Source organism: Phyllobates terribilis, unplaced genomic scaffold (assembly GCF_046119375.1).
Source record: "Phyllobates terribilis strain yellow unplaced genomic scaffold, ASM4611937v1 Scaffold_4__5_contigs__length_816908805, whole genome shotgun sequence".
Classification (NCBI taxonomy): Eukaryota; Metazoa; Chordata; class Amphibia; order Anura; family Dendrobatidae; genus Phyllobates; species Phyllobates terribilis.
In genome coordinates, this window is record NW_027362764.1 from 651,623,512 (window position 1) to 651,767,690 (window position 144,179).

The following is a 144,179-nucleotide window of genomic DNA, read 5'->3' on the forward strand; positions in this document are numbered from 1 at the left end:
TCATGCTTTTTTCACATTCTTAAAGGGGTTGTCCAGGACTTAAACACTCCCACCATACAGCACAAAAGATGATCTCAGAAATCAGTGAACAATCTGCTCACTCTTGATATTTTTTGCAATTTCACCATACTTGGATTTTTTACCGTTTTTGTGACTGATGGGAGCGGGTCCCTCAGTGAGAGCCACTAACTTCTCTTAATGGCTCTCACTGGGCGTAAAATTCTAGGGTTTGTTGGATGTAACTCTGTCCACTGTCCAATTTAATTGGTTAATTGTGAGTGGGCAGGCTTTTGGACGTGGGTGGGCAGCATCATCGTCATGTTAAATATGTGTCCATCTATGAACACATATTTAATAGGGATCCATTTAGGATCCAAAAGCGTTGGCTGCCAGATCACCAAAAAGAGCCGGACTGCCCATCACTAATGGAGTGAGGCAGCGCCCACTATACGGCCTCTGGCCGGGAGTGTGTATAACACCTACGCATCCTCTAGTCCCGGCTAAGAAACCAGTGAATCCCTGCTGCACACAGTGCGCGCTATGGGGGGATTCATAAGTCTGCAGTCACATAGAGTGACGGCAGACGTATCGATGTGGACCAGACAACCCCCTTAAGTAATTGCATCAGAAATTTCTGGATCTCTTGGCAGGAAGGATGCAGTGTGAAGGAGGGGTTTTATTTACAAGCATTTTTGTTGCTGATTTTTCCTCACATTAGGTGAAATCTGCAACAAAAATGCTGAAATAATCTGCATCTAGAAATAAGGAGCGTGAGACGGCAGGATTGTCATTCACTTTGCCGCTACTGGGAAATCCGTCAGGTGTTCTGACTAAACCGAGCAGAAAAAAGCAGGACAAAACTGCAACATGTGCACAGACCCTAATCCTACTGCCCTGAACAATCTATGTAAAAAAATAACGTTACGAGTTTTATAAGAGGAAAAAATGACAGTGCAAAAGTATAAACTTCTTGGGTCCTTATTGGGTTAAACGAACGGTCAGTTCTTCTCTTCAGAAGCGGCCATGTATTGAAAATGTCCCATATCATCTCCTGAGGCGGAACAGGAGGTACAGATGAAGCTATGCTACAAGCTCTTGTGATCGCCAGCCTGCAGCCATGTGACCGCACAGTGAGCAGCGCTGCCCCGGTGTGTGTGCCCCCCGGTGTGGGGGTGTGTGTGCCTGTGGCGCGCTCACTTCACTCAGCACAGTCGCACCGAACATTTGAATCTGAACGGCGGGAAACTACGCTGACTCTACGCATGCGCACTGCACTCCATCGGAGCGCGGCGGTCTGTTTGTCCGACTCCGCAACAGAGGCAGCAACTATGGAAGAAACTACGGAGGACTGCGCTCAGGATTCCTTCGACCAGGTGGCGAATGTGGCGACATCCTGGGTGTTTGATTACATGTTCGTGAGTTTGTGCCGTTACTTTTCTCTTGAAGACCGAGCGGAGGATTTCCAGCGCATGTGCCGAGCAATGGAAGGTAATGGGGGCGTCACTGTCAGTGTGGAAACAAATGACGGAACTACTTGCGCTGAGCTGTGTCAGTGCGCCTTGTCAGCTGTGCAGGTGCTGCGGCGGAGGTATATCATTGCCTGGCAGTGCGGTTACACCCGGGAGCTCTGAGTGCCGCCTGTCACACACGGTTACTGTAATAGCAGTGGGGTATTCCCTGCTCACCGTGTACATGTTTGGCATAAATAGCGCCCCCCACTGGATATATAAGGCTTGTTATGTCACATTTTCTTATAAGAGCCATAACCTTTTTTTTTTTTTTTTTTCCATAAACCCGCCATGTGCTGATTTTACAGGACAAGTTAAATGTTATATATTTTACCATACAGTGCACTTTGTATTGGAGAAGAAAATACAAACTGGTTGAAATGGTGCAAATAAATATAACTCCAGTGTTGTTATTGTTGTTGTTTTCCCAGCGTTCCTTGTGCGGTAATAATGACTGCGATACTGAACTTGTGCAGATTTTTTTATTATTATTTTAGTCGCTTGTAAAAAGAAAGCTAAATGTTTTTATGTCGCCATTTTACAAGACCCATGACTTTTTTTTACATTTTCCATAGATGGAGCGGTGTGACGACTTGTTTTTCTTGGGGTACATACGATTTTCTGCTGGATTGGCTTTTTTAAGATTTGCGCAGCGACCATGAAACAGCAACGTTGATATTTTATTTTTGCTCTTTACAGTACTAACCGTAATTTATGGGCTAAATTATTTTTCATTTTGATTGGGCTTCTATGGATGTGGCTATAATGAATATGCATTTGATTTTTGTTATTTTGAAAGGGAACCTGTCATGTCCCCTAATCCCTAACTGAAAGCACAGCTACTGGGAGAAAATTCACTTTATTCTTCCTGGGAGCCTCTGGCTTGCGAGTGAAGCACTGTGATCAGCGGCTATAAGGACGCCCGGAGCATCTTCACTCACCACCCGCAGCACTCTGATCAGCGGCTATAAGCACGCCCGGAGCATCTTCACTCACCACCCGCAGCACTCTGATCAGCGGCTATAAGCACGCCCGGAGCATCTTCACTCACCACCCGCAGCACTCTGATCAGCGGCTATAAGCGCGCCCGGAGCATCTTCACTCACCACCCGCAGCACTGTGATCAGCGGCTATAAGCACGCCCGGAGCATCTTCACTCACCACCCGCAGCACTGTGAGCAGCGGCTATAAGCACGCCCGGAGCATCTTCACTCACCACCCGCAGCACTGTGATCAGCGGCTATAAGCACGCCCGGAGCATCTTCACTCACCACCCGCAGCACTGTGAGCAGCGGCTATAAGCACGCCCGGAGCATCTTCACTCACCACCCGCAGCACTGTGATCAGCGGCTATAAGCACGCCCGGAGCATTTTTCACTCACCACCCGCAGCACTGTGATCAGCGGCTATAAGCGCGCCCGGAGCATCTTCACTCACCACCCGCAGCACTGTGATCAGCGGCTATAAGCACGCCCGGAGCATCTTCACTCACCACCCGCAGCACTGTGAGCAGCGGCTATAAGCACGCCCGGAGCATCTTCACTCACCACCCGCAGCACTGTGATCAGCGGCTATAAGCACGCCCGGAGCATTTTTCACTCACCACCCGCAGCACTGTGATCAGCGGCTATAAGCACGCCCGGAGCATTTTTCACTCACCACCCGCAGCACTGTGATCAGCGGCTATAAGCACGCCCGGAGCATCTTCACTCACCACCCGCAGCACTGTGATCAGCGGCTGTAAGCACGCCCGGAGCATTTTTCACTCACCACCCGCAGCACTGTGATCAGCGGCTATAAGCGCGCCCGGAGCATCTTCACTCACCACCCGCAGCACTGTGATCAGCGGCTATAAGCGCGCCCGGAGCATCTTCACTCACCACCCGCAGCACTGTGAGCAGTAGCTATAAGCACGCCCGGAGCATCTTCACTCACCACCCGCAGCACTGTGAGCAGCGGCTATAAGCACGCCCGGAGCATCTTCACTCACCACCCGCAGCACTGTGAGCAGCGGCTATAAGCACGCCCGGAGCATCTTCACTCACCACCCGCAGCACTGTGAGCAGCGGCTATAAGCGCGCCCGGAGCATCTTCACTCACCACCTGCAGCACTGTGAGCAGTAGCTATAAGCACGCCCGGAGCATATTCACTCACCACTCGCAGCTCTGTGAGCAGTAGCTATAAGCACGCCCGGAGCGACTTCACGCAGCACTGTGAGCGGTAGCTATAAGCACGCCCGGAGTGACTTCACTCACCACTCGCAGCACTGTGAGCAGTAGCTATAAGCACGCCCAGAGCGACTTCACTCACCACTTGCAGCACTGTGAGCAGTAGCTATAAGCACGCCCGGAGCATCTTCACTCACCACTCGCAGCACTGTGATCGGCGGCTATAAGCACGTCCGGAGCATCTTCACTCACCACCCGCAGCACTGTGAGCAGTAGCTATAAGCACGCCCGGAGCGACTTCACTCACCACCCGCAGCACTGTGAGCAGTAGCTATAAGCACGCCCAGAGCGACTTCACTCACCACTTGCAGCACTGTGAGCAGTAGCTATAAGCACGCCCGGAGCATCTTCACTCACCACCCGCAGCACTGTGAGCAGTAGCTATAAGCACGTCCGGAGCATCTTCACTCACCACCCGCAGCACTGTGATTGGCGGCTATAAGCACGCCCGGAGCATCTTCACTCACCACCCGCAGCACTGTGAGCAGCGGCTATAAGCACGCCCAGAGCGACTTCACTCACCACTCGCAGCACTGTGAGCAGCGGCTATAAGCACGCACGGAGCATCTTCACTCACCACCCGCAGCACTGTGAGCAGTAGCTATAAGCACGCCCGGAGCGACTTCACTCACCACTCGCAGCACTGTGAGCAGCGGCTATAAGCACGCCCGGAGCGACTTCACTCACCACTCGCAGCACTGTGAGCAGCGGCTATAAGCACGCCCGGAGCATCTTCACTCACCACTCGCAGCACTGTGAGCAGCGGCTATAAGCACGCCCGGAGCATCTTCACTCACCACTTGCAGCACTGTGAGCAGCGGCTATAAGCACGCCCAGAGCGACTTCACTCACCACTTGTAGCACTGTGAGCAGCGGCTATAAGCACGCCCGGAGCGACTTCACTCGCCTCTCGCAGTACTGTGATCAGCGGCCATAAGCACACCCGGAGCGACTTCACTCACCACCCGCAGCACTGTGAGCAGCGGCTATAAGCACGCCCGGAGCATCTTCACTCACCACTCGCAGCACTGTGAGCAGCGGCTATAAGCACGCCCGGAGCATCTTCACTCACCACTTGCAGCACTGTGAGCAGCGGCTATAAGGACGCCTGGAGCGACTTCACTCACCACTTGTAGCACTGTGAGCAGCGGCTATAAGCACGCCCGGAGCGACTTCACTCGCCTCTCGCAGTACTGTGATCAGCGGCCATAAGCACACCCGGAACGACTTCACTCACCACCCGCAGCACTGTGAGCAGTAGCTATAAGCACGCCCGGAGCGACTTCACTCACCACCCGCAGCACTGTGAGCAGTAGCTATAAGCACGCCCAGAGCGACTTCACTCACCACTTGCAGCACTGTGAGCAGTAGCTATAAGCACGCCCGGAGCATCTTCACTCACCACTCGCAGCACTGTGAGCAGCGGCTATAAGCACGCCCGGAGCGACTTCACTCACCACTCGCAGCACTGTGGGCAGCGGCTATAAGCACGCACGGAGCATCTTCACTCACCACCCGCAGCACTGTGAGCAGTAGCTATAAGCACGCCCGGAGCGACTTCACTCACCACTTGCAGCACTGTGAGCAGCGGCTATAAGCACGCCCGGAGCGACTTCACTCACCACTCGCAGCACTGTGAGCAGCGGCTATAAGCACGCCCGGAGCATCTTCACTCACCACTCGCAGCACTGTGAGCAGCGGCTATAAGCACGCCCGGAGCGACTTCACTCACCACTCGCAGCACTGTGAACAGCGGCTATAAGCACGCCCGGAGCGACTTCACTCAGCACTGTGAGCAGCGGCTATAAGGACGCCTGGAGCGACTTCACTCACCACTTGTAGCACTGTGAGCAGCGGCTATAAGCACGCCCAGAGCGACTTCACTCGCCTCTCGCAGTACTGTGATCAGCGGCCATAAGCACACCCGGAGTGACTTCACTCACCACCCGCAGCACTGTGAGCAGTAGCTATAAGCACGCCCGGAGCGACTTCACTCACCACTTGCAGCACTGTGAGCAGTAGCTATAAGCACGCCCGGAGCATCTTCACTCACCACTCGCAGCACTGTGATCGGCGGCTATAAGCACGCCAGGAGCATCTTCACTCACCACCCGCAGCACTGTGAGCAGTAGCTATAAGCACGTCCGGAGCATCTTCACTCACCACCCGCAGCACTGTGAGCAGTAGCTATAAGCACGTCCGGAGCATCTTCACTCACCACCCGCAGCACTGTGAGCAGTAGCTATAAGCACGCCCGGAGCGACTTCACTCACCACTCGCAGCACTGTGATTGGCGGCTATAAGCACGCCCGGAGCATCTTCACTCACCACCCGCAGCACTGTGAGCAGCGGCTATAAGCACGCCCAGAGCGACTTCACTCACCACTCGCAGCACTGTGAGCAGCGGCTATAAGCACGCACGGAGCATTTTCACTCACCACCCGCAGCACTGTGAGCAGTAGCTATAAGCACGCCCGGAGCGACTTCACTCACCACTCGCAGCACTGTGAGCAGCGGCTATAAGCACGCCCGGAGCGACTTCACTCACCACTCGCAGCACTGTGAGCAGCGGCTATAAGCACGCCCGGAGCCTCTTCACTCACCACTCGCAGCAGCTATAAGCACGCCCGGAGCGACTTCACTCACCACTCGCAGCACTGTGAACAGCAGCTATAAGCACGCCCGGAGTGACTTCACTCAGCACTGTGAGCAGCGGCTATAAGGACGCCTGGAGCGACTTCACTCGCCTCTCGCAGTACTGTGATCAGCGGCCATAAGCACACCCGGAGCGACTTCACTCACAACCCGCAGCACTGTGAGTAGCAGCTATAAGCACGCCCGGAGCATCTTCACTCACCACCCGCAGCACTGTGAGCAGTAGCTATAAGCACGCCCGGAGCTACTTCACTCACCACCCTCAGCACTGTGAGTAGCAGCTATAAGCACGCCCGGAGCGACTTCACTCACCACCCGCAGCACTGTGAGCAGTAGCTATAAGCACGCCCGGAGCGACTTCACTCACTACTCGCAGCACTGTGATCAGCGGCCATAAGCACGCCCTGAGCAACTTCACTCACCTCTCGCAGTACTGTGATCAGCGGCCATAAGCACGCCCGGAACGACTTCACTCACCACTCGCAGCACTGTGAGCAGCGGCTATAAGCACGCCCGGAGCGACTTCACTCACCACCCGCAGCACTGTGAGCAGTAGCTATAAGCACGCCCGGAGCGACTTCACTCACCACCCGCAGCACTGTGAGCAGTAGCTATAAGCACGCCCGGAGCGACTTCACTCACCACCTGCAGTACTGTGAGCAGTAGCTATAAGCACGCCCGAAGCGACTTCACTCACCACTCGCAGTACTGTGATCAGCGGCCATAAGCACGCCCGGAGCATCTTCACTCGCCTCTCTCAGTACTGTGATCAGCGGCCATAAGCACGCCCGGAGCGACTTCACTCACCACTCGCAGCACTGTGAGCTGTGGATATAAGCTTGCCCGGCACCACACTGTCTTTTTGTGAGAAGTAAAATAAACACCCATATGGAAGCCCCACTGGGGTTGCACAAACTAAAGGGGTTTTCCAATGAAAATAAATTATTGCCTATCCCACAGGACCGATGCTTGCTGATCGATGGGTATCTCATTCCGGAGACTCACAATGATCGGCAGATCTAGGTATTTTTATCTACAGCAGGTAACTTTTATCTTTGTTACAAAGTGGGGCTGCAGGTAGGATGCCAGACCGGCACTCCATGGGCTGTGGGAATAAGCCGAGCACAGCACTCAGCAGCCCCATAGGGAATAAATGGAGAGGCGCTCGAGCTTGTGTGCTCTTCTGCTCCTATCTAATGGGGTTAAACATTCTCTGCTCTACCAATCATTGGGGGTCCCGTCGGTCCACTATAAGAGATTGATATCAGCATTTAAAGGGACATTTCATGTCCTTTTTGTGTTTTAAACTGCCCCCAGTGTGTTGTTAGTGATGCGTGCATCACTAATATTGTTTTCTAAAAGAAAATCTACCAGTATGTATGTGAAAAAAACACTTTATATCATTAGCAATCTACTAATGATTGCATCACATACCTTTTTAGTTTCAGTCATAGGGGTTGCACTTTTTACCGGGTCAGTCATGTACACCCAGAATCAGTGCACAGGCCCAGAGAGCTGGTGGGCAGTGCGTAAGCGCAGGTTTTCCAAGGCTGTTGCTGTGACGTCACCGCAATCAATCATAATGCGGTGGGCATGAATAATTTTGAACAGGACCATGACTGACTGTGACTGAAGCGGTAAAAAGTTCCACCCCTATTACTGAAACAGAAGGGATGTGATGCAATCTACCAATGATATAAAGTGTTTTTATACATATTTACTGGGAGCTGTTCTTTGAGAAAACAATGTATCACTAACAACACACTGAGGGCAGTTTAAAACATAAAAAGGACATGACGGGTTCCCTTTAAATGGAACTTGTCATTAGATTCATGCTGCATGAGCCACAGGCGATATGAATCAGAGCCTGGCTCCACAAATGCCACCACGTATGTCCCCGGACAGCTTTTCAAACTGTTTTCTCTGAAGCATAAAATACATCTGGCTGCAATCATGAATTGGGCATCATGTATCTTATCACAGGTTCAGTTTAACCCCTTCACGACATATGACCTCATATGTTACATCCCTGTCTTTGATGCAGACTTTAATTCGAAGCCTGCATCTTTTCTGGCAGATGATAGCTGATTTAATTAGCCATCATGTGCCTTTAACAGCCACGGGTGGAGCTCTTCAGTTTTACGATTAAAAACGTCAATGCTAGTCTATGGATCCGTGAAAAAAATCAGACCACAGTCAGATAACATCTGAGTGCTGTTCGATTTTCACAGACTATTAGAAAGAAGAAGGTGGATAAACTTTTTTTTTTTTTTTTTTCTCCACATATGAGAAAAAATTATGACTCTTAGGCCACACATAGATCAAATTCTGATCAAAATAATAAGTCTGTTTTTCTCGTATACTGACGAATGAATGAGCCCTAAGGGTATGTAAACACAGTTTATTTTTTATTTTTTCTGTGGATTTTGGAGTGGAGGATTCTGCTCCAAAATCCATGTGAAAAAACACTTCAAATACTCTTTGAATCAGCTGTATACTGAATTAGATGGGAAAACACCCCAATAGTGCGGATGGTGTTTGTTTTGTTTTTTTCCACTTACTTTTTAGTGTGATAAAGGAAGAAACATGTCAATTCTTGAGGTGTTTCTCCCTAAAACAAAAGCTCCAAATTTGTCTTGTGAATAAATAGGGGCTGATCTCAATGTTTAGCTGTAACAGTGTTAAAGTGACGTCACCGCAGCTAGACAACAGAGACCGAGGCCGTGGCGCTGGAACCAGGGAGGGTAATTCAAGCATAGTTTCATTTTTCACTACAATTTATGCATATAAAGAAACATTTTCAGAAAGTGGACAATCACTTTAAAGAAACAATCTCATTAACCTTTTTTTCCCCCTAAACTTTTCTAAATGTTAGTGTAGTGTCAGTGTGTTAATATTCTCACTGATCACCGTCTTATCGAATGATCCGTGATCGCCTTTCCGCTCTTCTGAATCATGTGATGGCAATTCAGACTCTAAAGATAATACTGCGCTCTGTGTGACTTGGAATTGACAGTGTAAAAGAGACTTCCCGCTCACATATAGAACATAGAGTGAGCTGGATTTCCGTCACGTTACTCAAAAGAGCAGAACAGCACTGGATACCGGAGAAGATGGCGATCAGTGAACATTGTTGCTTAACCGTTTAAATGCCGCAGTTATTCTCAGCCACATTAAGGCTATGTGCACACGAAGCGCTTTTACTGCGTTTCCGTGGCGGTTTTTCCGCCGCAAAAACACTGCGAAAATGCTTGTTAATGGGTCTGCCAGCTTTAGCAATGGTAATCCCGATGTGCTGTGCACATGATGCCGAAATTTCCGCTCAGGGACCGTTGCCAGGGCCTGCGGTCACGTGAGCAATCAACTGATCGCTCACGTGACCTCACCGAGGGAACATTCTGAGGAATGTTCCCATGGTGGTGAGCTCACCGGGGCTGATCAGCTGATGAACCCCAGTGACCTCCTGCAGCAGCAATCTATACTGACAGGAGTGATTTTACACCACTGTCAGTGTATATTGCTGTCTTCTACAGCAGTGACATCAGTGATTGCTGATGTCACTGCTGTAGAAGTGACCCAGATCACCGAGGGACAATTGTTGGCGTAGTCGTGGACTACGTCGTTGACGGCGGACAGGTGAGGGATATGGTTGTTTGTTTTTTTACTTTTTTTTTTTTTTTTCAGAAGATCGAAGGCTTCGTGGACAGAGTGCATTAAAAAAAATATTAAAACGTGTTTTTTTATTTCATTAAAATACTTCATTCTGGCCGTGTCTCTTATTGAAAAAGCGGCGACCACTTTACTATGTGGTTAGTAATGGGGTCGTCTTATAGACGCCCTCCATTACTAACCTGGGCTTCACGTCAGCTGCCAATACAAGGCTGAAATGAACCCCAACCCCATTACCCCACTCGCCACCGCTACAGGGCAGTGGGAAGAGCGGAGGCTAAGCCCCAGATTTGGCGCATCTTATGGATGCGCCATTTCTGGGACTGCTGAGGGGTGATATTAATAGCTGGGGAGGGGGCTAGTGTTCATGGCCCCTTCCCTGGCTATTAATAAATCATAAATATTTTTTTGCTGCATCCAAAACGTTGCATTCTATTGAACGCAGGTAAATTCACATGTGTTCACTGAACCATGCGTATTTACCGCATTTAATACATTCTAGTGGTCAAATTTCTGTTGCGGAGACTAGCGATTTCGCAAGAGAATTTGACATGCTGCGGTCCTGAAAGACGCCCTGCATGTCAGTGTCTGCGGGTGATCCGCAGCCTCTGATGCACGCATAGTGGACATGGGATTTCTAGAAATCCCATCCACAATGCTGTAACATCTGAATGCTGCAGGTTTAACGCTGTATAAACATGCAGCGGCTCCTGATCGTGATCATGTCCCCAAACTCACCCGCCGCATGTCAATTTCTGTAGCGGACACACTAGTCTCCGCTGCAGATTTTGACCGAGTGAAGAGTCATTATATGCGGTGGATTCACATGTACCGACAACAAAAGTGCGGCATTAGAACACTGCGTTTTGGACGCTGCAAAAATACACTGCGTCCAAAGTGCTGCTGAGTGCTGATCGGTGGGAAGTAGCAGCTAATCAAACAGCTGTGTTCTAATGCCGCATCTTTGTTGTTGGTACATGTGAATCCATCCCTCATCAGTCCCAGAAATGGCGCATCCATAAGATGCGCCAAATCTGGCGCTTACCCTCTGCTCTTCCCACTTGTTCCCCTCTTCCCTCTGGCGAGTGGGGTAATGGGGTTGGGGTTCACGTCAGCCTTGTATTGGCGGCTGACGTGAAGCACAGGTTAGTAAGACGCCCCCATTACTAACTGCGTAGTAAAGTTATCGCCGCCTTTTCAATACTCGGCCAGAATAAAGTATTTAATGAAATAAAAAACACATGGTTTTCAAAAAAATGTATTGCGCTGTCAGTCCCCGAAACCTTCGATCTTCTGAAAAAAAAAGTAAAAAAACAAACAACCATATCCCTCACCTGTCTGCCGTCACGACGCAGTCCACGATTCCGTCACGATTGTCCCTCTGCTATCCGGGTCACTTCTACAGCAGTTACGAAAATATAAAACTATTTAATCTGTATGGTAAACACCATAAAGCCAAAAAAAATATTGATCCTCTAGAATTGCGAGTTTTGGTCATTGCCCTTTACATGCCACAGCAGTATGATTGACATTCCAGTGTGTGTCGGGAAAGCAGGGAGGATGTGAAGAAGATATATGGTGTTTCCCGCCATTTGACTAAGAGTATAACACACGCTGGTGAACTACCTGAGAGATTTGTGCCGTTTCCCAAACATTGAAACCTCAGAACAGTCATACTTTCTTCAAGTCCTTATCTAACATGGACATAGTCTGACCTGGAGGCCTTTCTCTGATTGCTCCTAGAATGGGGAGAAGCCAGTCCCCTGCCCTTGGCAGATATTTTGCATGCTTGCACTCCTTAGTCTTCATATTTGTTAAACACTCCTATCTAGTCCGGGCACATGAAAGATTATGCTGATTTATTTACTTTCATTCACAGTGATTCTGGAGGGTCTATCAACATTGGATTCAGAGAAATCAAAAGCTGTCTTAATATCCCAGTTCCTGACTCGTGTAGCACAAGGAAGGCATCTTGGTAAAGCATAATTTACATGTTGTTTTTCTGTGTCTCTAGTCCACTCCTTCTGGACTAACGTATTAAACCAAACATGCGAGTTACAAACCATTCTTTCTAGATGTACAGTTTGAATCAGATGTGACACTTACACCTCTAGAAGCGGCTGCAGTGGTGTGGGATCAGATTATTGAGGAAGAAGATGACAACGACCTGAGAATTCTCCAAGAAGAAATAAAAACATTGGTTAAGGTTCAGGTAAGAGATCAAAGTTGAAGCACATTTTTTGTTTTGCTGTGATAATTAGACTAAGTGCCCACGAAGCAGAAATGCTGCATATTTTTTCCGCTTCTCCCTGGCAGGAAAAACGCATGAGAATTTTACATGTGTTTTTCCCGCCAGGTAGAAGCGTTTGTCAAGCGTCTTTGCATGCATTTTCGCATGTGGTTTATCAAGCGTTTTTCCAAGCGATTTTAGCATCACTTGGAAAGTGCTTGACAACTTGGTCACACTATATAAATCCATGCAACCGGCATGGAAGCGAAGCTGAATTTTGGGATCCTGAAAAAATACAGAAAAAAAAGCCAGCAAAACCTATCTTTTGTCTGAAGCTTTTTTACTGCCAAGAGATCAGGTTTTGGTTTCAGAAAAAAAAGAAGCAAAAAAGCAACGTGTGAACATAGCCTTAGAATTTCTAGAAGTATTTGTCATAAACATGGAAATTAATTCTGCGAGTTCGCTACCTACCTATTATACATATATATATATTTTTTTTTACAGGCTGTGACCGTTTGCATGGAAAAGGGACGATTTAAGTTGTCGTCAGAAGTTCTTGACCGACAGTTTGAAGAATCTGAGACAAATAAGGTCTCTCAAATCTTCATGTGAACGAGCTGCTAAATATATTATGCAAATGTATAGGTAAAAGTTCCCAAATCTTGAAGGAACTGGAGATATGAGTATATAATTTATTGAATAAGTGTCAGGAAGCCATCTAGTGGTATTTTTGCTAAATGCAAGTCATAAAGGTTATGGTGGCACTGATATTTTATGTATTGTATGTTAGTCTTTTTTATTCACCTGTTTTATAATTGTGTAAGAAATCTGGAACATTAAGTGTGAAATATCAGTTTTACTTTAGTTTTTGGCTTGCATTGTATGATTTATACAGATTAGGCTTTTTTCAGCTTGTGTGCCATAACAAGATAAGTTTGAGCTAGACTAGTTTTTAACCACTTTTTTTGTGAGTTTATTTGCTACATTAAATGTAATTAGAAATAAATACCTATAATTAGCAAATCACACTTATTCTGTCTAGGGAGGTAATCTCTCTTTAGTGATTTAAAATGGGCCCTCTCTTGTTCTACTGAGAGAAACTTGTCCTAGAATGATACTAGGTTAGATGTCTGTCCACATTGGCAGTTGGAAACCCCTCACCCCTCCATTCCTATGTAAGAATATGTCATTTTTGTTAGCCAGTTGTATTCGGGACGTTTTTTTAGATGAAGTGGGGCCCCAAATGCTCACATATTGCACCATCCCATACAGACATTTAGGTTGCATTTACATGCACTGAGTTCAAGCAGTTAAACAAGCACGATCAACGATATTCAAGTCGTTCATTACTTGTTTATTGGCCGCTTTACACAGGCTGACAAAGAATGATAAGCACAGGATGATCACTAGTAGATCAATCTGTCCCCATACTTATGTTATCCACAACACATCTGCAGTTTACATCGGGTGATGTGCTGCTTAAAACCAGTGATGTTTGTTCTGGCATAAACAATACAATCACCTGATGAATGACCTGCAATTTGCTTGTTTGTTGGACCATGGACTCTGCCAGTATTTATGCATTTGGATGCAACATGCAAACACATATCTGACACGTATATACACATAATGCGTGTTACACACACATACAGTTGAAACCAGAAGTTTACATACACTATATACAAATTGTCTCTTCAGAGAGGAAGAGGACTAGAACTCTAGTGCCAGTTATTGGAAGTAGCAATCCAAAAAGTCAATATCGACCCTTTAACGAGCCTTGTCACATGACTTAAGATAAAAGCCAAGACCAGAAACTCAATTTGCAGACTTAGGAGGGACTGTACCCCAATAACACAGTGCCTGCAAATTGAGTTTTTGGTCTTGGCTTTTATCCTAAGTCATGTGACAAGGCTCGTTAAAAGGTCAATATTTGTTTTTAGGATTGCTACTTCCAGTAGGTGGCACTGGAGTTCTAGTTCTCTTCCTCTCTGAAGAGACAATTTGCATATTTCCCAGAGGAGCATTGCGGCTCGAAAAGTCTCCTCACCTTGACGTGCTTAGCATGTCGCTCTCTACAAGGAGAAACGTTACTTCTTACATACACTATATAAAAAGATACATGCATGTTTTTCTCAATATCTGATATGAAATCAGAATAAACCTTTCCCGTTTTAGATGAATTAGGATTACCATAATTTTTAATATTTGCCAAATGCCAGAATAATGAGAGAGAGAAATGTTTTATGGCATTTTTATTACTTACTGCAAAGTCAAAAGTTTACATACATTTCATTAGTATTTTGTGCCATTGCCCTTAAACTGAATGACTTGGGTCAAACGTTTGGGATATCCTTCCACAAGCTCCTCACAATAGTCTGTTGGAATTTGGGCCCATTCCTCCTGACAAAACTGGTGTTAACTGATCCAGGTTTGTAGGTCGCCTTGCTTGCACCTGCCTTTTCAGCTTTGCCCATAAATTTTCAATAGGTTTGAGATCAGGGCTTTGTGATGGCCACTCCAAAACATTGACTTTGTTATCCTTAAGCCACTTTGTTACTATTTTGGCAGTATGCTTCTGGTCATTGTCCATTTGGAAGACCCATTTCCTCCCAAAGCTTTAACTTTGGCTGATATCTTGAGATGTTGCTTCAGTATTACCACATAATCTTCTAATTTCATGATGCCATCTATTTTGTGAAGTGCACCAGACCCTCCTGCAACAAAACAACCCCACAACATGATGCTGCCTCCCCCGTGTTTCACAGTTGGCATGGTGTTCTTAGGCTTCCAAGCTTCTCCCTTTTTCCTCCAAACGTAATGATGGTCATTATGCCCAAAAAGTTCAATTTTAGTTTCATCAGACCACAGGATATGTCTCCAAAAATTAAGGTCTTTGTTCCTGTGTGCATTTGCAAACATTAATCTGGCTTTTTTGTTTCTTTTGGAGTAATGGCTTTTTCCTGGCAGAGTGGCCTTTCAGACCATGTTGATACTGTACTCGTTTCACTGTTGATATGGACACAATCTTACCAGCTTCCGCCATCATCTTCACAAGGTCTTTTGCTTTTGTCCTTGGGTTGATATCCACGTGTCGGAACAAAGCATGTTCATCTCTGGGACACAGCACTCATCTCCTTCCTGAGCGGTATGATGACTGGACATTCCCATCTTGTTTGCACTTGCATATAATTGTTTATCCTGATGAACGAGGCACCTTCAGGTATCATGAACTTGTACCCAAGGATGAGCCAAATTTGTGCAAGTCCACAATTCTCTTCCTGATATCTTGGCTGATTTCTTTAGAATTTCCCATGGTGCTACACAAAGAAGCAGTGTATTTCAGGTGTGCATTAAAATACATCCACAGGTGTGTTTCTAATTAACTCAGATGTTGCCAAAAAAATTATCAAAAGCTTCCACACACATGACATCATCATATGGGCAGTCCAGAATTGTTTAAAGGCATAGTAATCTTAGTGTAGGTAAACTTTTGACTTTGCAGTAAGTAATAAAAATGACTTAAACCATTCTCTCTCTCTCATTATTCTGGCATTTGGCAAATATTAAAAATTATGGTAATCCTAACTGACCTAAAATGGGAAAGGTTTATTCTGATTTCATGTCAGATATTGAGAAAAACATGCTTATGTGTCTTTTTATATAGTGTATGTAAACTTCTGGTTTCAACTGTATGTATATATACACACATGAATATACAGTACACATACATACATAGAGACATGCTGCATCTACAGAGCACATACTGTACATATATACAGAGAACTACATACACAGAGCACATGCATACAGATACATATACACATACAAACACTAGAATACTTACCAGTCTGTCTCCTCTTCTTCAGTACCTCTGGACTGTTGCACCGTACAAGACCTGTGGTGACATCAAAGTCACATGACCGTGATGTCACCACAGGTCCCCAAGCAGTCTCTACAAATGTAGTTTTTGCAGCAAACACCAGGGGCCCTGGGCAATTGCTCGGTACTCTCTTAACCCCAGCCCTAGTTGTATGTGCCTAATTTCATTAATGCTTTGACATACATGGTGCCATTGTCTGCAGTTATACAGTAATACTAAGGGAGCCTAAGACTAGAGTATATGAGAGCCCATGACTAGAGAATATTGCTGTAGATTAGAGATGATCGATTCTTGTTGAATTTCCTGAATTTGGTGGTTTGACGCAAATTCGAACATTTTGAGATTCAATTCGCGGTTCGCAAAAAAACTTGCACGACACCATTTCCCACACTGTTGAAGCATAAGAGAGTGGGTTAATATCTTTTTGCATGGCTGCTTGATCTCCCCCATAATGCCCTGCAGCTATAACTTCTAGCGGATGATCATACCTTATGTAGGGGTCAGTACCATCACAGATCAGCGGTTCCCAGTGGAGCACAGCTTGTACCGTTTAGTCATTTTCCATGTTCAGAGTCCCTGGGTAAGTCTCTCTTCTGTAGAGTGTAAGCTGTTCTGGTCAGTGAGATTTTCTCTTTCCTCTCCCACACGTGTATTTTCTGAGCAATTACAAGCTTCCCAGTAATGAAATTCGTGCAAGTGTATTCACTTCAAATGAAATTTTTTGGGAAAATTCGGCGAAGTTGGTGACTTCAAAATTAAAAAGATTCGCTCATCCCCACTGTAGATGCTTAAAACGTTGTGGTTTTGTAGTGGGTTATGTCCTCAAGTAAAGCAGATACTGATGAAACATAAAATGCTTATTCTTTTTTTTTTTCCTCTTAGTATCTGAGGATGAAAATGTTTATGGTTGTTGGTAAAAAAGACCCATACCATGAATTCCTTGAGAATTTTTCTTATGCCAAAATGTTGAAGAAAATCAAATCTTACATCAGTCTTATGTTGACCAGAAGGCCTCCTGTATTTCTACTACAGGTGAGTTCACTTTGATGTAGGGATATGCAAGCTGGTTGTAAGTGGTCCTGTTCACACTGGCATCATGGCTACCTACTATACAAAGCGATGACGGCCGTGCTGAATCCATTTTTGTTTTGAAATTGCGAGTTATGACTAAGCCTATAGACTATCGTGATTGTAATGTAGTTGACATAATACATGAAGGTACATTTTTTTTCACAAAGTAGAAAATGACAATATTTATAGGATGTGTTTTGTTTTGTAGGCCTCACACTTGTTTCTTTTCTGTTATTTTACTAAACTGCTAGATCAATAATCATCATCGTTCTTTGTGTGCATTCCCGCATTGCTAGCACAAGGCGTACTGGGATGTGCTGAACATCTACTTAACCTCTTGAAAATAAGTGAAATGTTTTCATTTTGTAAATTTTAGGCAGCAACAAAAATGGTGGAAGCCAAAGGGAATTTGAATGTCGAATCAAGAGAGAATGAAGCACCGAGTAATATAAGGTATTACCAATACTATACAGCATGTTAGTGGGCTTGCTCTGTTATAGTTTTAAATTAATACCCAAAATATGCATAAGATTATTTTATGCAATGTTATGGATTTTACCGACATTAATAGTTTATCTTCTTCAGGACGGACAAAAGTCAGCAAGCACAAACCTCCAATGGCAATGAGTGAGTTTTTTTTCTAATAGGTTCCCTTTAAGGAAAAGCTATCACCAGTCTTATAGTGTATGAACCAATGCCACCATCTATCTGAGCTCCTGTATGGCATTATGCTAATGTGTCCATCATCCCCTAACTCCCCCTGTATACCACAAAAATACCTTTTTATATTCCCTGCGCTGTATTTAAATGCTTTTGGTCCAGTCCGATGGGCGTCTGTGCCGCCTCCTTGCCCCCAAAAGCCATCCTCTGGGATTGATTGATGTGGATGACACGTCCAGTGTCATCCACATAGCCGAAAGATCTCGGGTCTGCACATTAGCATTGTCGGCTCTCGCAGACGCACTTTGATTTGCCCTACTGCGGGCAGAGCACAAAACATGACCGCGCATGTGACTGGGGAACGTTATTCCGGTGAATATGTTTCAGTAAAAAGGAGTCTGATTGACGTTTCCTGGACACGTGCGTAGTTATGTTTTGTGCTCTGCGCTCACTAGGGCAGAGCAAAGCGCGCCTGCGTGAACCAACGATGCCAATGCGCAGACCCAAGATCTTTCAGCTATTAATCAAAGCCAGAGGACGGTTTATGGGGGCAAGAGGCAGCACAGACGTTGGGGAAATGACATCCACCAGACCAAAATCATATACATACAGCTCGGGGGAAAAAATGTAAATATTTGGTTGTATAATGGGGGTCTTGGGTGATGACGGACACATTTGTGTAATGCAGAACAGGCGCTCAGAAAGGTGGGGACATTGGTTCACACAATAACTGGTGACAGGTTCCTTTGTAAGGTGATGGAACAAAGACATTCACTAAACTGCTAGGCCGCTGATCGCAGGGGACTGTCTTCTGTAGCCCCCCAGGGATCAACTGTTATACCCAGGGAAGTATTACCTGCGCACTATTCTAGTGACAGGCAGCCATGTAATGATGCATGGGCTGCTTCTGCCAGGCTGAGCAGTTCTCACACAGCGGATCTCTTTTATGGCCCATTTTACAGCCTACAGTAGATATAACTTTGCAAACTTTCTAAGTACATTACTTATCTTGCACAAATCCACAGGTTTCAGAACTAAATTTTACATAAACTTTAAAACCTCTACCACTGCCACTTATATACCACTAGTGGGAGCTCAGCGTCCTCTGAACTCCATGCTAGCTGTATACATCTGTATGTAACCAGCTGGGACTGCTGTCACAGGTCTCATTTATCTCTACTATAGGGTAAGTGGAGGAAGCAGCTAATGCTGTCAGGAGAGAGGGGCAGCATGGCAAGTGAAGTACTAGAGAGTAAGCTTATGGGGCGGCATAAAGGAATGGATGTACGCTGTGTGCAGTTTATTATTATTAATTATTAGGCAGTTTATATTTTTGATGATTCATTTTTATTTAGGTTAATAAACCCGAAGCCTGAATATTTAGGAAAGTAAAAGTGAGGTTTTACTTTTCTGAGGAGAACCTCTGTGTACAGAATTATTATGCAACTAAATAAAAAGCGTAACTTTTCCCATCTCAATTGTTTATTTTCATGTGTTAAAGTTAGAATAATAACCAAGTAGCTCAGAATGTACAAAAATAAATTTCTGGTATTTCTAAAATAAAATATCAGTGAGAAATTTAGCCGCCCTTCTTTAAAATAACAGCCATACGTCTTCCATCCATGGAGTCTGTCGGTTTCTTAATCATTTTACGAGCACAGCCTCCCAGACACTGATCAGAGAGGTGACTGTTTTCCTTCACCAAAAATCTCCGGTTTAAGAAGGTTCCACAAGTTCTCAATGGGGTCTAGGTCAGATGAGGAAGGGGCCGTGTCATTATTCTTTCATCATTAAGGCCGTTACTGGCAGCCGAGCAATTGAGACTTCAATGCTGCGATGGATTGAGGGAAAACAAGCTGTCTAATAATTCTGCACACCTCGATAAATGACAGAGATACACATCACCTGATCCGCTTCATCCAACAAGCATTCAAGGTTATACAGCTTAGAGTTGGAAAATCTGCACAAAAATGATAATATGGTCAGAATACTGAATTGCCTAATAATTGTGCACAGAGTGTAATAAAGCCTAAAACTAACAGATGCTGCTGCTGAACAGTTCTCCTTGCACTGTGCTCTGCGGGGTCAGATGGGGTCTTGGTTTCTGTGATGGGGCACCAACATCCCAGAGGCCTCTATCAGCCTTAATCCAGCACTGCCAGATTTATAGACCATATTACAGTGTACTGTTCCGCACTCCATCTGGGATTTCTGTATAAATACTGAAGGATGCTCCTCAGATATTCTCCAGACAAAAACATTAACTTCATTGAGGATTTAAAATCTAACATATAGACTTTAGCTTTCCTTTGACCTCCTTTCATGTAGTGACTGGGTTTTTAGCTGAACGCAATGACTGAGTAGTGACCAAGCAGGAGAACCTGGTGTAAACCCGACTCAAGAGGCAGAAACATCTCCTTCTGTGTTAATAATAATAATAATAATATATCAGCCGTGCAACGTTCTTTCATATTCTGAATTATTGTTTGTAGCTTTCAAAAGGAAGACATCTCTACAAGCGAGCTTGCGGACACATCTGAGAAGAGCAGGACGGATCTAAGTCAGTAAGTTTATATTTCTTTCTTGTCCTCCATCTGTAACTTTGTGAATGGATGAGAGAAATTTAATGAATAATGTAAGTAACAGATAAGAGTGAAGTCCACACCAAGCTCTGTAATGACAAATATTACTAGATATTGTACATTTTTGCTTGATGAAAGGGCTATAGTACAATTTATTATACTTTTAGCTTATTGAATAACCTTTAGCAGGAATATCTTAAAGTAATTTTATTTACTACAACTCCACTTGAAATGCATATCGTGAGATACTGCTGATTGAACATTGAGCGATCATTGGACCAGATTCAGCAAAGATTTTACACCAGTGTTTTGGCGCAAAAAGCTTCGAAGAGTTGCATAACGTTTGGACAACTTGAGGCGTTCTCGCACCATTTTCTCCCAGCTCCAACAAAGTGGACGGAGCTGGAACTGGGGCATGGCAGCCGCTCCTCATGAAATTCATGCCGCACCTCAGCATTTGCTGCTATGTATATCTTACTCCAGCAAGCAATGGGTGCGGTGTATGCCATTCATCCAACACTCCTGATTCATGAAGAGGCGTATACTTCTTCATGAATCAGAAGTGTCTGACTCCAGCACCTTTCCTCATTAAGACCGGCGTGAACGACCAACAACAATCAGGCGCTTAGTCTGTGTTTATTCACTCCGTTATCCATTTCTTTATAGCCTTTGATGTTCTCTGTAAGTGTCAAATTTTCTGCCCAAATGTAAATGATGAAATTCTGCCACTACTAATGGGAGAGAATGAGCTTGTTTCATAAGACATCGTAATATTGAGCTCAATGTATTAGTACGCCGGGAGCTAAACTCATTAATTCCTGTTTTTATTTTACAAGTAACGAATCAGCAGATGAGGTTGCACACAATACAGATAAAGTAACAGAAAGGTAATAGATGTTTGCTTTAGTTTTCTAATAATTTATTCCTTTTTAATTTTCAAGACCCCCCTCCTGCTTGTGTTGTGTGAATGAGAATGGTCATTGTTTATTCCCTGCTTATATCCAGGGGGCACAGGCGCTCAGCTTGTAAGTGTATCAGATCTCTCCTCTAAAAAGCCATATACCTTTAAATGTTTATTAGGTAAGAGGTGTGCGATAAGAAATTGTGATAATCTCCGTTACATCTCCGTTCTTGTTTGTGGGAAGGAATATTACAAGCAGCCTTGCAACTTTATAAAATATTCCAAAAAAGCGTGACTTGCTCCCCCTTATGGAAGAATTCATTACTTTCAAGTTGCTTATATAGCACCAACATATTCCACATCACCGTAAAAAGATTGATACTATTCACATCAGTCCTTGATCTCTGAGAAACTCATAATGTAATTTTGCATAATAGGGTCACTTTGCATTGGAAGCTAGTAATGGTACGTTAAGGGCTTTAGATGGTTAGTGAACTGATCTGCTTAGTGACCACTAATAGGACCTAAAACTGACCTGAGATATAAGAGAATAGCGTCCCCCGATGGGTGAAAATGTAGCCGCAGTCAGCTGTACAATATAGCTGATACCCTGCTGCATCAGTCACAATCGGTGTTGGCACCGACCATGGATATTTTACCCTTTTAGATGCTGCTGTCAATAGTGACTTCAGCATCTAGATAGTTAACAGAGTGTGGGGGCTCCTTCTTTAACCCCAACGGCACTTTGAGATCATGATTGTGTGGTCCTGATTGATTGATCGCCATGACAATTCACAACCAAACAATGTACGACCAAAAAATGATTTCTTTACTGTCATGCCACTTTGCGTTAATCCCTGAAAAGCACCTGAAGGATTAATAAACTACCGACAGCAGTTTTGAATATCTTGAGGGGGGCTGTTTTTAAAATAGTACTACTATTGGGGAGTTTCCAGTATATAGGTCCCCCAAAGTCTCATAAGGTAATTGTTATTTATTAACTATTTTGTATGGTATAACTATCTGGATTAAATGGGTAATCATTCAAATTTTGAAAATTGATAATTTTTTGACATTTTTGTCAAATTTCTGATACTTTTTTTTATAAATAAAGGCAAGAAATATTGACCTAAATTTACCATTATCATAAATTATAATGTGTCATGGAAAACATTCTCAAAATTACTGGGATATGTTGAAACATTCCAGATCATAACATTCACATAAAGTGACACACATGTCAGATTTGAAAAATTTAGCCTGGTCAGTAAGGGGTTAATTTGGCCCCACAGGCACTATCATTGTGTCCACACATTGTTCACCAGTGGGAAAATGGTTGTAAGATAATAATAATAATAATCTTTATTTTTATATAGCGCTAACATATTCCGCAGCGCTTTACATACATTATCGTCGCTGTCCCCAACGGGGCTCACAATCTACATTCCCTATCAGTATGTCTTTGGTGTGTGGGAGGAAACCGGAGAACCCGGAGGAAACCCACACAAACACGGGGAGAACATACAAACTCCTTGCAGATGTTGTCCTTGGTGGGATTTGAACCCAGGACCCCAGTGCTGCAAGGCTGCAGTGCTAACCACTGAGCCACCGTGCTGCCTTAGAGCTGCAGCCACCGGGATCAGAGAAGGCTTTGATCATGGCCGTTGGCCCTCTGTAAAATGCAGTCAAGCTGCTTAGGCGATCATGGAGCCAGCTTGCAACTAGCCAAAGGTCCCCCGGGGTTGTCTCTTGTAAGAGACTGCTATGGCAAAATAGGGTGTACCCTAACAGGTGCCTTTCCATATTTTTATTCATAAAAAGTAAATGCTAATTTATATGTGCTCCAAAATCATACAAATTGCAACTTTTCCAGAATAATGAACCTCCATATTAAAAGGTGATGCAAAAAAAAAAAGGTATTTCCAGATTTTAGAATGAAATATCCAAAAATTGTGTGGTCTAAAAGGCCAAAAATGACCTTTGCCCCAAAAGGGTTAACCCATCAGTATATTGACAGAATCAGATTACTTGGAGGAAAACTCTCTTTAAAGGGAATATGTCAGCAGGTTTTTGCTATCTCATCAGAGAACACCATTATGTAGGCAAAGAGACCCTGAATCCAACGATGTTTCACTTATTTTACTGGGTGCAGCCGTTCTCACACAGAGCTTTTTAAATTTACAGCAGAGCTGAGAAAGTTGCCCCCGCCCACACCAGGCTCTGGCTATAGACAGTGAGGTGCTTTTCACAGAAGGGGCAGAGACTCACAAGACCAGCTAGTCACAGCAATGATAATCACAAGGTGATTACAGCATCAGTCTAAGTAAACATCACCGCACAGCCGGATATGTGACACATGGTTGAGTTCAGTGTTTTAACCCCTACCTTTACACATTTGTATTTCTCATCCATGTGCTGTCCCTTTTTATTTCCATTTTTTTAAACTAACGGCACACTGCCCAGTAGAGTTTTATGGAACCATTCACACACCCGTTTTTGAACTCTGTAACGACATATGAGGCACTTTTTTCATCATGGGTCACTAAGGAAAGTATGAAGCTGATCCTGTTTCATGCCAGGCAGATGCCGGCTGTGTTACATAGTCGGCATCTGCCAGTAACTGCAGTGGTGAGAGCAGCCTAAAACTGCCATGTTAGTCCTCGTGTGAAGCTCCGCCACAGGCTGTGCTTCATTGGAGATTTCACAATATACTGCGATGCTGTGGTATTGCAGTATATTGTATACGTGATAGCTGGTTCAAGTCCTTTAGGGAAAGTACAAAATAAAGTAAAAAAGAAGAAAAGTGTAAAACATATATCAAAACGTAGTGTATAAAAGTTTAAATCACGCCCCTTCTCCCTCTCAAAAATAAAGACATTTTGAAATATATAAATATCAACATATTTGGTATCATCATGTCCATAAAAGTCTGATCTACCAAAATATTAAATTATTTAAACGCACTTCATAACAAAAGAATGCAAGAAAAAGTGGTTAAAATGTCGTATTCAAACCAAAATGTCAACTCTGTGTGCAAAAAACGAAGCTCCATCAACGGAAAATGTAAAAAGTGACGGGTCTCAGAAAATGGCGATAAAAAAATATTTTTTTGTTCTAAAATATCAGATTTTTTTTCTGAAATAATAAAAAATAGACAAATTTGGTATCTCCGTAATCGCACTGATCTGCAGCACCATGTTGAATGAATGATATGGTGTATAAAAAGAAAACCCCCAAAAATGGCAGGATTGCATGTTTCTTTGTTTTCTTTCGCACTTTCACCACATTTGCAGTTTTCTGACATTGTAGGTTAAAAGTAATGTTGCCATTAAAAACTACACCTTGTCCATCAAAAAAACTGTTTCTCTTATGGCTATGTCAATGGAGGGATCAAAAAGTTATGGCTCTTTGAAAATGGGGATGAAAAAATGAAAGCGCAAAAATAAAAAATGTCCAGCTCCTTTAAGGGGTTAGAAGAGTTAATTTAAGGCATTCATTTTTTCATCCTTTTTTTTTATATATTTTTTACTGATCTGTTGCTAAATGTCAATAGAAAAAAAAAGTTCAGGCAAATCAACTTCATTAGTTTTTAAAAATGCATAAAAAAATACGCAAAAATGATGAAGCATGAGAGGAAAAACAATGGGTGTAAAAGCGGAAACTGATGTGTGAATGTAGCCTAAGACAGAACATGTAAATTTCAGTGCAGTTGCTGCTTTGGGTGGGATTCTGACTTGGGAGCAGTGCACTACGAGCCACAATGCTAACAAATGTGTCACTTTTCTGAATTAACAAACTAAGGCTACGTTCTCACGATGAGTGTTTGGTGCATTTTTGATGTTGCAGATTTTCTGCCAAATCTCTGCACCTATTACATAAATTAGGCTTCTTGTGGTTTATTTCATTGCATTATGATTTGAGTTTCTTGTTTTTGTGTGTGTGTGTGTGTGTGTGTGTGTGTGTGTGTGTGTGTGTGTGTGTGTGTGTGTGTGTATGAAAATATATTTATTACAGTACAGACCAAAAGTTTGGACACACCTTCTCATTTAAAGATTTTTCTGTATTTTCATGACTTTGAAAATTGTACATTCACACTGAAGGCATCAAAACTATGAATTAACACATGTGGAATTATATTCTTAAAAAAGTGTGAAACAACTGAAAATATGTCTTATATTCTAGGTTCTTCAAAGTAGCCACCTTTTGCTTTGATGACTGCTTTGCACACTCTTGGCATTCTCTTGATGAGCTTCAAGAGGTAGTCACCGGAAATGGTTTTCACTTCACAGGTGTGCCCTGTCAGGTTTAATAAGTGGGATTTCTTGCCTTATAAATGGGGTTGGGACCATCAGTTGTGTTGTGCAGAACTCGGGTGGATACACAGCTAATAGTCCTACTGAATAGACTGTTAGCTGCTTTTTTCTTGCCATAATACAAATTCTAAGTAAAGAAAAACGAGTGGCCATCATTACTTTAAGAAATGAAGGTCAGTCAGTGCAAAAAATTGGGCAAACTTTGAAAGTGTCCCCAAGTGCAGTTGCCAAAAACATCAAGCGCTACAAAGAAACTGGCTCACATGAGGACCGCCCCAGGAAAGGAAGACCAAGAGTCACCTCTGCTTCTGAGGATAAGTTTATCCGAGTCACCAGCCGCAGAAATCGCAGGTTAACAGCAGCTCAGATTAGAGACCAGGTCAATGCCACACAGAGTTCTAGTAGCAGACACATCTCTTCAACAACTGTTAAGAGGAGACTTTGTGCAGCAGGCCTTCATGGTAAAATAGCTGCTAGGAAACCACTGCTAAGGACAGGCAACAAGCAGAAGAGACTTGTTTGGCCTAAAGAACACAAGAATGGACATTAGACCAGTGGAAATCTGTGCTTTGGTCTGATGAGTCCAAATTTGAGATCTTTGGTTCCAACCACCGTGTCTTTATGCGACGCAGAAAAGGTGAACGGATGGACTCTACATGCCTGGTTCCCACCGTGAAGCATGGAGGAGGAGGTGTGATGGTGTGGGGATGCTTTGCTGGTGACACTGTTGAGGATTTATTCAAAATTGAAGGCATACTGAACCAGCATGGCTACCACAGCATCTTGCAGCGGCATGCTATTCCATCCGGTTTGCGTTTAGTTGGACCATCATTTATTTTTCAACAGGACAATGACCCAAAACACACCTCCAGGCTGTGTAAGGGCTATTTGACCAAGAAGGAGAATGATGGGGTGCTACGCCAGATGACCTGGCCTCCACAGTCACCAGACCTGAACCCAATCGAGATGGTTTGGGGTGAGCTGGACCGCAGAGTGAAGGCAAAAGGGCCAACAAATGCTAAGCATCTCTGGGAACTCCTTCAAGATTGTTGGAAGACCATTTCCGATGACTACCTCTTGAAGCTCATCAAGAGTGTGCAAAGCAGTCATCAAAGCAAAAGGTGGCTACTTTGAAGAACCTAGAATATAAGACATATTTTCAGTTGTTTCACACTTTTTTGTTAAGTATATAATTCCACATGTGTTAATTCATAGCTTTGATGCCTTCAGTGTGAATGTACAATTTTAATAGTCATGAAAAATCTTTAAATGAGAAGGTGTGTCCAAACTTTTGGTCTGTACTATCTATATCTATATCTATATATATATCTATATCTATATCTATATCTATATATATATATATATATATATATATATATATATATATATATATATATATATATATATATGTATAATATCGATGCAACTGTTTTTGATATGGCATGCGTTACTTACAGCTTCTTTGTTTTTTATACTTTCTTGGTATTTTACTGATAGTCATGTGCAGATTACTTGCATTTTTACCTTCAGATTTTCCACATATAATGCAATTCGGTGGGGAAAATCCGCACATAGAACTCTGCGTACCTGCAAGAGAATTTTCACATGTTGATAATTTCAAACGTACCTCAGGTCAGTTTATGTTGCGTAAAAAAAAAAAAAAGTATAGTGGGCACGAGATTTCTATAAATCGCATCCACTTTACAGTAATTGCAAGACGCTGCATATTTTTTGCTCATCAAAAATACACAGCGTTAAAAACTCATCCAAGCAACTTGACCTAAGGGTTCCTTTACACGAGCAGAAAATCGCTTAAACAATGAATGATACAATCTTAACACAGGACTACCAAACAGTCAGACAAGTCCTGCTGCTGAGCTGATGCTACTGTGACACATTAACGGTCTTAGTGCTGTTATTTGCATAAAATGATAAAGCCTTTGAACAAGCATATTGCACAAGTGAGCAATGATTAGGAGAACTAATCTGAAAACTACTGGGGGCTGCTGATTCTGCAAGACTGATAACAGCAGCTTGGTTGGGAGCTGAGAGGGAGGGAATGTGAGTATATAACTTCTGCATAGAAATCAGTGGACTGAAGAGAGCTGACTGGGGTCTCATGAACTAACTCCTTAGTCTGGAATGTAACTATTAAAGTACATATTTCAGCAGCAGATGGAAGGAAGGGAGACACAGTCATTACTAGTGGGTAGGTGGAGCCCACATAGGATAGAACACCTCAGATTAAAAAAGAGTGTTGTCCGGCCCCTCCAGCTTGGGCTCCTCCTACTCCAGCTCTCCAGTCTAAAATTTGAGGTCACAGAGGATGGTCGCTGCTGGAAGCAGCTCCTCAGAAAATTTTTTTATTTTTATCAGACAGAGACTTAGACCCCCGTGGTCTTGAGGTCTCAGGGGTCTCAGCGCTGCTGGACCCCCACCCCTCCCTTGGCGGATCTGCATTACCCTTTGAGAGAGGTCCCTGCAGAACCCTGCCGGCCCCGGGGGATGAGGGATGCTTCCCTGGCGGGGACGCAAACCGCGCATCTGGGGTCACTGCGTTCTCCGCCCTGGGGGGAAGCTTGGGCACAGCGCCACAAATCCCTGGGGGTCCCTGTGGCGCTCAGCTGGGTGAGTACTCAGCATGTTAATGTGTTTTGAGTGCTTCAGCGGCTGCTGCGGCAGCCGCTGCTACATGTATTCAGGTGGTGACTTGTGTTTTTTTGTCCGCAGGTGGATGCCTGCAGGACATGGAAGCGGGGCAGGAGCGGAGGAGTCGCGCGCGCTTTTTTTGAAGCCGGCGGGGGGCGTGGCTTCGCGCCTTCCCGGTCTTTCGCGGGCAGGAAGCGCTCTGAGCGCGCGTTTTCTCCTGCCCCTCCTCTTCCGGCTTCTCTCTCCTCACAGCGCGGCGGCCATTACTGAACGGCTTCCATCGGGCTCCTCACTCTCCTCCCGACAGACTGAAGGAACACTGCACCGCGGCCAGCTGGGTGAGTCGCTTCTGCCTGTCAGGGCAGAAGCTTAACCCCTCACCCCCTCAGCGCAGGGCACCTTTCTGAGGCACAATAAGGTGGCAGACTGTGCTGTCCTGCAGCTATTACCTCATATAGAGGTTCCTTTTTTTGTCTGGGGCTCGCACATCCTTTTCATTTCACAGAGGTTGTGGGGAGTCTGCGACATTAACCCCTTATTAGGCGGTTATCCCTTAATTGGGGGTCAGCTGGGGTAGCTCTCTATTTAAGAACTTTAACCCTTCAGCTTTCTTTTAAGAAACCACACTGTCCTACTTACTGACAGGTTTAACTTGCCATATACTGTGTGAGGGCATGTCAGATCCCAGGTCCGCTACAGGATCAGTCTCGCGTGTCTGACACGCAGGAGTCCTCGACGGCGTCAAGCGCAGCGGTCGGGGGTTTCGGTGATGGGGCAGTGGTCAAAATGGAGGCCCTCACTCGTTCTATTGATGGCCTGTCTGACCTTCTAGGTTATTGGGTGTCAGCTAGATCCTCTCATGGCAGGAAGCGCCACAGGCCGGTACTGCCCTCCCCGCGCAGCGACTCGGAGATCTCTGTTATGGAGGGTTCCCCTTCAAGCTCAGATGGGGAGATGTCCGATTCGGATAAGGAGGATCGGCAGGGGCACTCTGCCTCTTTTTTGGGCCGTGCAGAGGCTTTTATTGGAGCCATGAGGGAGGCGTTACAACTTCCGGAGGAGGTAACTAGACGTCCTGGTAAGTCGGCCCGGATGTTTCAGGAGTCGCATAGGTCGCGCTTGGCATTACCATCTCTGGATGAGCTTAATGGGGCAGTGGAGAAGGAACGCCTGTGTCCAGATAAACGTTTTCAGGGAACACGGTTTTTTGAGGCACTGTATCCGTGTTCCACGGAGTTGATTGATAATTGGATTCCTTCTCCTGAAGTGGATGTCCCTTTATCCCAGCTTAGCAAATCCTCATTACTGCCTGTTAAAGGGAAGGCGAGTCTGCAGGATCCGCTGGACAGAAAAACGGAGATGGCGGCGAAATCCATCTACGAGGCCGCGGGTCATGGATTCAGAGCGGTGCTAGGATCCATGTGTGCTTGTAAAGCTTCCCTAAGCTGGTTGGACCGTCTGCGGACGGCGTGGCAGGATGGATCCCCGCTATCCGAGGTAGATGGGCTTTTCAAGTTGTTGGAGGATGCGGCCCGATATGGCAGTGATGCAGGTTTGGATACCGCGTCACTGCTGTCCAGGGCGCAATCCTCGGCGGTCACAGTCAGAAGAGCACTGTGGCTCAGACAGTGGACCGGGGACGCGGTTTCCAAGCAAGGTTTGCTATCTTTAGCTTACAAGGGTGGTCAGTTATTTGGATCTGACCTCACGGAGCTGATTGTCAAGGCAAAGGCAAAAGAAGCGGCCTTACCACAGCGAAGAACTGTGGCTTCTGCGTCGGGCAGGCCTAGTGCCGGTAGTAGTCGGCGGCCCTTTCGGTCCAGGGGACGGTCCGGTCAGCCCTCTTGGGGATCGGGTCGCCCCTCTTTTTCAGGAAAAAAGGCTTCTCAGAAATCCCGCACTCCCTGGAAACAGAGCTTCCGTCAAGACAAGCGGGAAGCTGACAAAAAGCCCGCTAAGGCGGATTGACGCCAGGTTTTCACTCGAGGGCTCTCGAGTGGGGGGTCGCCTGCTCCAATTCGAATCGACTTGGGCGTCCCGCGTTTCGGACGCCTGGGTGACGCGGGTTGTGTCAGCAGGCTACTTCATAGAGTTTCTTTCTCGACCCCCGGACAGGTTTTGCCGATCTCGCATTCCGTCAGAGCCCGAGCTAGTTGCCGCTCTACGGCAGGAGGTCGATTCCCTTCTGCTGAAGGGTGTGGTGGTACCGGTTCCGCCGGAGGATCGGGGAAGAGGGTTTTATTCAAACCTCTTTGTGGTCCCCAAAAAGGAGGACAAATTTCGCCCCATTCTGGATCTCAAAAGATTGAATCGGCATGTCCGCACCCGGAAATTCCGCATGGAGTCGCTTCGCTCGGTTGTGGCGGCCCTGTCGCAGAACGACTTTTTGGTGTCAATCGACATTCGCGACGCTTATTTGCATGTTCCCGTCGGAAGGGCCCACCAACGCTTCCTTCGTTTTGCCATAGGTCAGGACCATTTCCAGTTTGTGGCCCTACCATTCGGGTTGGCCTCGGCGCCCAGAGTTTTTACAAAAATTCTGGCACCTCTCATGGCGATCCTTCGAAGACAGGGGGTTACGGTTGTTCCCTACCTAGACGACCTTTTGATTGTGGCGTCCTCAAAGGAGGAGGCGGTGACGGCTCGCAATCTATCCCTTCAGCTCCTGGAGGACTTCGGGTGGCTGGTCAATTGGAAGAAGTCGCCTCTGGAACCGTCGCAGTCAATCCTTTTTTTGGGGATGCATTTCGACACGGTACGAGCAGTGGTGTCCCTGCCTCCAGACAAGCAAGCAAGTCTTCTTCGACATGTACAGGTTATGAAGTCTTCGACAGCAATGTCCCTTCGAAGGTGTATGCGCCTTTTGGGTTTGATGGTGGCGTCAATGGAGGCACTTCCGTTTGCCCAATTTCATTCCAGGACTCTCCAAATGCTCATTCTGAACCGTTGGGATCGATCACAGGCTTCGCTGGATCGCAGTGTCATCATCTTCCACAGGGTGCGAGAGTCTCTAGAATGGTGGTTACGTCCGGAAGCGTTATCCCTGGGGAAGTCCTTCCTCCTTCCGAGGTGGTCGGTCATAACCACCGATGCCAGCCTGTCAGGCTGGGGGGGTGTCTGGAACGATCTCTGGATTCAGGGAGTTTGGTCGTCGGAAGAGTCTGTCCTGCCGATCAACATCCTGGAATTGAGGGCGATTTTCCTTTGCCTCCAACACTGGACGGTCCCTTTAAACGGTCTGCCAGTCCGAGTGCAGACAGACAACGCGACGGCAGTCGCGTATATCAACCATCAAGGTGGAACGAGGAGCTCCAGGCTCATGATGGAAGTGTCTCGGATCCTGGTATGGGCCGAGGCCAAGGTGCCAGCCATCTCTGCGATTCACATTCCGGGAGTTCAGAATATCACGGCGGACTTCCTCAGTCGCGAGAAGGTGGATCCCGGAGAATGGAGTCTTCACCCAGAAATTTTTGCACAGCTGTGCTCCCGTTGGGGAACTCCTCAAGTGGATTTGATGGCATCAAGGTTCAACACCAAGTTACCGACGTTCATGTCCAGGTACAAGGACCCGAAGGCTGTGGCGGTGGATGCTCTGGTGGCTCCGTGGGACCAATTCGAGCTAATCTATGTGTTCCCGCCGATATCCTTACTTCCTCTGGTGTTGCGTCGGATCAGACTGGAAAGAGTCCCGGCTATGTTAGTAGCCCCAGACTGGCCAAGGAGGACGTGGTTCTCGACGCTGGTGTCGCTTCTGGCTGCGCCTCCACTTCCTCTCCCTCTTCGCCCGGACCTGTTAACCCAAGGGCCCATTCGTCATCCGGACCTGAAGTCTCTGCGTTTGACGGCGTGGCTCTTGAGACCGAAATCTTGACTCGTCAAGGTTTTTCAGCCGAAGTCATTGCCACTCTGCGAGCTGCCAGGGGTCCTGCCACTACTAGGATCTATCACAAGACTTGGGAGGCCTTCTTTTCATGGTGTTCGGGTTCTTCAAGGAACCCGAGGATTTTTTCCATTCCCAATTTGTTGGCCTTTTTGCAGTATGGCCTGGACAAGGGTTTGGCAGTTAGCACTCTGAGGGGTCAGGTTTCTGCTTTGTCCTTGCTGTTTCAGAAGGCTATCGCCTCGCGTAGGGACGTTCATTCCTTTTTTCGCGGGGTAACCCGTCAGTTTCCGCCGCGGAAGGCGCTTGTGTCCCCTTGGCGGCTCAATCTGGTCTTGGAGGCTCTTCAACATGGGCCTTTTGAGCCTATGGACTCCGTTAGCCTTTCTTTGCTTTCTTGGAAGGTTGCCTTTTTAGTGGCAGTCACCTCTTTGAGAAGGGTTTCTGAACTGGCGGCTCTTTCTTGCTCGCCTCCTTTTCTGGAGTTTCTCCCGGATCGTGTGGTGCTTCGCACACGGGGCGACTTTCTACCTAAGGTGGTGTCACAATTTCATGTTAACCAGGATATTGTGTTGCCCTCGCTCTGTCCGGAACCGAGGAATGCGAAGGAACGGGCCTTGCACTCATTGGATTTAGTGCGGGCTTTGAAGTTCTATTTGTCTATTACTCAAGGTTTTCGGAAATCGGACTCTCTGTTTGTGATTCCAGCAGGTCGTCGGCGTGGTCAACGAGCTTCCAAGGACACTATAGCTCGATGGATTCGGTCGGCCATTTTAGAGGCTTACCGACTCAAGGGCGAATCTTGTCCAATTAAGATTCGAGCTCACTCCACGAGAGCTGTGGGTTCATCGTGGGCTTTTCATCAAGGGGCCTCGGCAGCTCAACTCTGCCGGGCGGCTACCTGGCGCTCCGTCCACACTTTTACAAAGTTTTATAAGGTGGACGTCAGTGCTTCCGCTGATGCGGCCTTAGGACGTAGGGTCCTGCAGGCGGCTGTAGTTTAAGTTATCGTTAACTTGTATTTAGCGCTAGTTGCGCATTTTTCTAGGTTGTTGGGATTCTGCCTCTGTTGGTTTTTTTCCCACCCTTAATTTTTGGACTGCTTTGGGACGTCCCACTAGTAATGACTGTGTCTCCCTTCCTTCCATCTGCTGCTGAAAGACGGATTTTGGTAAGACCTTACCTGTAAAATCCTTTTCAGCGAAGGAAGGAAGGGAGACACAGCTCCCTCCCATGGCAGAAGTGTGTTGTTGTGTTTTCAGATGCAGCGTGACCCTTCTCTGATAGCGATTATCTGGGCTGGGGTCGGCGCGCTAAGGCTCTGTTCCAGCATTGCCAGCTCATCGCAGTGGTCAGGTCCAGTGAGTAGTACCTGGGACTGTGTGGTTTTTCTGTTATATGCATAACCTGTCTCTTGTTTTTTCTCTGAAGTTCTTCAGAAGGGGTTATGTTGCTCCGCTGGTGATATTTGCTCTTCCTTAGCTTGTGTACGGACTGGAGAGCTGGAGTAGGAGGAGCCCAAGCTGGAGGGGCCGGACAACACTCTTTTTTAATCTGAGGTGTTCTATCCTATGTGGGCTCTGCCTACCCACTAGTAATGACTGTGTCTCCCTTCCTTCCTTCGCTGAAAAGGATTTTACAGGTAAAGTCTTACCAAAATCCATCTTTGGCCAGGCTCTTTTGGTCTCATTGGCAACAAGCTGTACACTATAAAACACAACCTAAGATAGAAACAAAATGAGCATATAAATAACATAGGGTACTTAGTAAACACTGTGTTTTTTTATCAAAAAAGTGTAAAAGCCATCCCACCACAAGAAGGGTTAAGCTGTACACTATGTAAGATAAAGGCCCTCACTGCACAAGAATAACTGTAGATAGTCAGTTGCACACTTGCTTATTTTCATTCATACTATCTTAACTAACTGGACAAATATTATAACGTTAGAATACCCTTCTAAACTTTATTTAAATCAAACCAGTGAACCCAAAGTAGTAAAGCATAATTCAGTGCCATCTTTTTTTTTTTGCAGACCCCAGAGGCGACTCTTTTCTTTGGAACAAGGCACACCGTGGCATCCTGACAAAACATGCAAGAGGGCAATAAGCAAATCCATTATAGGTGAGTCAGGATAATGTCACATTTTCTACAAATCTTCCAGTAAGTAGTAATAGTTTGATTACATTTTCATTCTCCAAGGCACAGCATTGTTTTATTCACCCCATTTTCTTGCAAATGCCTACCCTTTTCAGTGTTTGGGTAGCATTATTTTAGATATATGATTAATTAATAAACCCGATAATTCTGTATAGTAATGTGCAGTATGACTACATTGTTAAACCTCTTGCTGTGTTCATGTTGTAAGTTTTTCGAGATTCACTACACTGTGTAAACCTGGCGATAGTGCAGTCCAGTAGTTGATAAGCTATGACTGTACAGCTGCCGTGTAAATGTGTCCTAAAGGTTATTTTCTGATATTAATTTCATAGTGGGTGTGTAAGCTGGAAACTTCAGTAGGTCCCAAACCAACTATGTAGTCGGCAGAGCTCCCAAAACATTTGCCATAGTAATAATCAAAATGCAGCACCATCAATGGGTACATTTTTTTGTCTTGGATTTGTTGGGGAACTTTAAAGTGGTTCGGAAGGCAAAATTATGTTTAATTCATTTGTTTAAAGTGGTTTTCCTTTACTTTTTAAAAGTTATTCTCAATGGGCGGGGTAATTAAAAAAAAAAAAAAAGAAAGATCTTATTGTTGCCTATCAGACTGACACCACTCCTTTTTCCCTTGACCTGTCCAGCCAGTCAGCGGCCAATGGTCTGATGCAGCCTTCACATTTTGTCTGAAAAGGATACCTGTATGGGGGTCATTGTATGAAGGAGTGGCACCGGTCTGGTATGTGAATATTGGATTTCTTTTTATTACCCCACAGTGGGCCCCATTGAGTATAACTTTTAAAGTAGGGAGAATTTACTCTTGAATCATTTTATCAAAAAACTCACTTGGCAGTAAAATATCTCATACTTTCCTTACTTTCATACAATAGGAAAACGAAATTGTGATAATTTAGAAAATACATCCCTTGAACATCTTGAAACATCTGGTAACTCAGCAGCAGTCAAAAAAAAACAGGTAAGGTTTAGCTAATAAATGTAACTTAAAGGGAATGTGTCGTCAGAAAATGACCTACTTTTTAGGTTAGGCTTTATGGTAAGTGTATATTTTACCATCTTTGGTGAAAAAAATAAATTTCTTTTCCATATCACGATCTACATTTAAAAAAAAAAATTACATATTCTAGCTCATATGTCCTTACTTCCTGTTCTATTTAGAAATCCAGATAGACACTAGTACCAATAAACTAACTCTGACTATATTGAAGCATGTAGTGAGGCTGTGAAAAAGTTATTGCGACGATATGGGGAGCAGAGTCAGCTGTGACATTGCCTAATGTGATTGGTGGATGTTGTGTATAGAGATGCTACCGGTCATTGTAATCCTGTCTGTGATGATAATGAGCAAGCTGAAAACTACCGTACAATGAATCAACAATAGACCCATAAGCCAGTGTGAAAACTGCAACATTTCTAATTATTTCTATTTAATATAGATTGTGATATGATCAAAGCAATTAAATAAAATATATAACAAAAAATGCAGCAATAGCAATAATGACACGGCCCCTTCTTCACCTGACCTAAACCCTAATGAGAACTTGTGGGCTCTTAAGCGGGTGATTTACGGTGAAGGAAAACAGTCGCCTCTCTGATCAGTGTCTGGGAGGCTGGGGTTGGTGCTGCCCAAAAAGTTGATTGGCAACAAAATACTCCATGGATGGAAGACGTATGACTGTTGCTGAAAAGAAAGACGGCTATATTGCTCACTGATGTATATACTTTTAAATCTTAAATGTATTTTTGTGCACTTTGAGTTGTTTGGTTATTATTCTCACTTTATCAGATGAAAGTAAACAATTGAGATGGAAAATTTATGTTTTTGATTTAGTTGCATAAGAATTCTTTACACTAATAGTTTCCCAATAATTCAGGTTTATTAACCTTTTGAATTGACAGACAGTTGTTCAATAATGAAACAATCAAAAACACAAACTGCCTAATAATTGTGCACAGTGTGTAGCGTTTATTTAATTTATTTCTTTAGGGGTTTAGTTTACGTTAACCAGCGGTCTTTTGAGGAAGAATTCATTCTATTTACCACTACACTGTATTTTTTGGATTATAGGATGCTCCTTACAATAAGGCTTACCCCCTGGTTTAGACTGCAAAAAAAAAGAAGGAAAATCTTATTTCCTAATAATTAAAACTTTCCTGTGGGTGCAAAGAAATGGAGAGATCAATATCTCTAATTTTAATGCACATACAACTTTACAGCACATTCTTTATATACACTCCCTACAGCGCACACGTATTCACAACACATCTGTATGCACAATACACGTACACACAGCTCTGCTGCATACATACACACTCACACCTACCTCCCTAACTATCCAATATATACACAAATCCCTGCTACATAGAAATATACTGTGCATTGTGAAAGTATTTGGCCCCCTTGAACTTTTCTACCTTTTGCCACATTTCTGGCTTCAAACATAAAGATATAAAATTCTAATTTTTTGCGGGAAGAATCAACAACAAGTGGGACACAATCGTGAAGTGAAACGAAATTTATTGGATATTTTAAACTTTTTAAAAAAATTAAAAACTGAAAAGGGGGCGTGCAATATTATTCGGCCCCTTTACTTTCAGTGCAGCAAACTCACTCCAGAAGTTCAGTGCGAATCTCTGAATGATCCAATGTTGTCCTAAATTAAATAGAATCCACCTGTGTGTAATCAAGTCTCCGTATAAATGCACCTGCTTTGTGATAGTCTCAGGGTTCTGTTTCAAGTGCAGAGAGCATCATGAAGACCAAGGAACACACCAGGCAGGTCCGAGATACTGTTGTGGCGAAGTTTAAAGCCGGATTTGGATACAAAAAGATTTCCCAAGTTTTAAACATCTCAAGGAGCACTGTGCAAGCGATCATATTGAAATGGAAGGAGTATCAGACCATTGCAAATCTACCAAGACCTGGCCGTCCCTCTAAACTTTTATCTCGAACAAGGAGAAGACTGATCAGAGATGCAACCAAAAGGTTCAAGATCACTCTGGATGAACTGCAGAGATCTACAGCTGAGGTGGGAGAGTCTGTCCATAGGACAACAATCAGTCGTACGCTGCACAAATCTGGTCTTTATGGAAGAGTGGCAAGAAGAAAGCCATTTCTCAAAGATATCCATAAAAAGTCTTGTTTGAAGTTTGCCACAAGCCACCTGGGAGACACACCAAACATGTGGAATAAGGTGCTCTGGTCAGATGAAACTAAAATCAAACTTTTTGGCCACAATGAAAACGATATGTTTGGCGTAAAAGCAACACAGCCCATCACCCTGAAAACACCATCCCCACTGTCAAACGTGGTGGTAGCATTATGGTTTGGGCCTGCTTTTCTTCAGCAGGGACAGGGAAGATGGTTAAAATTGATGAGAAGATGGACGGAGCCAAATACAGGACCATTCTGGAAGAAAACCTGTTGGAGTCTGCAAAAAACCTGAGACTGGGATGGAGATTTATTTTCCAACAGGACAATGATCCCAAACATAAAGCAAAATCTACAATGGAATGGTTAAAAAATAAACGTATCCAGGTGTTAGAATGGCCAAGTCAAAGTCCAGAACTGAATCCAATCGAGAATCTGTGGATAGAGGTGAAAACTGCTGTTCACAAACGCCTTCCATCCAACCTCAATGAGCTCGAGCTGTTTTGCAAGGAAGAATGGGCAACAATTTCAGCCTTTCGATGTGCAAAACTGATAGAGACATACCCCAAGCGACTTGCTGCTGTAATCACAGCAAAAGGTGACGCTACAAAGTATTAACTCAAGGGGGCCGAATAATATTGCACGCCCCACTTTTCAGTTTTTAATTTGTTAAAAAAGTTTAAAATATCCAATAAATTTCGTTCCACTTCACGATTGTGTCCCACTTGTTGTTGATTCTTCCCCCAAAAAAATAGAATTTTATATCTTTGTTTGAAGCCAGAAATGTGGCAAAAGGTAGAAAAGTTCAAGGGGGCCAAATACTTGCACAATGCACTGTATATAAGTGTGTGTGTATATGTGTTTATACACACACAAGGACATGCAGGGTCTGGTTACTTTCTCTCCTGCCTTGATCCAGTCAGATAGATCAGTGTCAAGCAGGAGGAGAGAGATGTTTTCTCACTGACCAGGAGGGGCGCTGTGTCAGCAGTTCTCTTGGATTATGGAAACCTGCATCCAGACTATAACACACACATTTTATCAAGGTTTTTTTCTTGTTAAAAGTGAATCTCATACAGTGGTGGCCAAAAGTATTGGCACCCCTGCAATTCTGTCAGATAATACTCAGTTTCTTCCTGAAAATGATTGCAATCACAAATTCTTTGGTATTATTATCTGCATTTAATTTGTCTTCAATGAAAAAACACAAAAAGAATTGTCCTAAAGCCAAATTGGATATAATTCCACACCAAACCTAAAAAAGGGGGTGGACAAAAGTATTGGCACTGTTTGAAAAATCATGTGATACTTCTCTAATTCGTGTTATTAACAGCACCTGTAACTTACCTGTGGCACCTAACAGGTGTTGGCAATAACTAAATCACACTTGCAGCCAGTTAACATGGATTAAAGTTGACTCAACCTCTGTCCTGTGTCCTTGTGTGTACCACATTGAGCATGGAGAAAAGAAAGAAGACCAAAGAACTGTCTGAGGACTTGAGAAACCAAATTGTGAGGAAGCATGAGCAATCTCAAGGCTACAAGTCCATCTCCAAAGACCTGAATGTTCCTGTGTCTTCCGTGCGCAGTGTCATCAAGAAGTCTAAAGCCCATGGCACTGTGGCTAACCTCCCTAGATGTGGACGGAAAAGAAAAATTGACGAGAGATTTCAACGCAAGATTGTGCGGATGGTGGATAAAGAACCTCGACTAACATCCAAACAAGTTCAAGCTGCCCTGCAGTCCGAGGGTGCAACAGTGTCAACCCGTACTATCCGTCGGCATCTGAATGATAAGGGACTGTATGGTAGGATACCCAGGAAGACCCCACTTCTTACCCCGAGACATAAAAAAGCCAGGCTGGAGTTTGCCAAAACTTACCTGAGAAAGCCTAAAACGTTTTGGAAGAATGTTCTCTGGTCAGATGAGACAAAAGTAGAGCTTTTTGGCAAAAAGCATCAACATAGAGTGTACAGGGAAAAAAAAGAGGCATTCAAAGAAAAGAACACGGTCCCTACAGTCAAACATGGCGGAGGTTCCCTGATGTTTTGGGGTTGCTTTGCTGCCTCTGGCACTGGACTGTTTGACCGTGTGCATGGCATTATGAAGTCTGAAGACTACCAACAAATTTTGCAGCATAATGTAGGGCCCAGTGTGAGAAAGCTGGGTCTCCCTCAGAGGTCATGGGTCTTCCAGCAGGACAATGACCCAAAACACACTTCCAAAAGCACTATAAAATGGTTTGAGAGAAAGCACTGGAGACTTCTAAGGTGGCCAGCAATGGGTCCAGACCTGAATCCCATAGAACACCTGTGGAGAGATCTCAAAATGGCAGTTTGGAGAAGTCACCCTTCAAATATCAGGGACCTGGAGCAGTTTGCCAAAGAAGAATGGTCTACAATTCCAGCAGAGCATTGTAAGAAACTCATTGATGGTTACCGGAAGCGGTTGTTCGCAGTTATCTTGGCTAAAGGTTGTGCAACCAAGTATTAGGCTGAGGGTGCCAATACTTTTGTCTGGCCCATTTTTGGAGTTTTGTGTGAAATGAACAATGATTTGATTTTTGCTTCATTCTCTTTTGTGTTTTTTCCTTGCAAGCAAATTAAATGAAGAGAATAAGACCAAAGAATTTGTGATTGCAATCATTTTCAGGAAGAAACTGAGTATTATCTGACAGAATTGCAGGGGTGCCAATACTTTTGGCCACCACTGTAGTCCAAAAAATATGGTATATTTCTCATACCTCTCATATTTTAGCTTAATAAATTACAATGTTTCCTGTATTCGTTTTTTTCATGGCTGATATCTCATTTGAGTTCTGCTGAAGGCCCCTGTGCCTATCATGACGGTACTCCTATGAAAGTCAGCCAAGCTACATTGCTGTATATAGTACATGTAATCAGGCAGTCACAGGTTCAAATCCCCTAAGGGGACTACAAAATACATTGAAAATATAATATGAAATATGCAAATATCTTCTTCACAAAGAAGAGCACTTGATCTCTGGTGTCATCAATTGGATGTAACAATACTAAAATTCAATATCGACCCTTTTACAAGCATTGCCAAATGACTTGGGATAAGAAGTAAAACCAGAAACTCCATTTGCAGACACGTGGTTCCCCTCCTCAGTGCAAAGGAGGAGATCTGATTTGGCTAGGCGAGAGGCCTCTGTCTGAACATGTAAGGAGGAACATTTCTCCTTGTGCAGAGTGCCAAGCTGGCGTTAAGAGACTTGTAGGCCATGCAATGCTCCTCTGAGAATTTAAATGTGTAAATAACTTGTTGAATAGAAAGATGACTTGATCTCTGGCACCATTTATTTAATGTAGCAAACCTAGTCTCCTTACGCCGTTTTGGTACTTACCGCAAGGAGAAACATTCCCTCTTAGGCTATGTGCCCACTTAGCGTTTTTGCTTCTTTTTTACAGCTGCGAAAACTGTCTGCCATGCAAAGCAATGTGAATTCGGATGTGCTGTGCACATGATGCGTTAATTTGCGTGCCGAATTCGCATTGCGTTGTAAAAAGCAGCATGACCATTTCTACCGCGATTACGCTGCAAATTCGCGGCCATTGAGGAACATTGAAACGCAGAAAACCCGCAGGTATATGTGGATTTGCTGCGTTTCAATTAAATTCAATGGCCGTGAATTTGCAGCGTAATCGCGGTGCGTGTGGTACCCGGGTTGAAGAGGAGACTACAACTCCTCTTCATCCCGGCTACCACGTGGTGAAAAAAAGAAATAAAAAAGTTAAAAAGAAACAAAACCTGTATACTCACCTCTCCGGTCTGCTACCGGCCGCGTCCTCTCTCTTTGGCGTCCCGCAGTGTACTGTCAGGACCTGCGGTGACGTCATTTAGTCACCTGATGGTCACGTGACCGCTGACGTCGGCGGTCAGGTGATGGTCGCGTGACCATCAGCTGACTAAATGACGTCACCGCAGGTCCTGACAGTACACTGCGGGACGCCAAAGAGAGAGGACGCCGCCAGGAGGAGACGGGAGAGGTGAGTATACAGGTTTTTTTTTGTTTTTTTTTTAACGTTTTAATTCTTTTTTTTTTTTTTTTTACTATAGATGCTACATTTAAAGCATCTAAGTTGGTCACACATTATAAATTCATGCTGGTTTCATGGATTTATATTGTGTGACCAACTTGTCAAGCACTTTTCCAAGTGATGCTCAAAATCGCTGGGAAAACTGCTTGAAAAAATGCATGTAAAAAACTCTTCTCCCTGGCAGAAAAAACGCATGTAAATCTGCATGTAAATCTGCATGCGTTTTTTTCTGCCAGAGAGAGGCAAAAACGCTCTGCATCAAATCTGCTACGTGGGCACATAGCCTTACACTTCCATCCAAATATGATCTCCTGCTTAGTAGTGAGGAGGGGCAACACACCAAAACATGTGTCTGCAGATGGAGTTTCTGATTTGGCTTCTTATACCAAGAAGGCTCGTTAAAGGGTCTATATTGACTTTCTTCTGAAGAGGTTATTTGCAGATTTAAATTCCCAGAGGAACATTGCATGGCTTATAAGTCTTCTTATGCCGGCTTGGCACTCTTCGCAAGGAGAAACTTTCCCCCTTCTACCTCTAAAAATATGACAAGGGAAAAATACAAAAGTAATAAAAAAAATAGACGTGGTATCTGCACATCGGTAAAAGCCTGATCTATTAAAACATAAAATGAAATAACCCGATCTGTTAACGCTGTAATGAGAAAAGGAGTCAAAATGACGAGTTATGCTTTTTCAGCTGCCGCAACAACATAAGGTTCTCCAATAAGAAGAAATCAAAATATATCTGCCCCAAAAAGGTGTCAATAAAAATTTTGACTCCGAGAAAAAAAAAAACAAGCCACCATGTCAAATAATAAAATTAGTGGTGTTATTCAAAAGTACAACTTGTCCCACAAAAAAATCCAGCCCTCACAAAGCTGCGTTAACATACAAGTAAAAAAGTTATCACTATTTGAATAAAAGGAGGAAAAACAAAAGTGCAAATACTGAAAATTGCCCAGTCGGGAAAGGGTTAAAGGGAATCTGTCACCATGTTTTTGCTACCTCATCTGAAAGCCGCATTGTGTAGGGGGCAGAGAACCTGATTCCAGTGATGTATCACTGGGCTGCATGTTTTTTTTTTTTATAAAATCACTGTTTTCTCTGCTGCAGATATCTGTTCTCTGAATGCTGAGCTGTGTATTACACGCCCACACCACTGATTGGCAGCTTTCTGTGTATGCTGTGCATAGGTAGAAAACTGCCAATCAGGTGTGGGGGAAGGGTGATACAGAACTCCTGAATATGAAGGACTACTTAGCTACAGGTTTACTAGTCCTCTAGTGATAATTTCCTGCTGATAAAATGGTGATTTGATCAAAACTACAGCAAACAGCCCAGTACGAGATAAACCACTGGAATCAGGGTTTCTGCCCCTACATTATGCTGCTTTCAGATTAGGTGACAAAAACCTGGTCACAGATTCTCTTTAATACCAGAAAGTATTAGAAAATGAATAAAGGTTATAAATGTGTTTTCGGATCATTTGTTAAAATGTATTTACTTTGCTGAATATGAATGATTTTCCAAAATTTACTCAGATCATTGAGAAACCCTTTAGTGCTGTACATTATTGAAGATATAGAGCTCTATACCACCCTGTTGTAATGCAGAAGCACAGTGTTTTGGCATACATCCACTGTTATAGGCTGTGGATATATTTGGGTTATGTGCTGAAAGCATAGTCTGACATATAGAATAGATGTACACTCCTAACACTGTGTGAACATGTGGACACCTACTAAAGTGTCTTGTTTGGATAAATGTCTGGTAATATTATTATTTAATGGCCTTCAGCTCAATCTCGAGCCATAGCAACTTGATGGATGAATGATCTGTAGGAAGATCAATCTTGTGTAAGCCAAGATGGGTCCACCAGGGTTTTTTTCCACCATTATCTTGATTGTATCACGCCATTTGTTGATGGTCTTACTCTTCGCATTATTCCTTCTATTGTTCCAACCATGTTGTCCTTCTCCAGTGATTGCTCTTTTCATATGAATGATGTATCCAAAGTAGGCAAGTCGTAGCTTAGTGATCCTTGCTTCCAGTGACATGTCTGGCTTGATTTGTTCCAAAATTGATTTGTTTCTTCTTCCCATCAATTGTATTGATAATCTCCTTCTCCAGCACCACATTTCAATGGCGTGGATTCTTCTTCTGTCTTATCGTCCAGGATTCACATCAATATGTTACTACAGAAAAAAACAGCCATGTCTTCGTCACCAGTGAAATTGTCCTCGAAGTGAAGACCTTGTCCAGTGACTTCATTGTGGATTTGCCTATAGCTATTCTCCTATTGACTTCCAGTGTCATCACTTCATCTTGAGTGATCATTGATCCGAGTAGGTTGAATTTCTTTACAACTTCCAGTTCGTCGCCGTCCATCTCAAATGTGTCCCTGTCTTTCCTGGCAGTAGTTAATGTATTTCTTGTATTGAGTAGGAGTCACATGTTCAAGCTTTCCATCTTTCATTCCATCTACGCTTGTTGCTATCATTGTTGTATCATCTGCATATTTAAGAGAGTTGATGATTCATCCTGCAATTTTGATTCCTTCTTCAATTCAAGACTTTGCTATAGTCAATGAAGCAAAAATATATCTCCTTGTCGTATTCTTTGGCCTTTTCCATTATACATCTAATGTTAGCAATTCCATCTCTTTTCCTCTGCCTTTTCTGAATCCTGCCCGTTCTTCTGGCAGCTCTTTGTCAAAGTAAGGCTGTAACAGTCTTTGTAAGATCATCAGTAGTATTTTGCTGGCATGAGGTTTGAGCGCAATAGTCCGATAGCACCAAATGTGGAAATTATCTCCCTTCTTCACAATAGGAATAAACGCCAATCTTGTCCAGTCCTTGGGTCATTCACCAGTTGTCCATTTCTGTTGACACAGGGGTGTGATGACGTTAATTGCTGCTTCAGAAGACTGTATTAGCTCCATCCGAATATTGTCACATCCAAGCCCTTTGATGTTTGACAGAAGATTTATCACAGCAACGACTTCGTCTTTCTGGATGTTTGGCTATCTATTATATCCAGTCTTAATTTCTTCCAGTATCATTGAGTCATTCTTGTAGAGGTACTCCATGTACTCTTTCCATCCTTCCTTGATCTGTTCTGGCTTAGTTTGTTCCTGTTGGCGTCTTTCAACGTGCCCAGTCTTGGTTGAAACCTTCGTCATATCTCTTTGATCTTTTGGTATGCCTTCCTGGTCTTCCCCCTCAGATGTTTGTTTTCTATCTCTGTACTTACAGCGGGTGAACTATTGAATATGTCACCAATTTTCTAAGTAAATATATCTGGTGAGAATTTCATGTCAATAGCACTTAATTATTGGTCACGTCACCAATTTTTTATTTCACCAGCTGTATCTTTTGGTAGTAAAGTTATTTGTTTGCTTGAATGTCTCTCGTTAGTCTTTTACTGATGTTGTTTGCTTTTGCCATTCATATTTTTTCAATGATCTGTAGGGTCTCTTCTGTTAACCATGGCTGCAGGGGTCTCTTCTGTTAACCATGGCTGCAGGGGGGTCTCTTCTGCCTCTTGATTATTATTGGCTTCTTCATTAACAATAGTCTTTATATAGGGGAGGAGTCCTGAGGAGATAATTTGCATATTCCCACTGCATTTTGGGGTAAGTGAAGAGTCTCCGCGAGCTCAAAGAACACTGGATTTTGGCTGTTGGAGCTGAAAAGAGGACATCGGTAAACCAGGGGAGGAGTCCTGAGGAGATAATTTGCATATTCCCACTGCATTTTGGGGTAAGTGAAGAGTCTCCGCGAGCTCAAAGAACACTGGATTTTGGCTGTTGGAGCTGAAAAGAGGACATCGGTAAACCAGGGGAAGAGTCCTGAGGAGATAATTTGCATATTCCCACTGCATTTTGGGGTAAGTGAAGAGTCTCCGCGAGCTCAAAGAACACTGGATTTTGGCTGTTGGAGCTGAAAAGAGGACATTGCTGGCGCGCGCATTTTGAAGCTTTTTTTTTTAAGCTTTTTTCACTGTTTTCAGAACATTAACAGTAAGAACATGGAAGAGTCCAGGAGCCATTTGGTGAGCTGCATATCCTGCTACATGTTCACAGACTTGCCAGTGGAAAAGCCAAACTTCACATGCCAGAAATGCAAGCTTGTGTCCCTGTTGGAGGAAAAGTTGTGAAATCTAGAAGAGAGGTTAACTACCTTGAAAATCATTAAGGAAGGTGAAGAGTTCTTAGACAGAGCAGAATTATCTCTTCATGATTCAGAAAGAGAAGAAATTCGAACTGCACCTGACGAAACAGAGGAATGGAAGCATGTGACCCAGAGAAGCAGGAGGATCGAGAGGCAGTCAGCACCCATACTGCTCAGGAACCAGTACCAGGCTCTCACGCAGGAGAACCATGAAGAAATACAGCAAAATAAGACTTTGCCAGCAATGAATAACCTTGTAAGCCCTCAGAATCCTCCTGGATGGAGAAAGAAGAATGTTGTGAAGAAAAAACGGAGAGTGGTGGTCATGGGGGATTCCCTGTTAAGAGGAACAGAGGCCGCTATCTGCAGACCAGACATAACCTCAAGAGAAATGTGCTGTCTTCCTGGAGCAAAAATTAAAGATGTGTCTGACAGGATATCAAGACTCTTCAGACCTACAGATCACTACCCATTCCTGCTAATACATGTGGGGACAAATGACACCGCAAGAAAGGACCTAGAAACCATCTGCAGTGACTTTGAAGACTTAGGCAAGAAAGTGAAAGAATTGGGAGCGCAGGTGGTCTTCTCATCCATCATCCCAGTGGATGGCCATGGAACAATGAGGTGGAATAAGATTCTACAGGTGAACAACTGGCTACGTCGATGGTGCCGTCAACAAGGATTTGGATTTCTGGATCACGGAATGAATTACCTATACGATGGACTACTTGCTAGAGATGGGGTGCACCTTACGAAGACTGGAAAACATGTATTTGGAAGTCGCCTTGCTACACTCATCAGGAGAGCTTTAAACTAGAACAATGTGGGAAGGGAAGCAAAAGGCCAGAAAAAGCCATACAGCTGACAAATACTATTGAGATCTCTGCTACTGGAAGTGGAAAGGAAGAACAAAGACAAAACAATTTAAATAATAAAAATATGGGAGGAAGAGAAACCAATCACAAACTAAAATGTTTTTATACAAATGCACAAAGCATGGGCAACAAACAAGGAGAATTGGAACTACTAACGCAGGAAAAGGAATATGATGTCATTGGAATCACTGAAACTTGGTGGGACGATACACATGATTGGAATAAAAGGCTAAAAGGATACAACTTATTTGCAAGAAACAGACTTGATAAACGAGGAGGAGGTGTTGCATTGTATGTTAGAAAAGCGTATATCTGCACAGAGATTGAAGCTTCAGAGACTGAGAGTTCTGTGGAAGCTGTTTGGGTAAGAATACAAGGAGAGAACAACGGAAAGGACACCATTGTAGGCATTTACTACAGGCCACCTGGGCAAGCTGAAGATATGGATGAACTCTTTATGTATCAAATGACCAAGTTCTCCAAAAAATATGACGTAGTGGTCATGGGAGATTTCAACTATCCAGACATTTGTTGGGAATCTCTCTCAAGTAAAACTAACAGGTCAAGCAAATTCTTATCCTCTCTTGCTGACAACTTTATCTTCCAAAAGGTAGGGGAGAAAACAAGGGGATCTGCTACTTTGGATCTAATCCTTATAAACAGGGAGGAAATGGTTGAGGAGGTAAAGGTGGCTGGGACGCTAGGAGGCAGCGATCATGCTATTATAGAATTTTGGATAACTAGAGGAGGAAGACATGTGAAGACTCAAACTTCAAGGTTAGATTTTAGAAAGGCAGATTTTAAGAGACTCAGAAAGAGAATAGGAGGGATCCAATGGCTGGATGTCCTTAAGGACAAAAATGTCCAGGAAGGATGGGAAATTTTTAAAAATGAGATTCTCAAAGCACAATCGTTAACAATCCCGAAAAGTAGGAAGAATGGGAAGCATTTAAGGAAACCAGGATGGATGAACACAGAACTTAAACACATGCTAAAAAGAAAGAAAGAAATGTTTATTAAATGGAAAGAGGGAGGCATATCTAAAGAAGATTATAATGCAGTCTGCAGATCCTGCAGGGCACGTATCAGGTTAGCTAAAGCTGACAATGAATTAAGGCTTGCAAGAGATGTCAAAAGCAATAAAAAAGGATTTTGGGGGTATGTCAAAAGTAAAAGAAAAGTCAAAGATGCTATAGGATTTTTACAGGATGAAAATGGAGAAATGGTAAGAGAGGATGTTGAGAAGGCCGAACTTTTTAATTCCTATTTTGCATCTGTTTTCTCTCAGAAAGAAAATGTAACATCAACTGATCTTCATTGTCCTTTTAAAGGAATAGAGGAATCCAAGTTATCTGTAAACAGAAAGATTGTGAGGGAATATTTAGCTAACATAAATGAGTTCAAGTCTCCAGGTCCAGATGAATTACACCCCAGAGTACTGAAGGAGATCATAGAAGAAATTTTAGAACCACTCTCCATAATCTTTGAAAATTCTTGGAGAACAGGAGAAGTCCCAGAAGACTGGAGAAGAGCAAATGTTGTTCCTATCTTCAAAAAGGGGAAGAAGGTGGACCCAGGGAACTATAGGCCGGTGAGTCTGACTTCTATACCAGGAAAGATCTTTGAACAAATTATTAAACAACATGTATGTAAGTACATGGATAAGAATGAAGTGATTAACCAGAGTCAGCATGGGTTTGTAACTAACAAGTCATGTCAGACTAACTTAATTTCCTTCTATGACAGAATCACTGACTGGGTGGATCAGGGAAATGCTGTAGATATAGTATATCTTGACTTCAGCAAAGCATTTGACAAAGTATCTCACACCATCCTTATTGAAAAAATGACCAAGTATGCAATGGACCAGGCAACTGTTAGGTGGATTCATAACTGGCTTAGTGATCGGACTCAAAGGGTGGTTGTAAATGGCTTCACATCCAGCTGGATGAATGTCTCAAGTGGGGTACCACAGGGCTCCGTCCTGGGACCTGTATTGTTCAACATCTTTATCAATGATTTAGATGAAGGAATTGAGGGTAAACTGATTAAATTTGCTGATGACACAAAGCTAGGAGGGATAGCTAATACTAGAGAAGAGAGAGAGAGGATTCAAAAAGACCTAAATAAACTTGAGCAGTGGGCAGCAACCAACAGAATGGTTTTTAACAGGGAAAAATGCAAAGTACTACATCTGGGCAATAAAAATGAAAAAAGCATATACAGAATGGGAGGAATAGAGCTAAGCAACAGTACATGTGAAAAAGACTTAGGTATACTAATAGATCATAGACTGAACATGAGTCAACAGTGTGATGCAGCAGCAAAAAAGGCAAATACAATTCTGGGATGTATTAACAGAAGCATACAGTCTAGATCACGTGAAGTCATTATCGGTCTTTACTCCTCTTTGGTCAGACCTCATCTGGAATACTGTGTACAGTTTTGGGCACCACATTTTAAAAAAGACATAGACAAACTGGAGCAAGTTCAGAGAAGAGCGACCAGAATGGTGACTGGTCTGCAAACCATGTCCTATGAGGAACGGTTGCAGGATTTGGGAATGTTTAGCTTGCAAAAAAGAAGACTGAGAGGAGACTTAATAGCTGTCTACAAATATGTCAAGGGCTGTCACATTGTAGAAGGATCATCTTTATTCTCATTTGCACAAGGAAAGACTAGAAGCAATGGGATGAAACTAAATGGGAGGAGACACAGATTAGATATTAGAAAAAACTTTTTGACAGTTAGGGTGATTAATGAGTGGAACAGGCTGCCACGAGAGGTGGTGAGTTCCCCTTCAAAGGACGTCTTCAAACAGAGGCTGGACAGACATCTGTCTGAGATGATTTAGTGAATCCTGCTTTGAGCAGGGGGTTGGACCAGATGACCCAGGAGGTCCCTTCCAACTCTACCATTCTATGATTCTATGTTCATAGTTCCTCAGGCTTTCTTTCAGCCGTGTTCAGTGATGTAAATTGGATGTGCAGATCGTTCCAAAAAACTTCAGTTATGTTGGGCAAATCAAACTTGTTAACCGCCTGTTGTCTATTCCATTTGTGCAGCTTCACTCTCATCTTTCAAAAGTTCACAATCCTTTCCATAGTCAGTTCCATAGTCAGCTCCTGGCCTTGTTTTCACAGTAATGATTGACAACCTCCATCTTTGGTGGACACATATGTAGTCATTCTGAAGTATTTAATTCAGAAAATTCTTGCAATTTCATATGTTTTGTTATACACATGTTTATTTTCTTTGTGTGTATTGTAGCAACACAAAAAAACAGAGGAATAAAAGGCAAATTGGATGTAATTTCACACAAACCCCCAAAAATAAGCCGGACAGAATTGTTGCCTCAACATATTTGGTTGAACACCCTTTGGAATAAATAATTGCAATTAATTGATTCCTACAACCATCAACAAGCTTCTTACACCTCTCAACTGGAATTTTGGACCACTCTTCTTTTGCAAACTGCTCCTGGTCTCTCATATTTGAAGGCGCCTTCTCCCAACAACAAATTTAAGATCTCTCCACAGGTGTTCAATGGGATTTAGATCCGGACTCATTGCTGGCCACTTCAGAACCCTCCAGCGCTTTGTTTCCATCCATTTCTGGGTGTTTCTTGAAGTACGCTTGGGGTCATTGTCCTACTGGAAGGCCCATCACCTAGGACCTAAACCCAACTTTCTGACAATGGGCACCATATTGCAACCCAAAATCCTTTGGTAACCTTCAGATTTCATGATACCGTCCATAGTCAAGGCACCCAGTGCCAGAGGCAAACATCTTCGATCTTCCAACATATTTGACTGTTGGTGCTGTGTTCTCCTGTAGGACAGAACAATTGTGGTGATGCCAAATGTATATATTTTTTTAAATATTTTAATTTTTTTAAAAAATCAAAACTTAAAAAAATAATAATAATTAAAAAATAGTTTTTTTTTTTGCCATTGCTTAGACCAGTAACATTTTTAATTTTTATTTTCACATTGAGAGTGAACGTTTTCTATTTTGGGGTTCATGCAATGATTTGATCGTCTTTGCTTGCATTTTATTGAGGAGGTGAAGTGACCATGAAACTGCAATTATGTCATTTCGATTTGTCTTTATCATATGGGCTATAATTAATTTAACATTTTTATAGGTAAGAATTTTACATCTGTGGCAATACCAAGTAGGTTCATTGTTTTTGAATTGGGAAAATGAGGTGATTCACACTTTTTTCCTTGATTTATTTTTTTTTTTTTATGAACTTTCATTTTAATTGTTTGTTAATTACCCTATACATCATTCATAGGGAACAATCTATGAAGCCCAGCCACTGGGAGTACAAGCATATTGGTGATCTGGACCTTCAGTAGTTCCCTGTATGCCGTGACAACCCCTCAGTACTCCATAGTCCTATTTAGGGACAGGGCAATGGGTGCCGAAACCTGATAGAACTATTTAAATTTCACTCTCTGTGATTGATGGCAGCATCTATATGGTTAAATATCAATAAAATAAGCTAGCTCTGGTTGCTGCTTTTTAAAGGCAGGTGCTGGCTGTGTTAGAGTCTGCACCCGTCCTTCATGGGGAAGACTCATACATGTGCCCTACCTAGGACATACTGTTATGTCCTACTTCAATCTGGTTCCACTATCATTGAACAGTTTCATAGATCACATCCCAGAATGCTGTATATAAGTCTCCAAGCCGCCATGCAAAAAAAAAATAAAGACCTTTTATTATAATCGCCTACGGGACTGTCCAGTCCAATGGGCGTCACTGGTCTTGCTTCGTCACCTCCTCTCTGCTTGCGATCGCCGTCCTCCTTCACTGCTTCGTGTGGATGACTCGTCCTACATCATCCACACAGTGTTCCCCATCACACAGGCGTACTTCTCTCTGCCCTCAGTAGGTCAAAGAAAGGAGTGTGATGGAGGACACTGTGTGGATGACATAGGACACGTCATCCACATGAAGCAGTGAAGGAGGATGGCGATCGCAAGGAGAGGAGGCGCCAAAGCAAGACCAGCAACCCCGATCAGACTCAACCGCCCTATATGTGAGCATAATAAAAGGTCTTTATTGTCTTGCAGGGTGGCTTGGAGACTTGTATACAGCATTCCTGAATGCTGTAACACAGGGCTGAAAGGTGATGGCCGTAGATTATATGGGAAAAAAATTAAAAATACCTTTAATCTGAAAAGTAAGGCCGGGTCTCCCCTGTGAGGCCATCACATGCAGCTAACTCCACACTTGCATGTGCTCCCAAGTGGTTGCATAATTCTACAGTTAAGTGGAGGCATTAAATTGTGCTGCCAGTATATACAGATTCATATAGGATTTTATGCATTAAGCTTGTGATTGGTAATTTAGTTTTTATTTTAATTAACAGGTATATTTAGTAAAGAGTCCACTGTACCTTTATGTGTATCATATAAGGGAGAGCGTACGCAACAGAGAGATGAATGAAGATGTCCTAGAATTCTACATATTGTTATATACAAGTAATATTGTAACCTAATTCTTATAATCATTTTCTTTAGCCTTGGACTTGGCAAGAAGATGAACTGTTAAAGAAAGGAGTGAAAAAATATGGAGTAGGGAGCTGGAGTAAAATGTTAATTAACTATGAATTCAACAACCGCACTGGAGTGATGCTAAAGGATCGCTGGAGGACCATGAAGAAGCTGAACATGGTCGACAATGAATGAGATTCCCTGGTGTTTAATTCTACAAGATCACAATCCAGGGAATCCTCCTGCTTCTGTTTTATATAGATCATCTGAAGAAAAGTTGCTGCAGCCTCTAGGAGTGAAAATGTTGTACAGAATTAAAGGGATTGGCTCCTTTTTATATTGATTTATTTTTTTTTTTTATTAAAATTGTTTAATTGACAATTGTTGCATTGCATACTATGATCCATGGTATATCTAGTTACAGCATATGGCAAGGTCAGTCACATATGAAATTACATTCAGTAAAATGAAATTGAGAGATTACAATTCTGATCGATCTTGCAGAGTTACCACTTACATCAATCTTGTACACTCAAAAAAAAAAAATCACATGTACTATTGAAGAAGGCGATATATTACTGTTATGTGAGCAGAGTCAAACATAAACCAATATCTTAAACAAAAAAATTAAAACAAAAACCAAGATGCCAGAACTATCCCGTTCCATTATATTTCTCAGGTGGAGAATTGGAGCCTACAACTGTTCCAGTAGATCAGATAAGTAAAGTACATTAGGGACGTTCCAGTCTCCAACAGTTGACGTATCATAATAAGAACAGAACGTTTAGGTTGAGGTGATTGCCAGGAGTAAGGAATTCTAGAGACCCCATACTTGAAAAAAGCTTCTGTGGACAACCCCTGGTGTAATAAAATGTTCTTTCATATGGGACTATTGGGTTAACTAAATCATTCCATGACTGTAATGTTGGGAAATCAGTCATCCAGTGCGTAACTATCAATTTCCTAGCAAGGAACAGAGTCTCTGGTAGGCGTGCTCCTGTGTGGTGTTGTCATGTTTGTTTCCCAGATATAAAAAAAATAGGCAAAATTTTTAGTCAGTTGGAATGGGAATGGGGATGGATATTAAGAAAGAAAAAAATGGGGACTGATCAAAGAGAAGTCTTCAGCCTGTCGAAAAGAAGAAATGATCGGATAGGCCCACATCATGTGCCAAAAGCCTGTGTCCAAAGTAGGCACTCCGATGTGGATGATCTTAGTACGCTCCACCTGCAACTGTTAGAGGCTGATGATGGATTATTATTATATGGCCTTTGAATCTTTTAACTGTTAGTCCATAATGTATTGTGATACATAGTAGCTGCAGGAAAAAAATAGCTCAGCATTCATTTATATATATATATATATATATATATATATATATATATATATATATATATAAAACCTTATTGCTGAGGGGATTTTTAACCAAAATAAAACAACTTACATATAAGTAAAAGTAAGAAAAGGTTGACACCAAAGGAGATAACTCTGCAGGATTACCTGAAGTACGTCATCTATTGTTAAGGGTGAGGACTTGTGTTACGACCCCCCATACACATATTAAAGGGAACCTGTCATGTCCCCAAACGCTATTAACCTGCAGTTACAGAATTAATCTGCATGTTAATAATGCTACAAAGCTGTCCAGCCACGATTCTGAAAGCGCAGCTGCAGGGTGAAATGAACTTCTTTCCTCCTAGGAGTTGCCGGCTTTCTGTCGTAGAGGTGTGGACAGAGCGGCCACAGTCACTGCTCACAGCATTATCAGCAGCGGTTGTCAGCATTCCCTGGTAATTTGACAGTTTGCACTGCACAGATGTGCTATAGAGTTAGCTATTAAAGTGCCAGGGCGTACTTACAGCCTACACTCACTGTGTACTGAGTGGGGACTGTAGCCACTATGGGCACACTTTTATGACTGAATGTCAACAACTCCCAAGAGGAATAAAGGTAATTTTCTCCCAGTAGCCACACTTTCTAAGTGGCCTGGACAGTATTGTATTTATTTACCCATTGATTAACCCTATACAGTTTGGTCCAGAAATGTTTCGACAGTGACACAAGTTTTGGCATTTTAGCTGTTTACCAAAACATTCAAGATACAGTTATATAATAAATAGGGGCTTAAAGTGCAAACTCTCAGCTTTAATTTGAGGGTATTCACATCCTAATTGAAGTAAGGGTTTAGGAATTACAGCTCTTTAATATGTAACTGCCTCTTTTTAAAGGGACGAAAGGTAATTGGTCAATTATCTCAAAAGCTCTTTAATGGGCTGCATGGACTATTCCCTCTTAGTCATCATCAATTAAGCAGGTAAAAGGTCTGGAGCTGATTCCAGGTGTGGTATTTGCATTTGGAAGATGTTGCTGTGAACCCACAACATTGGGTCAAAGGAGCTCTCAATGGAAGAGAAACACACAATCATTAGGCTAAAAAAAGAAGAAATCCATCAGAGAGACAGCAGAAATGTTAGGAGTGACCAAATCAACAGTTTCGTACATTCTGCAAAGAAAGCCAGCCCAGTTCTGGAAAAGTATTCTTTGGACAGATGAAACGATGATCAACCTGTACCAGAATGATGGCAAGAAGAGCGTATGGAGAAGGCTTGGAACAGCTCATGTTCCAAAGTGCACCCCAAGGCAGTGCATGGCTTCCAATGGCACTGGGTCACTGGTGTTTGCTGGTGACTGAAGACAGAAGCAGCCGGATGAATTCTGAAGTGTACAGGGCGATACTTTCTGCTCAGATTCAACCAAATGCAGCACTATTGATTGGACGGTACTTCACAGTACACAGACAATGACCCAAAACATACTGCAAAAGAGTTTTTGAAAGCAAAGAAGTGAAATATTCTGAAAATGGCCGAGTCAATCACTATATCTCAGCCCCATCGAGCAGCATTTCACATGCTCAAGGCAGAAAGACCCACAAACAAGCAAGTTGGCTGCAGTAAAGACCAGGCAAAACATCACAAAGGAGGAGACCCAGAGTTTGGTGACGTCCATGGCTTCCAGACTTCAGACAGTCATTACCTACAAAGGATTCTCTACAAAGTATTAAAAATGAACATTTTATTTATGGTAAAGTTAATTTGTCCAATTTACTTTTCAGCCCCTGAAATGAGGAGGCTTTGAAGAAACATAGTTGCAATTCCTATTCCTACACAATATTTTTATTTTAATTAAATCTGAAAGTCTACACTCCAATTGCATCTCAGTTGCTTCTTTTAAAATCCAAAATAGTTATGCAGACCTCAAATCATGAAACTTTGGTCACTGTCCAAATATTTATGGACCTAACTGTATCTGCAGGTCAATAGCCTTTGAGGACATGATGGGTGTCCTTTAACACCTTAACAACATCTGACGTACTAATACGCGTCTGTGCCCTGGGACTTAGGAGCCAGACCCGTATTAGTACGTCATGGCGATCGCACGTGCACACAGGCTGTGCGGGCGCAATCGCCGCTGGGTGTCAGCTGATTGTCACAGCTGACACCCGATACTATGTGCAGGGAGCGGCCCTGCACCGCTCCCAGCACATTAACCCCCGCGATGCTGCGATCGAAGTCGATCGCAGCATTGCGGGGGCAAGGGGAGGTGATCGCAGATACTCACCTCCTCTTCCGGCTTCCAGCGCTGTCTGCAAAGGCTTCCCGGGTGTTGCCATGACGACCCGATGTCGTCATGACAACATCCGGGTCACCAGGCAGCAGGAAGATTGTTTGGACATGCGCAGTGCATCTCCAAACAATCTTCTCCCCGTCCAGCGCTGACAGCCTGCATGACACAGGGATGGTGCTGCATTCCTGTGCCATGCAGGCGACCAGAGAAAAAAAAGTGAAAGTCCCAGAGTGGGACAGAGTAAAAAAGTGTAAAAACACCCAGAAAGTGAAAAAAAAAATTAAAAAAAAAATAATCCACCAAAAATAAAAATATAATGTACCCATCAATAAATATTATTATAAAAAAAAACAATAAAAGTACACATATTTAGTATCGCCGCGTCCGGAACAACCTGACCTATAAAACTGTCCCACTAGTTAACCCCTTCAGTGAACACGGTAAAAAAAAAAAAAAGAAAACGAAGCAAAAAACAATGCTTTATCACCATACCGCCAAACAAAAAATGGAATAACACACGATCAAAAAGACAAATATAAATAAAAATGGTACCGCTGAAAACGTCATCTCGTCCCGCAAAAAACAAGCCAACATACAGCTCCATCAGCCGAAAAATAAAAAAGTTATAGCTCTCAGAATAAAGCTATGCTAAAAAATAATTTTTTCTATAAAATTGCTTTTATTATGTAAAAGTGCAAAACATAGAAAACCGATATAAATGTGGTACCGCTGTAAATGTACTGACCCGAAGAATAAAGCTACCTTATCAATTTTACCACACGTGGAACAGAATAAAAAAAAACACAATTCCTGAATTGTTGGTTTTTGTTTATTCTGCCTCCCAAAAATCGGAATAGAAAGCGATCAAAAAATGTCACGTGCCTGAAAATGGCACCAATAACAACGTCAACTCATCCCGCAAAAAACAAGGCGTCACATGACTGTCTGCCAAAATCTGGAAAAATTATAGCTCTCAAAATTATGGCGATGCAAAAACTAGATTTTACAAAAAAATGCATCTTTTAGTGTGTGACAGCTGTCAGTCATAAAAACCCCATATGATTCTGGTACTGCTGTAATCACATCGACCCGAAGAATAAAGTCGTCTAATCACTTATACCGCACGAGGAACGGCGTCAAAAATAAACTCTTGGGTGAGGATTGGGCTAGGGTTAGGATTGTGCTAGGGTTAGGGTTGTGCTACGGTTAGGGTTGTGCTACGGTTAGGGCTGGGGTTGGGGTTAGGGTTGTGATGGGGTTGGGATTTTTTTCAAAAGAAAAAAAGATGACGATATGGCGACTAGTGTTGAGCGCAAGTGCTCGCTACTTGAGTTTGCATCGGGTGCTCTGGTATGCATTGAGTATCGTGGGTATTTGAGTGACATGCTCGAGTCTCTGCCCCATAGGCTTCGCGGCCAAAAAAACTTTACAGGGATTGCCTGCCATGCACGAGCGATCCCCGCATGTTTTTTTTGGGTGTCTAATAACCGTGAAACATGCGGAGCAGGGACTCGAGCATGTCACTCGAGCTCACGCTGTACATGGTGCATACCTGAGTACCCGATGCAAACTCAAGTAGTGAGCACTTGCGCTCAAGACTAATGACAACTTATTCAATATGATGACCTAATGTAAACAAATTCTGTGTCGTACCTCTGGGTTCAAAATGTTCACTATACACCTTAATAAAATACTTGAGGGGTATAGTTTCCAAAATGGGGTCACTTGTGGGGGAGCTCCACTGTTTAGGCACATCACGGGCTCTCCAAACGCGACATGGTGTCCGCTAACAAATTGAATGGAAAATCGGCTGAAATTGTTAGCGGACGCTATGTTGCGTTTGGAGAGCCCCTGCGTGCCCAAACATTGGAGCTCCCCCACAAGTTACCCCATTTTGGAAACTAGACCCCCCCCCAAGGCACCTATCTAGATGCATAGTGAGCACTTGGAACCCCCAGTTGCTTCACAAATTGATTCATAAAAATGAAAAAGTGTTTTTTTCATTTTTAGGAATCAATTTGTGAAGCACCTGGGGGTTCCAAGTGCTTACCATGCATCTAGATAGGTGTCTTGGGGGGTCTAGTTTCCAAAATGGGGTCACTTGTGGGGGAGCTCCAAAGTTTGGGCACACAGGGGCTCTCCAAACACAACATGGTGTCCGCTAACAATTTGAGCCGACAATTTGTTAGCGGACACCATGTTGCATTTGAAGAGTCCCTGTGTGCCCAAACATTGGAGCTCCCCCACAAGTGACCCCATTTTGGAAACTAGAACCCCCAAGGCACCTATCTAGATGCATAGTGAGCACTTGGAACCCCTAGGTGCTTCACAAATTGATTCGTAAAAATGAAAAAGTGAAAAAAAAAACACTTTCATTTTTACGAATCAATTTGAGAAGCACCTGGGGGTTCCAAGTGCTCACTATGCATCTATATAGGTGCCTTGGGGGGTCTAGTTTCCAAAATGGGGTCACTTGTGGGGGAGCTCCAATATTTGGGCACACAGGGGCTCTCCAAACACAACATGGCGTCCGCTAATTATTCAAGCAAATTTTACAATCAAAAAGTCAAATGGCGCTCCTTCCCTTCCGAGCCCTGCCGTGCGCCCAAACAGTGTTTTTTCCCCACATATTGGGCATCTGCGGGCCTAGGGGAAATTGCACAACAAATTTTGGGGTCCATTTTTTCTTGTTCATTTTTTTCTTCCACATTCCAAAAATTCCTGTGAAGCACCTGAAGGGTTAATAAAGTTCTTAAATGTGGTTTTGAGCACCTTGAGGGGTGCAGTTTTTAGAATGGTGTAACTTTTGGGTATTTTCTGTCATAAAGACCTCTCAAAGTGACTTCAAATGTGATCTGGTCCCTAAAAAAATGGTTTTGTAAATTTTGTTGGAAAAATGAGAAATCGCTGGTCAACTTTTAACCCTTATAGCTCCCTAACAAAAAAAAATTTTGGTTCCAAAATTGTGCTGATGTAAAGTAGGCATGTGGGAAATGTTATTTATTAACTCTTTTGTGTGACATATCTCTCGGATTTAAAGGCATAAAAATTAAAATTTTGAAAATTGCAAAATTTTCAAAATTTTCGCCAAATTTCCATTTTTTTCACAAATAAACGCAAGTGATATCGAAGAAATTTTACCAAAATCATGAAGTACAATATGTCACGAAAAAACAATCTCAGAATCAGGGGGATCCATTGAAGCGTTCCAGAGTAATTACCTCATAAAGTGACAGTGGTCAGAGTTGTAAAAATTGGCCTGGTCATTAACGTGCAAACCACCCTCGGGGCTTAAGGGGTTAAAATTGGTTCATTTTATAGGTTTTGTATGCGGGGGAGGTCTCCTTACCCAGTCCCTAAAAGGAAAGTTAGAGCAATTTTAATTAATTATACAGTATGTTAGACACATGGCCCACACTGAGAGCTGGGCCCGATCGTGAAGGTTTCTCTTCATTCATTTGTATGCGAGTTCAGAAAATTGCACAGCATGCTTATAGGGGCCCGCAACTGTTATACATTTGTGGTATATCATGTCGATATGCTATAAGTGTATGAGATGGGAATGCCTTTTTTAAACAACTATGTTCTTGTGAACAGACGAAGACACTGCCACTAGGAGAAGCTAATGGAGGCCATGTGAAGTTTGTTTGTCTCATTGTATGGAATGGCTCTGTCAAGAGAACATGCATATCCTGTTTTTCCAGTGTGAATTTAGTCTAATTTTGGCTTTGGTAAGCTGACTGATATCTATGTTTCAGACATTGAGGCTTCTGTTTGTTTCTTTCTGTTTATTTTTATCTTTTTTTACTGTTATGTTATTTTTGTTTGTTTGCATGCATTTAAATAAACCTGCCAAGTCAGCCTAAGCATAATTGGTGCTGCTGGCCTTATTTTACTGCAGACACATTGTTCTTTAACCCTAAAAAGACGATAAGGAATACATTTCCCAATAAACAGAAAAACAAAGGACATTACCAACTGGTAAAACCTTCTCCCATGCCTCCTCTGGATCATCCAGATGGTCATTGGCGAACTTCAGGCGGGCCTGGGCATGTGCTGGCGTGAGCAGGGGGACCTTGCGTACCCTGCAGGATTTTAATCCATGAAGGCATAGTGTGTTACTAATGGTAATGTTTGAGACTGTGGTCACAGCTCTTTTCAGGTCATTGACCAGATCCTCCCGTGTAGCTCTGAGATGATTCCTGACCTTTCTCAGAATCCTCCTTACCCCACGAGACGAAATCTTGCATGGAGCCCCAGACTGAGGAAGATTAACATTTATCTTGTGTTTCTTCCATTTTCTAATAATTGTGCCAACAGTTGTTGCCTTCTCACCAAGCTGCTTGCCTATTGTCCTGTAGCCCATCCCAACCTTGCGCAGGTCTACAATTTTGTCCCTGGTGTCCTTAGACAGCTCTTTGGTCTTGGCCATGGTGGAGAGGTTGGAGTGTGATTGAGTGTGTTGACAGTTGTCTTTTATACAGGTAACAAGTTCAAACAGGTGCAATTAATACAGGTAATGAGTGCAGAGTAGGAGGGCTTCTTAAAGAAAAACTAACAGGTTTGTTAGATCCAGAATTCTTGCTGGTTGGTAGGTGATCAAATACTTATTTCATGCAATAAAACGCAATTTAATTATTTAAAAATCATACAACGTGATTTTCTGGTTTTTATTTTAATATTTTTAGATTCTGTCTCTCACAGGTGAAGTGTACCTACGATAAAATTTACAGACCTCTCCATTCTTTGTAGGTAGTAAAACTTGCAAAATCGGCAGTGTATCAAATACTTATTTTCCCCACTGTGTGCGTGCGTGCGTGTGCATTTACATATCTGCCACACTCTGAGTAAAAAGGGCCCGAAATGGATAATGTGATAATACTTACCACCCATAATCATTCCTTGATTTTTTGCTTGCTGTCCTGGGGAGAGAAGCTTCAAGGATTCGGATTTCCTTGAAGTTGTGCTGTATAAATAAATTTGTGCCGCTCATAAACAGTTGTGTAATAAAAGACGTGCTGAAAATACAACTACATAATAAACAAGTGAAAATGAAAACCTGAAGAGGAAAAATAATCTGTTACGTTTATGGCACAAATATGACTTTCAGTACTGAATCCTATACTACGACATTATTACATAAAATATTTTATTATAACTTTATTTTTTTACAGTTATCTTTGTGCATTATAACAAAACAGTATACATTCATAACAAAAGTTGTTTATGATCCAAAAATTAGAATAGTGGCAGTTACCGTAAGTTTGCCAAATAATAGTAATACTTTAATAGAAAAGAACAGTTGGCATGTCAACAACAATTTAGAATGACAAAACAATTACCATAAAGAAAAGCATATATATATATATTTACAGGCTCTAAGAAAACAGAGCCCTACAATTATAGGGTTGATAGGGCCGCCCACTAATAGCACCAGTTATGTATGAAACCAGTTATGACGCCCCTTTCATTATTTGATGGAAGTACTTACTGTATATGTTAGTATTTTAAACATTAATATTTACAAAAATATAACATATTTTTTCCTAAGATGGCGCTACAACAGGTTATTACATCATGTAAAAATAAAGCTATGAACCATGGGGCAGGAGCAGCTCTCAACCTCTCTAACTTTTTTCCACGTTCCGTAACACTTGCCGTTTCCCACAGCTTGCCAATGAAGAGTTTGGTCCCTAAAAAAAAAAAAAACAAAAGCAAAAAATTATCAGTGATGAAAAATAATTGCTCATGGCTGAAAGATAGAAAAGGAGGCTGACTCAGCTAATGAACTAAGCCAGTGTGGCCCCTTTTTTTCTTAAAGGGGTTGTCCGGTCCAAATTGATAACTGCAGTCACTCTGTGTGACTGCAGACTTATGAATCCCCCCAGCACACGCACTGTGCGCTGCGAGGATTCATCGGATTCTGAACCAGGACTGGAGGGTATTTATGTGTTATACATACTCCCGGCCAGAGCCGTATAGTGGGCGAGCCCTTGCTCCATCTAAGTGTATAGAACGAGACCATGCTCACTGGAAGGACTGTGGCCGGTAGTATGTATAACGCATACATAGCCTCCGGTTCCGGCTCAGAAACTGGCGAATCATTGTTTCAAAATGAAATATTGATTACACAGGGCAAATATTTAGTCAGCACTATATGGATAAAAATATTTATTTGACATCACATTCTAAAATCGATAGACGTTACAACAGGGTTACACCCCATTTTGCAGCTAGAACAGCTTCCATCTTCTGGGAATGCTTTCTACCAGATTCTGGAGTGTGTGGGAATTTTTGCTCATTGATCCAGAAGAGTACTTATGAGGTCAGACACTGATGATGGATGAGAGGTCACAATCTCTGTTCTAGTTCATCCTCAGAAGTGTTTGATGACCTTGAGGTCAGGCTCTGTGGTGCCAGTTAACTTCTTCACCAAACCCACTCAAGCTTTTATGGACTTGGGCTTTACTTTTTGCACTGGGGCACAATCATACTAGAACAAAAATGCCTTCCCCAAACTGTTCCCATATAGTTGGAAGCTGCAATTATTAAAAATGTCTTGGTATTTCCCTGGAACTAAGAGGCCTAAGTCACCTGCTAAAATACAACCCCATAGCACAATCCTTCCTTCACCAAACTACATTTTGCATGATGTAGATATGCAGGTAAAGAGCTTCTGCCATTTGATTCATTCAAACATGGTTTGTCACTCCACAGAACATGTTTCCACAGCTCTAAAGTCCAATGGTGGCAGGTTTTACACCAGTCCATCTGGCACTTTGTATTGTGCTTGGTGATGTAAGGCTTGCATGCAGTTGCTGAGCCATGGAAACACGCTGTGAAGCTCCCTATGAAGTTTTGGGCTCATGTTGTGGGCAGAGGAGGTTTGTAGTTATTGAAACAGCAAAGCCTTGATAACATTTATGCACTATGCATCACAGCACTTGGCTACCGCCTCTGTAACTTTATGTGGTCTGTCACTCCGTGGAAGAGCTGCTGTGGTTCCTAAATGCTTCCACTTTCAATAACACCACACACAGTTCATCATAGAATATTTAGGATGGAAGAATTAGCACAAACTTTAACACATTACATTTGAAAGAATTTTACTCTTTGGAATGACTTTACAGATGTTGCTGTAGTTAGACTGCATGCCTAGATGCTTGATTTTTTTGAAACATGGGGCTGAATGGAAATTGATTAGGAATTGTGTTACAATAATTTTGTCCTTATAGTGTTTCTGTGCCTTTTCTAACAATCCTATTGGCTTTTCTTTTTTCCTAAGACCAGCTATAATGACAGAGGGGATGTACACAGCTCTGACATCATTTGTTTTTGTCCAGCAGAGGGCAGTGGTGAGAATCTCTGACTTCTTAGAACACTGCATAAAAAAGTTCTAGACAGTGAAGGCTATTTTGTGAAAATTCAACATATATGTATAATTAATGAAGGCCATGACAGATGCCATAAAGTGTCATCCATCACCCCATGAAAAAAATAAAACATATTGCATGGCATATAGTTTTGACTGGATTCCAGTGAAACACTTCAGCAGCACTTACAGAATACAGTGACCCGGAGGTAGTGATCACCACCACGACAGGCGCTGCACTGCTGCAATAGCATGCTGCTCCATTGTACACTAATTGCGTAGCACAGCTGCTCTTACACAACATGGTGTTGCCGGAGCACTACTAGCTCATTCAGGTAACGGCTGCTATATCTGTACAATTACATCAGGATGGATGGTACTCTTGCTAGCTGCTGGCCAAATGCTTGTTCAGTCGACGACTACTTTTTTTAACTCCCATACACAAGCATGATCAGCTTAGCCAAGCATACATTTGGCCTGACTGGGAAGAGAGAAGTAAGTTGCTGCCAGACATTTCTGGCGGTGACTTATCTTCCTCAAAAAAGAAAATGATCAGGCATGTTGGAATACAACAGCCATAGCCAATGGCCAATTCCATACATTGGTTGGCTGATCCCGGTAAAATTTGTGGATTGGGACGAAATTAATCTAATGTTTTTTCACCTCCATAGCTAACTGTGCATCCATAATTGCTGGTATATCGCTCAGGTATCATCAGTTGCCCATGAGGATGTGATATTGGCAAATAAGAACATCTCGCGTTGCCTCTGAGATTAACTCAGCATTACATATGTTCTTGTTTACAAAAATTGAGTTATATCAATTTGCAAAGCAACATGGGAGTTATCCCACTGGCATGGTCACCACTAGTGATGGGCGAGCACTAAAATGCTCGGGTCGAGCACATTGGAATACTCGAGTGCTCGACCCGACCAACGAGCCCAATGTAAGTCTATGGGAAACTCGAGCATTTTTCAGGCGGCTCCCCCCGGCGGTCTGCAGAGGCCTACAAATTGCCCAAAATGATGGGAACAGTGCTCAAATGACATGGGAACAGCATGGGGAAGACCCCTGGAAGCATTTCTGACTCCCAGGTCACTGCTGTGAACAACGTTGTCAGAGGTATTACGCCACTTTTACGGACTCACAATAAAACATACAAAAACAAAATGGATTTTCCTGGGAAATATGTTAAGGAACATCCTTTCCAGGGTAATGACTTGTATATAAGGCAAAATAAATAGCCAAAACCAAAAATACTCCTCCACACCTTGGGCTATGTTCACACGTAGCGTTTTTGATGCGTTTTTGCACTTTTGCATTGCTTTCAACTGTGACAAATGCATTCACCGGGAGATGTCATTTTAACATTTTACAACCTTATCTGGCCATGTGGTGTGTGAGACATGATCAGACACATCCAGTTTCATTTATGAAGGAGGGACTCTGAAAGTCACAAAACTTTATAGGGCCATCAGGCGGCCTTTACTATTCTTAAAGGGCCAGCAGTCGGCCCTCACTATTCTTAGAGAGCCATCAGCCAGCTATGCTTTGTTGTTCCTATTACTAAAGAGTGGGTCTCCTATACTGTTATTGCGTATGCAGTGAATGGCAGGGCTGCCCAAAATTTGGACGCACCCCAATACCCCTTTGAACATTTGGACGCACCCCAATACCCCTTTGAAAATTTGGACGCACCCCAATACCCCTTTGAAGAGACTTAGAAGAGGGCCTCCTGAAAACAATGTTCTTATTATTAGGAAGTGGGTCTCCCATACTGTTTGCCTATGCAGTGAATGCAAGGGCTGCCAAAAATTTGGAGGCACTCCAATGCCCTTTGGAAGAGATGTAGAGGAGGGCCTCCTAAAAAAAAAACTTCCCATTATTAGGAAGTGAGTCTCCCATAGTGTAGGCCTATGCAGTGAAATCAAGGGCTGAAAAAAAATTGGGAGGCTCTCCAATGCCCCTTGGAAGAGACATAGAGGGTCTCATGAAAAAATGTTCCCATTAGAAAGGAGCGGGTCTCCTATACTTGTAATGCCCATGCACTAAGCGTATGGACTGACAAATATTTACCCCTGGGGGGTATACATGAACATACTGTATACAAAAAAAAAATTACGGGCATCATAAACACCCTTTAAAAAAATTATGTGGGTGTTGCATCACGGACCACGGTCACCCCGGTGATATGGTGGTGGATGATGAGGATGGGGAGAAGGAGGAGGACAAGAGCAAATAGCCCAAATCAGGAAGTGTATACCCATGTGTGGGTGTGAAGAGGTGCATGGGAATACACCTCCCAAAAAAAGACATTGGATTTGAGTTTATGTTACGCTGCTATCATTCCATGGTGTTGAGAAGTCTGGCCCAATCCAGCCCTTGTTCATTTTTATAAGAGTCAGCCTGTCAGCATTTTCAGTTGACAGGCGGATGCACTTATCAGTTAGAATTCCACCAGCGGCACTAAAAACCAGCTCTGATAAAACGCTAGCGACAGGGCAGGCCAGGACCTCCAAGGCATAGAGAACCAGTTCATTCCACGTATCCAGCTTGGATACCCAATAATTATAAGGCACAGAGGAATCACAGAGGACGTTGGTACGGTCGGCAAGGTACTCCCTCAGCATCTTCCCAAACTTTGCACTCCTTATGAGAGTACCCCGTGCCTCAGGGCCTGTGCAATGGGAGGGTCTGAGAAAACTCTCAACTTTGACAGTGTTCCCCTGCCTCTGCTGGATTGGAGTTGTGTCTCTCTCGGCTGTACTCCTTGGTTGTCCAACGAACTGTGACCTCTGCCGCCAGCGTTTTCAGATGAGAATTTTTTTAATAGTTCCACAACAAGGGCCTTCTGGTACTGCCCCATTTTTGTAGACCTGTCCACCTCAGGAATAAGAGATATAAAGTTCTCCTTGTAGCGTGGGTCTACAAGTGTCACCAACCAGTAATGACTGTCTCCCAAAATTTGGAGAACGCGAGGGTCACGGGAAAGGCAGCGTAACATAAACTCAGCCTTGCATGCCAGACTGCTAACAGGCAAGACTTCCGTGTCTTCACCAAGAGGACGAGTGACTATGCTCTCCTCCTCCTCCCTGTCCTCAGGCCATCCACACTGAACAGACGGTATGACAGTTGTGCAGGTAGTACAGTCTATAGCGCATGAAACTAGCTCCTGTTCTTCCTCCTCCTCCTCCTCCTCTTCCTAATTGTCACCCAATCCACGTTGGAATGAGATGAGGCTGGGCTGTGTGTAATCACCCTGTATTTTTCCTTGCGCCATCTCATCGTGCTCCACCTGCAATGCATCCTCTTTGATTGTGAGCAGAGAGCATTTCTGAAGACAGAGAAGCGGGATGGTGATGCTAATTATGGCGTCATCGCTGCTCACCATCTTGGTGGAGTCCTCAAAGTTTTTGAGGATGGTACAGATGTCTAAAATCCATGTCCACTCCTGAGGTCTTATGTGTGGAGTCTGAATTGTATGCCGACGGCCTTGTTGATGCTGGTAGTCAACAACTGCCCTCTTCTGCTCACAAATCCTTCCCAACATCTGCAGTGTAGAGTTCCAACGCGTGGGAACATCACACACCAGTCGGTGAGCCATAAGCTGCAAACATTGCTGAAGCACGGCAAGGGCGGCGGAAGCTGTAGCTGACTTTCTAAAATGGGCACACAGGCGGCGTACTTTGACAAGCAAATCCGGCAGCTCCGGGTAGGTTTTAAGAAACCGCTAAACCACGGGGTTAAGCACATGGGCCAGGCATGGTACATGTGTGAGCTTGCCTCGCCTCAGAGCCGCCACCAGGTTCCGGCCATTGTCACACATGACCATGCCTGTAGGTTCAGCGGTGTTAGCCACAGATCTGCCTGCTCTTTCAGACCTGTCCACAACTCTTCAGCATTGTTCGGTTTGTCACCTAAGTATATTAGCTTCAGCAAAGCCTGTTGCCGCTTAGCTGAGGCAGTGCTGTAGTGCTTCCAGCTTGTGACTGATGTGGTCATTTCAGAGATGGAGGCTGAAGAGGAGGAGGAGGATGAGGTGCAGGAGCTGTAGACTGTGGGGGCAACTCTGACCTAGGGCCTGCAATCCTCGGCCTCGGGAGGATGTGTTCCATCCCAAAGTCTGACTGGGTCCCAGCTTCCACTATGTTAACCCAGATGTACCGTCCCTGCCCACAAGCACTTGCCCACGTGTCAGTGGTTAGGTGTACTTTCCCTGTAACTGCATTGTTGAGGGCACGGCTAATGCTGGCAAACCAGGAGAAATAGTGGCGACTGGGGACCGAGTACCGAGGTACAGCCGCTGCCATCAGGTTGTGGAAAGCTTTCGTCTCCATAAGCCTAAAAGGTAACATTTCGAGCGCAAGCAGTCGTGAAATGTGGGAAATTAGTAATGTGTCCTGTGGGGCGTTGGCTGCGCATTTGCGCTTGCCTTCCAAGGACTGGGGTATGGACAACTGAACGCTGCGCTGGGACAAAAACGTGCTTGCTGATGGTGCTAGTTGAGAGTGTCCAACGAAAGGTGCAGGGCAGGAGGCATCTTCGCATGCACTATGGACAGGGGATTGGCTTGCACACATAACAGCAGAAGAAGCAGTGGTGTCACCCGCAGACACTGTTACTGGACCCTGGGTTCGACCCACAAAGTCGGGTGCTTTGCTGCCATGTGCCTGATCATGCTGGTGGTGGTCAGGCTGGTAGTTTTGCTACCCCTGCTGATGCTGGCCTGACAGGTGGTGCAAATGGCCTTTTTGGGGTTATCAGCAGAGTTTTTAAAAAACAACCAGACTCTGGAAGACCTAACAGTTGTACTGGCAGCTTCCTTCGTGTTGGTGTTACGGGGAACGGTTGCCCGCCTTCTGTCTGCGGTCACGACACTGCTTCTTCCTGCTTGTTGGGGTTGCTCTGCCTCCCTCCCCCTGTGTGCTGCTGTCCTCGCTCTGCATGTTCTCCTGCCAGGTTGGGTCAGTTACTATATCATCCACCACCTCGTCTTCCACTTCCGCACCCTGGTCCTCCTCCTGACTTTCTGGCAATTGTGTCTCATCATCGTCCACCTCTTGTGACACTTTCCCACTGTCACCTTCGTATAACCGTGGCTGCTCAAATAGTTGGGCATCGCTACATGCGATCTCCTCTTGCCCCGCTTCAAGTGGATCAGGTGAGAGGCCCGAATCTATAAATGGAAAAGTGAACAGCTCTTCGGAATGTCTAAGTGTGGGATCAGTTGTCTCTGGGCACTTGGCATGGTGGGAGGAAGGAGGATCGAGGATCAGGGTGAGGAATATGCGGTCCAGACTCACGGCTACTGAGACTTGACCGTGTGGAAGATAGGGTGGTGGTGGAGGCTAAGTGACTGGAAGCATTATCTGCTTTCCAACCAATAACCTTTTCACACTGCTCTGTGTTTAATAGTGGTGTTCTGCGGATTAATCAGGATTAAAATAAAAAAAATAATTATTCCTGGTCGCTGATACCTGGGGCTATTTCTACAAATATCTGTAAAAGCAGCAGACAGAATTGGAATGGACTCTTTTGCTATGTGCACTGCAGTCTTCTATATTCCCTGCTTGCCTGCCTAGCACTGATATCTCTGCAGCTGAATTAGTCCTCAGAAGGACTGTTAGTTTAGATGGATATGTGTCTCTAATATAGTCTGGTATACCTACACTAACTAGAAACATGCAAATCTCTCCCTAGCTCAGCAGCAGCTCTCCCCACACTGCCTGATTCCGGAGTGACTGTGAAGAGCATGGCGGCGCCAGGTCTGATGTAGACCTGATGATGCTGTGAGGCCAGCCAATCACTGTAATGCCACAACCAACATGGCTGCGGCATTACAGTGTGTGGCAGACAATCCCTGCATGTTGATTGGCGCTCTAAAGAGCGCCAAACATGCAGGGAGGGGTCCCGAGATCCCGCCGAGCAACCCCGGAAAAACTCGGCAAGCGCCAAGCATCTCGAGCAGTAGCGAGAATGATCGCTCATCACTAGTCACCATGTGTGCATCAACTGGAAGAACAGATATGCGGTGGCTGTCTGTGACCCAGGAGGTGATGGATATATTTCTATGGCCTCAATAGCTAGACTATGAGTGTGGGATCGGAATATCATGACCTTTTAGCTTTAGTTGGTCGGATACAGGTACATACATATCCTGTTCCATGACTGATTCCCCATACATCAAATCAGCAGGCTCTTTTTTTTAACTCCAAGATATAGGAATGGCCTCCTGGGAAAACATTTACCTTTTTGTGTTCCAGGTATATTTGTTCAGCTGAGATATACACAGAAATATAGAATTCTTACCGGTTAGCGTCAGTGCCATCCCCATAGCAGCGATGGTTCCGGATATTCATTGCAGGTTGTTGGCAAGTCACACAGACAGTGTAGCCATCTCGGATGTACAGCATCCAGCGAGCATGTGGGCGATCCTCAGTCAGGCATGCTGGAGAATAGGATTCAATCCGGAACTCGACACAGTACCTGATGTAAAGATTAGAAGATAAGAATCTTCATCTTTGATTATAGCCCTTGACCTTCTCCATATATTAAAAGGTAGTGCAATGTGATCTGATGGAGGGCACCTCTTCCCAATCGGGCAATTTTCCATTTCCAAGAGCCATAACCATAACATTTTTAGTTTTTCTATCAGTGGGAGGACTTGTTTTTTGCAGGATGGGTTGAACTATTGAATGGCACCACCTATTTTATCATGTGATTTACTGGAGAGTGGGGAAAAAAATCCATGTGTGGCAAAATAACAAAAAAATTCCTCAATTGTTTTTTGGCTTTATTATTTACTGCATTTATTTTACGACAAAAATGACCTGGCAATATGATTCTCCAGGTTAGTATTATTATGGAGATACCAAACATGTATAGTTTTTGCTTTTATTTAAGTGGTGAAAAAAAATTCAGAAATTTGTAAAAAAAAAAAAATCGTAATTCTGGCGTATTGATTCGTTTTTCGTTATGATGTTTACCAATCGGATTAATCTATTTTATGTTTTGATAGATCAGATTTTTACGCATGCAGTGATACCAAATATGTGTTTTGTTTTTTTTTTATTTCTTATTTTTACCTAGGGGGAAAGGGGACTGATTTAAGCTTTTTATACTTTATTTTTTTCATATTTTTTAAAACATTTTTTTCACTTGTTACTGTATTTGTTAGTCCTCTTAGGGGACTTGAACTTGTGATCATCTGATAGCTTGTGCTATAATACCACAGTACTGCTGTATATAGAAAAAATCGTAGTCTCCGATGAAAGCCAGCCACGGGCTGGTTTTCACAGGAGTACCGTCAGGACAGGCACAGAGGTCTTCAGTAGACCCTTGCCTGTCATGGCAACCCATTGGCGCCCGACGATCATGTCACGGGTGCGCAGATGGACACATAGAATGACGTGCCCCCCTGCAAATCCCGCTCTCAGAGAGACAGCGGCTTTTAACAGATTTACAGCTACTGGCAAATCTCTGCTCCACCTGCAGCTGTTAGAGGCAGATGATGGCTGCATAACAATAGTCATCATCTGCCGGCAAATATGCAGGCTTGGCTTGCGAGCGCGCATCAAAGTCAGGGAGCCGGCATAAGACATCATATGTCTGCAAGGGGTTAACAACATATTGTTTTTAGATTCAGTATTATGTGCTGATTCATTTCTTAACACTTTATGTTTATTCTTTAACCCCTTCTTATCATTGTCAATTTTTATTCTTTCGTTTCATAGAATCATAGAATTGTAGAGTTGGAAGGGACCTCCTGGGTCATCTGGTCCAACCCCCTGCTCAAAGCAGGATTCACTAAACCATCTCAGACAGATATCTGTTCAGCCTCTGTTTGAAGACTTCCATTGAAGGGGAACTCACCACCTCTCGTGGCAGCCTGTTCCACTCATTAATCACCCTAACTGTCAAAAAGTTTTTTCTAATATCTAATCTGTATCTCCTCCCATTTAGTTTCATCCCATTGCTTCTAGTCTTTCCTTGTGCAAATGAGAATAAAGATGATCCTTCTACAATGTGACAGCCCTTGACATATTTGTAGACAGCTATTAAGTCTCCTCTCAGTCTTCTTTTTTGCAAGCTAAACATTCCCAAATCCTGCAACCGTTCCTCATAGGACATATTTCCTTTCCTCCTCTTCTTCCTCCATCCACAATCTTTTTTTTTTCTGTCAGTGGAGCTGTATTAGGCCTATTTTTTGTAGGTTGCTGTAGGTTTTATTGGTTTGGAGTACATATGATTTTACAATCACTTTTTAAAGCATTTTTTTGGGAGGTGAGATGACAGAAAAACAGCAATTCTGAAGTTTTTATTATTTACAGTATCATAATTTTATACATTGACAATTGGACTTTTATAGAACAGCTAAATAATTTTTATTTTTTAAATAGGAAAAGAGCTATGAGTGACACGTTTAGGTTTTTTTTTTATATATTTATTCTAAATTGCTATTAATACACTCTTAAAAAAACTATTTGTACATTTTTTTAGTTCCCTTAGGAGCCTTGAACCTGCAATTGGTTGATGATGTGTACAATATGCTGAAATACTTTAGCATTGCAGTATATTATCAATCTCCTATGAAGCCCAACAACAGGTTTCGTTAGGCCACTGATGCCATGGTTGCCTCTGGCGGCATTCAATTGTTTTACAGGGGGCAGCAATTGACAGAAGCATTTAAGTGGTGCAGCAATGTCAGGTAGGCTAGAGTTAAATCCTAGTTCTGCAGGCTCTGATTAAGTGTACCTTGCTAGCACTGCATATAAACAAGCTAGGTGTTCACCTTATTGAGTCAGCTGAAGGAGCTGAGCAGAGTGGATGTGTGTTGGAGTCCAAGAGAGAGACAATCCAGAATCTCGTTGAGAAGAGCCTGCACAGGCCGTGTGCACCAAAATGCAAGTATCAATGGTTGCTATGGACAATAGCAGTTTTATTTGACCGGACTGGGACTAGCTCAGTGGTGTCTGAAGTTGTCAGGGTCTATACTGTTTAGTCGAACAGTGTGCTGCCTACCTGGCGCTCGAGTCCGGCACATCGCTGATCGGGTTCACAGATTACTGGGAGGGGCTGGTGAGGACCCAGCGGTCATGGTGCACATTGGCACAAATGACAAAGTTAGAGGTAGGTGGAAGGTCCTTAAAGATGATTTCAGGGAATTAGGCTGCAAGCTGAAAGCAAGGACCTCCAAGGTGGTATTCTCTGAAATACTGGACAAGGCTAGGGAATATGTTTATGATTTTGTTTTTGGTTCTGTGCATCCTGTGGAAATAAAAGTTAACATATATGTTTATGGCATCAAAACCCTGTGCTTGTGTGAACTCTACCAACTACCAGAGACGGTGAATCTCTACAGTGGTTAAACAACAACAATCAAAGCAGGCTCTGATCATTGCTGCTAGAGGAAGGTGCCAGCTGTATAATGCAACCAGCACCCACAGATTTTGTTAGCTGGCTTAGCTGCTTAACCCACTCCAAACATCCACACCTAAGATATGCAAGTGTGGGTGGTTTCTTATACAGAAATCAACATTTTGAAATTCTGATTGTGTGCTGCCGCTACAAGAGAGAACGTGCTGCATATTATGTTACTGCAGGGTACAATATACAAACAGCAGCCATGAAGCACCTAAGTGCCCCCTAATAGTAAATGTTATTGGTTAGTGTATAATATACTAGTGCCACACATACACATCAGATAGTCCTAGGCCGAACGATGGTTTTCCCAACAGCTAACTCTCCTGACTCCTCCATACACAGGAGCACTGAGCTTGCCTGATTCTTCATTTGCTGCTGTTAGACTCCTCTGGCTGCAGTTTATCTCCCAGAGAATAAAATATTGGTCATTAGAAATTCAACAGGTCAGGTGCTTCTCTAACCCGACATGATCTGTTGGCGGAGAGGAGTCGGGAGGCGGCAAATATATATTTAATTGTCAGCCGATATCGACAGATTCGGTTGACGTAAAGGGGTATTCCCGTCTCCAAGATCCTATCCCAATATGTAGTAGGTTTAATAATAATATCAACACATACCTCCAATTAGAAATGTAGTATAGTTTTTCTGATTCTCTCTGTCTCTTTCCTCATGTGCAGGCATTGCAGGACCTCAGGTATTCATGGTTACGTCCACTGATAAAGTGACAGTTATCTAGCTGCTAGTGGTAGTAACCATGGATACCTAAGGTCCTGCAATGCCTGCACATGAGGAAAGAGACATAGCGAATCAGAAGAACTATACTTCCTTTGGAAGTGCATTGAGGTGAAGGGTGCATTGCTGGAAAAGGGAAAAAAAGAAAAAAAAACTCTTTAAATCTCTTAGTTTGTGAGTGTGAACGAGCTGAGTGTGTCCGGAACGAAAGTAAGTGTGTGACTTGTTTTTCAGTGACTTTGTATTCAGGGAGTTTGGAAGGGAGGACTTTGGACTGAATTGCTAACTGTATTTCATTAATTCTTTACTTTTCTTTTTACTTAACATTCTGTATATTGCAATTCCCATTAGGAAATGAGCTCCATTATTGACAATGCTATCCAGTGTACATCTTGCCACATGTATGTATTCCTTGAACAGCCGGTCGAGGTTGCTTACTGCTGCGCGAGATGTGTGCACGTTGTGCGTTTGGAAGCCCAGATACTGGATCTAAATGAGCAGCTGGCAACACTGAGATCCATTGACAACATGGAAAGGAGTCTGCTGCTCACTGAGCAGCAGCTCACTGGGGTAGATGTGGGGGAGGGTGGTAGTCGGGAGCTGCAGGACAGTGAGGTCGTTAGTTGGGTGACAGTTAGAAGGGGTGGTAGAGGGAAGAGTGCCAGGGAGGCTAGTCCTGATCTGGCACACCCCAATAAGTTTGCAAAGTTGGCAGATGAGGGGAGTGACGGTACAGGGGTAGCACTACTGCAGCAAGGCATGTCCCCTGAAAGCCGGAGGAGTGTCAGCTCCAGTAAAGAGGGAAATAGGAGAGTAGGGCAGGCCAGGCAGGTGCTGGTAGTGGGGGACTCAATTATTAGGGGAACAGATAGGGCAATCTGTCACAAAGACAGGGATCGTCGAACAGTGTGCTGCCTACCTGGCGCTCGAGTCCGGCACATCGCTGATCGGGTTCACAGATTACTGGGAGGGGCTGGTGAGGACCCAGCGGTCATGGTGCACATTGGCACAAATGACAAAGTTAGAGGTAGGTGGAAGGTCCTTAAAGATGATTTCAGGGAATTAGGCTGCAAGCTGAAAGCAAGGACCTCCAAGGTGGTATTCTCTGAAATACTACCGGTACCACGTGACACGCCAGAGAGGCAACGGGAGATTAGGGAGATAAATAAGTGGCTCAAGAACTGGTGTAGGAAGACTCTACGCTAGGGACCGGCTGCACCTTAATGGGGAGGGTGCAGCTGTGCTGGGGGAGAAAATGGCTAGAAGGTTGGAGGAGTGTTTAAACTAGGGATTGGGGGGGAGGGTATTCATTTTATAGGTGGGGAAGATACTGCAGATAGTGACCTGGGCACAAATAAAAATATTGGGGGTGGGGTTAGAACAGTCAATAAAATAAGAAGGAATAGAGGTACAGAGAGATACATAGAATGCATGTACACTAATGCCAGAAGCCTGACCAACAAAATGGAGGAATTAGAATTAATTTTGTTGGAAAATAATTATGACATGGTAGGGATATCTGAGACGTGGCTGGACGAGAGCCATGACTGGGCAGTTCATTTACAGGGCTATAGTCTGTTCAGAAATTACCGTACAAACAAGCGAGGGGGGGGGGTGTTTATATGTAAAATCATCCTTAAAACCTGTCTTGCGGGAGGATATATGTGAATCTAATGAAAATGTAGAGTCCCTGTGGGTGGAGATAAGAGGAGGGGGAAAAAATAATAAATTACTGATAGGGGTTTGTTATAAGTCTCCAAAAATAATGGAAGTAGCGGAGAATATCCTCGTAAAGCAAATAGATGAAGCAGCGACTCAAGGAGAAGTCATTATTATGGGAGACTTCAACTACCCTGAAATACATTGGGGGACGGAAACATGTAGTTCAAGCAAAGGAAATAGGTTTTTGACTACTATGAGAGACGATTACCTTTCACAACTGGTTCAGGACCCAACAAGAAGGGGGGCACTGCTAGACCTAATATTAACCAATAGGCCAGACCGCATATCAAATATACGAGTTGGGAGTCACTTGGGTAATAGTGATCACAAAATAATACGTTTTCATGTAACCTTTAATAAGATGTGTAGTAGAGGGGTTACAAGGACACTAAACTTCAGGAAGGCAAATTTCCAACTGTTAAGAGATGATCTTAGTGCAATAAACTGGGACGATATCCTGAGACATAAAGCTACACAAAGCAAATGGGAGACATTTATTAACATCCTGAATAGGACCTGTGCACAATATATACCCCTTGGGAATAAACATGCTAGAAATAGGAGGAAACCACTATGGCTAAATAGAGCTGTAAGGGGCGCAATAAGTGACAAAAAGAAAGCATTTAGAGAACTAAAGCAAGTAGGTAGTGATGAGGCATTAAATAAATATAGAAAATTAAATAAATTATGTAAAAAACAAATCAAGGCAGCCAAGATTGAGGCAGAGAGAATCATTGCCAGAGAAAGTAAAAATAACCCCAAAATATTCTTTAACTGCATAAATAGTAAAAAACTAAAAAATGATAGTGTTGGCCCCCTTAAAAATAGTCTGGGTGAAATGGTGGATGAGGATGAGGAAAAAGCCAATATGCTAAATGATTTTTTTTCAACCGTATTTACACAAGAAAATCGCATGACAGAAAGCATGATTAGTGATAACAAAAATTCTCCAGTAAATGTCACTTGCTTAACCCAGCAGGAAGTACGACGGCGTCTAAAAATCACTAAAGTTGACAAATCCCCAGGCCCGGATGGGATACACCCGCGAGTACTGCAGGAATTAAGTAATGTCATAGACAGACCATTATTTTTATTCTTTAAAGATTCCATAATAACAGGGTCTGTACCACAGGACTGGTGTATAGCAAATGTGGTGCCAATATTCAAAAAGGGGACAAAGACTGAACTTGGAAATTATAGGCCGGTAAGCTTAACCTCTACTGTGGGTAAAATCCTGGAGGGTTTCCTAAGAGATGCTATACTAGAGTATCTGAAGAAGAATAACCTCATGACCCAATATCAACATGGGTTTACGAGGGACCTTTCCTGTCAAACTAATCTGATCAGTTTTTATGAGGAGGCAAGTTCTGGACTGAACCAAGGAAATGCAGTGGATGTTGTGTATATGGACTTTTCAAAAGCTTTTGATACGGTTCCACACAAAAGGTTGATACATAAAATGAGAACAATGGGGATAGGGGAAAATTTATTAATGACCTTGTAGGGGGCATGCAGAGTAATATTTCAATATTTGCAGATGACACTAAACTCTGCAGGGTAATCAATACAGAGGAGGACAATTTTATATTACAGGAGGATCTATGTTAACTAGAAGCTTGGGCTGATAAATGGCAAATGAGCTTTAATGGGGATAAATGTAAGGTAATGCACTTGGGCAGAGGAAATAAAATGTATAATTATATGCTTAATTGTAAAACACTGGGCAAAACTGTAACTGAAAAAGACCTGGGTGTATTGGTGGACGACAAGCTCACGTTTAGTGGCCAGTGTCAGGCTGCTGCTGCAAAGGGAAATAAAATAATGGGATGCATTAAAAGAGGCATAGATGCTCATGAGGAGAACATCATTTTACCTCTATACAAGTCATTAGTGCGACCACACTTAGAATACTGTGTACAGTTCTGGTCTCCGGTGTATAAGAAAGACATAGCTGAACTAGAGAGGGTGCAGAGAAGAGCGACCAAGGTTATTAGAGGACTGGGGGGTCTGCAATACCAAGACAGGTTATTACACTTGGGGATATTTACTGTGGAAAAACGAAGGCTTAGGAGTGATCTTATTACTATGTACAAGTATATGAGGGGACAGTACAAAGACCTTTCTACTGATCTTTTTACTCTGAGGCCTGAGACGTGGACAAGGGGGCATCTTCTACGTCTGGAGGAAAGAAGGTTTAATCATAATCACAGACGGGGATTCTTTACTGTAAGAGCAGTGAGACTATGGAACTCTCTGCCGCATGATGTTGTAATGAGTGATTCACTGTTAAAATTTAAGAAGGGCATGGATGCCTTTCTTGAAAAGTATAATATTACAGGTTATAAATACTAGATTCCTTGATAGGGCGTTGATCCAGGGAACTAGTCTGATTGTTGTATGGAGTCGGGAAGGAATTTTTTCCCCAATGTGGAGTTTAGTGTTTGTCACATGGTTTTTTTTTGCCTTCCTCTGGATCGAGAAGTTAGGCTATGGGTTGAACTAGATGGACTTAGTTTTTAAGGTTGAAGAAAGACTATGTTAATTGGAGGTATTTGCTAATATCATTATTATTACACCTACTACATATTGGGATAGAATCTTGGAGATGGGGACACCCCTTTAAATGTGTATGGGATATTTTTGTGAGATAAGCCACCACTTGACGTCTGGCTGCTCTCACATAGAGAACACAGAAGCGTTCATCTTAAAAAGCACTCCTATGTATGGAAGAGCCGGCAGAATGATCTCTTGTGTAAGGCCGGCTTAACTTTGCCTTCTGCTATAGAAATATTTATGCTGTTAGTGGCTGATGTCTTTTGCATGGGTAGTTTTAACCAAAGAGGTAACTGTTATATATGAGAATGGGGAGAATCTTATGTAGTAATAATATATATATATATATATATATATATATATATATATATAATATGTTGTACTTTTTTCTAGGAAAAGTGAATATATGGGAACATATAACATTAGATATCTCCATTGATCTGGCTTAATACTGTAATCTTCTGTATGGGATGCCAAGTATATTGGCACATCTCATAAACTGCACTGCCCCCATCTATTTTGAGGTCTGCTAACATGTAACGAGGTGAACTACAAGAGTTACGGACCATCCTGATTGGGTATACCTTGTTCAGGTGGGATGGCTTTTATGCGCTTTTGATCAAAATAGTGCCAGCTAAGTATCCTATCTTATTTCCATGTAATATTACTATTAATGTATTTACTGCAGGGTATTTGTTTATTTTGTTTTTATCCTAGGTTCTGTCTGTTAATGGCCACAGTGTGAATGTGCACCTACACATTACACTAATATCAACAGTTCTTCATTTCTTTAGTTTTTCTTTTTCTAGGATGAGTGAATATATTGGAACATATAACATTGGATTTCTCCATTGATCAGATTTAATACTGTACCCAGGATCGTCAGTATGGGACGCCCAGTCTGTTGGCACTGCGCGCCTCCTTCTCTCTTTGTTGTACTCAGAAGTGGTAATAAAGGCAGGGACTAAGGGAAAACATAAGTACAATGTTATTCGCATTTACTGTTTTTCAGAAAATTTTAATCTCTGTGTTACTTCTGTGTGGGAAAGGCTATGTGCCCACTATGCAGAAATGCGCCGTATTTTTCCTGAGCGTTTCTGCATCTCCCTGGCAGAAAAAATGCATGCGGATTGTACATGCGGATTATACATGCGGATTGTACATGCGGATTGTACATGCGTTTTTCCTGCCAGGGACATGCGGATGTGAAGCGTTCTTCACTTGCATTTCCGCATGCGGGTTGACAAGCGCTTTTCCAAGTGATTTTAGCATCACTTGGAAAATTGCTTGACAACTTGGTCACACTTTATAAATCCATGCAAACGGCATGGATTTTATATAATGTGACCAAGTTAGTTAAAGAAAAGAATAAAAATGGTAAACAATAAAAAAAAAACATTATACCCACCTTCCGATGGCCCCCGGTCTCCTTCTCCGGTCTCCCCGGTGGCCCACGGTGGTGTAAAAGGACCTTTCATGTCGTCATTTAGTCATGTGACAGGTCACGCGACCACCAACGTCAGCGGTCGCGTGACCTGTCACATGACTACTGTAAATGACATCATGGAAGGTCCTTTTATACCATCACGAGCCACCGGGGAGTCAAGACGTATCGGAGACATAACCGCGGGCCATCAGAAGGTGAGTATAATGGGTTTTTTTATTTTACTTTTTTTTTTTTTTACATGTATTATGATACCCAGGTCTGGATGAGAGTCTCTTCTTCTCCAGACCTGGGTACCATCCGTACATTGAATCGCTTAATATCCGCATGTGCACATGTAGTCATGCTTATATTAAGCAATTCAATGCAAGTCAATGGCGGCAAAAACGCCGCGATTCTGCAAAATAATTGGTAGTGCTGCAGATTTTTCCGCAATGATAATCCGCAGCGGAAATTTCTGCAGCATGTGCACAGCACATGCGGATTATCATTGGGGAACATGGCAGACCTTCTACCAAGTGTTTTTTAAGCGTTTCTGCGGCGGAATTGCCGCTGCGGAAACGCTTAAAAAATGCATAGTGGGCACACAGCCAAAGGATAGTGAAAGTAATGGAAAAGCAAGGTCTTATCTCTGCTCTCAAAGAAAGGGATTAGTGCTCAGCCTTCTGGTGCTACCAATCTAAGCACTGGCCTGAGAACAGAGAAAGCCCAGAAAGTGTAATGTCAGAGGAAATATATAAAGACTGGCAATCACAAGAATATTACCATAATGAAATAATCTGCATAATAAAGAACAATATGGGTGACATTAGGATAATAAGATAAGATTATTTTGTTTTCACAACCTAAATAAAATTATCTTTTTTTACCATGCAAGTGGCCACATTCAATGCCCTGATTTGTGAAATATTCCAGACATCCAGCCTTCTCCTCTAGGTTTGGGCAGGGCTCGCCTCCATTTTCAGGCTCCTGCAACACTTGACGCCTGCGCACCCTGTATGTCGGGCTGCACTGGATCGCACAGCCACTCCAATGGCTCCATTCACCAACGACACATGAACGAGCTGGAAAAACAAGCCGAGTTGTTTGGTTAAGTGTTTTTATTATGTAATTCTTTGTGCTTCCTTTATTTGCTGCTTTCAGTATTGTTTCTACATTGTAACAGCAAGATGTTACTACCTCCGCGTTGTTGTCATACTCCACATCTCAGATCTTTTTTTCTTATTATGTCTAAGCGTACCTATTAATGACTATATTGTATTTAAATTAATAAAACATCATTTAACATCTATCACTTCCCCCTTTTCTAACTAAACTGTTCACCAGATTCTAGGGCACTTAACAGGACAAAAAAAAAGGTGTCCTTGGTAGGGAAAATGGACATTTTTCTATCAATTACCCAGGGCAGAGACATAACGAGCTTCGACTTCATGGTCACCTATTTATTTGGCTATCCTAACAATATATTTCCATTGCAGATTGTTGAGCTCCCAACCCCTATAATATCAGCATAAAGTGTTCTAGCCATCTACCCATCTCATACATTTGTGACATATCTATTGGATAGGTATAGCTAATAATAATAATAATCTTTTTATTTATATAGCGCCAACATATTCTGCAGACAATTTACAGACACTATCAGCACTGTCCCCATTGGGGCTAACAATCTACATTCCCTATCAGTATGTCTTTGGAGTGATAGCTGATGTACATCACACAAAAAATAATAGGAGCAGAGCTGCGTTCCCCAGGAACGGTTACTAAACAGTTTAACGGAACGGTGCTGCCCAACTCCATTGTCACAGCTGGTGTCAGCTGATTGGTGGGTATTAAAATATATTTTAATATTATATTGTATATTAAGTTTATAATAGTCAGTACTATATTATGGATGTATTCTCCCAATAGGAATCAATGGAGCCTGTAAAAAATATATTGCACCTATATTTGAAAAATTTATTATGGGAGAAGTAAGACAACAGGAAGCTTATGGGAAAACACAGATAACACAGACCTAATATGCCATAGAATAATGAGCTAATTCTGGACAAACTACAAGGTATTTTCTGCCCGTATTTTCCTGCATATTTTCTATATTTACATATACAACTGAACCCAGTAAATAGGGCTACAAGCCGTTTTCTGCCCACATTCCTGATCATTTTTAGGATGCACTTTGCCGTCAAGTGGTTGTGTTGCTGGCATCTTCTTACCACCACCGCCTTATTTTGAGTGCTTTGCAGTTTGTGGATTTACTGTAGAGCAAATTGTTCTCATCTCATCAGGCTGAAATTCTTCTAACAGCTTCCAAAGAAACTTTATCTAATCCTTTGCCAAGATTTTTCTGTTTGTCATTTTCTAGAACTGTCAAAACCAAAGAATGAGGAGATGTGTTGTTATGAGCCATTGTTGGTAATACGGCAGATGTACAGAAAGTCAGTGTACGCTTCCTATAGACGATGTCACATTTCTCTACAATAGCGTAAGTTGAATCTACTTTGGTTTAATAGAGAAATGTTTCAGCACTGTAGGATAACATATTAAACTACAATAAATCCAAAAATCCTCGATAGGGAAAATTATAGAAGCAGAGGGGAGATTCAATATTCCTACAGTGCCACCACAGGGTAAATTAAGAATCACATGTGTCAGGTCCTCCCCAGACACTCTCTGTAGAGTGGACACACCGGGTCATACAACAGATACTGGTTAGGGGCAAGTAGCGATCGGGAAGCAGAATGAGGAAACAATCTGGGTCAAATCCTTACAGCAGACAACAAACCAGCTTCACAAATTAACATCCGTAAACTTAGTTGCTCAGACAAGGTGTGCCACTGCCATAGCCTTGGAGCCTCCCAGCTGTCATATGTCATATGGTGTTTGGCACCTGTGTTTACCGTTTTAGAGAATGAGGGGGCAAAACAGAGAGGAGGGACGATGGCCGCACAGATAGGCACTGCAGCCATCGAGCTGGTAAAGCGCGCTCTGCTTCGGCTAATCAATGTAGGTGCTGAATAAAGTATTTTCCGGTATTATTATGCAGCTGAGGCCAGGGCCGCCATCAGGCATTACTACCATTACTGGTGTATGGGGCCCAGTGAGAAGAAGCAAAGAGGGGGAATTCGGACTATGGGAGACACGCTGCACAGCCTGCACTGAGGCACCACAGCTGAGCCACTGAATAAATGGCCTGGCAGACTGCCTGGCACGCCGGGGCCTGAGCTAATTACTTTACTTTATTAAGTCCCGGGGCCCCAGTCACTCACAGATGCAGCTACTTACATTTTATACCATAGGGGGCCGGCCATGTGACGTCAGACGCTGCTGGTCCCCCCTCTGTTCCTAGGCTGCTGGTGCACCCGTGTCCTTGTGGCACATTATATGCAGGAGTTGAGGGCACGTAATTGATGGGTGCGCCCACCCACTCGCCCGTCTGGCCTCCCATTATCATAAAATAATAAGCAGAAACTGCTTTTCTAATAGACTGACAAGTCCAGAAGAGATCCCTTTTCAGCAGTAACCTCATTATCATAACTAGCAGGATTACAATGAGAGATAACAGAATCCAACATTCACAGCTCACCTCTTCCCCCTTCCTGGGCAATGACCTCTTTTGGAGGGTTCAAGCATAACTCCCAAGCAGCACGCCCGCTGCCTTGGGATCATATTCGACACTAAACTTTCCTTTATTCCCTATATCCGATCACTCACCTGCATCTTAAAAAGTCTCCAGAGTCCGACCTTTTCTCACCTTTGAAACTGCTAAAACTCTTAGGCTATGTGCACACGATGCGTTTTTAATGCGTTTCCGCAGCGTTTTTGCAGCTGTGGAAACGCATTAAAAACGCATGGTAGAAGGGCACCAATGTTCCCCAATGATAATCTGCATGTGCTGGGCACATGCTGCGGAAATTTCCGCTGCGGATTATCATTGCGGAAAAAAACGCAGCACTACCAATTATTTTGCGGAAGTGCTGTGTCTTTGCCGCCATTGACTTGCATTAGACCACATGGATTACGCATCACTGTATATGTGGATGCGTAATCCAAGCGTTCTAATGTGCGGATGGTACCCGGGTCTGGAGGAGAGGAGAGTCTCATCCACACCCAGGTACCATTAAAAAATCTGTTAAAAAAGAATAAAATAAAAAATAAATGTATACTTACCTTCTGTCGGCCCGCGCAGCGCTCCTGCTTGCTTCCCGGCACTTTGCAGTGGATTGAAGGACCTGCGCTGACGTCAGAGTCATGTGACAGGTCACGCGACGCTGACGTCGGCAGGTCTTTCAATTCCCTTCTGCCGGCAGCCGGGACCGAGCGAAACAAGACATCGCGGGCCATCGGAGGGTAAGTATACATTTAGGGCGGCACGGTGGCGCAGTGGTTAGCACTGCAGCCTTGCAGCGCTGGGGTCCTTGCAGCGCTGGTTGTCACTCCAAGGACAACATCTGCAAGGAGTTTGTATGTTCTCCCAGTGTTTGCGTGGGTTTCCTCTGGGTTCTCCGGTTTCCTCCCACACTCCAAAGACATACTGATAGGGAATCTAGATTGTGAGCCCCAATGGGGACAACGACGATTATGTATGTAAAGCGCTGCGGAATATGTTAGCGCTATATAAAAATAAAGATTATTATTATTATTATTTATTTATTTTTATTTTTTTTAACCACTCTCTCGGTCACACTATATAAATCCATGCAGTTTGCATGGATTTATATAGTGTGACCTAGTTGCACTTTCCAAGTGATGCTAATCGCTTGGAAATCGCTTGTCAATCCGCATGCGGAAATGTCAGTGAATAATGCTCCATTTCCGCATGTCCCTGGCAGGAAAACTCATGTACAATCCTCATGCGTTTTTTTCTGCCAGGGAGATGCAGAAACGCTCAGGAAAAAAACCTGAGCATTTCTGCATCGTGTGCACATAGCCTTACTGTCGCTCTTATTCACTCTCGTCTGGACTACTGCAACTCTCTTTTGATTGGTCTCCCTCTTACCAAACTTTCTCCTCTCCAATCCATCCTGAATGCGGCAGCCAGGGTCGTATTTCTGTCCAGCCCCTTCACTGATGCCTCCATCTTGTGCCAGTCATTACATTGGTTATCCATTTGCTACAGGGTCCAATATAAACTCATCACTCTCACCCATAAAGCTCTCCACAGTTCTGCACCACCTTATATCTCCTCTTTCATCTCTGTCTATTGCCCCACACGTGCCCTCCGTTCTACAAATGACCTAAAACTAACATCCCCCATAATCTGAACCTCGCACCTCCGTATCCAAGACTTCTCTCGTGCTGCGCCAGTTCTCTGGAATACACTACCCCAGATTATAATGCCTGACCTGAAATAACAAGCACTTTTCACCTACTGTGTCCCCCCATTTCCTTGTAGATTGTAAGCTTGCGAGCAGAGACCTCACTCCTAATGTAACTGTTTAACTGTCTTACCTTGTATTGAATATAATGTATGTACACGTCCCCGCTTAATTGTAAAGTGCTGCAGAATATGTTGGCGCTATATAAATAAAAATTATTATTATTATTTATGTCACTAAACATGAGAATATGTATAGAAAACTCTCCCAAGGAAATAGAGTCCCATGTAATGTCTTGTGATATATACACATGCATATGTCCAATGTCCATATCTCCAAACAGGCAAGAGAGCAGCTTCCATAAATGTACAGGAAATAGAATGAAATAATCTGCAATCAGAAATACAGATTATAAAAAAACAGTGTCACAATCTGGTTTCTATTAGTTTAATAAATGTATGTAACGCATTCCCTTAAAGAAAAATAAATACAAATATACCTATAAAGAGTATTGAGTATTATAAGAAATGTTTAATAGGTTAGAGTAGAGTAGGGCCCGGCCAGAAAAGTCTTGTGGTGCAGAAAGTAGAGTTTTTCCAAGAGTGGGCGGTGGGACTGTGGAAGGTTCAAGGGGTGGAGGCGGAGCTGGGGTGAAGGTGGAGCTGGGGGGGAGGTGGAGCTGGGGTGAAGGTGGAGCTGGGGTGAAGGTGGAGCTGGGGTGGAGGTGGAGCTGGGGTTGAGGCGGAGCTGGGGTGGAGGCGGAGCTGGAGTGGAGGTGAAGCTGGGGTGGGGGTGGAGCTGGGGTGGAGGTGAAGCTGGGGTGGGGGTGGAGCTGGGGTGGAGGCGGAGCTGGGGTGGAGGCGGAGCTGGGGTGGAGGTGGAGCTGGGGTGGAGGTGAAGCTGGGGTGGAGGTGGAGCTGGGGTGGGGGTGGAGGCGGAGCTGGGGTGGAGCCTCGGTGGAGTCTCAAGGGGGCCCGAAATTCCTGGTGGCAGCCCTGGCTGTGGCTGATGCTCACAAAAGATTACCTAGATTAAATTGATTTGCATTAACCCTTCACATCACAGTCAGTAGCACTGGGCATATACAGGTGTGCAGCCTGTAAATACATGAGTTTTCCCCTTCAATGACAGCAAACAGATACCTTGAAAATGATGAGAAATTAAAATGCAAATTATTTAGCAAGTTAAATAACATTTCCAAATTACACAGTGATTATGTCTTATTAATCTAAATCCAGTAACTCCTTTATGAAGCACAACACAACTACCGTATATCATCCATGTAAAAAATGAGTTTCCCTCTTATATATAATTACTGGTTGCACTGATTTTAGCACCATAATTACAACCAAACACATTTAATTGGATTTCAGTCTTTCATTTGGCTGCTGAATCCCCACGATATACTGAGCCTAACCAGTGAGATAGAACACTTGGCACTTCAGTACTTTCTAAGATTAAAATCTTTGTAAATGATTCAATCTAAAAATTAAAAATGGAGGTTACACCATAAAGTCATAGCGGGGGAACCAAAACTGAACTCACTATTACATACTAAAGAGGACCTGTCACCAGGCCGAAGGGGACCAGTGTTTGCTCTTATTTTATTCCTGTTGCTCCTCTGAGTTTTCCATTTTTTTTTAAATCCTCTATTTGGTTCCAGAGATATGGGCCTTTTATGTAGGGCTAATTTTTCTGGTCCACTAATTGTAGAAAAACAGGGATTGTACACTGCTTTCCTTCACATTATGTGCATTGAATCAGCAATAATGAAAATCAGCTGATTAACCGTCTCGATGGTGCTCTCCAGGCAATAGTCCACGTAGTCATGTAAGGGGAAAATGAGGCACTCACCATTAGGCTATGTTCACATATGTTGGGTTTTTCAGTGTCACAAATCTGCAGCAAAACCTAATCTCTGGCAGGAAATCAGCTGCGTCAAAAACGCAGGTTTTGATGCGTTTTTTCAGCTTTTTTGCACTGTCCTTCTGTCTCTATTTATGCATGTACATAAAGTTCTGTGAAAAAAAAGAACTCCATTCTATTTTGCCATCAAAAACGCTGATGCAAATTTTGGTGCGTTTTTTCAGCGTTTTTCCACCACCCATTAGTTCCTATGGGTGAAAAAACGCTGAAAGAAGTGACATGCTCGATTTTCCAAAAACCCAACCAAGGCACAAAATACGCAGCAACAAAAACATGGTGTGAACAGAGAATTCTGGTTTCTCATAGACTTTGCTGGTACTGCAAGACACAGCTGAAAATTTACATAGAAATCTGCAGCAAAAACGCTGAAAAACCCAACATGTGTGAACATAGCCTTAGGTGTTAAAATAAGCTTTATTTCCGGTTCCAAACGGAGATTGTGGAGACCATGTGGCTGATAGCCGTTTTGTGTGATTTACAAGGGAAACAGCTATCAGCCATATGGTCTCTACAATCTCAGTTTGGAACCGGAAATAAAGCTTATTTTGAAGCACAGTGGTGAGTGCCCCATTTTTTCCTTACCTTGCTAATTTTTATTGTCTTTACCAAGAGGGCGTTGCTCACAGGGTAATTATGCAGAGCAGCCTAAACACATGCCCCCAAAGAACCTTGTTAGCCACACCCCTTTGATAAAGACCATAGAAATTAGCACTAAATCAAAAGGTCCATAGCTCTGGAACAGTATGGAGGATTTCAACAAAGCAAAAAATCTTTATTATGGGAACAGCGGCATAATATTAGAGCAAAAACTGCACACTTTTGTTCTGGTGACAGGTTCTCTTTAAACTAATTGTCTGGGTTGCAGATCCCATCTTCATATAAACTGTTAGGGCATTCTTCTATAATATAGGAAAACACTTTATTTTTATAACCTACTTTTTTTAGCCAAAGCAGAGCGCGATTTAGCGATTTATGCATATGTGCTCTCTTTTTGTCGTTTTTTAACGCTTTTTCAGACGGGTTCCAGGCCGTCTTAAAATAACTTAAAACTGACTGACTTACACATAGTGGGAAGGTATTTGTGTTGTTAATCACATGATGAAGATTGATCTTACAATACAATGTGACTGGTAACGGACAACAGTCATTACATCTGAGATTACACTGTTGTCCATTAAGATAACTGCTTTTACCTTAGAATGCAATTGTAACTTGATCTTATCACTTCACTGGTTTTCTTACTCTCTCTCTGATTGGTTGAAAAGTATGCAGATCTTTTTCTATCATACTCGGACACACAGCTGCTTTTAATGTATAACTACTGAGAAGTGCGGTCGGATTCTTTACCTCATTATATCTTTGTGGAAGTCTAATATTTTTACTGATTTTGAAGTTTTTCTGGTTCAAGTAATTAAAGTGTATATGTTTAAAGCTTTAAGATTTAAGTCAGTAATCTTCTCACATAATTTACCTGACAGACCTGAACCCCCAATAACATGTTGAAAAATTAAGTAATTCTTGTGTATATCACTCAACGCTGCTGATATCAAGGGGGGCATAATCTGGCATGAAGGTGTATGAAATGACCTAGGCCAATTTATACCCCGTAGTATAAATTGGTCTAGGCCATAATATACACAGGGTATACATATAATCTAGCCTAGGCCACTTTAACCCCGGGTATAGTCTGGACTCGGGGTATACTATAGCCTGTTACACCGGGAGTAGACACATCTTGGTGACTAGGGGTGGTGCTCTGCATAGATATGCAATCATATTAAAATTAGGGATGAGCGGACCCGGGGAAGTTCGAGTTCTGGTACCCGAACCTGAATGAGAATCCAAACGCCATTAAAAACAACGTGGACCCGAACTTTCTCTCTCACCCTGGACTTCCCTCGTAACTCCGAACATTAAAACGGACTTCCAAAATAAGTCCGTGTTTTGCTTTTTGCACGGACTTGTAAGTTTAGGTCCGCTCATCTCTAATTAAAATGTGAATTTTGCAAGTTTGATTACATAGGTTTTTATAATAAGGACCTGCTAGGTGGCACATATAGAATGGGTGGTTAATGGAAAACCTTTATCATAGGTTCACTTTAAAGAGAATCTGTCAGCAGGCTTTTGCTATTTAATCTGAGAGCAGCATAATTTACGGGTAGAGAGCCTGATTCCAGGGATGTGTTACTTGCTCAACAGCTTACTGTAGTTTCAATACAATCAGTGTTTTATCAGCAGGAGATTATAACTAGAAGACTAGGTGTCGTTTGCCAGATAGTCCGGCTAAACTGTGTAACCTCGGCCCCACTACTGATTAGCAGCTTGCTAACAATGCACAGTGTACACAGGAAGCTGCCAGTCAGTGGTGTGGGTGGGGTAATACACAGATCAGCATTCTGAGCACTGCTAGATCTACAACAGAAAAAACAGGGGTTATATTACAAACTACCCCAAGCAGCCCAGTAGGTGATACATTGCTGGAATCAGGTTATCTGCCCCTACATCATTCTGCTCTCAGATTCTATACATGTACTTCTGCCTTGTATGAATCGGGGACAGCTATGGAGGCTGCTACTTATGCATACCTCTTCACCGTGACGTACGTGTATGGCAGGGTACATGAGGAGGTTAAAAAGCTGGGTGACATACAAGGCTATTTGTTTAGTGGCTACTGTTAGCTTGGGTTGACAGACTCCCTTTAGTGTTGTCCCAAAATGCATATACAATATAACTGTTAAAGAATGAGCCCATGAGTTTAATTCTTGTGAGAATCCTTTCAACATGCGTCACCGTATAGCGGCTTACTTTGTGCTGCTGCGTGCATGAAGCCTAAAGGTGCATTTCCTGTTTAGTCCTCCCAGAGGACTTTAACCTGCGATCATTTAGCTCCCATAGCCGCCATCTTGGTACCTAGCTGAAGTTAAGCTTTTAAAAGGAGACCACACTTTATACTACTTGCCATAGTACCACAATACAGTATATACTGTGGTATTGCAGCATATAGTATAATAGATCAAATGATTGCAGGTTAAAGTCCCCAAAGGGGACACTACAGCTCATGACGCATAATCAAGCCCTCACATAGCTCTAGCCATATAATTTTTTTTTTACAAATTTCAGAATTTCTTTCTCTTTTATAATATAAAAATTATATAATAATGGTTGCCCCCATTCTGGAGAAACTGAAGTTTAATTTAAAAAGCTAATAAAGGTGCTTAGTGCACCCTTGCTGTCTGCACTTTATGGGTTTATTAGTCCAGTGGGCGGTTCTATCAGTGACTGACAGCTTTTTATGTATAAGTGAGCATACAGAAATAGCTGTCACTGATAGGACCGCCCACTGGACCGAAAATCCCAGAGATTACAAAGGATAAAAAAATGAAAACACAGATTATACTGAAATTTTTCTTGCAAAACCATATATACAGTATAATGCACCACATCCATAGTACTATATTGCACCCCATAAACATCCATCGTAGTATAATACACCCATAGACATCCATGGTAGTATAATGCACCCCATCCATGGTAGTATAATGCACCCCATTCATGGTAGTATAATGCACCCCATCCATGGTAGTATAATGCACCCCATCCATAGTAGTATAATGCATCCCATCCATGGTAGTATAATGCACCCCATCCATAGTAGTATAATGCACCTCATCCATGGTAGTATAATGCACCTCATCCATAGTACTATATTGCACCCCATAAACATCCATAGTAGTATAATACACTCATAGTCATCCATGGTAGTATAATGCACCCCATTCATGGTAGTATAATGCACCCCATCCATAGTAGTATAATGCACCCCATCCATGGTAGTATAATGCACCCCATCCATGGTAGTATAATGCACCCCATCCATAGTAGTATAATGCACCCCATCCATAGTAGTGTAATGCACCCCATCCATAGTAGTGTAATGTACCCCATACATGGTAGTATAATGCACGTCATCCATAGTACTATATTGCACCCCATAAACATCCATAGTAGTATAATATACCCCATCCATGGTAGTATAATGCACCCCATCCATAGTATTATAATGCACCCCATCCATTGTAGAATAACGCACCCTATCCATGGTAGTATAATGCACCTCTTCCATAGTAGTATTATGCACCCCATAGACATCCATAGTAGTATAATGCACCCCATAAACATCCATAATAGTATAATACACTCATAAACATCCATGGTAGTATAATTCACCCCATCCATGGTAGCATAATGCACCCCATCCATGGTAGTATAATGCACCCCATCCATAGTAGTATAATGCACCCCATCCATGGTAGTATAATGCACCCCATCCATAGTAGTATAATGTACCCCATCCATAGTAGTATAATGCACCCCAATCATAGTAGTATAATGCACCCCATAAACATCCATAGTAGTATAATGCACCCCATCAATAGTAGTATAATGCACCCCCATAAACATCCATAGTAATATAATGCACCCCATAAACATCCATAGTATTATAATGCACCCCCCATAAACATCCATAGTAGTATAATGCACCCCATCCATAGTAGTATAATGCACCCCATAAACATCTATAGTAGTATAATGCACCCCCATAAACATTCAAAGTAGTATAATGCATCCCATAGACATCCATGGTAGCATAATGTACCCCATCCATAGTAGTATAATGCACCCCATTCATGGTAGTATAATGAATCCCATCCATGGTACTATAATGCACCCCATCCGTGGTAGTATAATGCACCCCATCCATAGTAGTATAATGCACCCATCCATGGTAGTATAATGCACCTCATCCATAGTAGAATAATGCACCCCATAAACATCCATAGTAGTATAATGCACCCCATCCATAGTAGTATAATGATCCCCATAAACATCCATAGTGGTATAATGCACCCCATTCATAGTAGTATAATGCACCCCATCCATAGTAGTATAATGCACCCCATAAACATCCATAATATTATTGCCAATGATTTTTAAAAAACAAATAAATAAATACTCACCATTCCTTCGCTTCTGCGCTGCGTGCGTCCTCTTGTGAAGCCAGAAGTCGTGGCATGCGATGGGAGCATGTGACGTCACTGTCATGCGCCCCGTCACATGCTTGTCGACTTCAACTGCTGGCCGCTGATTGGCCAGCAGCGTGTATTGCAGAGCGCAGACTTGTACGCCGCAATACACTTCAGCTGTATGTGTGCCCTCGCACGCTTTCACTGGCGTCGGCGGTCGTCGGCCCTCATTTGCCAGGCCCCTGTCCCGCCGGGCCCTGATCTTAGCGGGAGCAGGGGACAATGATGAAAGATGCCTCCAGTAGCCGGTGCTTGGGAAAAGCGCAAACTGTACTGCTGATTCCCAGGCACCGATACATGTGATACTGATGCGACATACGGATGGCACACAGTTGCCACACGTATCCCACACACAGACACACAAACACCGATATCTCTGGTACTGTTTTTTCCAGTACAGGAAATATCAGGACTTGTGAAAGAAGCCTAACATAGCTCTGATTAGCTACTTTGTATAAACACAAGTCTCTCACAGGCTCCTGAAGAGAAAGTGTTTTCATCACAGCACAATTACCACATATAAACTCTGGCAAATATGGCTTAGTATGGAGGAACCTAGATAGCCACTTTAAGGCCTCATTCACACATCAGCATTTTTCATCCATTTTTGTATGCCAAAAAAAAAAAAAAACTATAAAGAAAAACTATAATTGAAAGACTGACACTTGATGTGTGTTTTGGAGACACTCCTGGTATTGGCATAGAAACACTGATGAAATACTGATGAAAAATACTGACGTGTGAATGAGACCTAACTTTGACTGTCTTCTGAGCTCCCATAGAGTATTATATGACTACAGCAGAATCTTGGATTTATCTTTACAACCCCAGCAGACAATGTAACGTCTAATTATAAAGTGGTAAACCGTCAATAAAGAAAATGTTTTACAAAGTAGCATAACTTTCTAGGGACTATTTTAAAATGATTTTCAATGGTGGACTTTTCCTTTAGAGTTAACTTTAGTTACGGTTTGACAGTTCCAGCACCTGTAGTGCTCAAGGCAAACACTGTCTAAACATGGTGCTTGAGAGCTTATTATGGCAGTAAGATGAGGTAGAAGAATTATTTTATTCAGGAATATAGCAATAAGGTTTTGCAAAGGTAGAAGTAGCATCCTGGTCCCCGTATCTGAAGAAATCAAAGACCCCTCTGCCACATTAGAAGGCATGAGTATTATAAGAGTACATGTTAGGCAGGTGCCCTGGTATAGATTTTGCTTTGCGAGTAAGGAGATTAAGTTGAGCTTCTAACTTATTCCTATATCTGGGTCCCTATGGTTTAAAGGGCGAGCCATATATACAGAAATAATCACGCCTTACATCTGGTCCCCAAGATCAGCTCAGGTGTCCTCATAGTATTGACCCACACTTAAAAATTCTAACAAATACTTGTCATTTTTCATGTATGTTTTGAAGATCCATGATGAATTGGTCATTTAGTCATCACCATTAGGACTGAATATTTATTAACTATTTGTAGTCAGTATTATTAGTATATACCAACAAATACACATTCATAAAACTCTTCTCATTCATTCCATAAACTAGGCGTGTTTTCCTGATTATGGTTCTAAGGAGCGAGTGAAAATTCTGAAATCAAGAATAAGGTCAATTAGTCATTTCCTAAAGTACTAGAGCCAAGATTTATCCACCCAGATGAGGATGTTAAAAGGAATTTCTGAATTGTTCCTTGTCTTCCTGAATTGCTTTTGATAAGATGACAGCCTGGAGCCTACACAAGAAAAAATTATAAATGCAACTTCTTGAGAGAGTTAATATAGGCTTTATGAGTCTAAGGTGGTTTTTCAACTACAAGTTTGAGCATTTTTTAGACTATTCTTCAACAACCACAGGCAACAGGTCATCAGACCTTTTATATCTAAGATTAGCGCTAGTCGGAATTTCAGTGTTCAGAGAATTAGTCTCCCTTTGATCATCCTCAAATTTTAAAAGCTTTGCTCATCTATGTAAGATGGTAGAACAAATTTACCACATGTGACATAGGAAGAAAATCTCTTGAAAGATGAATTTAAAAGTCTAAAAAAATAAATAAAAACTTCTCAAAAGCCATGTTCTCGCATAGCATAAATGCTGCGTTTTTTCTGCTGAGCTTTTTTGTGCAGGAAATTTGCTTCATTTATCTCTGCAAGCAAAAAGGATGTGATTCCATGGAAGTTCGTTCCCACTTCGCTGTTGAACCATATTTTTTTGGGTGTCTTTTTTTCTCTGTAGGCTTTTATGGGGAGGCTAAGAAAGAGCAGAATGAAAACTTTTCTGTACTAAAAAAAGTGAATTGAATAAAGCAGCTTCAAATCTGCACTAAAATGTGTAAAAAAAACACACCAAAAATTCAATAATCAGACAAAATTGTTTTTCTGTATATGCGGGGCAGAAAAAAAACACGTCAAAACGTTGGGTGCGAACAATCCCTTAAACTCTGTTCTCACCATGTACAGTTTTTGTTTGGTATACATGCGGGAAAAATCTCTTACATATGGCACAAATGTATGCAACTGTATGATAACTATTAACTCACCTTATAATAAAAATTAATCATACAAGTCCATGCTTTTAAATACAGTGAGAATATATGTTATCTGCCATACGCCAGCCCTCTCTACTCTATATACTTTCAGCGTATACATTGGGAGCATTGCCGGACATATATCCTGAACAGAGGGAATAATAGCATAGCCGCAGTGATATTTGCTTACCGGGACATGCCTGTGCATAGTCGTGACAGCAGTCCTTGGTTGATGTGCACACTTGATCACAGAAGCAAGTCCCATATTCCCTGTCCATCCTCCAGCCCTTGCTGACACATGTCAAATCTCTGCCTTTACAGCACTTTCTCGCCTCCATACAGCCACCTTCGGCCATGCCACCGAGTCCCAGCAATCCCATCAAACACACCCAAATGCAGTATCTTCCCTTGTGCTGATCCATTTCTGCGCTGTAATGAATTCAGCAGGTAATGCAAGGTCACTTCTGACTTAGATGATGGACCCTGATGACATGGTGGCTGCACGTCTCCTGGAGTCCGGGAAAGGTGCTGTACTTGTCACTCACACTCTCTGGACCGTCACTGGTTAAATAAGTTTGGATAGATAACCATCTGGCGATGTGATGAATTCTACAGGTTATCCAAAATATGTGCAGAATAAATGTGCAAACTGCAGAGAGGAGGCTAGGATCTCCAGAGCTCTGCTAGCTGGTGAAGAAGTGTCCCCAGACAGTGACAGCCAGCAGTGAGGGTTGTGTGGAGAGCTGCTCCCTCCCAGGCTTCTCACTGGGTGGAATGTGAGTTTCGCCTCCTCCCCGAGCAGAGTGGAGGATGATATGTGTACAAGTATGCAATCACCAGTGGTAATCTGTACATGGAGCCTGCACCCACCAGTCCTAATATCCATTAATGCAGGACGAACCTCTCCTATGAGCAATAACCCATTGGGATCAATAATTAGAAAACTTTTTTTATATTCTTTTGTCGCACATGTAGGTGAAAGCAGCTGCTTTATTACTGTGTTCATTTCCAAAAAATACAATACTGTGGTTTTCATTAAGGATGGGCAACCTTTGACCCACAGCTGTTATAATACGTGGATGAACCCTTTTATATGCCAATATAAATCTTCTATTAAAGGGACACTAATGGACTTATGTATTTTGTAAATTACTAATTGGGATGGAGCGAAAATTCCATATTTTACTCCTATTTCAGTCTGACTTAAAAGAGTTTTCCAAGTTAATCAAATTTTCTTCTGGGAGTAGGTCAAATCGTAAAGTAAAAGCACCAATCCAGTATTGTTTTTAGTTCACCGCTGGAGTGGTGCTGAAAATCCAAGTCCCCTCCCCCTGTCTGATACTCACCTTCAAGCATTTTAATCTGTTTTTGCCACCACTCCGGTCCATCACCTGCAGTTTCTGACCTGCCGGCTGCTCCAGTGATTCATGGAGTGAGCCAGAGGTCACTAATCAATGTAAGTCTATGAGAGTTTCGTTCTGGCTTTCATAGTCTTGCATTGAGAGCTTGTGACATAGCTTCTGAGTTCCAATCAGTCAGAAGTTGCGCTCACAGGATGGCGCCGCGGAACCAGAGTGGTGCCGAAAAACGGTAAAGACACCGAAGAGTGAGTATATGACTGGGGGCAGGGGAGTTTCATTTAAAGCACCATTCCAGCGGTAAAAAAAAAAAAAAACACTGGAGTGGTGCTTTACCAGTATGTAGCACACTCATAGGATACGGCTATGGTTGCCAGTTTTGGCAGTCTTCATGTGACCGTGAATATGCAATTTGCTTACATGACGTCTTGTGCCAACTAGATTCTTCTCCTAATTCTCTCAGTGTTTTTTAAAGTTTCTTTTGTCAGGTACATAGTGCTTAATGTTCAATGAGTGAATAGAAACAACTGCTGTGCTGATGCTTCCATAGGATCTGGTGATAACATAACCGTTGGGGGTCTGCCAAGCATGGCAGAACTGCTGGGTCCACACAGACCCTGGTCTGCTCTGACAGTCACTTCTGATATTATAAGGAGCTGTTTTTCTGAGTAACTGGATCTCCCATGGATGCCACCATTAAATCAGAAGTAATAAACAATAAAGGAAAAAAAATGTGTTCTCTAGTAGAGATGAGCGGGTCACTTCTTGCAACCCAAGTCCACAGACCAAGTCAGTGCTTTCTTGCCGTGGACAGGAGGGTTCCCAGACTTGGCTTATCATTTTGCCAGGATGGCGCGTTGTCATCTGTGCTTGGTATGGAGGACATCATGCCAGGTTGGCAAATCAAAGCCGACCATGAATTTCCTGAGCTTCCCTTCCAGGTTCCCCTACATGGCTTTGATTTGCCGGCCTGCCATGATGTCATCCATTAATAGCACAAATGACAACGCGCCAAACCAGTGAATCATAAACCAATCCTGGAATCCCTGAGGCTAACGACATTTACGTAGCTCCTGTCCACTGCCAGAGAGCACTGACCTGGGCTGTAGACAGGGGTTGCGAGAATTGATCCGCTCATCTACTAGTCAACATGTTTTTTCCTTTATTATTTATTATTTCTGCTTTAATAGCAGCATCTATTGGATCACCAGTTACTTGGGAAAAAAAAATTTTTGAAAAAGTTTTTTTTTCAGATAAAATTCATTTTGTTACATACATATAACAAAAAATATATACAAATGTTATGTATCCAGTTATCCACATGAAGAATTCAACTGGTTATTTGGTACAAAATATGAACAGTACCAAATAAGTATGTGTAAATACCTCGCTCTGGGAGCCATGTTTTCTAATGAAGATCTAGTTATATTTTTAAATACATTTTTGGATAAAATGTCATGTCTAGTATTTTAATTCTCACTGTGAGACACTAGCTTTTTTCTATATTTGAAAAAAAAACAAGAAAATTATATAAATGAACCAATAATCTATATGTAGCCAATAAAGCGTTGAAAAATAATTAAATTTGTCCTTTTATGCTCCATAAAACAAGATAGCTTACAGCCACGTCACTTAAAAATAGAAAAGTTATGGCTATTGTAAAGCAAGGTGGCAAAAATAATGAAAAAAATGTCTGATTAATAAGACCCTTACAGTCCTGGTCATTAAAGGGATAAGTACTTAGTACTGATATTCCATTTATTGTTGTTGCTCATTGATGTATCTTGTATTACAATTACTGTCATGTATTATGACTGCTGGATGCACTGCAAAATGTTGTAAGAGAATCGGGCTGGTTACGCTAATGATACTTGGCTCAAACTCTACAGAGATTTAGCAGAGTGTTAGTTTACTGTGATCCGATTCTCTCGAATGAGGGAATCATAGCACAAGTGCGGGGAAGATGGAGAACTTAACTTCTCCATTTTCTCCATTGCAGATTTATGTACTACCCACTCCCACCTGCTATCTCTAACACTGAGAAGGAAGCAAGGAGCAGAAAGCCATCAGAAACAGGAGTTGTTCTGAAAAATTTGTATCAGTTTTGCAAAAGCACTCAGCTAGAAACAGGACATAGAAACACTACTAAAGAAGAACAAACCTTTTTCTTAGAAGGAATTTTTGAACATTTGATCTTAAGGGTGATTGTTCATCCTTACCCAACAATATAGCTAATCATGCTTTGTACCTTGAATATCTGCATACCTTCCAGATGTGGCATTTCAGTTGTAAGTCTTGACCCTCTACATCTAGTATCGGCATTACTTGTAAAGACTCGCAGAACTACGTCTGTGTCTCTCCTTCAGCTTTTTCCTCCATTGTGTCATTAAACAAAGGTGTCTTAGATAAATAGTTGTACAAGTCTTGGAGAGGGGCTGTAAGTACTTGGCGCACTCAAGTTTAAGAGTTCTATGTATGGTAATTGGCAAAAATCTTAGCATTTAGTTCCTATTTTTGTGGTCAGCTACATTCTTTAGCGAAACAAAAGGGCTTTCTTCACCGGTACTAATGAATAAAAGCCATATATCCATGTGGTGCATGTACCATAACTGTAGATAGACGTTAAAAAATGTTTTTTATTATATTATTATTAATCGTACAGTGTTTGCTATATGGCTGATATAGCAGAGGACAATCATCCATGGGATTATACATGACCTGCATCTCTGTATGGAATACAATCATTGAGGCTCTATAATGAGCCAGAACTAAATGCAAAATGAAAGAAAAAATGTACTTCCTTTATTTTATAAAATGAAAGAGTGCAATAGGTAGAGGGTATAATGGATAACTGATAAAGAAGCAATTGAGGGACATATTAGGTTGTTGACAAAGAAGTACTTTGGTGGGCATAATAAGTAACTTTGTCATTCGAATATATGAAAATACCTAGTTAACCCTTATAATATGGACTTACACGTGTGGAGAAGGCTTGATATGGAGGCATTCAATTCAGTCAGGAAGTCTTCGTTGCATATAAGTGAGTGGTAATGAAGATGCAATGCAAATAAATGTAGAAAAACCTCCTACAGTTTCTGTTATCATTTATAGAGTACGGCCATTCTGCACGGTTTGTCCACTTAGCCCTGATCCATTTTAAATAGAACTGATCACAGGGGTCGTGCCGCTGGGACTCTCAGTAGTCATTTGTAATGAGGGAATTTGGCAGCAATTCCTTAATAGCGCCACCACAGGGAAAATGAAGCATTACATGGCTTCCATTAAGTCAGTGAGCTATTTCTGAGTGCATTACATAACAGGGCCTTTAGAGAGAAAGACACTTTTTGTAGCCAGTCTGAAATCTGCCTAATTGATGGAGGTTATGATCGATGACACAGTTCATATATGCCTACATGTCCACCTGCATTCATTATATTCACGCTGACTTCTGTTTTTTGCTTTTCTTGTAATATAGTATTATTTAAGATTGCCATGTTTGTTTCTCCTTTGGTAATGGATCTCTTTATTGTGATCCCCTATCTCACCTTTAATCTTATCCTTTCCCATCCCAGTGTTACACTCTATGTTTATCCCCTTTTCAGTGCATTTATTATTATTTTTTACCTATTTTTTTCCCCTTGATTTGTAAATTTTGTACATATGTGTACATTTATCTAAATAAACCTATTATATCCATGCACAGCAGATGTCCTTAAAAAAGACCATTTGTCGGTCGAAATGTTGGACAAACATCTGTCTTTTCTTTGGCGCCGGATCTCAATAAACTACTTTTGCAGCAAGAATTTCTACGCTTGTCATTTTGGTGTTGAAGTTTACACTACAGTATTACAGGAACACAGTCCTTTCCTCAGGCACAACCTCTTCTACTAGCAGTGTGCTGGCTTTTCCCTATGTCTTTCAACAGATTGAGCATGTTAAACTATTCACATCATGGAACAGTGACTGCTGCGTTGACTAAAGCCTAGGCCATGATTCATCAAAAAAAGGCGATTTTCACACTGGTTGGAGGAGGGAGCATGCTGGAATCTGATGCATGCCTCTAATGAATCAGCAGTGTCTCACATTTGATGTGCACTATCATGCACCTCGCCACAAGTCTTACTCCAGTCTGGGACTCGACTAAGATTTATGGCATAGGCAATGCCACAGGTCATCATAAATTAGACTAGCTGTGGCATCACGCCCATGCCTTGCTCACAATCCAGCCCAATTTGGCGGAGATGAGGAAAACTGGAGTGAATTCTGTCATAATTCACTTTGATGAATCGGCGCTAAAGTATTTTTTTAATTTCTTACCATTCAACATTTAGGTTATCATTTATGTTCCTTGGGATGTTATTAGAGATATGATCCTGGGGCGTGCACCTCTTTCCGTATATGATGTTGACCAATCATAAGCAAGCAGTAACAGACAAGGGAAAAAAACACACACCCACAAAACCTCAGGGCAGGTTTACGGCTGTGTGAGACATGTAATGATAGGCAGTCTGCTGTCCTCTCTGGTTTTACTGCAGAGTGATTACAAGTGTGAGAGGAGCAGAGATTACTAACACCTTTCATCTTTCATCCCATGACAGTCTGTGTGGGGGAGATGATACAGCATAGCTATTACTATTCTTAAAGGGCCAGCAGTCGGCCCTCGCTATTGTTAGAGAGCCATCAGCTGGCTATGCTTTGTTGTTCTCATTATTAACGAGTGAGTCTCCTATACTGGTATTGCGTATGCAGTGACTGCAAGGGCTTCCAAAAATTTGGAGGCACTACAATGCCCCTTGGAAGAGATGTAGAGGTCGGGGAGCCTCCTAAAACAATGTTCCCATTATTAGGATGTGGGTCTCCCATAGTGTTTGCCTATGCAGTGAATTCAAAAGCTGACAAAAATTTGGAGGCACTCCAATGCCCCTTAGAAGAGACGTAGAGGTCGGAGAGCTTCCTAAAAACAATGTTCCCATTATTAGGAAGTGGGTCTCCCATAGTGTTTTCCTATGCAGTGAATTCAAAAGCTGCCAAAAATTTGGAGGCACTCCAATGCCCCTTGGAAGAGACATAGAGGTTGGAGACCCTCCTAAAAACAATGTTCCCATTATTTGAAACTGGGTCTCCCCTAGTGTTTGCCTATGCAGCGAATGCAAAAGCTGCCAAAAATGTGGAGGCACTTCAATGCCCCTTGGAAGAGACGTAGAGGTCGGAGAGCCTCCTAAAAACAATGTTCCCATTATAAGGAAGTGGGTCTCCCCTAGTGTTTGCTTATGCAATGAATGCAAAAGCTGCCAAAAATTTGGAGGCACTCCAATGCCCCTTGGAAGAGACGTAGCGGTTGGGGAGGCTCCTAAAAACAATGTTCCATTATTAGGAAGTGGGTCTCCCATAGTGTTTGCCTATGCACTGAATGCAAAAGCTGCCAAAAATTTGGAGGAACTCCAATGCCCCTTGCAAGACACGTAGAGAAGGTGATATGGTAGATATGGTGGTGAATGATGTGGTGATAGAGAATGAGGAGAAGGAGGAGGACAAGAGCAAATAGACAAAATTAGTAAGCGTATACCCATGTCTGGGTGTGAACACAGAGGTACATAGGAATAGAATTAGACCTCCCAAAAAAAGACACTGTTTTTGAGTTTAGGTTACCCTGCCATCATTCGGTGGTGTTGAGAAGTCTGGCCCAATTTCCCCCTTGTTCATTTTTATAAGAGTCAGCCTGTCAGCATTTTCAGTTGACAGGCGGATGCGCCTATCGGTTATAATTCCACCGGTGGCACTAAAAACCCGCTCTGATAAAACGCTAGTGGCAGGGCAGGCCAGGACCTCCAAGGCATAGAGAGCCAGTTCATTCCACGTATCCAGCTTGGATACCCAATAATTATAAGGCACAGAGGAATCACGGAGGACGTTGGTACGGTCGGCAAGGTACTCCCTCACCATCTTTCCAAACTTTGCACTCCTTGTGAGAGTACCCCGTGCCTCAGGGCCTGCAAGATTGGGGGGTCTGAGAAAACTGTCCCAGAATTTTGACAGTGTTCCTCTGCCTCTGTTGGATTGGAGTTGTGTCTCTATCGCCTGTACTCCTTGGTTGTCCAACGAACTGTGACCTCTGCCGCCAGCATTTTCAGATGGGAATTGTTTTTAATAATTCTGCAACAAGGGTCTTCTGGTACTGCCCCATTTTAGTAGACCTGTCCGCTTCGGTAATAAGAGACAGAAAGTTCTACTTGTAACTTGTGTCTAGAAGTGTCACCAACCAGTAATGGCTGTCACCTAAAATTTGGAGAACACGAGGGTCACGGGAAAGGCACTGACTTCCGTGTTCTCACCAAGAGGACAACTGACCATGCTCTCCTCCTCCCTGTCCTCAGGCCATCCACACTGAACAGACGGTATGACAGTTGTGGAGGTAGTACAGTCTATAGCGCATGAAACTAGCTCCTCCTCCTCCTCCTCCTCCTCCTATTCTTCATTGCCACCCAATTCATGTTGGGATGAGATGAGGCTGGGCTGTGTGTAATCACCCTGTATGGTTCCTTGCTCCATCTCATCGTGCTTCACCTGCAATGCATCCTCTTTGATTGTAAGCAGAGAGCGTTTCAGAACACAGAGAAGCAGGATTGTGACACTAATTATGGCGTCATCGCCGCTCACCATCTTGGTTGATTCCCAAAAGCTTTGGAGGATGGTACATATGCCTGACATCCATGTCCACTCCTGAGGTCTTATGTGTGGAGTCTGAACTGAATACAGATGGCCTTGTTGATGCTGGTAGTCAACAACTGCCCTCTTCTGCTCACAAATCCTTCCCAACATCTGCAATGTAGAGTTCCAATGCGTGGGTACATCACACAGCTGTCGGTGAGACGGAAGCTGCAAACGCTGCTGAAACACTGCAAGGGCGGCGGAAGCTGTAGCTGACTTTCTAAAATGGATACACAGGCAGCGTACTTTGACAAGCAGATCCGGCAGCTCCGGGTAGGTTTTGAGAAACCGCTGAACCACGAGGTTAAGCACATGGGCCAAGCATGGTACGTGTGTGAGCTCGCCTCGCCTCAGAGCCGCCACCAGGTTTCGGCCATTGTCACACACGACCACTCCTGGCTGTAGGTGCAGCGGTATCAGCCACAGATTTGCCTGCTCTTTCAGAGCTGTCCACAACTCTCCAGTGTTGTGTGGTTTGTCACCTAAGCATATTAGCTTCAGCACAGCCTGTTGCCACTTGGCCGAGGCAGTGCTGCAGTGCTTCCAGCTTACGACTGATGTGGTCATTTCGGAGATGGATTCTGAAGAGGAGGAGGAAGTGCATGAGCTGTAGAATGTGGGGGCAACCCTGATTGACCCAGGGCCCGCAATCCTCGGCGTCGGGAGGACGTGTTCCGTCCCAGGGTCCAACTGGGTCCCAGCTTTCACTGTGTTAAACAAGTGTGCAGTCAGTGAGATGTACCGTCCTTGCCCTCAAGCACTTGTCCATGTGTCCGTGATTAGGTGGACTTTCCCAGTAACTGCATTGTTGAGGGCACGGCTAATGTTGTGGGACACGTGCTCGTGGAATGCGGGGACGGCACACTGGGAGAAATAGTGGCAGCTGGGTGCCGAGTACCAAGGGACGGCCGCCACCATCAGGCTGTGGAAAGTTTCCATCTCCACGAGCCTAAAAGGCAACATTTTGAGCGCAATGTGTGAATTTAGTAGTGTGGCCTGTGTGGCGTTGGCTGCATATTTGCGCTTGCGTTCTAAGGACTGGGGTAGGGACAACTGAATGCTGCGCTGGGACAAGGACATGGACATGCTTGCTGATGGTGCTAGTTGAGAGTGTGCAACGACAGGTGCAGGGCAGGAGGCATCTTTGCATGCACCATGAACAGAGGATTGGCTTGTATGCACAACAGCGGAAGAAGCAGTGGTGCCACCCGCAGACACTGTTCCTGGACCCTGCGGTTCGGCCCACTAAGTCGGGTGCTTTTCTGCCCTGTGCCTGATCATGCTGGTGGTGGCCTGGTAGGTGGTGCAAATAGCCTTTTTGGGGTTATCGGCACAGTCTTTAAAAAACAACCAGACTCGGGAAGACCTAACAGTTGTACTGGCAATTTCCGGCATGTTGATGTTACGGGGAATGGTTGCCCGCCTTCTGTCTGCGGCCACCACACTGCTTCTTCCTGCCTGTTGTGGTGCTACTCCTCCCTCCTCCTGTGTGCTGCTGTCCTTGCTCTGTATGTCCCCCTGCCAGATTGGGTCAGTTACTATATCATCCACCACCTCGTCTTCCACTTCTGCACCCTGGTCCTCCTCCTGACTTTCTGGCAATTGTGTCTCATCATCGTCCACCTCTTGTGACAGTTTCCCACCGTCGCCTTTGTGTGACCGTGGCTGCTCAAATATTTGGGCATCGCTACATGCGATCTCGTCTTGCTCCGCTTCAAGTGGACCGGGCGAGAGGCCCGAATCTATAAATGGAACAGTGAACAGCTCTTCGGAGTGTCCAAGTGTGGGATCAGTTGTCTCCAGGCACTCGGCATGGTGGGAGGAAGGAAGGAGGCTCAAGGTGAGGAATATGCAGTCCAGACTCATGGCTACTGAGACTTGACCGTGTGGAAGACAGGGTGGTTGTGGTGGTGGCTAAGTGACTGGAAGCATTATCTGCTTATTATAACCTTTTCACACTGCTCTGTGTTCAATAGTGGTGTTCTTCAGTCCCATATTAATTGGGACAGGAAGGTCGAGCGAGAAGATGTGGGTGTGTGGCACAATTTCAGCTAGCCCACAGCCTCGGCCTCGTCCTCTGCATGCACCATCATCACCATCACGTCCACTTCCCCTCCCTTACCATACACCTTGCCCATTTTAAATGGAGGACAATATTTTCCATGTTCACCACAAATGGCTGGATTTGAACTGCAGTGATATGTGATACGTGTGACGGAAAACCACAGTTTTAAATAGCTGGCCTGTAGGTAACTATTTTTAACAGCGAACTGGTGTCAATAACTTCGCTAACACACTGCAACAAAATGTCAATGGAGGCCAGAAATGGCAGAATTTTCAGAGCACTTATATGTGATCCGTGTGACGGACAAACCACAGTTCTAAATAGCTGGCCTGTAGGTAACTATTTTTAACAGTGAACTGGTGTCAATAACTTCGCTAACACACTGCAACAAAATTTCAATGGGGGCCAGAAATGGCAGAATTTTCAGCGCACTTATATGTGATCCATGTGACGGACAAACCACAGTTTTAAATAGTTAGCCTGTAGGTAACTATTTTTAACAGCGACCTCGTGTTAAAAACTTCACTGACACACTGCAACAAAATTTCAATGGAGGCCAGAAATGGCGGAATTTTCAGCACACTTACACTACTGTTCAAAAGTTTGGGGTCATTTAGAAATTTCATTATTTTTGAAAGAAAAGCACAATTTTTTTCAATGAAGCTAACATTAAATGAATCAGAAATACACTCTATACATTGTTAATGTGGTAAATGACCATTCTAGCTGCAAACGTCTTGTTTTTATTGCAATATCTACATAGGTGTATATAGGCCCATTTCCAACAACCACCACTCCAGTGTTTTAATGGTACATTGTGTTTGCTAACTGTGTAAGAAGACTAATGGATGATTAGAAAACCCTAGAAAACTTCTTTAAAGGAGAAGGTGTGTCCAAACTTTTGGTCTGTACTGTACATTTTTTTATCTCTAGATGTCACATCACTATACACAAACATTGACTGGGAAATTGGTCTCCTATGCATAGAGTACATAATCGCTGAGGATACTCGTTTATCTCCCGCCCATAAGTCATTTTTTGGGCGGGGTTATCATTCATTCTCAGTAATATTTTTTTTACCTTCCTCCATCGCACATACCACAATGGGGTCAGAGGTCGCACCTACTTTTGCTAACATCTTTATGGGGGTGTTCGAACTTGTGTTCATTTATGGAGGCCCCTTTTGGAAGGGGATTGTTTTTTACCAGAGATACATTAACGACCTAATTTTTATTATTGATAGGAGCATTATAGAACCGTCAGCCTTTACAAAGTTCCTCAACAACAATTGGTGGGGCATTACTTTCAACTCTGTAGATAGCATCAATTTTTTAGATCTCACGCTTTTTATAGAGCGTCAGGCGATTCACACTAAAACTTTCTTCAAAAAGGTGGATACCAACAGTTACATCCACTATAACAGTGGACACTACAACAAATGGCTGCGCAATATACCGTACAACCAATTCCAGAGAATCAGGAGGAACTGTAGCTCAGAATCAGGTTTCAGAGATCAATCAGGTACCCTGAAAGAGAAATTTCTTGAACAGGGTTACCCCAGGGATCTAATCAGGGGATCCATTGAAAAAGTGAGAGACACTTGTAGTCAGGATTCCCTTCTCACCGAATCCAGGGCAGAAAAGATAGAATTTGAACATAGTGCGAAATTTATTACTACCTACAACTGTCAACATAAACTGTTCAGAGAAATTCTGGAAAAGAATTGGTTCATTTTATTAAGTGATCCGGTTCTTAGGGGAATCCTACCAAAGAAACCCTCTATTATCTATAGAAGGGCACCCACCCTCAGGAACATTTTATCTCCCAGCAGAATTCACTCCTCACACATAGAGAGGAAAGATGAAACGAAATCTAAGAAAAAAAATCATCACCAAATGTGGGAAAAGGAATTGTATGTGTTCCATAAAAATCACGCATGGGAGTGACACTTTCATCTCATCATCTACTGGGGAGGTGTTTAAAATTAATTGTAATATGTCCTGTGACACGGACTTTATTATATATTTAATAGAATGCCCCTGCGGCAAAAAATATATAGGCAGGACAACACAACCTTTTCACAAAAGGATGAATTCTCACAGACACAATGTAGTCACGGGTTTTCCCAAACATGGGTTATTCCGACATATGGCCCATCAAAATAACAAGGATTTTAGTAGCCTGAAAATCATGCCTATAGAGCATATTCTGGACACCACCCCTAATAGAATTCAAAATCAAAACAGAAAGGAGATCTACTGGATATACAAACTGGACACATTGAAACCACAGGGTTTAAATGAGGTTACGGAGACTTTTCTCTAAAAATACTGATATGTGGGCTTAATATCCCCATTTACCGGTTAGCGTGCTGCATCGCAGCGCATTCAGTCGCCACAGGTTGCAGAAACCATTCTCCAAAAGCACTGGTGAAAAGGTTCAATATCCCCACTTACCTGCTTAGGTGTTGCATCGCAGCGCCTTTCATCAACACATGTTATAGAAACCGTCTAGTGAAACAGTGATATGAAGGCTTCATATCCCCATTCACCTTCTGGGGTGTTGCACCGCAGCGCCTTCTGTCACCACTGGTCCCACATCCAATTCTTCTTTAACTTGCCTCCATCCAGCATGCTCCAAAAGGATATCAGATAAGTCTATTTAATAAGTGGTTTTCCCACTCCAACCACAACACTTCAGTGTAGAATACAGGCTTTTCTCCTGCTCAGGACCGCAGCATACCAATAATCAAAAGTATGGAATAGATCAGTCCAAGTCAATTTATTATTTTTTTCATTTGCTTGGTCATCACCCCCTGATGTATTAATACTGCCTAAGATTGTATTATAACGCACGTTATACAGGAGGCCATCCTTTCTTGTATCCAATTTACTCACATATTTTTTGAGGATCTACTACCTGGGATAATAAGCCATGTAAAATTAGGTCTGAGGTGTGGCACAGAATACTATCATCCTCTATCTCCATGATACGTGAACCATGGTACAACCAAAATCATTGGTACACCACATAGGCTTTATAGGTGAAATGAAGCATATTTATATTCCATCTCAGCAATAGTGATATGGGCAATGTTGGATGCATATACGTACACTTGTCAGTGTTTCACTATGAGCATACATTTTTATAATCATGTTTTTTTGGTTATTTCCATATAACTATATCACTCTTGAAAAACAGCTAAGCAATGTCGACCAACTATCAGATACTTCCATGGTCTAGAGGCACTGACCATGGATGCTGTACTGATATGGTATATGGTACCAAGAGACAACGGGTTCGAATCACCACACATATCCAAAAAATTATTTTATTTTTATAACATGGAATTTATATAGAAGACGTTTCAATTTTATTTCAATTTTATTTCGATTGTACACAATTCTCATTACTGTTTTATAATTGTTTTTTTAACAACGCTAAATGGACACAATGTTTTAAGGAATATGTAAAGGTTTGAGTCTGAAACAAAAACGGTTGCTGATACTTTGGCGCCAGTTTTTTTCAGTTTTCATGGTATATAAGTTCTCTGCTTCTAACATCTCTTAAGCTATGCACTTGATGAAGTGGATGGGACGTCCACGAAACACGTCTGTTTTTAGCTTATCAAAAAGTGAATAAATCTACAATAAAAGTATTGGATTCTGTATCATCTGTTTGAGCGGAGGAGCGCGGAACTACCGACACCTTTCATCTTTCTTTTACATTGCTAACCACCAAGGTTTGGTGTCTCCAGCAGCCCTCTCTCACGCTCAATATATGAGTTGTGTAGGACACAACGCTGCAAGGTAAGCATATTTCACTTATTTAATTTTTTTGCCTGGGTAACAGCACTATTGCGCCCCCATTCTCATCTCTTTATAGAAACAAGCATACAATGGAGCAGAAAAACGGTGTTCTCTGGATTGCTTTTAAGCAAATAATCAGGATTAAGATTCAAAAAAAATTATTCCTGGCCCCTGATACCTGGGGCTATTTCTAGAAATATCTGTAAAAGCACCAGCAGACAGAACTGGGACTCTTTTTTATTATAAAAAGTACAAAACACAGATACAAAACACAAATACAAACATTATACAAGAAAAAACCCCAGCAAGACATAGCCCAATTCCGAAATTTCCAGAGTCCAACAAAATAATACATGACACAGAAATGTCCTCGCTCTCCAGGAGACCCCCCAGCAAGGGAAGACCTTAACGTACCTCTTTACCAGACCTCGCCCGAAGGCGCATAAAGCCCCCAATATCCGCCCACATTCATACCCGCACATTCACACTTAACCCTCTAAAAAAAAAAAAGAAGACTAAAAACTGACCCATCGCCCAAAATAAGAGATAGGCCACCTAGCCAAAACGTAACTCTATACACACACGGAAAACAAAACTCTTTTTTTTTCCCCCACAACCAACACCCAAGGTCCCACGAAAGTCTGTGGCCTTTAACAAAACAAGGTCCCACGAAAGTTTGTGGCCATTTATCACACACAAAAAGGTCCTTTTTCGCCTTTATTCCCGCATCCCGCAGGACGTCAATTCTACCAAAACCCCTCCCCCCTCCACCCCTGAAATCCCCCACCGAACCTAAACTAAACCCCCCCCATGCGCAATACACATACATATACATACAATAAACAATAACACAACATAACAATATAACATGACGACAACCATAAAAAACCAATCATGAACCAAAAATCAGACCCAAGTTCAGTGCTTGCAAGCCCTATATTCAGGTTTCCGATACCGAAAAACAAAAACGTACAAGTGAGGGGAGCAGCCCACCACCAGGAAACTGGAGACTACAGAGGCTCTCATCCTAAACTATCACACAACTCCCTGTCCCTCCCTAATAAAGAAAAAGAAAAACCTGTCCCTACCACCCTACCAGTCTTTCCCTACCTGTTCCTGCCTGTCCCTCACTGACCTTCACTACCAACCTAATAATAACTACCTATCCCTAAAGACTGTCCCTATCTGTCCCTCCCTGACCCTACACAACTATCTGACCCTACAAATAAATATAGAAGACTAAGCTCACCCTATCACAAACACACAGAACCTAAACTCTCCCTAGGGCACATTAAATGAGAACCCCCTCCATAGAAGGGAAGCCCTCCCTGCACCCAGCCTCTCATACTCCAGCGAGCGCACTTTTGCCAGGTCACCCAGGATGTTCCTAATCACCTCTTCCCGGGAGAGGGCTTTCTGCTGGGTGGACACTAAACACCGTGCTTTCCACGTGTAGAACCTAGTCACTAAGCTAACAAAGAAAACCGTGCCCCGATCTCGGCCACCAAGGGACCTGAATGCCCCATAGGCCCACTCCGCATAGGAAAGGCCTGCCAGCCTAGGCCAGCCAATGGAAGCACCCACCCTACTGTAGACCTCTATATTGAAAGGACACCGAAGCAGGAAGTGCTCCATGCTTTCAAGCATGCCGCCACACTCCTCACGGGGAAGCAGACAGAACTGGCTATGTGCTATGTGCACTGCAGTCTATACTGCCTGCCTGCCTAGCACTGATATCTATTCAGCTGGATTAGTCCTCAGAAGGACTGTTAGTTGAGATGGATATGTGAATAATATATGCTGGTATATCTATACTAACTAAGAAACAAGCAAATCTCTCCCTAGCTCAGCAGCACCTCTCCCTACACTGTCTGATTCCGGAGTAGACTGTGACGAGCATGGCGGCGCCAGGTCTGATATAGACCTGATGACGCTGTGCAGCCAGCCAATCACTGTAATGCCACAACCAACATGGCTGCGGCATTACGGTGAGTGGCAGACAATCCTTGCATGTTCATTGGCGCTCTAAAGAGCGCCAAACATGCAGGGAGGGGACCAGAGCTCCCGCCGAGCAACCCCCGAAAATACTTGGCGAGCGCCGAGCATCTCGAGCAGTGAGATGCTCAGGCGAGCACCAAGCAGTAGCGAGCATGCTCGCTCATCACTACTTATTACCAGTCTCCACAAATTAGAGAATTATCTTCTTTATAATTTTGGTTTTACTTTGATAAGAACATATGGACATTACAATTGAAATGTAAGTTTGGCTTCAATTTCCTCTTATAATAACAGCAGTTCTCAAGGGTAACAGAATCTAGACCCGCAGTGATCATTTGATCAACTTCATATTCAGGAAAGGTGGTTCACAACTTGTGCCTAATCTACAGTAGCTCGAGTACATATCTACTTTATGTTAAGAGATAGAGCCCATTGCCATTAATTTTCATAAATCACATCTACAAAAATTGATGCGCTCATATAAAATGTGTGTTTATAGCCTTGTCTTCATGCCCCATCACACAAAAAAAATCTTGAACACTAACACATTAGTAATATACAGGTGCATCTCACTAAATTAGAATATCATCAAAAAGTTAATTTATTTCAGTTATTCAGTACAAAAAGTGAAACTCATATTATATAGAGTCATTACAAACATTGTGATCTATTTCAAGTGTTTATTTCTGTTAATGTTGATGATTATGACTTACAGCCAATGAAAACACAGAAGTCATTATCTCAGTAAATTGAAATAATTAACAAAAAACACCTGCAAAGGCTTCCTAAGCATTTAAAAAGGTACATTAGTCTGTTTCAATAGGCTCCACAATCATGGGGAAGACTGATGACTTGACAGATGTCCAGAAGGCAGTCATTGACACACTCCACAAGGTCCCAGAGTTCCAATTTTCATTTGGAAATCAAGGTCCCAGAGTCTGGAGGAAGAGTGGAGAGGCCACAATCTAAGCTGCTTGAGGTCTAGTGTGAAGTTTCCACAATCAGTGATGGTTTGTGGAGCCATGTCATCTGCTGGTGTAGGTCCACTGTGTTTTATCAAGACCAAAGTCAGCGCAGCCGTCTACCAGGAAATTTTAGAGCACTTCATGCTTCCCTTTGCCGACAAGCTTTTTGGAGATGGAAATTTCATTCTCATTCAAATGAGTGGTAGACAGTAATGATTCTTTATATAGAAATGGTGTTGAATCTCTGGTAGTCTTCACCACCATTTTTTTATCAAAAAAAAGAAACAGTCCCCAACTGGAGACATGAAATATCTGGTAAACCTTTATGTATGATGTTTGCTACACAATATTTCACAGCTAAAATTTGAATCCCAAAAGATTATCTATTTAACCATATTTTATTTGATTCAGACAAAGAAAAGATATCAACATAATTTTCAAACAATTCAGGCCATCCACAGGGTAGTATTTTTGACAAATTCACAGATAAAAACATACATTTGTTCTGATACTTAGGGTTCCAACATACAACATCCCCAAGGGCCAGTCAATTACTGTAAACATAACCAATACATGACCATGACCACAGCTGCAGATTCAAGAAGAACAAAATAAATTAATTCACGGTATAAAGTACCAACAATCAGAGGCATCACCTTAGACCACGGCCCCACTATCAGTATTCGGTCAGTATTTTTTCTCAACAGTGGGAGCCATAACAAGGTGAGGAACAATCAGAGAAAATAGAAACAAGTCACCAATTCTGAATTTATCACCCACTACTGGTTTTGGCTCCCACTCCTGAGAAAAAATACTGACCAAATACTGATAGTGGGGCCGTGGCGTTAGTGATACAATTCACCGTGCCCTTAGAGGTTTATTGTGAACAACAGTGACACATAAGGTAAAAACAATTTTAACAAAGGTAATGCCAGATTTTTTGCTATTCTAGCATCAAGAAACTTTTAAGGCCCTAAATCACCTATATTTTTTCAAGACAAGAAAAGCAAAGTCATGGGCAAATACCTATATGCTTAGGTGCACATCCTTGGACCCACCTAGGAATTTTCCAGTGGCAGTCTTCTTGGTCCGATGTCCAAACTCTCCACAGTTGGAACCATGTTCTAACCCTTAGTGACTTACCCTTTCTTGTTCACAGGAGTGAGTAATTTCCATATGTATGTGCATCTCAGCAGGTGTAGTAGATACCCAATTCTTAGGAGGAGGTGCAGAAGCAGCAGAAAGCTCCCGCTTGGGTTCACACAGCCGCCTATCTGATCTGCAATATTGCCAAACATGGCTGATTCAAGGGAAATCAGAGGAGAAAACAAACTGTACTCTATACCATAGAGATGATAGCAAAAGGCTGGATATCATCATTGAGAATCTATAGCCCAACACTGAAACTCAATAAAATGTTCTTCAGGAATACTTGGCCTTTAGTGGAGAGATGCCTTTTAAATTTGTAATATCACTACATGGAAATGGTTATTATAAAGGAGCCCTAAGGCCACAAACAAGTCTACTGTGAAAAGTTTTAGAGCATAGAAATACAGAAGGCCCAAGCAAGAGGGTCACCCTGCAGTTTGGGTATAATAAGTCACAAACGTTGTCTCTCTCAACCAGAGAATCTGAGTTTGAAATACAAATGGCTGCTTTCCCTAAAGGTGATAAAGTCCTTACAATGACTTGTAAATCAGTCAGGAAGGCTATAGTGATGATCGAGCATGCTCCTATTGTGTTCAGCGTGCTCGGGGGTTAAGTTTTCGTCACTCCGTGAACATGATTTGCGACTGTTTGACAGCTTTAATACATGTGAGGAATGCTGGAAAAACAGGCATTCCTCACATGTATTAAAGCTGTCAAACAGTCGCAAATCATGTTCACGGAGTGACAAAAACGTAACCCCTGAGCACACTGAAGATAATAGGTACTCGTCCGAGCATGCTCGTAAATCTCGAGCAACGAGCGTGCTCGATCATCACTGGAAGGCTGACCACAGCTTGCAATGTTGGATCCATTCTGCAAGCTCCTGGACCAACTGGGGCAGGAATTTTATTTGATCAACCACTGTTTGGAGGCGATCCATTTGATCCAGTTATTTTGTAAGGGTCTGTCTGAGGTCACCAGTTCAAAAAGGCTACCTTGGACAGACTTAGAGAAAGACACTGCTCTTAACAAGTCCCAGAGGTACTCTGGCCTTCACCTTTAACCTCCATACTGAGATTGGGGCTTACAATAGTGCCTTCTGGTGGCATCCATGGAGTAGGAGGAGTGAGCTTGAGGAAAATAAGGATGAACTAGCTGGGTAAATAACTTGAGTGACAAGAACAGGGACAAAATCAGGAGAGGTAGTAAAGTCTATTGAATAGCTGATGTCAGAAGGTCAGCCAAAGTAGAATCTAACAAGCCGAGGTCAAGGTCCATGGAAATCATAGAGCCAGACAAAGTCTGGATCACAAGGCAGGCCAAGATTCAGGTTCAATAGTAGGGATAACTCAACAGAAATATAGGAATAAGCCAAATACAATAACTTGTAACAGAACAGTCCAATAATAGACTGGTCAGCAGAAACACACTACCTCACTGGGAGGCACCACAACAAACAACAGCTATAAACTTAGTTGTTACTACAACTTGTTGGGACAGCGCTTGCTCTTCCCAGTGATGCCTGCATCTCCACCTCCTCCACCACCACTGTCGCTCACAGTCACTGCAGCCGTGTTTGGTGATGCAAGCAGATGTCGCTAGAGCAGGGTAAGGTAAGTATGTTGCAATTATATAAAATTTATTATAGAGCCTATGACAAGAAATCTTTCTTTATGTAAAGTATTAATCTTCCACTACACCAACCTCAAAACCATCATATTCAACAAGTATCTTAAACTCTGTTACTGGGACCACCCAGCAGCATTCAGAAAACATCCAGGAATGCCCCCAAACTGCCACTTTTGGGCAGGGCTAGGAGAAACCTTGTTGTTTTCTGATTCAGATCACGGGATTACCTAGCAAAATCGAGACTGCTAAAAGGTACAGACCATAGGTCTCAGTGTAAAGCTGCTTTAGTTTTCCCTGTGCTTGTAGACCTAGCGTGTAGGGAAGAAAGGTAGGCAATAGTGAATTGGTTCGACCAACAAACATTAACCTTTTTCTTACAATGGTTGTCCACAATTAGGAAAGAATGACTGTTTTTTTCCACAAACAACATCATAGTTTTCCACACATTGGCTTAATTTAATGCTCAGCTTCACATTTTTTATGCAGTTTGTACATGTTTCTACATAGACCTAACATCCTGGTTGCAGATTTGGCAAAAAAGGAGGGTGGCCTAAATTGCAATCATGATCGTCAACAATTGTCGTAACATTTTAGACCAAAGTAAGTCAACTAACAAAGAAGTATAACAATCACAATTATAATATATATAGTATAGAGTCTGGTGACTAATCCAAGAAGTACCTTCTGCACACCCATCTCCCCTAGATGATCTCTCCTATGTGCATAAATAGGTAGAGATTGTAGTGTCGGCGTCTCTGCCTCCTGCCGGGCAGAGATGCCGATCGCCTCACTGCCGCGGTCCCAGTCCGGCGTCCTCCGGCTCCCCTGCTGCATCTGCCCGGGGTGCGCGCACCACGCTCAGTTCCCCAGGCACTGTACTTAGGGCGTGCGCGCGTGTGTGCCCTCCCTCTTAAAGGGGCCGCGCGCGCCGTCCTACAGAGTTCCCGGCCGTTGGCCGGAGGACTGCCATTATATAAGGCACCTCCTCCAAAATGGAGGTGCCTGTGCAAGGTTGTTGTTTGTGAGCTAACACTCTCTCCAGCCCTCAGGTTCCCGCGCCCGCCTGCCTGTCTATTAGCCGTGCCCACCTGCCTGTCTATCAGCCGTGCCCACCTGCTTGTCTACCCGCATCTCCTGCCTGTCTACCAGCCGCGCTCATCTGCTGTGCCTGTCGGCTTCGGCCATCAGTCCCGTGGGAGTCGCCTGCTCTCACACAAGGTCGGTCCCAGAGTGGCACCTGGTTCACCTTCCCGGTCCCTCCTTGGTTCACGGAGTCGACTAAGCCGCCGTGTGGCCAGGGTCGGTCCGGGTAAGCACTTAGTTACACCCTTTTGGTCCCTCCTTGTATCACAGCACAGAGGTTCCACCACCCAGCTCCGTAACAGAGATCTGTTAGTTAAAGCGAGTTGGTGGGGAGAAGACACCAAGGATCTGCCTCAGACTTGTCATCTGAGACACATAGTGTGTTTTATCTGAAATGCCAAACTGTTTCAAAGTGAAAATACATTGCTGAAATAACAGGAGTCTGATTCATGCTCCTATGGTTCACACACCATGAATCTCCTATCAGATTCTTTGAAAAAAAATAAGTAATAGCTTTTATGTAATGTGACATTTCTCTGGCTCGGAAGCTCGAACTTCAGATGAAGAGCAATTTATTACAATAATATAAGAATTGGCAATATTTTTGGTAAATCACTTAAAACATAAAATATAGAGATCTGAAGAACTGGTATAGTGTTAAGCATCAGTAAAACAATACATAACATGGTGAAGGACAGAGCATCCGAGGGCAGTGACAGAATGTAGCACACAGCAATTCTCCACTCCTACACTCCACTAGTTTGATGTTTGGCTGGAGCATCTGCCATCTGCATGTGGTCGGGATGATTGCGTTGAGAGTCTATTAATAATAAGTGATGGGTTCCCTGGAATGTGTTTAAACAGTTAATGGGCTGTAAGTGCTAAAGCTGGATTATTTAAAGTGAATCTGACAAGAGGGCCCAAATCTGCCTGCAGCTCCTCCATTCCACTGTCAGCTGACATGTTAAATTCATCATGCTGGGCATCATTTTTCTATGGCTGTGAACTCTAATAAAGGAAGATGTCTGATGAGAAATATACAAGAATGTATTAATAACACATATTTGTAAAATGGAGTATACTGAGTCATACGTCCTTGAAACCGACCGTATTTAGATTGCGATATCTGGTCTGGTATTGCAACCTGAGCACGGTCCGTGTTTCAAAGAGATGTGAATTCAGTTAATAAGGGTTTCCAGGAATGTTGATACTAGGATCATTAACTCCTTCACCCCGAAGCCTGTTTTCACCTTCCTGACCAAGCCAAATTTTACAATTCTGACCAATGTCACTTTATGGCCACAGTCCCACTATCAGTATTCGGTCAGTATTGTTTCTCAGGAGTGGGAGCCAAAACCAGGTGAGGAACAATCAGAGAAAAGGTATAACAGAAACAAGTCACCAATTCTGTATTTATCACCCACTCCTGGTTTTGGCTCCCACTCCTGAGAAAAAATACTGATCAAATACTGATAGTGAGGCTGTGGCCTATGAGGTAATAACTCTGAAATGCTTCAACATATCCCAGTGATTCTGAGACTGTTGGTAAATTTAGGTTAATATGATTTGAATTTATTTATGAAAATATTGAAAATGTGACAAAAAATTAAAAAATGTTGCAATTTTCAAACTTTCAAAATACTTTCAAACGCAAAAAAGTTAATAACATTTCCCACATGTCTACTTTACATCAGCATCATTTTTTAAACATAATTTTTTGTTAGGAAATTAGAAGGGTTAAAAGTTGATCAGTGATTTCTCATTTTTCCAACAAAATTTACAAAACAATTTTTTTTTTGGGACCACATCACATTTGAAGCGACGTTGAGGGGCCTATATGACAGAAAATACCCAAAAGTAACAGCATTTTAAAATCTGCACCTCTCAAAGTGCTCAAAACCACATTCAAATAGTTTATTAACCCTTTGGTGCTTAACAGGATTTAAAGCAATGTGCAAAGAAAAAATGAAAATTTTAGTTTTTCCCATGAAAATATTCCTTTAGCCTGAAATTTTTCATTTTTACAAGGGTAGCAGGAGAAAATAAACCATACAATTTGTTGTGCAATTTCTCCTGAGTACAACAATGCCATATATGTGGTGGAAAACTATAGTTTGGGTGCACGACAGGCTTCGGAAGGGAAGGAGCGCCATTTGACTCTAGGAGCGCAAAATGAGCTGGAATAGAAAGTATATGCCATGTCACGCTTGCAGAGCCCCTGATGTGCCTCAACAGTGGAAACCCCACAAGTGATCGCATTTTTGAAACTACACCCCCTCAAGGAATTTATCTAGAGGTGTAGTGAGCATTTTTAACCCTCAGGTGATTCACAAAATTGTATAACATTGGGCTGAGTAAATGAAAAATTACCATTTTTTTCTAATAAAATGTTGTTTTGATCCCAAGTTTTTAATTTTCAAAAGGGCTAAGAGGAGATAATGAGAGATGTAGTTTGTTACACAAATTCTCCTGTGTACATCAATACCAGATATGCGGTCAAAAACTACTTTTGAAGCACAGTACAAAGCTCAGAAAGGAAGGAGCACCACAATATATTGCAGATTTTGCTGTTATGATTTGCGGACGCCATGTCACATTGGCAGAGTCCCCCATAAGTAACCCCATTTTCCAAACATCTAGGTGTACAGTGATCATATTGAAACCACAGGTGTGGCACAGAACTTTATACCACAGGGCAGTGAAGAAAAAATAATTACATTTTTACCCCAAAAATTTTCTTTTAGCTCCAGATTTTATATTTTCACATTCCAAAATGAAAAAAATTGGACCAAAATTTGTCACACAATTTCTGCTGAACTCGGCAACAAGCCATATGTGGCTGTACACATGGCGAGACTCGGGAGGGAAACAGCACTATTTGACTCCTGGAGCACAGATTTTCCTAGAATAATTTGCGGACTCCATATACAGAGTCCCTAAGTGCCAGAACAGCAGAATTCCCCCTTAAATGACCCTGTAATTTTGATAATTACACCCCTCTGGGAATTTATCTACAGGTGTAGTGACAATTTTGACTCCTTGGGTATTTTCCAGAAACAAGCAGCAATTGATGTTGCTGAGTGAAAATTGCAAACTGATCGGTAAAGAATTGCCAAACATGTGGTTGCTATATGTGTTTTAGGCACACTGGGGCTCAGAAGGGAGGGGCGGCATTAGTGAAAGTTGCAAATCTGCCATTGTAGTGCCCAGTACATAGTAACGCCCAGTACATTGTAGTGCCCATACATTGTGCCCAGCTCGTGCTTCTGGAGACATGCAAGTCGTAAATGAAATGGGCTCTCCTCACTAAAGTAATGCCAAACATGTGGACGCTACATGGTTTAGGCACATTGTGGAGCTTAGAAAAGGGGGGCTGGGATTTGGATTTGGGAGCCCAGAATTTGCTGGATTTATTTGTTGGGGGGAGCCATTTCACTTTCCCAGAGCCTTAATGGTACCAGTAATATGGAATCCCCCTATATTTCCATTAACAGATGATGGACCTGAGTGGTGAATTGCTTTTTATGTGGAATGAGTTGAGGCTTTTATTGGGAACATTTTACATAATATTTTTGATCACATTTATCCTGTGTTCTCCACTGGGCACTTACATCGGGGTTTCCATCTAAATCTTCGAATGCCGCAATTCAGATGAAACCCCCGAGGGATCCATTCACTATAATGAGGCAGAAGAGTTATTCTGGACTCCGTCGAGCCTCTGTTCAGTGGTCAGAGGTGCACAAAACTGTAACCGACGGCACTTTTATGCATTCTTCAAAAGAGAGACACCGCTGGATCATAGGACAGAGTCCACAGTGTCTCCATCTCCTTCATTATAGGGAATTTTCTTCCGAGGGTTCCGACAGAATCACGTATTTCAGAGATTTACACGGAAACCCCGGTGTAAGCACAGAGCGCAGAATAAATGTGCGCCGAGCCTTTCTGCGATCTTTGGGAGAAAGAATGAACAAATCAACTGGAGGACAATAATTGGTTTTATTTGTTTTTTTATGCTGTTACTGTATAAGTAATTAGACGACTTTATTCTTCAGCTCGGTGGGATTACAGCGCTATCAGATTTATATCTGTTTTTATGTTTGGCCGCTGTCACACACTAAAATATGCTTTTTATTTTTAAAAAAAAAGGTTTTGCATTGCCATATTTTGAGAACTAGTTAACTAGTGGGACAGTTTTATAGCTCGGATCATTCTGGACATGGCAATACCAAATATGTGTACTTTTTTGTTTATTTGTGTTCTACATTAATATATATATATATATATATATATATATATAGGTATAATTTTTTTTGTTCTTTATTTTGTGATTTTTGTAAAAAATTATTTTGACAATTTCTTTTAACTTTTTTTTTACCTAGCTTCTCCATGGGACATCAAATTTCCCTGCCCAGATTGCTGATCTAATACTCTGCAATGCTTTTGCATTGCAGAGTATTAGATTAGTGAATTGCTCAAGGGAGTACCTTAGTGATCCCGCGACCATCTTTTGGCCCTGGGTCACCAAGGAGTTCATCGGCACAACGTGATCGCAATCGTGTTGTTCCGATTGGAGCAGAGAGGAAACTCCCTTCCTCTGCAGGCTGATCAATGTCGCTGTTGCTATTGACATAAGAGGGGTTAAATGCCTGCGATCGGCACTAGCACCAATCATGGGCATTACTGCAGGGTGTCAGCTATGATGTATCGCTGACACCTGTTGATGATAACGCTGGCTCTGCTAGTAAGATCGTCGCACCGTACTTGTACAGCAGTTGTCGTGTAGGGGTTATTAGTGGTTAAGAACTACATGCATGAAGCACGAACATACTGTATCTTCCAGTGCCATGTTAGATAGATACCATAGACCCTGCCCCATGATTCCCCTGGTCCATTAATTGGGTTATAGAAATTTATTTTGCTGTTAATTAATGTTATATGTCTACTCAACTTGTTTCTTGTACATGGTTAATATTTAGCAAAGAAATAAAAAAAAATGCGAATACTTTTTTAGGTCGTTTTGGCAAAAAAAAATTTTTTTTGCATTTTTTGGGGTAGTGGGGTAGGTATTTCTACTAATTAGAATTATCCATAACATAGATATTCACATGGACCCTATAATATTACTATAGTGATAGATCATTTAACATTTTTGGCAACAAAAAAGCATAATTAAATGGAACTTGTCACCTGACCGTGGCCAGCACTAATCAGAGCCTTTGTGCATGATTACAGCCAGGTATATTTTTCAAATTTTAATAGTTAGAAGATCAGGCTGAGGACAATAGGTAGAGAAGAGACTAGTCTGGCTCCAACCCCGCCTGACTGCTTCCAGCGCCGCTACAACTGAAAAAGAAATAGATCTGTAATCACCTGTAGCAGTGCTGGGAAAAGCCAGTGGGGGCAGAGCCGAGCTAGTCTCATCCCTGCAACGTTTCAGAGGAAGATATACCTAACTGCAATCAAGTTGTCAGGCTCTGGCTTATGCTACCTGTGGCTTGGCCAGCATGAATCAGGTGACAGGTTCCCTTTAAACATGGGTTACAGAAGAATGAGGTACTCTTGGGTAATGTGAATGAATTCTAAAATATTTTCTCTATATGAATAGTTCCCTTTACAGCCTGTGCTGTATTTGTACGCACAACGCTGTAACCCCCGGTTCAGCACAGGTTCCGGCGCGGAGCCCGCACTGAACAGGGCACATGTCAGCTGATTATTACAGCTGACATGTGCCCGCAGCAGCAGCAGGTGGAATCGCGATGCACCCGCGGCTGTTAACATGTTAAATGCCGTTGTCAATCTCTGACAGCAGCATTTAACAGCGCCGCGCCGGAAGCACGTCATTTACCCCGTCACGTGATCGGGGGTCACCGATGCGTGGGCATGACAACCCTGGGTTTGCAGCAGACTCCAGTGGTTGTCATGACCTAGAGGTCGGCGCTCATAGCACAGGACCATTTCTGCTACATAGAGGTGATCTGCTGATCAGCTCTATGTAGCAGAGGCGATCAGACAAGTGCTGCTTCTAGTCTCCTATGAAGACTATAGAAGCAAGCAAAAAGTGAAAAAAAATGTTTTTAAAAATATTAAAAAAATATAAAAGTTTAAATCACCCCCCTTTCGCACTATTCAAAATAAAATAATAAAAAAATAAAACCCACATCCACGTATTTGGTATCGCCACGTTCATAATCGCCCGATCTATCAATATAAAAAAAAATTAATCCGATCGGTAAACGGCGTAACGATAAAAAAATTCTAAACGCCAGAATTACGTTTTTTGGTCGCCGCAACATTGCAATAAAATGCAATAACAGGCGATCTAAACATCGGATCTACCCCAAAATGGTATCAATAAAAGCTTCAGCTCGGCACACAAAAAGTAAGCCCTCACCCAGCCCCAGATCCCGAAAAATTGAGACGCTATGGGTCTTGGAAAATGGCACCATTTTTTTTTTATTTTTTTTAGCAAACTTTGGATTTTTTTTACACCACTTAAATAAAAAAGAACCTATACATGTTTGGTGTCTACGAACTCATAATGACCTGGAGAATAATAATGGCAGGTCAGTTTTAGCATTCAGTGAACGTGGTAAAAAAAAAAAAATCTGTGGTATTGCACTTTTTTTGCAATTTCACCGCACTTGGAATTTTTTTCCCGTACACGATATGGTAAAACTAGTAATGGCGTTGAAAAGTACAGCTCGTCCCGCAAAAAATAAGCCCTCACACGGCCATATTGACCAAAAAATAAAAATGCTATGGCTCTGGGAACAAGAGGAGCAAAAAACGAAAATGCAAAAATGGAAAATCCCAGGGTTGCGAAGGGGTTAAATGAAACGGCTGCGAGGACTCTCTCATATTTCGCATTGACTTACCCTTATCTACCAGATTTTTTTTGAGATTTTGAGATTTTATTCAATTCGAAAACTACAATCGCTATTAAATATGAATCTGATGTGTATAGTAAAAAAAAAAGTGAACCCAACTAATGATCCGTCTGAAATACTAAGAGTAACTGCTTTGTACTAAAGTCTCGGAAATGCCTGAGTATCAAATGATGCATTTATCAGAAGCCCAAAGTCGGCAGACGTAGTCACACTTGCACTCTCTTTGACCTTTACACTTTAAAATGATCCACTTCCTTGTTGAGTTCATACAATGACTGAAATTCCTATAGCATCATTCATGAATAGAGCAGGCTGCTCAGATTGTTCTGAACATTATTCATTTACAGCTTAAAACAAATGAAAAAAAGAATAACATACAGAGAACCGCTTGTTTCTCCCATCTGTTATGCTTCTGTTTCATGCTGATGCTGATGACAGGGTACCTGGTCAGCGACTGTGCGGTAACACTGCAAATACTGAACCACCATCTGGAGCTTTAAGAATTATGGGTAACTTCCATTCACTATGGCCAAGTTCATTGATAAGTATACAATCTCTGCTAAACAGCACATAAGCTTCTCCAAAGTCACACAGGATCCCTTAGAGAGGATATCCAGGAATGGAAAAAATAAATAACTAAAGGAAATGTCATTAGAAATAAATTCCTATATACATTTAATTAACTAATATCAATCATTTTGTCTGGAGAAATAATCGCTATAGAATTAAAATGAACGCTGCCTTGTTACAGTGGCAGAAACATGTGCTAGAATGTCAGGACTGGTGTCGTGAGTATGCAGTGGGAAGCTCCATGGAGACATGGAGATGCCTATACTGTCATACAGGAAGGTGGTGAGCAGCAGTGTGAGCAGCTTCCTCTTACCTCAGTACCCATGGTATTTTCAGTATTAGATCAAACGGAAACAGTGAACAGCAGGGTGAGCTGCCTCCTATTACCTCAGAACTCCTCGTATCTGCAGTATTAGATGAGAAAGAAATGGTGGACAACAGTGTGAGTGGCCACTTCTTATCTCAGCTGCCCCAGTATATCAAGTATTAGTTCAGGCAAATATGGTGGGTAGCAATGTGAGCAGCCTTTTCTTACCTCAGCACCTATGGTATCTCCAGTATTGGGTCAGAAAGACATGATGGACAGCAGCGTGAGAAGCCTCTCCTTACCTCAGCTCCCCTGGTATCTCCAGGATTAGATCAGAAACAAAGGGTGAACAGCAGTGTGAGCAGCCTCTTCTTACCCCATCAACCCTGATATCTACAGTATTAGATCAGAAAGAAAGGATGGAGAGCAGTGTTAGCAGCCTCTTCTTACCTCAGCAACCCTGGTATCTACAGTATTAGATAAAAAAAAGACAAGCGTGGACAGCAGTGTGAGCAGCCTCTTTCTACATCTGCATGCCAGGCAACTGTCTCCTAACCGAAGTCCCATAGTCACTACTAGAGATGAGCATTGTTCTACTCGAACTGTTCGCCAATCTCAAATTCGAGCTGTTTTGGGCGGTGTTCGAGCCGTTCGGCGAACACGAACAATTTGAGAAAAATTCGGCTGTTCGAGGTTATGTTCGATAACTGTTCGTGCACCAAAATCATAACTGGATTTTTTCTCAGTAATGATGAAAATTAATGTTAATACGCATTTTGAATGTACAGCGGGGTGGGGGGAGGGGCAGGGGATGGATCTCTGCAGGAACAATGAAGATCTCCATTTTTTTTTCTCTTTCCCGCATTTGCAGTGGGGAGGTGCAATCTGTCAGCCTATCAGCAGCGCACACACGGAGCGAAGTGCTTTTTTTCACACAAGCAAGGGCATGTGTCATTGGCAGTGTATGTCACATGTCCTTGCCCTATAAGACCAAGCCATTTTCCCCGTCGCCACCATTTTCTCACTGCTGCAGCTGCGTGTTAGACGGCACCGCTGTTGCTGTGTGCGCTATACCTTGTTAATTTCAAGCCAATTTTCGCACAAATATACAGATAGCTTGGGAGTAGGGAATAGTTGTGATTGCAGTCCTTTTAAGGACTAGGTTACAGCATTTCCTACGACTTTTATCAGGGAGGTCTGTGCTCTTAAATAGATAGGTTGTGGGAGTAAAGACTAATTGTAATTGGAGTCCTTTTCAGGACTAGGTTACATCAGTTCCTATCAGTTTTTGCCAGGCAGGTCTGTGCCAGTGCTGTGCAAGTTTTTTTCACAGCATTTGGCTGAATCTAGCAAAGCTAATCCTTTTTGGCCTATTGCAGAGTGTGTTAGTCAGTGGAGTAGCCTATCTGTGTTGCAAGATATACCACCTGTGTATAGAATACCAATTTTTTTACTGCACCTAGTGAAGTAAAATCTTTTGGGCATAGCATCATTCTATTAGTCCATCTATACTGACCTCCATCAGGTTGCAAATTAAAACTAATTTTTATCTGCATCTACAGTACCTCTGAAAAAATATTTGGGCTTCTACCTGTGTGTGGGACTTGTTGTATTAGTCCATCTATACTGACCTCCATCAGGTTGCAAACTGAATATATTTTTTTCCTGCATCTACCTCTGAAAAAATATTGGGCTTCTAGCTGTGTGTGGGTCTTGTTCTATTAATCCATCTATACTGACCTCCATCAGGTTGCAAACTGAATATATTTTTTTCTGCATCTACCTCTGAAAAAATATTTGGGCTTCTACCTGTGTGTGGGACTTGTTGTATTAGTCCATCTATACTGACCTCCATCAGGTTGCAAACTGAATATATTTTTTTCCTGCATCTACCTCTGAAAAAATATTGGGCTTCTAGCTGTGTGTGGGTCTTGTTCTATTAATCCATCTATACTGACCTCCATCAGGTTGCAAACTGAATATAATTTTTTTCTGCATCTAGCTCTGAAAAAATATTTGGCCTTCTAGTAGTGTGTCGGACTTTCTCTATTAGTCCATCTATACTGACCTCCATCAGGTTGCAAACTGAATATAATTTTTTTCTGCATCTAGCTCTGAAAAAATATTTGGCCTTCTAGTAGTGTGTCGGACTTTCTCTATTAGTCCATCTATACTGACCTCCATCAGGTTGCAAATTAAAACTAATTTTTATCTGCATCTACAGTACCTCTGAAAAAATATTTGGGCTTCTAGCTGTGTGTGGGACTTGTTGTATTAGTCCATCTATACTGACCTCCATCAGGTTGCAAACTGAATATATTTTTTTCTGCATCTACCTCTGAAAAAATATTGGGCTTCTAGCTGTGTGTGGGACTTGTTGTATTAGTCCATCTATACTGACCTCCATCAGGTTGCAAACTGAATATATTTTTTTCTGCATCTACCTCTGAAAAAATATTGGGCTTCTAGCTGTGTGTGGGTCTTGTTCTATTAATCCATCTATACTGACCTCCATCAGGTTGCAAACTGAATATAATTTTTTTCTGCATCTAGCTCTGAAAAAATATTTGGCCTTCAAGTAGTGTGTCGGACTTTCTCTATTAGTCCATCTATACTGACCTCCATCAGGTTGCAAATTAAAACTAATTTTTATCTGCATCTACAGTACCTCTGAAAAAATATTTGGGCTTCTAGCTGTGTGTGGGACTTGTTGTATTAGTCCATCTATACTGACCTCCATCAGGTTGCAAACTGAATATATTTTTTTCTGCATCTACCTCTGAAAAAATATTGGGCTTCTAGCTGTGTGTGGGACTTGTTGTATTAGTCCATCTATACTGACCTCCATCAGGTTGCAAACTGAATATATTTTTTTCTGCATCTACCTCTGAAAAAATATTGGGCTTCTAGCTGTGTGTGGGTCTTGTTCTATTAATCCATCTATACTGACCTCCATCAGGTTGCAAACTGAATATAATTTTTTTCTGCATCTAGCTCTGAAAAAATATTTGGCCTTCTAGTAGTGTGTCGGACTTTCTCTATTAGTCCATCTATACTGACCTCCATCAGGTTGCAAACTGAATATATTTTTTTCTGCATCTACCTCTGAAAAAATATTTGGCCTTCTAGTAGTGTGTCGGACTTTCTCTATTAGTCCATCTATACTGACCTCCATCAGGTTGCAAATTAAAACTAATTTTTATCTGCATCTACAGTACCTCTGAAAAAATATTTGGGCTTCTAGCTGTGTGTGGGACTTGTTGTATTAGTCCATCTATACTGACCTCCATCAGGTTGCAAACTGAATATATTTTTTTCCTGCATCTACCTCTGAAAAAATATTGGGCTTCTAGCTGTGTGTGGGTCTTGTTCTATTAATCCATCTATACTGACCTCCATCAGGTTGCAAATTCAAAATAATTTTTTTCTGCATCTAACCCAGCCAATAGTTTTGGCCTAATACCACAGTTTGGTCACTCAGCTCTGCTCGGTTACCATCCATTGTTTTTTTGTGCAAACAACTCCAGAGTTGTGAATTAGTTAACCACCAAAATGAGTGGAAAAAGGCCTGCTGCTGGTGGAAAGGGGAATAGGCGTGTTGGGAAGGGGAAAAAAGGTTGTGTCCGTGGGGTAGGTGTTAAAGCAACAGTAACATCTGCAGAAGAAAGACCATCTTCCAGCCAAACTAAAATGTCTACTTCTTTTAGCAGACAATGTGATAAGATCCCTTTCTTACGGCCACGCCAATCGCTACAAATTCCAGATGAGGCACAAAAACAGCAGGTGCTTCAACGGATATCAAGTGCTCCTTTAAGTGGGCTCTCCTCCACATCAACTTCAACATCACAAATACTCCAGTCCTCAAAGGTGTCACCCAAATCGCACTTGCTTCCTCACAGCTCCCAAATCTCCAGCTGCCCGTCTGAGTATGAGGTAGAACAGATGGTTGAGTCTGCAGAGCTGTTTACTCATACTATAGCCTGGGAATCAGAGGTCGACTCCAGCGCTTCTGTGAATCCAGACGAGGAAATGATCTGCACTGATGCCCAGAATCTTTATGAGTCGGATCCAGGACCAGACGCAGAAGGTTCTGACCATAATGTAGACCCTCATTCCCAAACTGTAACTCCTGTTGGTGGAGACAATGAGGAAGACGATGATAAGACTCAAATACCTGATTGGAGCGACAACTTTAGTTTTTTGTCAGGGCAGGAACAGGTTGGCTCTGAGGACGACGGGTGTGATAACGCACAGGGTGATGATGATGAGGTTGGAGATCCCACTTACTGTCAACCCACAGTCAGCCAAGAGATGAGGTCAGCAGAGGAGGTGGAGGAAGATGCTAGTGACGACGAGGTCAGGTTGCGCCTTCCTGGACAGAGACGTAGTACTGGAAGCATGTCAACAACTGCATCCTCAAACACAACTCTGCCTCTCACCACAAGTCGTGGTGGCTCTTCAGGTCGCATGGGTGCTAAGCCTTGCATAGCCTGGGCATTTTTTCAGATCGATAAAGATGACCCAACTCGTGTTATCTGTAACATTTGTCAGCAAAAGCTAAGTAGAGGCCAAAAAATACATAGTTTGAGTACTTCATGCATGAACCGGCACATGGACATGAAGCATAAGTTGCAGTGGGAAGCTCAGTGTGCTACAATGCGGCCTAGCCGGCCGGGCCAACCACCGTCTGCCATATCTTGTGCATCCGCGGCCTCTTCATCCTCTGTGACTGGGGGGACAGCAGTCACACCTGTTTTGGGGCGCAGACCTGCCACCTCTTTACCCGCAACAGCCAGCGTGATTGGCAGGTCATCATTTTCTTTGGAGGTGGTAACACCAGCTGGTGTTGAGCGCTGTCCGACATCGATAGCACCACCTTTGGATCAAGGCAACCTAACATGTCCGCCTGCATCTTCCTCACAGACCGGCAGTTTGCCGGGGACACCCTTATCAACCCCGTCTAAGCACAATAGCCAGCCCTCGGTCCCTCAGATGTGGACAAGTAAAAGACCATTTCCTCCTAGCCATGAGAAAGCTAAGAGGTTGAATTTCACCATCTGCAAGCTCTTGGCTACAGAAATGCTGCCTTTCCGCCTGGTGGACACAGAGGATTTTCGAGACCTTATGTCCGTCGCAGTGCCCCAGTACCAGATGCCCAGTCGGCACTACTTCTCAAAGAAAGGTGTGCCTGCGCTCCACCAGCATGTCGCACATAACATCACCGCTTCTTTGAGAAACTCTGTGTGTGACAGGGTGCATTTCACCACAGACACTTGGACGAGTAGGCATGGACAGGGGCGTTACATGTCGCTGACTGGGCACTGGGTAACTATGGTGACAGCAGGACAAGGGGCTGCTGTCCAAGTCTTGCCGTCCCCACGAGTTGTGCGTCAATCCTCTTTATGTCAAAGTTCCTCCACTGCTTCTGCCTCCTCAACCTCCTCTCGGTCTTCCACCTGCACCCAAAGCCTGTCTGGTCATGCCACAAGCTTTCTAACTGCGCAGAAGGGATCCTGCACACCTCCTTACTATGCTGGCAGTAGGGCTCAACGTCATCAGGCGGTTTTTACATTGAAATGTCTGGGAAATGTGAGTCACACAGCTGAGGAGTTGTGGTCAGCTCTGGAGAACCAATTTCATGAATGGTTGTCTCCACTGGACCTGAAACCAGGGAAGGCCGTGTGCGACAATGCTGCAAACCTGGGTGCGGCCCTTCGCCGGGGCAATGTCACACACGTGCCTTGTATGGCTCACGTGTTGAACCTGGTTGTCCAGCAATTTTTAGCCCACTATCCCAGACTAGATGGCCTTCTGCAGAGGGCACGGTCGCTGTGTGCTCACTTCCGCCGTTCGCATCCCGCAGCTCAGCGACTTACATCTCTACAGAAGTCGTTGGGCCTGCCACTTCACCGGCTAAAATGCGATGTGCCTACCCGGTGGAATTCAACTCTGCACATGTTGCAGCGACTGTGGCAGCACCGACAAGCCCTGGTGCAATACGTTCTGACGTATAACCTGGGCCAACGAGATTCAGAGGTGGGGCAAATCACGCTGGAGGAGTGGTCTCAGATCAGGGACCTATGCACCCTTCTGCACAGTTTTGAAATGGCGACGAAGATGTTTAGTGCTGACGATGCCATTATCAGCATGACTATTCCGGTGATTTACATGCTGGAGCACATGTTAAACAGAATTCGGAGTCAGGTGGTGGCACAAGAGGAGGTGGAGGAAGTAGAGGAGGAGGAGTTGTATGCGGAAGGGCTAACATCTGCAAGGTCCAGACGGTCGGCAGCACCAAGGCGGCAGGCATGTGAGGGTGGGGGAGATGGTTTTACCAGGGCGCATGGTAGCAGCCAAACTAGTGAGGAAGGTGCAGGAGCCCAGGAAGAAGTGGAGGACGAACTGATGGAAGACTCATCAGATGAGGGAGACCTTGATCACATTTCTGTTGTGCGAGGTTGGGGGGAGAGGACAGAGGAAGGAAGCATGATTGTTACCTCGCCACCAACACAACAGGGACTTGGTGCTCCTGGATGCGCAACACACATGAGTGCCTTCTTGCTGCACTACCTGCAACATGACCCTCGAATTGTGAGAATTAGAAATAATCCTGACTACTGGGTTGCCACACTGTTAGATCCCCGGTACAAAAGTAAATTTGCAGAAATTATTCCTGCCATAGAAAGGGATGCACGCATGCAGGAGTATCAGCAGAGACTGTTGCAGAATCTTACATGTGCTTTTCCACAAAATACCAGTGGTGCACGTAGTGAATCTCACAGTTCCAACTTGCCAACCGTGGGACCGTCAAGTGTTCAGCACTCAAACCGTAACAGAACCACAGTATCTGCTGGTAACATCAATTTTGCGGAATCATTTCACCACTTTTTTAGCCCATCCTTTGCAAGGCCACAGGAGACAAGAAGTCTGACACATAGTCAACGCCTAGAGACGATGGTACAGGAGTATCTCCAAGTAAACATTGAAGCCACGACTGTGTCACTGGACCCTTGCTCTTTTTGGGCTTCCAATCTGGATAAATGGCCGGAGCTAGCCACTTACGCCTTGGAGATCTTGTCATGCCCCGCAGCCAGCGTTCTGTCTGAACGTGTGTTCAGCGCTGCTGGTGGTGTGCTGACAGATAAGCGCACGCGGCTCTCCACTGATAATGTAGACAGACTCACGTTCATAAAGATGAACAAATCATGGATCCGAAACGACTTTTCTACCCCTGTGTCATCCTGGGGAGAGTAAAAGCTTGATGATTGGTTAAAATCACCCTACCAACCGTTTTAAGCTTTCAAATTACTAATCATGTTTATCTGTATCTTGACTGGAAAATAATTTGGGCTTTGTAGCAGTGTGCAGCACTGATCCTATTAGGCCATCTATACTAAAGCTTCACCAGATTTAAAATTAAAAATAATTTTTAGCTGCATCTAGCCCGGAAAATAATTTTGGGGCTCCGAGATGCGCAAGGCACATAAGTGCCTTCTTGCTGCACTACCTGCAGCATGACCCTCATATTGTCAGAATTCGAAGTAATCATGACTACTGGGTTGCCACACTCTTAGATCCCCCAAACTTTTCGATCAACCTTTTCATTTTAATAAAGACCAAAAAAATGGTCATTTTTGAAATTATAAGCATTAGCAGGTTGTTAGAAACTGAAATCAAACAGTTTTCAACTCAAAACTTTATTCTAGGTGATGTTACATTTTCACATAGGACCCCTTGTTCGAAAGGAGCTTCTGAACTCTCTCGTCCATTGAATTTGTCAGGTTTTGGATGGTTTCTGCTTCAATTGTTTTGCATGAGGACAGAATACCCTCCCAGAGCTGTTGCTTAGATGTGAACTACCTCCCGCCATCATAGACACTCCTTTTAATGATGCTCCAAAGGTTCTGAATGGGGTAGAGGTCAGGGGAGCATGGGGGTCACACCATAAGTTTGTCCCCTTTTATGCCCATATCAGCCAGAGATGCAGATGTTTTATGTGCAGCATGAGATGGTGCATTATCATGCAGAAAAATGATCTTGCTGTGAAATACACGGTTCTTCTTCTTGAACCATGGCAGGAAGTGCTGTTTGAGAAAATCCACATACATTATGGAGTTCATCTTTAGCGCCTTCAGGGATCCTAAAGGGGCCGACAATCTCTCTCCCCATGATTCCAGCCCAAAACATTACTCCACCTCCTCCTTGTTGGCGCTGTAGCCGTGTTTGCTTGGGGTGTCCATCAACCAGCCATCCTCCACTCCATCCATCTGGACCATCGAGCGCTGCACGGCACTCATCCGTGAACAAAACAGTTTTGAAATCAGTCTTCATGTAATGTTTGGCCCACTGGAGCCGTTTCTGCTTGTGTGAAGTGGATAGAGGAGGTCGACAGGATGGCGCATGCACAGCTGCAAACCTCTGAAGGACCCTGCATCTTGTTATTCGGGGGACGTTGGAGGCACAAGCAGCTTCAAAAACTTGTCTGCTGCTATGACAAGGCTTTTTTGCTGCTGCTCTTTCAACCTGACGTAATTGCCTGTAGGAAAGAGTCCTCAATTTGCCCTTATCAGCACGCACACGTGTGTACTGTGAATCAGCTACATACTTCTTGATTGCCAAGACACTTCATCCTGATCATCGCACAATGTTGATTGTAGTCATGCCTTGACCTAAACACTCCACAATTTGTTGCTTCTCAGCAGCCGACACATCCTTTTTCTTTCCCATTTTGGCAGAAAATGTAGGCTGCTTAATAATGTGAGAGAGCCTTCTTAAGTAGTCTTGCCTTTCATTGGACACACCTGCCAAACTAATTAGCACAGGTGTCTGCAATTGCTTACAGTGATATAAAGAGCCCTGACACACATCACCATCAATGAGTTTAACTGACAAACAAACAAATTCTTCCCTTATCACTCCTAAACACTTTTTGCATAATAATTTGGAACGCAGTGTACATGTGCTTTTCCACAAAACACCAGTGGTTCACGTAGTGAATCTTACAGTTCTAACTTGCCAACCGTGGTCTGTATGGAGTTGTTCAATAAAGGGCCCAAAATTAAGATAACATAGATGGGAGAGGTCTCTATGAATAGGAATTCCTAAGTATTTGATACCCTGTGAGGGCCAGGCAAAGGGAATGTTGGACTGGATGGAATCCTATATGGATTTGGGGAGGGAGACATCGAGGGCCTCAGACTTCGCTGCATTGATTTTAAAATTTTACCATGTAACAAAGTGATCTATTTCAGCCATAACAGCATGGATGGATATATGTGATTGAGTGATATATACTAGGACATCATCAGCAAATAGAGAGCACTTGTACTCGGTGCCTCCCACCTCAATCCACCTAATATTGGGGTTATGGCGAATTGATGAGAGCAGGTGCTCCGTCACTAGGATGTATAAGAGAGGGGACAGAGGACATCACTGCCTTGTCCCATTGGTGATTGTGAAAGGTGATGAAAATGTTCTGACGCACCCCCTGGGCCTTGGGACACCCGGAACCGGACCCTTTTTGGTGGATGCTGGTGGTTGTAGTCTTCGTGGCGGCGACCCGGTTCCGTGGCTCAGGGCGGTCAAACCAGTGGCGGAACTATTTATTTGGTTTTGATGTTTAAATGTCCGACTACGCCACCCGTGGATTGCGGTCAGAGTGAACCGCCGCTACAGGGCAGACCGCTGAGGCTGGTGTTGTGGGTGCAGCAGAGCGTAGCATAACTCCCCACGGGAGGAGTATAGCCTCAGGGCAGTGTATGCGGAGGATGGGGGTGATGGTGCAGGGCAGCAGCAGTAACGACACGGAGTCAGTGATGCAGTTCAGGGCCTTTACTCACAGTTCTTATTATCCAGACCACGTCTGCAGGTAACGGCTGCCCACGTCGTACTGTGCTCACCAGGTGAGGGGCTCAGACAACTCCCAGATAACTTTGGAGCACTTCACAGGACCCCCTTTGTGTGTCCTTTGTCTGGCCTTTCTTACCAACACTTCTGTCCGGCTGCCTCGGGCCTCCTCTTGGTAAACTTGGCGCCAGTTTCCCTGACCCTATGTGGTGCCTTCCTAGCGGGTGTAGCGAGGGGCTGCGCCACATAAAATGTCAGATCCTCCGGTTTCTAGCTGAGGGTCGTTTCCTGCCTCCACTAGTTCGGGGACCGGTCTCCCCCTTTGGCCTGACCCCTCCACGCAGGTGGATTCGGGCGTGCGGTGGCGACTCGCCCGTCCGCACCCCTGGGATCCCTTCATTCCTCGTTCCTGGAGCCTTCTCCGCTCCTCTTCCTTCCTTCTCCCTCTTCCAGGCCTGGGCCTCTGTTACTAGGCCCGCCTCCGGAGCAGAGCTCATGCAGAGCCCCTGCTCCCTGCCACTTCTGCTCAGACTTCTCTGCACTGAACTAAGATGGTGCCCACCTTTTATACTCCCTTCTCAATGCACCCAGGAACTGCTTCCTCCCTGCTCCTGCACTACAGGGTTCCCCTTCCTCAGTGTTCCCTCCCCCCACTCCAGCCAGGGACAGGGACTGTCGTGCCCATCTCAGGGGCATATTGGTCGCCCTGCCCCACGGCAATGTGGTGTAATGCATGCAGGTGTCGGGTCCTGATCCACACTCCATCCTTACCTGAGAGTGAGATATCACACCTCTGGGTGAGGTGCAATACGCCTGTAGCAACCGAGCCCTCAGGGTGCTACAGTTCCATTTATCTTCAGCCTAGGTGACGTATTGCGATACAGGGCCGTGATTTTGGCTATAAAAGGGTCCCCTAGACCCCTACCCCAAGCTTTTTAAGAGAATCATATATGGCGTGCCAGGAGACTCTATGGAATGCTTTCTCAGCATCCAACGAGAGTATCTAATTACAAATTTTTAACTGCATCTAGCCCAGGAAATACTTTGTGCCTAGTAGCAGTGTCTGCTAGTCAGCGGATTATCCCGGCTGTTAAGCAAGCTGCACCACCTGTAGTTTAGACACTTAATTTTTTCAAAGGAAATGCTTCGGGACCATGGGATACTTAGTGAAGAGCATCAGGAGGCACCCCAAGGCATAGGGGCTGGGACTGGCAGTAGGATGCCTTGCGGTGGACAGCCGAGCTCGATCCTTATAAAAGCTTTTTAACTGCAGCAGCTTTAGTGGACGCTACTGGAGCTGGAATTACCGCGGCTGCTGGCATGAGACTTGCCCTCCAATAGATCCTTGTAAATGGATTTAAAGTGTATTCATTCAAATTAGAGAGACAATTTAAATTAAAAAGCTTAGAGCTGCCTCCACCACAGGGGGGCTCGCTCGACCCACCAGCGGACAGGCACCAGTATTGGGAGAGGGGGGCTGGCCGTCAGGGTTCACCGCGGCTCTGGCACAAACCCGGCGACACGGAGGTGGCACGGGCAGGAGCGGACTGGCCGTGTCGGCTTTGTTATGCACACGCCCGGGCTGAGCGGCGTGTGCGTGTGATTGTAGTGATTCCACTGGACCGTGCCGGAGAGTGAATGCCTGGAGGGGCTTAACTAGGTATTCACCCGATCCGACTAGGGTCGCACGACGGCATACGACGCCAGTGCACCAAGGAGGAACCGAGCAAAGGGACCAGGTGCTACTCCAGGACAGACCCCGGACACGGCTGTTGACCCACACAGGGGAATACAGGAACAGACTGGTAGGCTGGCACACAGACTGGTGGGTATAGGCAGGCACGACTGGTATGCAGGCAGGCGGGTAAGCAGGCAGGGGGGTACAGGCAAGCACAGCTAGAGTGCAGACAGGGAGGCACTAGCAGGTAGGAACACAGGCGGGATAGGACCCAGTACACACTGGGACTCAGGAACAATACAGGCAGAGGGGTACAGGCAAACACAGCTAGAGTGCAGACAGGGAGGCACTAGCAGGTAGGGACACTGGCGGGATAGGACCCAGTACACACTGGGACTCAGGAACAGAGCCACAGATGTGGCGGACAAACACAGCAGAGTGAGGCCGCCCAGAGAGGTGAGCGAGAACAGGGCAGGACAAGGCCGCCTGGAGCGGTGAGCAAGAGTAGAGCAGGACAAGGCCGCCAGGAGCGGTGAACAAAGGATCAAAGCTGAGCGAGACTGCTGGAGCAGTGAGCAAGAGTAAAGCAGGACGAGGCCGCCTGGAGCGGTGAGCAAGAGTGGAGCGAGACTGCCGGAGCAGCGAGCAAAAGGGTCAGAGCGGAGCAAGGCTGCCGGAGCAGCGAGCAAAGGAGTCAGAGCAGGCTAGAACCGCCGGAGCGGTAAGCAAAGGAGTCAGAGCAGACTAGAACCGCCGGAGCGGTGAGCAAAGGAGTCAGAGCAGGCTAGAACCGCCGGAGCGGTGAGCAAAGGAGTCAGAGCAGGCTAGAACCGCCGGAGCAGTGAGCAAAGGAGTCAGAGCAGGCAAGGCTGAGTAGGGGGGACAGGGCTCTGTTCACACGGAACAGACAGGAAGGGAAAGGCAGAGCCAGACACCCACAGGGTACTTGCAGTGAAGTAGCGAGTGGACCACAAACTCACAAACGGGAGTACAGAGACAACAGGCAGGAGTTAGGTACGAGTTCAGACTCTGCAGAAAAAGGAAAGGAACGGACATAGAGAAAAGACAGATGAAAGATAGGAGAGAGTACAGACTGGAACTGAGTGTACGGACGAGACCGACACAGGAGCGGGACACAGGAGCGGGTCTGGGAATACGGCCCCCAGAGAGGCGGGACGAACAGGCAAGGAGCGTGTTCAGACAGAACAGACAAGATACAGGAGCAGGTCTGGGTAATCGGCCCCCAGAGAGGCGGGACAAACAGGCAAGGAGCGTGTTCAGACAGGACAGACAAGATACAGGAACGGATCTAGGTAATCGGCCCCTAGAAGGCGGGAGGAACAGGCTAGGAGCGTGTTCAGACAGGACAGACAAGATACAGGAACGGATCTAGGTAATCGGCCCCTAGAAGGCGGGAGGAACAGGCTAGGAGCGTGTTCAGACAGGCCTGGAAATACAGCCTCCAGGAAAGGCAGCAGGCAAGAGTACACAGACAGGACTCAGTTCAGACACGGGAACTGATACCGCAAGGCAGGAGACATAGACAGGACTCAGTTCAGACACGGGAACTGATACCGCAAGACAGGAGACAAAGAACGGGACCTGGCATCTTCAGAGTGAAGGCACACACTGAATGAAACACTATGCTCAGGCAGGGATAGATGGGAGCAGCTGAGCTATATACCAGGTGACAGACAGCAATAGGCTGAGGACGCACAAGGGGTGTGACCCACAGCAGGTACAAAAAGCAGGAAGTGATCGGGCGCCGCCCTTAAGCAGCAGAAACAGACACAAACAGACAGCATGGAGGGAAGCCAGAGAGACATTCTGGACTGGAGATCAAGTGCGCGCTCTTGCACAGTGGGAGATGGACCACCATGCAAGGACGCCGCCAGGTATGTTACAGGCTTCTCACTTTTTGGATTTTAGAAGGGCATGACATGCCTATATCTGTGTCTCCCCCTCCTTTTACTCCTCCACCTCTTTTATTTTCGCATGACTATATGTACTTGTCACTTTTCCATGTGTTAGTTATGTCTTCTGAGCAGTTTGTCAGCTTTTGGACACCTTTGAAGGTGTTTTCTATGTGTTTCTATGTGTTTTTGTTTGCCTGCCATTGGTTTTAACGGTGTTCGAAGGTGTTCGACGAACAGTTCGACGAACAGTTCGGCGAACACACGGGTGTTCGACGAACCGAACCGAACTCGAACACTACGGGGGTGGCTCAACACTAGTCACTACACAGTGATTCCACCGGGCATTTTTTACGCATTGCTGTGATCGTGAAGATATGTATGACAAATGCAATACTAATATTACAACATAAGTATCAATTTGCATATCCTTCGCCCGTGTCTTCACATTCTTGCTGATGGTTGCATCTATATGTAAAGGGCAAACAATGCCAAAGTCAGCTGATGACATCACACATAATAGACAAAGACAGCCTGTTTCAAAATTGGCAATGTTCATCCCTCCATCTCACATATTATAAGTTGCTCTTTATAAAATCTCAAAGAATGCATAGTAGCACAATACGAAGAATATTGCCTTTCTAGCACAGTTATTGATATTCATGTAGTCAAGACTTAACATGAAAAGAAAATGGAAACCTTCCTTATGCTATACCTCAGGAGTACAAAAATTAAAAAATTTTCCTTTTTGTTTCTTTTTTTGGGGAGAAAATATTGGATATACTATGTAAAATAAATGCAAAAATAGAACAGATAGCACTTTGTTTTTTCCACTGGCCTTCTCATTAATAGAAAAGGTGATTAAGACCCTCACCACAATCTGTGTTATTTAGACAATTTGTGGATTTTTGCACCCACTAGTTTATGGAGCTGAAAAATAAAGAACCAACTCAAGTTAATAGTATGAATTATTTATATGGTCACAAGAAGCCGAACATTATGACTAGTGTTGAGCGAGCACTAAATTGCTCGGGTGCTCGAAGCTCGGGCCGAGCTCACTGTGATACTCAGGTGCTCGACGCGAGCAACGAGCCCAATGTTAGTCTATGGGAGACCCGAGCATTTTTGCGGCGGCACCCCCGGCAGTCTGTAGAAAGCCTAAAAAGTGCCCAAAACAATAGTGACAGTGCTCAAAAGACATGGGGGCAGCATGGGGATCGCCCCTGGAAGCATTTCTGACCACCAGGTCACTGCTGTCAACAACGTGGTCAGAGGTATTAAGCCACTTTTACGGGCTCACAATAAAACGTTCAAAAACGAAACTGAAACGGTTTTCCTGTGAAATATGGAAAATTTAGTTTCCAGGGTAAAGACTTGTGTATAAGGTAAAATAAATAACCAAAAACAAAAATACTCCTCCACACCTTGGGCTATGTTCACAAGTAGCATTTTTCATGCTTTTTTGAACTTTTGTATTGCTTTCAACCGTGACAAATGCATTCACCGGGAAATGTCATTTTAACATTTTACAACCTTATCTGGCCATGTGCTGTGTGACACATGCATACAGTGCTGAAAAGACATGGGAACAGCATTGGGAAGACCCCTGGAAGCATCTCTGACTCCCAGGTCACTGCCTAAAAGTGTGCCCATCAGAAGTGATCCTTGCCGCATCAGAAGATGCAGACTTGCAACTATCCCCGTGCAAGTCCTTGTCCCAGGGCAGTGTTTAATTGTACTTCCTCCATTCCTTGCAATGCAAGCGCAAATATGCAGCCAACCACCCACCCACCCGCAGGCTGCAATACCATACTGCTAGCTTGCACTTGAAATGGGGCCTTTTAGTTTGGAGTAGGCCGAAGCTGGCCACTACCTCATGGCTGCTTCGGCGGCCTGGTATCCATACTCAGTCCCCAGCCGCCCAGCGGCAGGGTGTCCACACACGGTCCCCAGGCGCCTGGGGGTGGCCGGGTGTCCATAAACGGTCCCCAGCCGCCCCTATTTCTTCTGTCACCTTCCCACAAACTTTTCTTAGCCTGGCCTGCTTTAGGGCAGCATTGGACGAGCCCACCAGAGAACCAGACTCCTCCGGTGTCTGGCTTCTCCATCAGGGGAGTTGAGAGCGCCAAGGTGAGGAGCATGATGATGATGATAGAAGTTAGCATCTGCTTTGTTTTCTTTTAATGCAAGCGTAAGTGTGCAGCCTGCCACCCACCCACCCCCAGGCTGCAATGCCATACTGCTAGCTTGCACTTGAAATGGGGCCTTTTAGTTTGGAGGAGGCCGAAGCTGGCCACTACCTCATGGCTGCTTCGGTGGCCTGGTATCCATACTCAGTCCTCAGCCGCCTGGCGGCCGGGTGTCCATAAACGGTCCCCAGCCGCCAGGGGGCGGCCGGGTGTCCATACTCGGTCCCCAGCTGCCCCACGGCCGGGTGTCCATAAACGGTCCCCAGCCGCCCCTATTTCTCCTGTCACTTTCCCACACACTTTTCTTAGCCTGGCCTGCTTTAGGGTAGCATTGGACGAGCCCACCAGAGAACCAGACTCCTCCGGTGGGCCCTGGCTTCTCCATCAGGGGAGTTTAGAGTGCCAAGGTGAGGAGCATGATGATGATGATAGAAGTTAGCATCTGCTTTGTTTTCTTTTAATGCAAGCGTAAGTGTGCAGCCTGCCACCCACCCACCCCCAGGCTGCAATGCCATACTGCTAGCTTGCACTTGAAATGGGGCCTTTTAGTTTGGAGGAGGCCGAAGCTGGCCACTACCTCATGGCTGCTTCGGCGGCCTGGTATCCATACTCAGTCCCCAGGCGTCCGGCGGCCGGGTGTCCATAAACGGTCCCCAGCCGCCCCTATTTCTCCTGTCACTTTCCCACACACTTTTCTTAGCCTGGCCTGCTTTAGGGCAGCATTGGACGAGCCCACCAGAGAACCAGACTCCTCCGGTGGGCCCTGGCTTCTCCATCAGGGGAGTTTAGAGTGCCAAGGTGAGGAGCATGATGATGATGATATAAGTTAGCATCTGCTTTGTTTTCTTGGAATGCAAGCGCATGTATGTAGTAGCGGCTAGGCCTGAGGTGGTCAGCGTTTTGGCGTATATCCTACCTCCTCCGAGGATTTCTGGATGTTTTCCTGCTACTATCCCAGTTCTATGACTCCCGTTAAAGCAAAGCTTCAGGTGATAAATGGTGGATGAGGTGGTGGCAAAGGAGAAAGAGCAGGAGGAACAGGGACCATTCACATCAATATCAGGCCAGTCAACCACACATGCCTTTTAGGATATGTTTCTGTACCAAAAGGAGCGGTTTGGCTACACAGTTATAGGGCATACAGTGAGTGCAATGCCTACCAAAAATTTAGAGGCACTCCAATGCCCCTTGGAAGTGACATGGAGGTCAGAGGGCCTTAACTAAACCATTTTTTCCATTTATAGCAACTGGGTCTCCTGTGCACTGTTGGCCTAAGCAGTGAATGGAAGGCTTTCCAAAAATTATGAGGAACTGCAATGCCCCTTGAAACAGACGTGGATTACAGCGTACTAAAAACCTTCTACCCATTATTGGGGAGTGGGTCTCCCTTAGTGTTCGACTATGCATTGAAAAGCAAGAGCTTAGTCTTTGCTTATGCCTTCCAAGCAAAAGCTGCCAAAAATTAGGACGGAGGAACTTGCAATGCCCCTTACAAGAGCCATGCAGTACAGCATATTACAAACATTATTCCCATTATTGGGGAGTGGGTCTCCCATAGTCTTTGCTTATGCCTTCCAAGCAAAAGCTGCCAAAAATTAGGAGGAAATGCAATGCCCATTCGAAGAGTCGTGGAGGTTAGAGTTAATTAAAAACAACATTTCAATGCCCCTTGGAAGAGCTGTGGAGTTCAGAGTGGTTTAACAAGAAACTTTTAATGCCCTCTGAAGAGACGTGGAGGTCGCAGTAGCTTAACAAGACAGTTTTAATGCCCCTTGGAAGAGACGTGGAGGTCGCAGTAGCTTAACAAGACGGTTTTAATGTCCCTTGGAAAAGTGGTGGAGGTCGCAGTAGCTTAACAAGACGGTTTTAATGCCCCTTACAAGAGCCATACAGTACAGCATCTTAAAAATATTATTCCCATTATTGGGGAGTGGGTCTCCCACAGTCTTTGCTTATGCCGTCCAAGCAAAAGCTGACAAAAATAAGGACGGAGAAACTTTCAATAATGGCAACACGGACCACGGTCACCCTGGTGTTATAGTGGTGGTGGAGGCTGAGGATAAGGAGAAGAACATAAAACAGCCGAAATGAGGAAGCGTATTCCCATGTGTGGGTGTGAAGCGGTGCATGTGAATACACCTCCCAAAATAACACAGTGGATTTGACTTTATGTTACTCTACTGTCATTTGGTGGTGATAAGAAGTCTGGCCCAATCCAGCCCTTGTTGATTTTGATAAGGGTCAGCTTGTCAGCATTGTCAGTTGACAGGCGAGTGCGCTTATCAGTTTTAATTCCCCCAGCGGCACTAAAAACTCGCTCCGATAACACGCTAATGGCAGGGCAGGTCAGGACCTACAAGGCGTACAGAGAAAGTTAATTCCAAGTGTCCAGCTTGGATACCCAATAATTAAAAGGCACAGAGGAATCACGGAGGACTCTGGTACGGTCGGCAAGGTACTCCCTCACCATCTTTTGAAACTTTCCACTCCTTTTGAGAGTACCCCGCGCCTCAGGGTCTGTCCAAAGGGAGGGTCTGAGAAAACTGTCCCAGAACGTTGACAGTGTTCCCCTGCCTCTGCTGGATTGGAGTTGCGTCTCTCTCGCATGTACGCTTTGGTTGGGCAACGAACTGTGACCTCTGCCACTAGCGTGTTCAGATGGGAATTTTTTTAACAGTTCTGCAGCATGCGCCTTCTGGTACTGCCCCATTTTTGTAGACCTCTCCACCTCAGGAATAAGAGAGTGAAAGTTCTCCTTGTAGTGGGGGTCTAAAAGTGTCACCAACCAGTAATGACTGTCACCCAACATTTTGACAATGCGAGGGTTACGGTTAAGGCAGCGTAACATAAAGTCAGCCATGCGTGCCAGACTGGTAACGGGCAAGACTTCCATGTCCTCACCAAGATGACGACTGACCATGCTCTCCTCTTCCTCCTCCTCCTCCCCCCTGTCCTCAGGCCACCCACGCTGGACCGACTGTATGACAGTTGTACAGGTACTACCGTCAACAGCGCATGGTACAAGCTCCTGTTCTTCCTCCTCCTCCTCCTCCTCTCCCTCATTGTCCCCCAATGCACGTTGGGATGAGATGAGGCTGGGCTGTGTGTAATCGACCGCTACGGCTTCTTGATCCATCTCATCATACTCTGGCTGCAATGCCTCCTCTTTAATTCTCTGCAGAGAGCATTGCAAAAGACAGACAAGTGGAATGCTGATGCTAATGATGGCGTCATCGCCACTCACCATCTTGGTGGACTCCTCAAAGTTTGTCAAGATGGTACATATGTCAGACATCCAGGTCCACTCCTGAGGTCTTATGTGTGGAGTCTGACCTGAATATCGACGGCCTTGTTGCAGCTGGTACTCCACAACTGCTCTCTTCTGCTCACAAATCCTTTGCAACATGTGGAGGGTAGAGTTCCAACGTGTGGGGACATCACACACCAGTCGGTGTGACGGAAGCTGCAAATGCTGCTGCAACACAGCAAGGGCGGCGGTAGCTGTAGCCGACTTGCGAAAATGAGCTGACAGGCGGCGTACTTTCACGAGCAGATCTGGCAACTCGGGGTACGATTTAAGAAACCGCTGAACCACGAGGTTAAGCACATGAGCCAGGCATGGTACGTGTGTGATCTCGCCTTGCCTCAGAGCCGCCACCAGGTTACGGCCATTGTCACACACGACCATGCCTGGATGTAGGTTCACCGGTCTCACCCACAGATCTGCCTGCTCTTTCACAGCTGTCCACAACTCACAAGCAGAGTGAGGTTTCTCACCTAAGCTTATGAGTTTCAGCACAGCCTGTTGCCGCTTGGTGGAAGCAGTACTGCTGTGCTTCCAGCTTGTAACTGATGTGGTGATATCTGAGATGGAGGCTGAACATGAGGAGGAGGAGGAGGATGATGCGCAGGAGCTGTACACTGTGGGGGCAACTCTGACTGACATAGGGCCCGCAATCCTCGGTGTGGGGAGGATGTGTTCCCTCCCAAGGTCCGACTGGGTCCCGGCTTCCACTATGTTTACCCAGTGTGCCGTCAGGGAGATGTACAGTCCCTGACCACAAGCACTTGTCCACGTGTCCGTTGTCAGGTGGACTCTCCCAGTAACTGCGTTGTTGAGGGCATGGCAGATGTTTTGGGACACATGCTTTTGTAGTGCGGGGATGGCACACCGGGCAAAATAGTGTCAGCTGGGGACCGAGTGCCGAGGGACGGCCACCGCCATAAGGTTGCGGAAGGATTCCGTCTCCACCAGCCCTAAAGGCAGCATTTCCAATGCAAGCAGTCGTAAAATGTGCGAATTTAGGACTGTGGCCTGTGGGGCATTGGCTGCGAATTTCCGCTTTCATTCAAAGGTCTGGGATATGGACAATTGAACGCTGCGCTGGGACGTGGACTTTGATGCTGTTTCTTGAGAAGCAAAGTGAGAAAGTGAAGACTGAGAGGAGGGGGAATCTTTGCATGCAGTATGGACAGGGGATTGCCTTGCACACACAACAGGGGGTTGTATTGCATGCACAACAGCAGAAGAAGCAGTGATGACACCCGCTGACACTGGTCGTGGACCCTGGGGTTCACCCCACAAAGTCGGGTGCTTTGCTGCCATGTGCCTGATCATGCTGGTGGTGGTCAGGCTGGTAGTTTTGTCACCCCTGCTGATGCTGGCATGGCAGGTGGTACAAATGGTCTTTTTGGGGTTATCAGCAGAGTCTTTAAAAAAATTCCAGACTCTGGAAGACCTACAGGTTGTACTGGCAACGTCCCTCGTGTTGGTGTTACGGGGAACTGTTGCCTGCCTTCTGTGTGCGGCCACCACACTGCTTCTTCCTGCCTGTTGGGGTACTCTGCCTCCCTCACCCTGTGTGCTGCTGGCCTCGCTCTGCATGTCCTCCTGCCACGTTGGGTCACTTACTAGATCATCCACCACCTCCTCCTCTTCCACTTGCGCACCACGATCCTCCTCCTCACTTCCTGGCAATTGTGTCTCGTCATCGTCCACCTCTTGTGACAAATTGCCAGCGTCGACTTCCTGTGGTTGGGGCTGCAAATATTTGGGCATCGCTACATGGGATCTCCTCTTCCACCACTTCAAGCGGAGCAGGCGAGGGGCACAAATCTCGAAACGGACAAGTGAACAGCTCTTCAGAGTGTCCAAGTGTGGGATCAGTTGCTGTCTGACGACACTCGGCATGGTGGGAGGAAGGAGCATCAGGGTGAGGAGGAGTATGCGGTCGAGACTCACGGCTACTAAGATTTGACCGTGTGGAAGACAGACCGGAGGTGGTGGTGCCCAGGTAACTGGAAGTATTATCTGTTATCCAATTAATAACCTGTTCACACTGATCAGTTCGCAATACTGGTGTTGTTCTGTGCTTCCCTAGTAATTCGGTCAAGAAGTGGGAGCGAGAAGATGTGGCTGTTGGTTGTGGCACATTTTCACCTTGGCCACGGCCCGGTCCTCTGCACACACCATCACCAGAACGTCCAGTTCCACGTCCCTTGCCACGCGCCTTGCCTATTGTAAAGGAAGTAAAATAGCTTACACTCGCACTATCAATGGAAAAAGGGTAATAAAAAGTAGATTAGAACCGTGGAAGAGGAAAACCACAGTTCTATTTCTCTGGCCTACACCCGACTCTTTTAAACAATCTGAACAATCAGGGAGAAACTATTACTGTTTTTCTTTACGGAAAAAATACCAAAAGCTGAGTAATAGAGATTTTTTACCGTGGAATGGCAAAACCACAGTTATTGTTTACTGGGGTATACCAGACAATTTTAAATAGATATATTTGCGGCTGAACAGTGAGCGACACACTCAAACAGTTTTTTTTAGGTAAAAATGGCCCAAAAGTGGATAATACAGAGGTTTGAACCGTGGAACTGCAAAACCACACTTCTATTTCTCTGGCCTACACCAGACTATTTTCAACAAATATATTTGTGTCTGAACAATCAGGGAGACACTATTAAAAAAAAAAATTTTATGGCAAAAAATGCCAAAAGCAGGATAATAGAGATTTTTTACCGTGGAACGGCAAAACCACAGTTATAATTTACTGGTGTATACCAGACTCTTTTAAAGAGATATATTTGAGTCTGAACAATCAGGAGACACTATTACTGTTTTTC

The 144,179-nt window shown here is 43.6% G+C and overlaps 2 protein-coding genes across 4 annotated transcripts; one reads left to right on the plus strand and one right to left on the minus strand.

Annotated features, from left to right (window-relative positions):
- The first annotated feature begins 1,232 nt into the window (after window positions 1-1,232).
- Window positions 1,233-52,976, plus strand: TERF1 (telomeric repeat binding factor 1). Of its 3 annotated transcripts, none has more exons than XM_073679443.1 (12): window positions 1,233-1,488; window positions 11,941-12,036; window positions 12,176-12,273; window positions 12,796-12,882; window positions 17,054-17,203; window positions 17,619-17,695; window positions 17,828-17,869; window positions 20,395-20,466; window positions 21,321-21,371; window positions 34,261-34,349; window positions 35,276-35,361; window positions 52,199-52,974. In XM_073679443.1, exons 1-12 carry the CDS (start codon window positions 1,263-1,265, stop codon window positions 52,364-52,366), a joined length of 1,242 nt encoding a protein of 413 aa, XP_073535544.1. In that variant the 5' UTR covers window positions 1,233-1,262; the 3' UTR covers window positions 52,367-52,974. The 3 variants fall into 3 exon arrangements, with proteins under 3 accessions (XP_073535544.1, XP_073535543.1, XP_073535545.1); XM_073679442.1 differs by having other exon boundaries at window positions 12,137-12,273; window positions 52,199-52,966; XM_073679444.1 differs by lacking the exon at window positions 17,828-17,869 and having other exon boundaries at window positions 12,137-12,273; window positions 52,199-52,976.
- A 7,974-nt stretch (window positions 52,977-60,950) lies between these two features.
- SBSPON (somatomedin B and thrombospondin type 1 domain containing) lies at window positions 60,951-94,702 on the minus strand. The gene is made up of 5 exons (XM_073676745.1): window positions 94,084-94,702; window positions 79,911-80,105; window positions 78,471-78,561; window positions 69,477-69,653; window positions 60,951-61,488 (listed from the first exon to the last, which is right to left on the minus strand). The coding sequence occupies exons 1-5, from the start codon at window positions 94,313-94,315 to the stop codon at window positions 61,371-61,373; spliced, it is 813 nt and encodes a 270-aa protein (XP_073532846.1). The 5' UTR covers window positions 94,316-94,702; the 3' UTR covers window positions 60,951-61,370.
- Window positions 94,703-144,179: the final 49,477 nt, after the last annotated feature.

Bases quoted from the DNA above. Each gene is read 5' to 3' on its own strand.
- SBSPON (XM_073676745.1), bottom strand. From the start codon at position 94,315: ATGGATCAGCACAAGGGAAGATACTGCATTTGGGTGTGTTTGATGGGA. The intron at 78,562-79,910 runs GTAAAAAAAGAT...GTTTTCCCTTAG, and splicing joins TGAATGTGGCCACTTGCATG to TCCCTGCCTTTATTACCACT. The intron at 61,489-69,476 runs GTAAGAATTCTA...TTTTTTTTTTAG, and splicing joins GATGGCACTGACGCTAACCG to GGACCAAACTCTTCATTGGC.
- TERF1 (XM_073679442.1), top strand. From the start codon at position 1,263: ATGCGCACTGCACTCCATCGGAGCGCGGCGGTCTGTTTGTCCGACTCC. The intron at 17,870-20,394 runs GTGAGTTTTTTT...TATTGTTTGTAG, and splicing joins CAAACCTCCAATGGCAATGA to CTTTCAAAAGGAAGACATCT. The intron at 34,350-35,275 runs GTGAGTCAGGAT...TTCATACAATAG, and splicing joins AATAAGCAAATCCATTATAG to GAAAACGAAATTGTGATAAT.